A 144,179-nucleotide genomic window follows, 5' to 3' on the forward strand; every position below is an offset into this window, starting at 1 on the left:
TGTCCTCCAGAGTCAATATTGGATCATTCGTCTATACACGTCTGTTTTTTCATCTTGAGGAAAGCACTACCTTAACTAGTCTTGGTTTTCCTGCGGTTAGTCAAATGGAGCGACTGAGGATAGGAAGGATGTCCATTTGGTTTCTCTGTTTCCCGTCAGATTGTTCCTTGGTAATGCTGATTACATAGTTAATACTGCATCAGCCATGGAGAGCAGGTTATGATCACATGATGCTGCAACACAAAAAGAGAGGGTGGGGAGAAATCCTATCTGATCCTCAAGGCACAACATGTCCATCTGACTTTTTAAAAAATGAAGTACAGGATCTAATTTTAAACAATATTTTCTCAAATAACATTTGTTGTTTAATCATGTGACCAAATTGCTGGGCAGTGAACAATTAATATTTGTACAATTACTTCTCTGCACTGCAGAGAAGCACAGTAGTGGTGAAAAGAATCTCCTAGAGTCGTGTCGGGTATGTGGGTTGGTTTCTTTTGAGGTGGGAGTAGAAAGGCTATAATCGGCTTTTACAGTGGTTTTCCTGACTCTCTGTATTTATAGCTCAGTGTTCTACAAGAGCAAAGATTTGCATCTTCTCTGAAGAAATCAATTAAACATAATTATTTTATTTAGATCCTTCAGACTTCTAGATGCACCAAAGTTTATCTAAGCAGATCAAGGTCTGCAGTTAAGACAGCTACTAATTCACAGCCTATCAACAGTAGCGATGTGTGGGACAGATTTAATACAAAGGAGTGTCTCTGCCATCATTGGAGTCACAAGTTACAAACAACCCCTCATATTCAGACTATAAAATTTCTCTTTGAGACAATATATACATCTCTTTGAGACATACTGTCTTTACAGTATGTACATTTGTAACCAAGCACACCCTTACTATGATTGCTTGAGATGCCATGCTAGTAAGATGCTGGAATTGCACACTAAATGAGGCTTCTGTTGCCATGCAGCACAATGCACTTGTGAGGAATTGGATTCTGCATGACTAAACATGCCTTGTGACTTCTTACTTTTTAGATGACATAGGCAATGGAACTGGATAGGTATTAACTTGGTTCAGTCAAGGGCCAGTGATGTATTTTGAATGTAAGTTAAAAATGAAAGACAAAATCCTTCAGAAGTGACTAGTGATTGTGGATGCCACAATTTTCGGGTGTTTAAGTTAAGATCGCTTACAGGGGCCAGATTTTCTGACAGTGTTGAGCACCCTCTGTCTGAAAATCAGGCCCCTTTAGGGTTTCCCAAGTTGGGCACCAACAAATCACTAGCCATTCTTTAAAACCTTTGACGTCTCCTGCAAACAAGTTTGACTAGGTAAACTGAAGTACTGTACAAAACTACCTTCTGAATTTGGCAATTAAAAATAACTGACCGTAACTAGGGCTAATGAAGTCCCAAATGACCCTTTGTTGGGGGGTGAGGGGGGGTGTCCCAAGTAAGTCCTTTTAATGGGCCCATTTTCATACCCTTGGAACCTGTGCTATTGTGTGCTATATTATAAAAATTTGAGATGTTAAACCATGCTATGTTAAAGTGAGTGCTGCAGCAGATGCAAGGAAAGAACTGCTATTTCATTCTTCCAAATCGTATTGTACATCTGTCCCTCTGGAAGTACAGATCCTATACCTTCATTAAAGGACACCCTGAGACACTGTTTTTGTGTACTGTTTTAGTTCACTTTGCTTTGGTTCAAGTTGTGGTGAATTGTGTATTAAATGTGGGGAGGAGGAAGGAGAGGATTAATGTCTTAGAATGTTGGATGTATAAAAAAAGTAATCAAGCTTTATTCAAATGTCCACAATTCTGTATTGGATGAGATGTTTCAGAGAGCCACACTAGCAGTGTTGTGAACAAAACTAAAGACACATATTGTTTGCTTTGTGAAATGATGGTTGGACATTACCAAAGTGATTGTATCCTCTCTCAAGCAGTTTATGCAGTGAAAACAGTATTATTGTTCAAAGTACAGTATTAGGCATTGACACATGAAAATAACTGAACAGCAGGACAGAATATCGTGCACTTTTTGATCTACACTCCAATGTGTAACATTTATGGTGATAGTTTCATTTGTATAAATCAAAAGAAAATTCTGACAAATTGGAGGATTTTCTTATAACTATATAGAAGATTGAAAAGAAATAAATGCATCAAAAGAACTATGTTACCTTGAAATGAAAAATAAATGGTTAGAACAGTAACCTAATACATTTATCTGTCTTTCATGTTACTTTTGTGTTTTGGAGGGGAAGGGGGAGTATGCTAAAATGTATTTGGATGTAGTGCATCATAGTTTTTCAAATACTGTATTGTACAGTACTTCATCTGCAAAACAAAGGCTTTCTGCTCCTACATGTAATGTGGGAAACAAAACTATATAAATGAGGTTTATATTTTGAAAAGTGACTATTGTATATGTAGAGTAACGTGGGGTTCTGTACTAATCTCTTAGAATTATTTACTTGAAGAATCTGAAAATCTGTTTGACTTTCACTTGATCACCAGTTATTAAAAATTACTGCATTTGAAACTCTGTATAAGAATTTGGATACATGAGCTGTAAGACAATCCAGCTCACTCTCCCATGGTGGGTTTTTAGTGCCAATGCACTAACAGGAATAAAGTAATGAAGATGTCTCAAAGTAAGCTGATGGAATGCTGAATACATACAAGGGCCCATCTGCTAAGTAAAGTGGTGTTGCTTTTTTTTGGACCACAAATCACTTATTTTAAAACTCCTTCATTGTGGTGTACTTTCTAATTGCACATACTAAACTTTTGCATTACTCTAGTCAAGCAGTTGTGATTTGCAAAGCAAATTGTGCAAAGTTATAAAAACTTGCACTGATTTTCTGCACTGTCAATTAATGACTTTGCAGGTAATCTTGATTTTTAAGGTCTTTTTTAAGAATTGTTGAGCACCCTGAAGTCTAAAGAAAGCTCCAGATACTCAGCATTTCTAAAAATCAGGCTGTTTAATTCAGGTGCTACCATTCCCTCAAATCTTTTGTTCCATTTACACAGTTCTCCTGTAGTATGTAACCACAAATTCAAACGAGTATGGACTGGTTGTCTCTCTGTATCCAGCAAAATGCATATCATGAGTAAAATACCAGTCTCCTTGACAGTGTTTGTGTGGTGTTCTAATCTTAATAGGTTAGTCTTTTGCCTACCCATTCTGCTTTGAACTAATTACTTATTGAAAATATAGGCAGCCATATTCTGAACAGCAAATTGGATCATTTCACTATAGAGTCCATTAGATATTAGGTAGTCTGGTTCCTGTTGGAGCAGGATTGCTCCTTACTGTACATTTGTTGACATCCTGAACAAAAATGGGATTTTCTCTGGATCCTCTAGTATCTGAACTGATATTGACCACCTTAACTTTAATCTTCCTTTCAGTATAACTGACAAGCTGCCTCAGCCTGACTTTCCTTTGCTCTTCAGTCTTTATGTGCACCCAAGTAGTACTCTTCCATTCCACCTTCCAGCACTTACAACTTTGGCTGATCTTGTTGGGGGCCAGGACAGCACAGGAGCTGCTGTCCTCTTTCTTGAACTGCATGCATTGAGCAGCATTGGGTGCATCACACCAAACCCTGGTGGTGTGCAATCTGGAATAGTTTACAAAACCCCTGTGCTGTCAAATGCTCTATGTATCAGGGAAGAGGGCAGCTGGTGCACAGAGGTGTCTGGGTCAGAAGTTTCTTGTTAATATCGGGAGGATGGTGGGAGTTTCTCGGGGTAGGGGAAGAGAGCCAGGGAGGGAGTCTGGAAGGCTAGGAAGGGTGAAGAGCAATGTCATCTCAATGTTAACAAATGCCTATTTCTAATCTGCTGGAGTTTCCTGCACTCACAGGGAAAAGCCCCCACTTCAGTCTGTTCCATACCCACGGTAACATTTGGGCCTGGAGGATTCTCTAGGAGCCCATTAACACTTCCCCCCCCCCCCCCAGCTACATAATTGCTTCAGAGCTATACATATAAACCGTCCTCAGCAAGATGTGATCGTCTGCTGTCTTGAGGGAGTCAAAGACCAAATTATAGAACCCAAGTCTCCTGTGTGGCTGCTAAATGCACTAGTCATAGAACAACAAAATCTAATCATTAGGTAGACTTCTGATTAGTCAAATAATTGACACTTGTAAGTGTCTGATTAAAAAAGTTGTTGGCTACTGCAAGTTTCTCTCCTGATATAGGGTTTAATTGATTACAAGAGTTCCATTAAAACTTGATCCAGCACTTCAGTACATTTAATCATATTCTGAATTAATCTATTCTTACTTTCTTATGTAGGAAACATAGGAATATGATGAATGCCCACTAAACAAAAATACCTGACCAAATCATGTAGATGTGGGGAAACACCTGAGGAGCTGTGCTGGTTTCGATATTTCCAGGACTGGTGATCATCACTTAAAAAGCTAGTCGTACCATATTTTATTGTAGTCCTGAATTACCATGACATTTACCATTAAAATATTAGCATTCCAAGGGTGGTCCAGTAGTACATTATCTAATAACACCAAATTTCTCCTTGTGTAAACACTCCCAGCAACCTAACAATTTTTGTTGTCTGATCTCCATTTCACGTTAGCTTTCTAACAGTGAAGTGTCCAGAACTGAATTATTCCTGATTAAGTTGCACTAGAACTGTATTAAGGGTTCTGTAGGAGGAGAAGGATGCAGTGATGCACTGTGGGGATAGAGGGCACATAGTTGGTCTCTCTCAAAGAATAGCTTAGGAGTAAATGCTAGGGTTGGGGTAACTTCCTGCATCTGGAGTTCACCTGTGTCTATATCTAATATTCTTGCATCTCAAGAGCACATTTTTTGCCTTAGGAATGCATTGTTGGACATTTTTAAAAATTCCTTGGGGGCTGGTACTATCTGACTGCTTTTAGAAAGGTCTCTAAACCTCTTTTCCCAGTTGAAATTAGAGAAGTTGGACAACACCATACTATCAATATACATGGTGTATTTTTCAGAACTTAAACATGTCCGGCAAGTGTACTTTGTTTACCACATGGTGTCTGTATCTCCTCATTGGAAGACATGGTTAAATGGGGAAAACATGAACAGCTTCCCCATTCTCTCAGTGTACTCTTTTGCAAGTGCATATGGTTTGATAGACAAAGAGGAGAAATTTTTGTTAGCCTTGCAGACAGAGAAAAAGAGAAGACTATTCCCCCTAAAGAGAGGGAAAGATAGATACAATTTAAAGGAGAGGATATATGATGATGTCAAATGCAAACTAAGGGGTCAGATAAGATGTGGATGGCATAGAGGCCATGAGACTTGGCCAGAAAATCTTATTAGAAATCTTTGAGTGGCTTCAGTAGAGTGAAGAGGACAGAGTCCATATGGGAAAGGATCCAAGATGGAACTGAAGGATGAATTAAAAGCCATGACAATAAACATGTTCAGGTTAGAAGTGAAGATGATCAGGCAGTAGTTGGAGAAGTAGGAGGAGATGAGGGATGATTTTGAGGTAAGGAGGCCAGGGTTTGTTCATGTAAAGAGGGAAAGAAGCCAGAGGGCAGAGAGTTTGATGAGGTTAAGGCTAGTGCAGCAGTGAGATGAGTGCAGATGGGATGCATCTTAGAGAAGAGAAGGAATTAAGTTGGTGGGGGTGATTGTTGATAAAGAGCAGGCAGGAGAGTCTGTCTGACATGGGAGGAGAATGGGGCATGAAAGAAAGAAGAGAGTGAAGGAAGATTTACATGCAGACAAGAATGAAGGGGCAGTTGGGAGAGAGTGTTTTATGGAGAACTGCAGGTTGTAAATAGTTGAGGGTAGTGGGCATAGGAGTTTGAGAGGATGAAGTATTGCTGTTTGTCCAAAAAGATGGCAAAACTGAAGGAGAGAAAAGAGAGCAGGAATTTGTGGTTCTGGGACTTCCTCCAGCCCTGCACCAGTGGCTATATCTGGAAAAAGTGGTTGCTGGTGAACCAGAGGATGGAGTTAGTGGAATGAGGCATTTTGGGGACCACTCAGACCAGTGAGAGGTTCTGTCACCACTTGCCCTTTAACTTGTCCTTTGTGCTGTGCAACCATGGTTTAGATTCTTGACACCAGTAGCCAGACCACAAGCATAAGGTCTCACCCATCCAGTTACTCTGAGCAGGGTGACACCATTGGCACTTCCAGTCCTGAGTCTCCCCTGGTTCTTAACTACCAGATATTCAGACTCCATTCCTCTCTGGTTTGTCACCCCCACAGGTGTGAAATCAGCCCCCCAGTTAGCTCAAATTGGCATACACACTCCCCACAGTTTGCATACCAGAGACTTGCTTGGGATAAAAATAAAAAGTTGAATAGAAAAATTTGATTCCAAGATGAAATAGTAAAGCAAATATACAAGTTACACAGAAAATAAATATAAAGATGCAACTTCAGCCATTACACTTCCATAATAGATAAAGTCCCTTTTTTAATAAGATGGCTGTTGCCTAAAACAGTTTTCCAGTGTACCCCCTTACCTGTAGGAGTGATCCAGCATTCATTGCAGCCAGCCTCACGACTATTCCTTAAATTAGGATTAAAAAAGCTCACTTCCAAGCCTACTTTTAAAAGGCCTTTTTGTTCCTTTAGTCCACAGTAACTCATGGTTAATCAGAGTGGGGGGGGGGGGAACTCCCTCCTGACTTGATGTTCAAGAGCCATTTTTTTTTTTCCAATTTGGAGTTGTCTCAGCGTCTTTCCATTAACTCTAATGATCCATCGTTACCTTTCCCTGGGATGGACACTGGATCGTTATTTTAAACCAGTTTTGTGTAAACAATTGGCTTGGGAGGTGCCTTTCCCTGTCTGCTCACCACCCTGCTGAGAGATGGAGCTAAAGTTTCATCACAGACGAGGAGCACAGGTTTCTATAGACACAAATACATAACCACAGACTGTAAGCATCTAATGACTATCAAGCTCAGAACTTTATAAAAGACCTTACTTGATATATTTTTATAGTACAATACAGTGTGTAATCACTTGGTTTAACTGCATATTTGGGGGGGTTATAACAGTCTGTTCTCCCCTTTGAGTGTCTGGACCATGATTGTCACAGTATGTGTGTGGTAGGGGAGAGATGCAGAAGGATGAGAAATGAGCATGTAGAAGGAGCCATTGCTGGTTAAAGAGTAGCAGCCGTGTTAGTCTGTATTTGCAAAAAGAAAAGGAGTACTTGTGGCACCTTAGAGACTAACAAATTTATTAGAGCATAAGCTTTCGTGAGCTACAGCTTACTTCATCGGATGCATTCCGATAAAGCTTATGCTCTAATAAATTTATTAGTCTCTAAGGTGCCACAAGTACTCCTTTTCTTATTGCTGGTTAAGGTACCTTGTGGACTTGATCGCTGTAATTCTGTTATAAAACCACTCTTGGTTCAGAAAAACACCTGTTGCTCACTGGCCCTCTGCTGTTCCCACCAATTTTTGTTCTGCCTCCACAGTTGTCGACAGATTTAACAAGGAAGGTTTCCCTGCTGCAGAGATTTACTGAGGGGAAAATGCTGACTTTCTTTTCAAACTCTTGGTTAATAGCTTAGTTCAATAATCTGGCTAATCCCTAGGTGTATCCAGTACTGGGTTTACAATGGCACCAGTGGCCCCATGGAGCCGGGCCCATGCTCAGAAGGGACCGTGGTCTGCTCTGCTTGCACTGGGCCGAGACCCCACCGGCCTGCCCTCCAGCCGGCCGAGCACTCCTCTCTGCCTGCTGGCCGGCACCCTGTGAACCTCCAGCTGCGGGCAGTCTCTCTGCTTCCCACCACCTGTGGGGCCCTGCCTGTCTTCACAAAGCTGAGCCGCCTGGGGCAGGTGCAGAAGCCTGGCCAGTCTCGGCAGTGGGGGGAGGGAATCAGTATGGGGGGCTTGACTGGGCCTCTCCAGGCAAGTGGTTCCTGAGAGAGTCCGGCCGGGGCAGCCCCTGGACTGGCTGATCACGCCACTCCAGAGGGGCCAAAGTGATTCCTGGCCCCAGGACCAGCCCTGGCTGCACTGCTGGCTCAGCCCAGCAGACACAGTCACCTCCCAGGGGGGCTGGTGAGTGCAGCTTGGAGGAAGGGTGTGGGGGAGTGGGTCTCTGAAGGGTCTAGGGGGGTGCTGGGCTGTGAGGGGATGGGGGTTCTGTGTGGGGTGCTGGGCAGTTGTGGTGGGACTGTGGGCAGGGGGGGTGTTGTGCAAGGTGCTGTGCATTTTGGGGGGTTTGGGAGGATGCTGGGCATAGCGAGTCAAGGGGGGCTCTGGCCATAGAAAGTCGGGGGACGTTGGGCGGGGCAGCTGTGTGGTGTGGCATGGGCCCATCCCCAACAGGAAGGGGCACTCTGGCAGCACACAGCTGGGCAGGACACTGTGTGTCTGGGAACTGCCTATTTGTAAATAGTGCCCTTGCACTGGGCTGGGTGGAGCGGGGCTGCCCCTGGCTGGTCCCTCGCTCTGGGGACCAATCTACCCACCCCGTGCTTCATTACTCCCATGGGGGCCCACAAAAGGTTAATCCAGACCTGGGCGTACCCAAAGCTGCCTCTGCCATTTGAGGACTTTTTCCTGTCAGTGTTGCAACATCTTCTGAGGTGCTGTAATACCTGGTGCCCCTGCAGTCTTTAAGGAGAAGATTAAGCTGAGACGGCCAAAAGGAAAAGTCTCTCCTGCTTTACCCTGCTGTGTGGTCTCCCAGGGGAGCTCCGCTGTGGGAAGAAGGCAGTTCCCTCCTCACAGCCCAATTTTGAGTAGGTTCACCTGTGTACCCCCACCTTTGTTGTGAAAGGAACCCAGATGGGTTGGAAAGGCTGCTTCTGCCTAAGATGCTTGTCTCCCACTCCTGAGCTTAAAAAAGAGGCTGATAAGATGGGAAAAGCCATTTATTGTGGGAAGAATGTGTGAGAGTCCCTAGAGCCTGCACCAACTGCCTTGCTCCTAATTTGCAAGCTTAGCTACTGCCTCCCTTCAGACTGCGGATGGAGGATGTTAGACACAGAATGGATCCTGCCATACCGATAGTGGGGCAAGGATGCTAACCTGGTCCCTCCCATCTTCAGTACTAATATTCCAGGCAGGGTCCTTTAGGACAACAGACCTGTATGGGACTCCATGTGTAAGGGAATAGTAGAACCATGGGACCTCCCATCCTGAATAAATGGCTTTTGAGGCGTCCATCTTGAAGCCCAGCCTACTCCATTAGAAGACAGAAGTGGGGGTCAGAGCAGGTGAGGAGACAATCAGTTTTTGAGGGCAAAGCGAGTCCTAATCATCTGAAATATTTGAGTGCTCTGAGCCCAGTTTCACTCCTCCTTCTGAAGCAGGAGCATAGGCCCAGAAACATAAGGCGAACAAATGAAAATTCATTTTTCAGTGGAGGGAGAGTCAGCCATCTGAATGGGTTAGAGACTCAAAAATACTTAAATAAAAGGATAAACTTTTTCACTCAGAATGTTTTGTAACAAAGCAGGTCTGTTACTGCCCTAAGTAAGCTATAGTAACACTTTCTCTCCTTCCCTGGGAAGATATCATTGACAGGAATGGGAATTTCCAGCCACACACAAGCTGTGAAAAGTACTGGGCTCCTGTCCCCAGATGCTGCTATAGGTCACCATGTCCTGGACTGCTAACCCTCCCACCCCCCCGAAGCAAGCCCATGGATCTTTGAGATGGGGAGCAGCCCAGTTGTGGAAGAATAAGCAGCTCACTATTTCCTACTTTTCAGACCTCACCCCCATATCAGGATGCTAAAAAGTTCCCCAGTGTACACTAGTTCACGTTCAACTTGGTGTCAATACTGAAGGTAAACATGTCTGTCTTGCCTGGTGATGAAGGACTTTGTGTTCTTAACCAAAGTAGATTTTCACATGCATGAGTGGGCTCCTTCCTCAGGAGTAGTTAAGGGATCACCTGATAGGTCGAAACATAGTACAACCAGTGTGATGTGCTCTCAGCAGATTTTCAAGCTCTCTTCTTGGGCTTCCTTTGAACTCGGCAAGGTCAAATTCAAGGTTTCAGTCCTAAATGCCAAAACGTGTCATGAACTGGCCAGAGTTCCCTCACCCAGCTTGAACATGACCCTCTGACAGCTACATCCTCCTGGAGCAACAGAAATCTCAACTTCCAACAGCAAAATGTATGCAAAGAACAGAGCTTTCTTAGCATTGGCTATGAATCTGGAACAAATCATTCCCTGAAGAGATCAGGATGGTCCTGAACCTCAGTATCATCAAACCAAAATATAAAACACATAATTTTGGGTTTGGTTTTGGGGTTTGGGGTTTTTTTGGTTATCTAAAAATAATACACCCCCAGCCTCTGCTGACGGTAGGGATATGAGAAGTTTTTAGGACATGAAAGATACCAATACCAGGAACATAGGTATGACTGATAACTTTAGTAAAAGGGCATCTGCAATTGGGACAAGTGCAGGGCCTGCTCTTCTGGGAAACATGGCTGCTAAGCCTTTAAGAGTTGTTAGAAGTTAAGAGTCCTGAGTATTGGATGGGCTGAGAAACAGGGGAATTCTGCAGTTAGCAGTTCTTGAATCTTCGGACAGGTTGGAGTTGGCTAGTCAGTGCACCTGCGCTGAGATGGTGAAGGAAGAAACGGTGGTGAAGGGAAAAGCCTGCGGATTGAGAGATTTAGAGGAAATTAAGTTCCATAGATGGAAAGAAAGGTAGGATGTAATTAGAAATGGGGAAGTAGCTTGTCCAAAGCAGAGTTAAGGAGGGCATCAGGGATATAGTAAGACAACTTGTCAGAACTTATCATATACATTATTCTTAACTCCCCCTCTCAGATACTTGATTTTTTCCCAGTTTTCTTCATTTTCAATTTTATTCCAGTAAATTCTTACACAGCCAGGTATCTGTCTCATTAATGCTTTCCATGAAACCTAAGTTCGGTGTAAGGACCTGTTCTTTCACTCTGTGCTGAAGTGACTGTGTTCAGATAGCTGGGGTGAGAGGCTGACAAAGGTCAGGACTGAGCTGTACTGATGGTCATGCAGGGAAATAGAATTTTATTAGTAGGGTCTAGGGCTCAGAGGTTTGAGAAGCTTCACAACCACTCACTGTATCTAAACACACACCATTTTATTGGTAGTGATGTGATTTTTGGCCTCTGCAGCAAGCTGTCTCACAGGGACAGAAGAAGCTGTAGTCTTTATCCAGTTTTCAGATCTGTCTGCTCCCACTGATTGACTGCCTTTCCTACCTTTCCCTCTTTAGGGTGAGAACAGCCAATCACAGCTGCTGCAGGAAGCAGAGTGCTGTTCACCATTCCACTCTCTCCCACAGAGGTAGACATGGGTGGGGGGTAGAGGGAGCAGCAGATACCATTTTCTCAAGAGGCAGGGAGGATGGACAGTTCAGGGCAGCCCTGCTTCCAACTTCCCTCTGTCCTCTTGTGAAAAATGGGTTAACTCCACACTCCTTCCCCTCAGCACTGTAACACCAGGCTTGTGGAGAGGGAAAAGAGGACACCTTCCTCCATCCAACAGCTTCCCTCCCAGATCCGGCATGTGGAGGTGGGCTGTGGGTATGTGAAGAAGAGCCTCTTCAGCTGAGGGAGAAGCAGAGGTAAGCTAGGGGCATAAGGGTCAAGTTCATAGATTCAAAGGCCAGAAGGGACCATTGTGATAATCTAGTCTGGCCTCCTGTATAACACACAAAAATAGAACTTCCCCAATGTAATTCCTAGCTCATGTCTTTTAGAAAATCATCCAATCTTGATTAAAAACTTGTCAGTGCTAGACACTTCACCACGATCCTTCAATTTCCAGCCATTGGATCATATTATACCTTTCTCTGCTAGACTGAAGAGCCTATTATTAAATATTTGTTCCCCATGTAGATACTTATAGCCTGTAATGCAGTCAACTTCTAACCTTCGCTTTGTTAAGCTCAACTGAGCTCTTTGAGTCTCTCTCTTTAGGGTATGTTTTCTAATCCTTCAGTCATTCTTGTGGCTCTTCTCTGAGGGGGCAGAGCTGATGTAGTTCTGGGGGATGAGGCAGATGTCAGAGCTGGAGGTACAAAATTATGGGTGTGGGATCACTGATGCGGGGTTGGAGAACAAAATTAATTGGCATTTTGGGGTTTTGGAAAAAACCTGGAAGTTCTGCACCATTAGGTGGCACGTATTATATTTGTAATTTGATCTCAGTTGAGTCTTTTAGAAAGAGCTCCTGTAGGTAGGCCCAAAAGGCACAGACCACTATGAATTTGTGAGAATTGGCAACACTAGTTGTCTCACAGACTGGGGTGGGCAGCGGGAGTTCAAAAATCCAGAGACAGACCAAAAATATAATTATTTTTTTTTGTCCAATCTCTAGACTTTTGGGGTTGGCTCATGATTTTGACTTTTTGGGGTTGGCACTAGTGCTATTCTCTCAGTTGCTCTAGGTCATGAACATGTAAAAATCCCCCTGCCACTCCTCTCCCACATAAAATATTTAGAAAAAAAAATTGTTTGTGTTAAATGAGAGATGGGAAAGGAAACTATTGAAGGAATACACAGATGACATCACTGCTGTGCTAGCTTTTTATTAGCAATTTATTGAACATACATTTAAAAAAGCAAATGTATCTCTAACCCATAAAACTGCAAATGAGAGTATACTTCTTGATAAAGGGCACTGAGCAACAATGGACAAATATTCTGTTAACAGGTCCCTCCTACAAAAATGCCTCAAACTGACTCCAATTGTCCAGGCTGCCAAACTGTCCTGCAACTCCCAGGCAAACTACTCTACTGAAATCTCCACCTGCCTGACAAGTGACTCCTCACACTCTTCCAGCTGTTAAATCTTCCCATAATATCCCTCATAGGTGCTCTGAGACCCAGCTACTGAACCCTCTCACACTCCCCAGAGGAATGCTTTCACCCAACCTCCCCTCTCTGCAGAAAATCCCACCTCCCATCTTGCTGTATAACTTGCCTACAAACCCCTCTAACATCCAGCTGCTGACTCGGCCTCAAGACCCAGTAAGCGCGCTGGACTTTCCTGCAATCCCCTCTCTAAAGAGCACCCCATATTTGCTAGCTCTCCCTATTTTTAGCAGAATATTTATTTTTCAGCGGCTGATCATCCAAAAAGTCCCCCCAGTCTGCTGGTTCAGTGGCATTTTTAAAGGTTGTTTGTATTTTTTTCTGCCTATTTCTCTCTCTTTATAGTATTCGTGTGTTGGCAGGTATGTTCCCTTCATCTCTAACACCCTCAGAAAACCCTCACCACTCACAAATTAGTGTGATGGCCTCCCTCCTAGATATCATACCATTTTCTCACTTCCTGGCAAACCCCTAGGCTAACTTATTCTCTTCTCTCCTAGTTACTCTTTTCAGATGTCATCCACTTAGACATTGGCTAGTATTCTATGGATTAGCAGATCATTTTATGAATTTATAGAAACACTGCAGCTGTTTACAGTAGAAAGCGCATTCTAACCCAATCGTCACTTGAACATAGATGTAAAGAATTAGCAGTTCATCACAGTGTATTTGAAAGAGCAAAACCCCCATGAGTATTATATAGTACATAATCAGTCAGGCCAGCCTTCAGCATTTGGTTAAATAGTGTCTTGAGCAAGCCAGACACTCCTGGATCCTCCCTTACTCCCCTCCCAATTTAGAAATAAATTATTCACATCATTCTAATATTATAGTTATCTGCATTCTAGATAACTGCCCTGGTTGTCTCCCTACAAAGCTGGCCCACGTAATCAGCAGAAATAGATATAAGAGGTCATAGTAATGAACAGTCATTGTTTGAAATGTTGTAAATTGTTATCATGTAATTTCATTTAAAAAAAAATCTGGTTTGATACTGTTTGAAAAGGCCCAGCTAGTGTGTGCAACCATCGTAGTTACATACGCAGCCACCAAATATGATTATCTCCATAACAAGCCTCTTTCCAGGGTGATCTGGGTCTAGGCAAGGCATTTTCAGTTCCTTTTTATGCAGTGTGACTGGCATACAGCAGCCACATTCCACGTCTACAATCATCTTTACGATATTTAGCCTGTTAAAATGAAGGGAAATAAAGTATTTGATTAGGCGAAACAGCTGTTTGCAAGCCCTTAGCACAAGAGATGGGAGAAATTTCCTGGCTTACTTTCTACCTTTATTTGTAAACTTGGAGATTTTTGACAATTTTAGTCTGTGGTGACCTCCTCTGTACAAGAGAACAGAGCAGCTTGACATCCTTAGAAATGACATGTCTTGGATGTAGACGTCCATGTTTTTATTTTAAGGAAGTGGGGAAACGTAGTTCTCTGCCTTGTAAAGCAGTTCAGCAGACTAGTGCTTAACAAAGCATGTTCTTTTTAAAAAAAAGGTGATAAAATAAAGCAGTGTGGTTTAGCTAATCTTTGCTGTGCAATTTCTCACAGATCCTTACTTTGCTGAAGATGGACACATTCCTTCACAGCGGGTCAAGGTCACATTTGTAGAGCATCCTTTGTAAGTCACTTGCTCCTCATATTCAATCTCTCTACAATGTTCTGTCAAATGTAAAAGAAAAGAAAGATAATTATCAGAAATGTAACTCAAGAAGATATTGGATTAGCTCTGGTGGACTGAAAGCATACAGGCTAAATAGGAAACAGGCTATAGGAAAACGTTTCAATTAGAAATTTCCAATAGGCTGAAGAAAACTGATAATTAACAAGCCAATAATATAAAACATGTAATTTTTAACTTAGGCACCTAGGTTGAATCAGAGCCGAAAGAAGAAAACACGTTTGAGAAAAGGGTAAGCAACTGGAATCACTAATGAACAAAATAGAATCCAGTTTTAAAGAACAAAGTGAAAATGACACCCAACAGGGGAAACACTTGAATTGTATTACTGATGAGAATGAAAGGATACAAATAATACAGATTATCAAGCCAGTTCTGGTTAAAAAATCTTTGATTTCTTTGCCTTCTAAATCGCATAGAGGTTAAGGACTTAAAGTATGTCTCTCTGATATAATGTGTCCGAAAACGAACGACAATCTGATATAGCCATCATACAGAATATCCATACTGTAGCATCAATCAATCAAATTTTCTCTCTTCTTCTCTCCCCACCAGACTTGCATTCTAGGTGGAAGACACAATGCTACTTGTTGCTTAGTGACTATGCTCAATGATGTTACCAAATGAAATATATTGACGTCTTATTTGATATCATGAGGTAACTCAAATTAACACTACACACTGAGCAATAAGTTGACTGAAAGGTCTAATGGTCTTAGTCTGGGAGTGCTGTGAACAGAGATTGCTTTCCCCCTGTGGCTCAGCACCTCATACTACTCTTAAGTGAGCTTCTCTAACGAGTACTTAGAGCACTGCTAAGCCTCTCATCCAAAAGAAGGGTTGCTGGGCTGTAGGAACGGACTATAGTATTGACAAAGTAAATGGAATAAATTATTAGGAACTGGAAAGTCTATCCTATTAGACACAAGGATGGGATGCCTCCTTCCAACCATTACTTTATAGTCTGTACCTCAAGAGCAATGATTTGAGCCCTTCATTTTGATTAAAACTCAGCTTTTTGAAAGGCATTGGTAATGTCCTGAAAGGTCAGGAAACGTATGCAAGTTACCCACGTAGGGGGTGAAAAAGTGTTAGAGGAAAGAAAATAGCATTATAAATAACAAAACATCATGGAAGCCAACACAGCACTATTACATTGCCCGCTGACTGAGGAACTAACCTTTTGAAGGTGTTGTAGTTAGAGGAGGCAGTTTGCCTGTGAAAAAGGAATACACAGTAAACCATGTGAATGAAAAGAAACAAAGCAGATATCAAAACTTAAAAGATCAAATAGTGGAGGAAATCTTTTGAGATTTAATTTTTCTCCCATTCCAACAAGGGGCTCACTGCCTGAGTGACATCAAGGGCAGTACAGGGTATTTTAATCAGGTATAAGTAGCAAAATATCATATCCTTTAATCAGGGTGCTCAATCTTCATACTACAGAAATTATCTTGGATTTATATAATCCCTTTCCTACCCATGGTATCAGAAAACACTTGACAAAATGAGTTATACAATCCATTTCAAATGATGGCTGTTGTATGAAACAATATACTTTTCTCTTTCATCAGAAAAATAGACAGAGCTCTTACTCTGAATGCTTTCCCCCCTCAGTTACCAAAGATAGTCAGCATTTCGGTACAAAGAGAGCATTTGGTTGTCAGACATGTAATGTGAGTGACGGCAGAATTGTGACAGGCAGTTACACAATTGGTTAAGCAAGCAAAGATCTACAAAATATAGAGAGCTGCTCTGACTGCAATTATCCTCCAAAATTTTCAAAAGTGTATCCTCCAAGTTATATTTTCAAAAGAGACTTAGATACCTAATTAAGTCAATGAATCTTAGGATCCTAAGTCACTAACATGCTTTTGAAAAACATTACCCTCTAACTTTTCCAAATAGCCTATCAAAGGAAAGATCTTCTGAATGAACAAGTATGTAACCTTGGGGAAACTCGAGTATTTATCAAATTCTTAACAGGTATTCTCATGCTATGTGCACCAACGCACAAACAGTTGGGAATTCATCACTCAAACACAGCACTCCCGTCCCGCTCATGTAAAACTGGTGAACAGGAGAAGTAAGTTGAGAGAAAAGGAAGACTCAAATATAGGGGGACAATTTAAATCTGCCCATCTTACAGTGTGAAGTATCAGTTTTAACAGTGGCCTGTGGTACTTTCAGCCAATTCTAATGTATTTTCTGCTCTAAAAGCTAAAAGTGGAACTGTTCAATTGTGAAAATTATTTTTATAACAATGAGTTGAAGATGATGGTTAAGCCATAAACCAATGCCGATAGAACAGCACAGTTTGTGGCAGACAAGGAAGGAAAAGGTGTCTAAATACTCCACAGAGCCTAAAAAGAAAGAGAAAGGATAAGAAAAATAAATGCAAAATAAAAAAAAATTGTTGGGGAACTTCGTCATTTCCCTACTTTTTTGTCTTGTTGTAAAAGGAACTATTTTCACAGTAGAAAGGTAGATAACATTGCAAAAGCATGTAAAGTTGAGGCATACCAAATTAACAATATAACCAATAAGCTATGACACTTCTTAGCTATTCTTGCATTAATAGTCTACTATTCTGTCCTGGTTAATGGCTATATTGATGAATCTCTAAATGGCAGAGTTCTGTTCAGAATATAATGAAAAATAAAAAGTTTTTGAGTATATCAAAAATTGCATATTATATCACCAAGGAATACTAATGATGATTCTTACATATTTAGTGGTGGGACCTTAAGAAGGCTTGTCATAAAAATAAAGGGAAGGGTAACCACCTGTCTGTATACAGTACTATAAGATCCCTCCTGGCTAGAGGCACAACCTCTTACTTGTAAAGTAACCTTGCTGGCACCTGACCAAAAGGACCAATAAGGGAACAAGATACTTTAAAACGGGGGGGGGGGAGGGGGAAAGAAAGGCTTTGGCTGTTCCATGTGGCTTTTGCTGGAGACAGAACAAGAAAGCAAGCACTCCAACTCCTTAGTAAGTAATTAGCAAGGAAATGCGTTAGATTACCTTTTGTTTTGGTTTGTGATTTTCTCTTTGCTGAGAGGAAGGTGTATTCCTGGTTTTTCTTTTTGTAACTTTAAGGTTTTGCCTCAAGGGAAATTCTCTGTGTTTTAAATCTAATTGCTCTGTGAGATTATCTCCCATTCTAATTTCACAGAGGTGCTTCTTTTACCTTTTTTCTTTCTAATAAAGTTATGGGTTTTTTTAAGAATCTGGTTGGTTTTTTTTAGTGTCCTAAAAACCCGAAGGCTGGTCTGTGCTCATCTTGTTTATTCTCAAGCCTCCCCAGAAAAAGGGAGGTGTAGGGTGTGGGGGGATATTTTGGGGGAATAGGACTCCAAGTGGTCCTTTCCCTGATTCTTTGTTAAATCACTTGGTGGTGGCAGCGTTTACCTAATCCAAGGTACAAGGGAGAACTTGTGCCTTGGGGAAGTTTTAACCGAAGCTGGTAGAAATAAGCTCAGGAGGTCTTTTATGCGGATCCCCACATCTGTACCCTACAGTTCAGAGTGGGGAGGGAACCTTGACAAGGCTGCTTACCTGAATACATTCTAAATACAATATATTACTTCACATAAAACCCATATTTTTCAGCTGTAGCAGTATGTGTATCAAAATAAAAAGGAGAAAGTGGGATGCAGACAGAGAATGCAATTAGAGACATTTGCTAATGCTTGTTTAAATATCATCTTGTTTGAGGCTTATGACTATAAGATGTATAAGCTCTTACATATAAACATTCAGAAAAATGATTTTAAAATTATGTTAAAAGTGATTGTAGCGTATAAATAGACAACAAACTATAACTGATTACATAATATACATTTAAAACTTACCAGTGGTGTGAAAGGTTGAGGTAAATGCGGTAGAAGCTGTAGTTGTTTCATTGAATAGAACTGTGGTTTTTGTTGTGGTTGGTGTTATGTATGTAGTTGATTTGATTGTGGCTGTCTCAGTGGATGAACTAGTTGGGGTAGTTGAAAAAGTTGTGATTTTGATGGTTGTGGTTTTTGGAGTAGTGGATGTTATCATAGTGAGTGTCGAAGCCATAGATGTGGGTGTAGTAATTTTTGATATCGTTTTTTTGGTGATTGGGGTAGTGGCACTAGGCAGAGTGGTGGATTCCAATGTTGAAAATTCTCTTGAGGTAGAGATTGCAGTAGTTGTTGGTGAAGTGCTTGTAGTGGATTTAACAGAAGTACTGGAAGTTGTGTTTTTTCTAGTTGGCTTTATTACTGCAAAGTAAGAGTTTAAAGAAAGGGAAAAATGAACATAAGATGTGGCTAAATGCAGACACCTTCTCAAACTATCAAACAAGATATTTAAATTGGCATATATATAATATTTTGGACCAGTGAGCTTTCTGAGGTGATCAAAAGAAGGTAACAAAGAGCAATGATTCCAAAATTTTTGAATAAAGAAATCTGTGTAGCATAAAAGCAATTAAAAGACAGGTATTATACCAGTAATTTCCCATGCACAGAATTAAAGGAATGACTAAAATGTACCTGTTGATGCTGGTGTTATCCTCATTGTGGATTTAGTTGAAATAGCAGTAGAAGAAATTCCCATCAATGATGTGGCTTTTATGGTGCTTGGGGTGATGGACTCTGATGTTGACCTAGTTGTTGGGACTGTTGACATCAGAGTGACAGATGTGAGTGTAGTTGGGGTGGTGATTGTGCTGGATATTGTAGAGGTAATGGAAGGTGTAGGGGTTGTCAGTGATGTGGTTTTTGTGGTGGTAGAGGTAATGGTTTGTGGGGAGGTGGACTTTGATATGGTGGTCTCTGCTGAACTAGTGGTCAAGGTAGTTGTCGTCAGAGTGACGGTTGTGGGTGTAGTTGGTATGGCGGTTGTGCTGGACACTGTAGATGTAGTAGAAGGAGTCGTCGTTGTCAGAGTTGTGGTTATCAACCTAGTTTTTGGTGAGGAGGTTGGAGTGGGCTCTGTAGAAATAGTGGTTTTGGACGTTGTAGAGACAGATGTTATTGGTGTTGTTTTCGTTGTACTGATGGGGATAGTTCTTTGTGGTGGTGTGCTTTCTACAGTCTTTGTTACTGGGAGGGAGAAATGTGAGTTGATATGGTGAGACTGAAAAGAAAATGATGGATTGCAGAAGAACAGTTTACCATAAAAATATATAAATATGAACAAGGTTTTTTGAGCAAGCTCAACTTTTGTGCTAAATTAAATAAGAAAAAATTGGAAATAACTGACAAGTGACCCTCTCTCATCCTTCAGGAATGAAGAAATGGGGGAGCACTTCAGAGTGGAAATTATGACCTGAGGCAGGAGTAGTAGGTTTAGGTGACTCTTTTCATGCAAAGCAAGAATGTAAAGAAAAGAAAGCAGCTTGAACCCTGTGATTGTGACTAAAGGAAGTCAGACTACTCAAACCATCAACCAAGGCTATTATATTCACCTAACTGGAAAACAGCTGTGGATATGCATGGAGTGCATCAATGAGAGAGACAGCATTCCCATTCTTTGACTCTTATTTACAACCCATTTCAAACTCTCTGGTGTGTTTTCTTTCAATCACATCGAGTGCAAATACTTTTTAGTATTTGCCTTTCACAGAAAGGTATAGAGAATGCATTATACTGGAATGAATTGGGTGTATTGGCCTCTGTGTCCGTACCCAGGAATTAGTTTGAGTTATATATCTACAAGGATCTATGCAATCCTAATGATTAAGATTCTGAAAAGGAGGTGGGATATATTGAAAGAATGAGCTTTGTGTTGTGAGAAAAAGCAAGTTAGATAGAAGAGGAAAAATGCTGTATTTACACCATACACTTCCCACAAGAATGGGCTTCAATCTCCTATGGTGGAGATTTGCGTACCTGTTGGTGTTGGCCTTGTTGTGGACTTAGTTGACATAGTAGTTATAGAAACTGTGGTCAACGTAGTTGTTTTTACGGTGCTTGGGGCGGTGGACTCAGATGCGGTGCTCTCTGGTGAAGTACTGGTCGGGGCCGTCTTCGTCTGAGTGACAGTCTTGGTTCTAGTTGGTGTGCTGGTTGTGCTGAACTTGGTAGAGGTAATGGAAGGGGTAGGAGATGTCAGCGTTGTGGTTTTTGTGGTGGTAGAAGTAGTGGTTTGGGTGGACACAGACTCTGAGATGGTCCTCTCCGTTGAACTAGTGGTCAAGGTAGTTGTTGTCAGAGTGATGGTTGTGGGTGTAGTTGGTGTGGCAATTGTGCTGGACTGAGTAGACATAGAAGATGGAGTAGTCGTTGTCAGAGTTGTGGTTATCAGCCTAGTTTTTGGTATGGAGGTTGAGGTGGACTCTGTTGACTCAGTGGTTTTGGATGTTGTGGAGACTGATGTGGTTGGTGATGTTTTAGTCGTACTTCTGGGGGTAGTTCTTTGTGGTGGTTTTGTTCGTATGGTCTTGGTTACTGTGAGGGAGAAACGTGAGTTGGTATGGTGAGATTGATAACAAAATGATGAATTGCAGAAACAACATTTAAAATGAACATATAATAACCTAAACATGAACAAGCTTTTTAGAGAGAGCACAACTTTGTGCTAGATTAAACGAGAAAAAAATTAGGAAATAACTGAGAAGTGCCCTCTCTCATTTTTAGTAATGAGGAAATGGGCGAACATTAGTATAAATAACATTACTGCCAACCTTGTTAAAAAACCACAAACGTGCAAGAGTATGTATTGTTTTGAGAAAGGAACCCAGATATCCCTGAAGGGGTGAGAATATGGGTGGTTTAATTCCTACTCATATAAGGAGGTGAAGAAAGCATGCCGCACACTATTGAGTTAATATATGTCCAAAGAGGAAATGGATTTCGGTATATACCTTGCTCAGAAATATAGAGAGAGACTGGATAGCACTGGAATGAAGCGGGTGTATTAACCTCTGTGTCCGTACCCAGGAATTAGTTCGAGTTAAAGATCGACAAGGATCTATGCAATCCTAATGATTAAGAATCTGAAAAGGAGGTGGGATATATTGGAAGAGTGAGATTTCTGTAAATTTTATTTAATAAGCTGACTGTCAACTCACCAGGTGAGGATGCAGTAGTAGGTTTAGTTGGCTCTTTTCCTGCAAAGGAAGAGTGTAAAGAAGAGAAAAAAAGTTGAATCGCGGGAAGATGACTTAATGAAGTACGTCTTCCTAATCCATCAATCAATGCAATTATCCTAGCCTAACTGGAAAATGCACCCTGACAGTGAGAACCACAGCAAGGAGATGTGGCTACACCTCCTAGCGAGATGATTGGGCTTCCTTGCTCTCCCAGATGGGAGATACTGCTGGGAACTGTGGAAGGGAACCTTTGCCAATTAGTCTAAAAGGATAAATGTCAGAAGGAGCTGGGAGGGCAGGAGGGGATGGGGAGTAGAGAAGAAGGCCAATGAAGAAAAATATTACCCTGGACTTTCAACATCTCCGAACCAAAGAGTAACATTACGTTATGTTTGGCTGACGAAGCTTAGGTGGCATAAAAATGAGTTATTATACCAGTAATTGCCCAGGTAGAGAATGAAATCAATAACTAATATGTACCTGTTGGTGTTGGCCTTGTAGTGGACTTAGTTGACGAAGTCGTTGGAGAAACTGTTGATAGCGTAGTTGTTTTTATGGTGCTTGGGCTCGTGGATTCAGATGCGGTGCTCTCCGGGGAAGTACTGGTCGGGGCCGTTGTCGTCAGAGTGATGGTTGTGAGTGTAGTTGGTGTGGTGGTTGGGGTGGGTGTGGTAAAGATAGTGGAAATGGTAGGGGTTGACTCTGATGTTGTGCTCTCCGGTGAGCTAGTGGACAAGGTAGTCGTGATGAGAGTGGGGGTTGTGGGAGTAGTTGGTGTGGCAGTTGTACTAGTTTCGGTCGACTGGGTGGAAGGCATAGTCGTTGTCAGAGTTGTGCTTCTTTGACTTGTTTTTGGTGAGGAGGTTGGGCTGGACTCTGTTGACGCAGTGGTTTTGGACGTTGTAGAGACAGATGTGGTTGGTGTTGTTTTCCTGGTACTTCTTGGTGTTGGGGTTTCTACGGACTTAGTAACTGTGAGGGAGAAATGTGAATCGACATGGTGACGTTGACAAGAAAACAGTAGATTGCAGCGAAAGTGTTTACCTATAATAAGTACTTGTGGCACCTTAGAGACTAACAAATTTATTTGAGCATAAGCTCATATTTATGCTCAAATAAATTTGTTAGTCTCTTAGGTGCCACAAGTACTCCTTTTCTTTTTGCGAATACAGACTAACATGGCTGCTACTCTGAAACCTATAATAAATGTTTACCTATATAATTGTCACACAATAAAGAGGGGTTTGAGAGTGAGGGCACCTTTGTGCTAGACAAATAGCAAATTTTTTGCAAACAATTGAGAAGTGGCCCACCTCTCATCCTTAAGTAATGGAAAATGGGCCAGCAGTTGAAAGAAATGACTTAATTGCCAAACCGTGTTAAAATCTACACATTTGAAGGGTTTTTATTGTTTGGGAAAGTAGTGGGGCGGGACAGTTTTGAATCATTTGGAGGGGCTAAAGTCAAAGAAGATGAGGAAGGCTGATCTACATTCTGATTTTACCCACCGATTGTCAAACTCTCCCTAGGAGTAGTATTTCTACGTGAGTCTTTTCATGCAAAGCCAGAGGTAAAGAAAACATAAAGTTTGAATCCTGTCAGTGTGAGTAAATAATGTAGGCCTGATCAAACCATCAAGCATGGCTGTTCAATTGGCCTAGCTGGAAAACGTCATTTCATGGACTGTAGTACTTCATTGAGAGAGAAAGCACACAGCTTGTTTGACTCGTATCTGCAACCCACCTAAAACCCTTTGAGTCTGTTTTCTTTCTGCCCCATTGAGAGGAAATGGTTTTCAGTATGTTTCTTTCTCAGGAAGGTATAGAGACTAGATTGCCCTGGAAGGAAGCGGGTGGATTGGCCTCTGTGTCCGTATCCAGGAATTAGTTAAATATCTACAAGGATCGAAGTATCGGGGATAGCCATGTTGGTCTGTAGCCAAAAAAACAACAAGGCATCTGGTGCACGTTAAAGATTATAGGTTTATTTGGGCATAAGCTTTCGTGGGTAAAACACCACTTCTTCAGATGAATTGTGTGTTTTACCCATCAAAGCTCTGCCTAATATATCTGTTAGTCTTTAAGGTGCCACCAGACTCCTTTTTGTTTTTACAAGGATCTGAGCAAGCCTAATGATTAAGAATCTGAAAAAGGGAGGTGGGGATATATTGGAAGAGTGAGTTGTATTGTGAGAAAAAGCAAGTTTAGATAGAAGAGGAAAAATGCTGTGTTTACACCATACACTTCCCAGAATAATGGGCTTATAGATCCCTAGGGTGGAGGTTTGCATACCTGTTGGTGTTGGCCTCGATGTGGACTTAGTTGACGAAGTCATTGGAGGAAACTGTCGTCAGCGTAGTTGTTTTTACGGTGCTTGGGGTGGTGGACTCAGATGCGGTGCTCTCCGGCGAAGTACTGGTCGGGGCCGTCGTCGTCAGAGTGACGGTTGTGAGTGTAGTTGGTGTGGTGGTTGTGGTGGGTGTGTTAAAGAGAGTGGAAATGGTGGGGGTTGACTTTTGATGTTGTGCTCTCCGGTGAGCTAGTGGACAAGGTAGTCGTGGTGAGATGGGAGGGTTGTGGGAGTATTTGGTGTGGCGTTGTACTGGTTTCGGTAGACTGGTTGGAAGGCACAGTCGTTGTCAGAGTTTGTGCTGTCTTCGACTTGTTTTTGGTGAGGAGGTTTGGGCTGGACTCTGTTGAGGCAGTGGTTTTGGACGTTGTAGAGACAGATGTGTTTGGCGTTGTTTTCCTGGTACTTCTTGGTGGTGGGGTTTCTGCGGTCTTCGTTACTGTGGCGGGAGAAAGTGAATCGATTTGGTGACGTTGACAAAAGAACGGCAGATTGCAGAGGAAGCGTTTACTATGAGTAAATAATTGTATCATTATGAACAGGGATTTTAGAGTGAGTGCACCTTTGTGCTAGATTTAAAAGGGACAAATTGGGTCAACATTGAGAAGTGGCCTTCTCACACGTTTAGTACTGGTGATATTGGGGACACTGACAATAAGGAACTTAACTGCCATTGTTGTGAAAAGAACAAAATTGCATAAAAGCAAGTGCATTTACTGTTTGTAAGAAACCTAGACATTTCTGGAAAGGCGTATGTTGTGATCTGTTGTGGTGTTTTAAATCCTCCTGATGGAAGATGTATGGCGTGAAACAAGCAGGGTCTGATTTTGTATGGTAGTATGTGTCTGTTCTGGAAGGTTTTGTGTTAAGTTTGTTGCTTCTTTGAGGTACGTTGATCTAAAGCTTTCTGGGTGACACCACCTCCAGAGATAGGTACTCTCTTCTCGATGCCACCTAATATTTCTATGAGAGAGTATGCTTGCAAACATTAACCAACCCAGAGAAAATGAATGCTGGGTTATTTTATCTTGCAAGTGTAGGTCCCTATTCCTGGAAGATGCTGAATGCTTTCTGCTCCCTTCGTTGAAGCTAGGCGTGGGAGCTGGGATCTCCTCACCTCACAGGGTAGGGTCCTTCATGCTTTGTTAACTCCCTACCTCAGTTCAGCTCTTCTGATCAGGGCACAGTGAGATCTCTGGAACCCGTGTCTGCTTCTTAGGCCCAGGAAAGATACTGAAGGTGGAGGGAGCTATTTCACCTTCCAGAGGGCACCTTGCCCCTAGTGTCTTTGCAACCTTATCTGGAGGGGCTCAATATGAGGGTCTAAAATCGAGACGAGCAAGGCTAATCTGTAACTCTTATTTTACAAACTGACTGTCAACTCACAGGTGAGGATGGAGTAGTAGGTTAGTTGCTCTTTTCCTGCAAAGGAAGAGTGTAAGAAAAGGAAAATGGTTGAATCCCGGGAAAGTGACTAAATGAAGTAGGCCTTCCTAAACCATCAATCTCTGCAATTATATTGGCCTAACTGGAAAATGCTCCTTGGCAGTGAGTACCACAGCAAGGAGATGTGGCTGTGCCTCCTATCGAGATCATTGGGCTTCCTTGCTCTCCCAGAACGGGAATGAGTGCTGGGGGACTGTGGAACGGGGCCTTTGCTGATTAGTCTAAACAGAGAAATGTCAAAAAGGAGCTGGGCGGGGGAATGGGGAGCAGAGAGAATGCCAATGAAGAAAAGTGTTCCTGGCCTTTCGACACTCACACGAACCAAAGAATAACGCTTCGGTTATGTTTGGCTGAGAAAGCCTATTGTCGCGGAAAAGCGAGTTATTATACCAGGAATTGACCGGTAAGAAGTAAATCATGACTAAAATGTACCTGTCGGTGTTGGCCTAGGTTGTGGACGTAGGTGACATCGTCCTGGGAGAAACTGTTGTCAGCGTAGTTGTTTTTACGGTGCTTGGGCTGGTGGACTCAGATGCGGTGGTCTCCGGGAGAGTACTGTCGGGGGCTGTCGTCGTCAGAGTGACAGTGGAAGTGTAGGTGGTGTGGTGGTTGTGTGGGTGTGGTAAAGGGTAGTGGAAATGGTAGTGGTTACTTTGATGTTGTGCTCTCCGGTGAACTAGTGGACAAGGTAGTCGTGGTGAGAGTGGGGGTTGTGGGTGTAGCTGGGGTGGCGGTTGTACTGGTTTCGGGTCGACTGGGTGGAAGGCGTAGTCGTTGTCAGAGTTGTGCTTCTTTCGACTTGTTTTGGTGAGGAGTTGGCTGTGACTCTGTTGACCGCAGTGGTTTTGGACGTTGTAGAGACAGATGTGGTTGGTGGTTGTTTTCCTGGTACTTCTTGGTGTTGGGGTTTCTACGGACTTAGTTACTGTGAGGGAGAAATGTGAATCGACATGGTGACGTTGACAAGAAAACAGTAGATTGCAGCGGAAGTGTTTACCTATAATAGTGTGTACCTGTATAATTGTCACACAATAAAGAGGGGTTTGAAGTTGGGGCACCTTTGTGCTAGACAAATAGCAATTGTTTTGCAAAACAATTGAGAAGTGGCCCTCTCTCATCCTTTAGTAATGGAAAATGGGCCAGCAGTTGTAAGAAATGACTTAATTGCCAACCGTGTTCAAAAATCCACACATTCTAGGGTGTTTATTGGTTGGGAAAGTAGTGGGGCCGGACAGTTTGAATCATTTGGAGGCGCTAAAGTCAAAGCAGATGAGAAGGCTGATCTACAATTCTGATTTTACCCACCGATTGTCAAACTCTCCCGTTCAGACAGAGTAGTATGTCTAGGTGAATCTTTTCATGCAAAGCAAGAGGATAAGAAAGGAAAAAAAGATTGAATCCTGTCAGTTTGAGTAAATAAAGTAGGCCTGATCAAACCATCAAGCATGGCTTTTCAATTGGCCTAACTGGAAAACATCATTTCATGGCCTGGAGTGCATCAATGAGAGAGAAAGCACCCAGATTTTTTGACTCATATCTGCAACCCACATAAAACTCTCTGGGTCTGTTTTCTTTCAGCCCCATTGAGAGGAAATGGTTTTCAGTATGTGCCTTTCTCTGGAAGGTATAGAGACTGGATTGCAGTGAAAGGAAGCGGTGGATTGGCCTCTGTGTCCGTACCCAGGAATTAGTTTGAGTGAAATAGCTACAGGAATCCATGCAATCCTAATGATTAAGAATCTGAAAAGGAGGTGGGATATATTGGAAGAGTGAGTTTGTGTTGTGAGAAAAAGCAAGTTAGATAGAAGAGGAAAAATGCTGTGTTTACACCATACACTTCCCAGAAGAATGGGCTTTAATCCCCTATGGTGGAGGTTTGCGTACCTGTTGGTGTTGGCCTCGATGTGGACTTAGTTGACGAAGTTGTTCGAGAAACAGTCGTCAGCGTCGTTGTTTTACAGTGCTTGGGTGTGGTGGACTCAGATGCGGTGGTCTCCGGGGAAGTACTTGTCGGGGCCGTCGTCGTCAGAGTGACGGTGGTGAGCGTAGTTGTGTGGTGGTTGTGGTGGGTGTGGTAAAGGTAGTGGAAATAGTAGCGGTTGACTTTGATGTTGTGCTCTCCGGTGAGCTAGTGGAAAAGGTAGTCGTGGTAAGAGTGTGGGTTGTTGGTGTAGCTGGTGTGACGGTTGTACTGGTTTCGGTCGACTGGGTGGAAGGCGTAGTCGTTGTCAGAGTGTGCTTCTTCGACTTGTTTTTGGTGAGGAGGTTGGGCTGGATTCTGTTGACGCAGGTTGTTTGGGACGTAGTAGAGACAGATGTGGTTGGTGTTGTTTTCCTGGTACTACTTGGTGTTGAGGTTTCTACGGTCTTAGTTACTGTATGGAAGAAATGTGAATCGAGATGGTGATGACAAGAAAAGAGTAGATTGCAGTGGAAGAGTTTACCATGACTATATAATTGCCCCATAATAAAGAGGGGTTGGAAAGTGAGAGCTTCTTTGTGCTAGACAAATAGCAATTGGTTTTGCAAACAATTGAGAAGTGGCCCTCTCTCATCCTTAAGTAATGGAAAATGGGCCAGCAGTTGAAAGAAATGACTTAATTGCCAACCGTGTTAAAAATCCACACATTTCTAGGGTGTTTATTGGTTGGGAAAGTAGTGGGACGGGACAGTTTGTAATCATTTGGAGGGGCTAAAGTCAAAGCAGATGAGGAAGGCTGATCTACAATTCTGATTTTACCCACCGATTGTCAAACTCTCCCCTTCTGACAGGAGTAGTATGTCTAGCTGAGTCTTTTCATGCAAAGCCAGAGGGTAAAGAAAACAATAAAGTTTGAATCCTGTCAGTGTGAGTAAATAAAGTAGGCCTGATCAAACCATCAAGCATGGCTCTTCAATCGGCCTAGCTGGAAAACATAATTTCATGGACGGTAGTGCTTCAATGAGAGAGAAAGCACACAGCTTGTTTGACTCGTATCTGCAACCCACCTAAAACCCTCTGGGTCTGTTTTCTTTCTGCCCCATTGAGAGGAAATGGTTTTCAGTATGTGTCTTTCTCAGGAAGGTATAGAGACTAGATTGCCCTGGAAGGAAGCGGGTGGATTGGCCTCTGTGTCCATATCCAGGAATTAGTTAAATATCTACAAGGATCGAAGTATCAGGGGGTAGCCATGTTGGTCTGTAGCCACAAAAACAACAAGGCATCTGGTGGCACGTTAAAGATTAATAGGTTTATTTGGGCATTAGCTTTCGTGGGTAAAACACCACTTCTTCAGATGAATTGTGGTGTTTTACCCATCAAAGCTTCTGCCTAAATATATCTGTTAGTCTATAAGGTGCCACCAGACTCCTTTTTGTTTTTACAAGGATTTGTGCAATCCTAATGATTAAGAATCTGAAAAGGAGGTGGGATATATTGGAAGAGCGAGCTTTGTGTTGTGAGGAAAAGCAAGTTAGATAGAAGAGGAAAAATGCTGTGTTTACACTATACATTTCCCAGAAGAATGGGGTTTAATCTCCTATGGTGGAGATTTGCGTACCTGTTGGTGTTGGCCTCGATGTGGACTTAGTTGACGAAGTCATTGGAGAAACTGTCGTCAGCGTAGTTGTTTTTACGGTGCTTGGGGTGGTGGACTCAGATGCGGTGCTCTCCGGGGAAGTACTGGTCGGGGCCGTCGTCGTCAGAGTGACGGTTGTGAGTGTAGTTGGTGTGGTGGTTGTGGTGGGTGTGGTAAAGAGAGTGGAAATGGTGGGGGTTGACTTTGATGTTGTGCTCTCCGGTGAGCTAGTGGACAAGGTAGTCGTGGTGAGAGGGAGGGCTGTGGGAGTCGTTGGTGTGGCGGTTGTACTGGTTTCAGTAGACTCGGTGGAAGGCGTAGTCGTTGTCATAATTTTTATTCGAGCGGTTTTGGTGAGGAGGTTGGGCTGGACTCCGTTGACACGATGGTTTTAGACGTTGTAGAGACAGATGTGGTTGGTGTTGTTTTCCTGGTACTTCTTGGTGTTGAGGTTTCCACGGTCTTTGTTACTGTACAGGAGAAATGTGAATCGAGATGGTGATGTTGGCAAGAAAAGAGTAGATTGCAGCAGAAGAGTTTACCCTGACTATATAATTGTCAGACAATAAAGAGGGGTTTGAGAGGGAGAGCACCTTTGTGCTAGACAAATAGCAATTTTTTTGCAAACAATTGAGAAGTGGCCCTCTCTCACCCTTTAGTAATGGAAAAGGGGCCAGCAGTTGAAAGAAATGACTTAATTGCCAACCGTGTTAAAAATCCACACATTTCTAGGGTGTTTATTGGTTGGGAAAGTAGTGGGGCCGGACAGTTTGAGTCATTTGGAGGGGCTAAAGTCAAAGCAGATGAGGAAGGCTGATCTACAATTCTGATTTTACCCACCGATTGTCAAACTCTCCCGTTCAGACAGGAGTAGTATGTCTAGGTGAGTCTTTTCATGCAAAGCCAGAGGGTAAAGAAAAGAAATAAGTTTGAATCCTGTCAGTTCGAGTAAATAAAGTAGGCCTGATCAAACCATCAAGCATGGCTTTTCAATTGGCCTAACTGGAAAACATCATTTCATGGCCTGGAGTGCATCAATGAGAGAGAAAGCACCCAGATTGTTAGACTCATATCTGCAACCCACGTAAAACTCTCTGGGTCTGTTTTCTTTCAGCCCCATTGAGAGGAAATGGTTTTCAGTACGTGCCTTTCTCAGGAAGGTATAGAGATCGGATTGCACTGGAACGAAGCGGGTGGATTGGCGTCTGTGTCCATACCCAGGAATTAGTTTGAGTGAAATAGCTACAAGGATCTATGCCATCCTAATGATTAAGAATCTGAAAAGGAGGTGGGATATTTTGGAAGTGTAAGATTTGTGTTGTAAGGAAAAGCAAGTTAGATAGAAGAGGAAAAATGCTGTGTTTACACCATACACTTCCCAGAAGAATGGGCTTTAATCTCCTATGGTGGAGATTTGCGTACCTGTTGGTGTTGGCCTCGATGTGGACTTAGTTGACGAAGTCGTTGGAGAAACTGTCGTCAGCGTAGTTGTTTTTACGGTGCTTGGGCTGGTGGACTCAGATGCGGTGCTCTCCGGGGAAGTACTGGTCGGGGCCGTCGTCGTCAGAGTAACGGTGGTGAGCGTAGTTGGTGTGGTGGTTGTGGTGGGTGTGGTAAAGGAAGTGGAAATGGTCGGGGTTGACTTTGATGTTGTGCTCTCTGGTGAGCTAGTGGACAAGGTAGTCGTGGTGAGAGGGAGGGGTGTGGGAGTAGTTGGTGTACTGGTTTCGGTAGACTGGGTGGAAGGCACAGTCGTTGTCAGAGTTGTGCTTCTTCGACTTGTTTTGGTGAGGAGGTTGGGCTGGACTCTGTTGAGGCAGTGGTTTTGGACGTTGTAGAGACAGATGTGGTTGGCGTTGTTTTCCTGGTACTTCTTGGTGGTGGGGTTTCTGCGGTCTTCGTTACTGTGCGGGAGAAATGTGAATCGATTTGGTGACGTTGACAAAAGAACGGCAGATTGCAGAGGAAGCGTTTACTATGAGTAAATAATTGTATCATTATGAACAGGGATTTTAGAGTGAGTGCACCTTTGTGCTAGATTTAAAGGGACAAAATTGGGTCAACATTTGAGAAGTGGCCTTCTCACACGTTTAGTACTGGTGATATTTGGGGACACTGACAATAAGGAACTTAACTGCCAATGTTGTGAAAGAACAAAATTGCATAAAAGCAAGTGCATTTACTGTTTTGTAAAGAAACCTAGACATTTCTGGAAAGGCGTACGTTGTGATCTGTTGTGGTGTTTTAAATCCTCCTGATGGAAGATGTATCGGGCGTGAAACAAGCAGGTCTGATTTTTGTACGGTAGTATGTGTCTTTCTGGAAGGTTTTGTGTTAAGTTTGTTGCTTCTTTGAGGTACGTTGATCTAAAGCTTTCTGGGTGACACCATACCTCCAGAGATAGGTACTCTCTTCTCGATGCCACCTAATATTTCTATGGGAGAGTATGCTTGCAAACATTAACCAACCCAGAGAAAATGAATGCTGGGTTATTTTATCTTGCAAGTGTAGGTCCCTATTCCTGGAAGATGCTGAATGCTTTCTGCTCCCTTTGTTGAAGCTAGGCGTGGGAGCTGGGATCTCCTCACCTCACAGGGTAGGGTCCTTCATGCTTTGTTAACTCCCTACCTCAGTTCAGCTCTTCTGATCAGGGCACAGTGAGATCTCTGGAACCCGTGTCTGCTTCTTAGGCCCAGGAAAGATACTGAAGGTGGAGGGAGCTATTTCACCTTCCAGAGGGCACCTTGCCCCTAGTGTCTTTGCAACCTTATCTGGAGGGGCTCAATATGAGGGTCTAAAATCGAGACGAGCAAGGCTAATCTGTAACTCTTATTTTACAAACTGACTGTCAACTCACCAGGTGAGGATGGAGTAGTAGGTTTAGTTGGCTCTTTTCCTGCAAAGGAAGAGTGTAAAGAAAAGGAAAATGGTTGAATCCCGGGAAGGTGACTAAATGAAGTAGGCCTTCCTAAACCATCAATCTCTGCAATTATATTGGCCTAACTGGAAAATGCTCCTTGGCAGTGAGTACCACAGCAAGGAGATGTGGCTGTGCCTCCTATCGAGATCATTGGGCTTCCTTGCTCTCCCAGACGGGAATGATTGCTGGGGACTGTGGAACGGGGCCTTTGCTGATTAGTCTAAACAGAGAAATGTCAAAAGGAGCTGGGCGGGGGGAATGGGGAGCAGAGAGGAATGCCAATGAAGAAAAGTGTTCCCTGGCCTTTCGACATCTCCGAACCAAAGAATAACGCTTCGGTTATGTTTGGCTGAGAAAGCCTATGTCGCGGAAAAGCGAGTTATTATACCAGGAATTGACCGGTAAAGAAGGAAATGACTAAAATGTACCTGTCGGTGTTGGCCTCGTTGTGGACGTAGGTGACATCGTCCTTGGAGAAACTGTTGTCAGCGTAGTTGTTTTTACGGTGCTTGGGCTGGTGGACTCAGATGCGGTGGTCTCCGGGAGAGTACTGGTCGGGGCTGTCGTCGTCAGAGTGACAGTGGAGAGTGTAGTTGGTGTGGTGGTTGTGGTGGGTGTGGTAAAGGTAGTGGAAATGGTAGGGGTTGACTTTGATGTTGTGCTCTCCGGTGAACTAGTGGACAAGGTAGTCGTGGTGAGAGTGGGGGTTGTGGGTGTAGCTGGTGTGGCGGTTGTACTGGTTTCGGTCGACTGGGTGGAAGGCGTAGTCGTTGTCAGAGTTGTGCTTCTTCGACTTGTTTTTGGTGAGGAGGTTGGGCTGGACTCTGTTGACGCAGTGGTTTTGGACGTTGTAGAGACAGATGTGGTTGGTGTTGTTTTCCTGGTACTTCTTGGTGTTGGGGTTTCTACGGACTTAGTTACTGTGAGGGAGAAATGTGAATTGACATGGTGACGTTGACAAGAAAACAGTAGATTGCAGCGGAAGTGTTTACCTATAATAAGTGTGTACCTGTATAATTGTCACACAATAAAGAGGGGTTTGAAAGTTGGGGCACCTTTGTGCTAGACAAATAGCAATTTGTTTTGCAAACAATTGAGAAGTGGCCCTCTCTCATCCTTTAGTAATGGAAAATGGGCCAGCAGTTGTAAGAAATGACTTAATTGCCAACCGTGTCAAAAATCCACACATTTCTAGGGTGTTTATTGGTTGGGAAAGTAGTGGGGCCGGACAGTTTGAATCATTTGGAGGGGCTAAAGTCAAAGCAGATGAGGAAGGCTGATCTACAATTCTGATTTTACCCACCGATTGTCAAACTCTCCCGTTCAGACAGGAGTAGTATGTCTAGGTGAATCTTTTCATGCAAAGCAAGAGGATAAAGAAAGGAAAAAAGATTGAATCCTGTCAGTTTGAGTAAATAAAGTAGGCCTGATCAAACCATCAAGCATGGCTTTTCAATTGGCCTAACTGGAAAACATCATTTCATGGCCTGGAGTGCATCAATGAGAGAGAAAGCACCCAGATTGTTAGACTCACATCTGCAACCCACATAAAACTCTCTGGGTCTGTTTTCTTTCAGCCCCATTGAGAGGAAATGGTTTTCAGTATGTGCCTTTCTCTGGAAGGTATAGAGACTGGATTGCAGTGAAAGGAAGCGGGTGGATTGGCCTCTGTGTCCGTACCCAGGAATTAGTTTGAGTGAAATAGCTACAGGAATCCATGCAATCCTAATGATTAAGAATCTGAAAAGGAGGTGGGATATATTGGAAGAGTGAGTTTGTGTTGTGAGAAAAAGCAAGTTAGATAGAAGAGGAAAAATGCTGTGTTTACACCATACACTTCCCAGAAGAATGGGCTTTAATCCCCTATGGTGGAGGTTTGCGTACCTGTTGGTGTTGGCCTCGATGTGGACTTAGTTGACGAAGTTGTTCGAGAAACAGTCGTCAGCGTCGTTGTTTTTACAGTGCTTGGGGTGGTGGACTCAGATGCGGTGGTCTCCGGGGAGTACTTGTCGGGGCCGTCGTCGTCAGAGTGACGGTGGTGAGCGTAGTTGGTGTGGTGGTTGTGGTGGGTGTGGTAAAGGTAGTGGAAATAGTAGCGGTTGACTTTGATGTTGTGCTCTCCGGTGAGCTAGTGGAAAAGGTAGTCGTGGTAAGAGTGTGGGTTGTTGGTGTAGCTGGTGTGACGGTTGTACTGGTTTCGGTCGACTGGGTGGAAGGCGTAGTCGTTGTCAGAGTTGTGCTTCTTCGACTTGTTTTTGGTGAGGAGGTTGGGCTGGATTCTGTTGACGCAGTTGTTTGGGACGTAGTAGAGACAGATGTGGTTGGTGTTGTTTTCCTGGTACTACTTGGTGTTGAGGTTTCTACGGTCTTAGTTACTGTATGGAAGAAATGTGAATCGAGATGGTGATGACAAGAAAAGAGTAGATTGCAGTGGTAGAGTTTACCATGACTATATAATTGCCCCATAATAAAGAGGGGTTGGAAAGTGAGAGCTTCTTTGTGCTAGACAAATAGGAATTGGTTTTGCAAACAATTGAGAAGTGGCCCTCTATCATCCTTAAGTAATGGAAAATGGGCCAGCAGTTGAAAGAAATGACTTAATTGCCAACCGTGTTAAAAATCCACACATTTCTAGGGTGTTTATTGGTTGGGAAAGTAGTGGGACGGGACAGTTTGTAATCATTTGGAGGGGCTAAAGTCAAAGCAGATGAGGAAGGCTGATCTAGAATTCTGATTTTACCCACCGATTGTCAAACTCTCCCCTTCTGACAGGAGTAGTATGTCTAGCTGAGTCTTTTCATGCAAAGCCAGAGGGTAAAGAAAACAATAAAGTTTGAATCCTGTCAGTGTGAGTAAATAAAGTAGGCCTGATCAAACCATCAAGCATGGCTCTTCAATCGGCCTAGCTGGAAAACATAATTTCATGGACGGTAGTGCTTCAATGAGAGAGAAAGCACACAGCTTGTTTGACTCGTATCTGCAACCCACCTAAAACCCTCTGGGTCTGTTTTCTTTCTGCCCCATTGAGAGGAAATGGTTTTCAGTATGTGTCCTTTCTCAGGAAGGTATAGAGACTAGATTGCCCTGGAAGGAAGCGGGTGGATTGGCCTCTGTGTCCATATCCAGGAATTAGTTAAATATCTACAAGGATCGAAGTATCAGGGGGTAGCCATGTTGGTCTGTAGCCACAAAAACAACAAGGCATCTGGTGGCACGTTAAAGATTAATAGGTTTATTTGGGCATTAGCTTTCGTGGGTAAAACACCACTTCTTCAGATGAATTGTGGTGTTTTACCCATCAAAGCTTCTGCCTAAATATATCTGTTAGTCTTTAAGGTGCCACCAGACTCCTTTTTGTTTTTACAAGGATCTGTGCAATCCTAATGATTAAGAATCTGAAAAGGAGGTGGGATATATTGGAAGAGCGAGCTTTGTGTTGTGAGGAAAAGCAAGTTAGATAGAAGAGGAAAATGCTGTGTTTACACCATACACTTCCCAGAAGAATGGGGTTTAATCTCCTATGGTGGAGATTTGCGTACCTGTTGGTGTTGGCCTCGATGTGGACTTAGTTGACGAAGTCATTGGAGAAACTGTCGTCAGCGTAGTTGTTTTTACGGTGCTTGGGGTGGTGGACTCAGATGCGGTGCTCTCCGGGGAAGTACTGGTCGGGGCTGTCGTCGTCAGAGTGACGGTTGTGAGTGTAGTTGGTGTGGTGGTTGTGGTGGGTGTGGTAAAGAGAGTGGAAATGGTGGGGGTTGACTTGATGTTGTGCTCTCCGGTGAGCTAGTGGACAAGGTAGTCGTGGTGAGAGGGAGGGCTGTGGGAGTCGTTGGTGTGGCGGTTGTACTGGTTTCAGTAGACTCGGTGGAAGGCGTAGTCGTTGTCATAATTTTTATTCGAGCGGTTTTTGGTGAGGAGGTTGGGCTGGACTCCGTTGACACGATGGTTTTAGACGTTGTAGAGACAGATGTGGTTGGTGTTGTTTTCCTGGTACTTCTTGGTGTTGAGGTTTCCACGGTCTTTGTTACTGTACAGGAGAAATGTGAATCGAGATGGTGATGTTGGCAAGAAAAGAGTAGATTGCAGCAGAAGAGTTTACCCTGACTATATAATTGTCAGACAATAAAGAGGGGTTTGAGAGGGAGAGCACCTTTGTGCTAGACAAATAGCAATTTTTTTTGCAAACAATTGAGAAGTGGCCCTCTCTCACCCTTTAGTAATGGAAAAGGGGCCAGCAGTTGAAAGAAATGACTTAATTGCCAACCGTGTTAAAAATCCACACATTTCTAGGGTGTTTATTGGTTGGGAAAGTAGTGGGGGCCGGACAGTTTGAGTCATTTGGAGGGGCTAAAGTCAAAGCAGATGAGGAAGGCTGATCTACAATTCTGATTTTACCCACCGATTGTCAAACTCTCCCGTTCAGACAGGAGTAGTATGTCTAGGTGAATCTTTTCATGCAAAGCAAGAGGATAAAGAAAGGAAAAAAGATTGAATCCTGTCAGTTTGAGTAAATAAAGTAGGCCTGATCAAACCATCAAGCATGGCTTTTCAATTGGCCTAACTGGAAAACATCATTTCATGGCATGGAGTGCATCAATGAGAGAGAAAGCACCCAGATTGTTAGACTCATATCTGCAACCCACGTAAAACTCTCTGGGTCTGTTTTCTTTCAGCCCCATTGAGAGGAAATGGTTTTCAGTATGTGCCTTTCTCAGTAAGGTATAGAGACTGGATTGCAGTGAAAGGAAGCGGGTGGATTGGCCTCTGTGTCCGTACCCAGGAATTAGTTTGAGTGAAATAGCTACAGGAATCCATGCAATCCTAATGATTAAGAATCTGAAAAGGAGGTGGGATATATTGGAAGAGTGAGTTTGTGTTGTGAGAAAAAGCAAGTTAGATAGAAGAGGAAAAATGCTGTGTTTACACCATACACTTCCCAGAAGAATGGGCTTTAATCCCCTATGGTGGAGGTTTGCGTACCTGTTGCTGTTGGCCTCGATGTGGACTTAGTTGACGAAGTTGTTCGAGAAACAGTCGTCAGCGTCGTTGTTTTTACAGTGCTTGGGGTGGTGGACTCAGATGCGGTGGTCTCCGGGGAAGTACTTGTCGGGGCCGTCGTCGTCAGAGTGACGGTGGTGAGCGTAGTTGGTGTGGTGGTTGTGGTGGGTGTGGTAAAGGTAGTGGAAATAGTAGCGGTTGACTTTGATGTTGTGCTCTCCGGTGAGCTAGTGGAAAAGGTAGTCGTGGTAAGAGTGTGGGTTGTTGGTGTAGCTGGTGTGACGGTTGTACTGGTTTCGGTCGACTGGGTGGAAGGCGTAGTCGTTGTCAGAGTTGTGCTTCTTCGACTTGTTTTTGGTGAGGAGGTTGGGCTGGATTCTGTTGACGCAGTTGTTTGGGACGTAGTAGAGACAGATGTGGTTGGTGTTGTTTTCCTGGTACTACTTGGTGTTGAGGTTTCTACGGTCTTAGTTACTGTATGGAAGAAATGTGAATCGAGATGGTGATGACAAGAAAAGAGTAGATTGCAGTGGAAGAGTTTACCATGACTATATAATTGCCCCATAATAAAGAGGGGTTGGAAAGTGAGAGCTTCTTTGTGCTAGACAAATAGCAATTGGTTTTGCAAACAATTGAGAAGTGGCCCTCTCTCATCCTTAAGTAATGGAAAATGGGCCAGCAGTTGAAAGAAATGACTTAATTGCCAACCGTGTTAAATATCCACACGTTTCTAGGGTGTTTATTGGTTGGGAAAGTAGTGGGACGGGACAGTTTGTAATCATTTGGAGGGGCTAAAGTCAAAGCAGATGAGGAAGGCTGATCTACAATTCTGATTTTACCCACCGATTGTCAAACTCTCCCTTCTGACAGGAGTAGTATGTCTAGCTGAGTCTTTTCATGCAAAGCCAGAGGGTAAAGAAAACAATAAGTTTGAATCCTGTCAGTGTGAGTAAATAAAGTAGGCCTGATCAAACCATCAAGCATGGCTCTTCAATCGGCCTAGCTGGAAAACATAATTTCATGGACGGTAGTGCTTCAATGAGAGAGAAAGCACACAGCTTGTTGACTCGTATCTGCAACCCACCTAAAACCCTCTGGGTCTGTTTTCTTCTGCCCCATTGAGAGGAAATGGTTTTCAGTATGTGTCTTTCTCAGGAAGGTATAGAGGACTAGATTGCCCTGGAAGGAAGCGGGTGGATTGGCCTCTGTGTCCATATCCAGGAATTAGTTAAATATCTACAAGGATCGAAGTATCAGGGGGTAGCCATGTTGGTCTGTAGCCACAAAAACAACAAGGCATCTGGTGGCACGTTAAAGATTAATAGGTTTATTGGGCATTAGCTTTCGTGGGTAAACACCACTTCTTCAGATGAATTGTGGTGTTTTACCCATCAAGCTTCTGCCTAAATATATCTGTTAGTCTTTAAGGTGCCACCAGACTCCTTTTGTTTTTACAAGGATCTGTGCAATCCTAATGATTAAGAATCTGAAAAGGAGGTGGGATATATTGGAAGAGCGAGCTTTGTGTTGTGAGGAAAAGCAAGTTAGATAGAAGAGGAAAAATGCTGTGTTTACACCATACACTTCCCAGAAGAATGGGGTTTAATCTCCTATGGTGGAGATTTGCGTACCTGTTGGTGTTGGCCTCGATGTGGACTTAGTTGACGAAGTCATTGGAGAAACTGTCGTCAGCGTAGTTGTTTTTACGGTGCTTGGGCTGGTGGACTCAGATGCGGTGCTCTCCGGGGAAGTACTGGTCGGGGCCGTCGTCGTCAGAGTGACGGTTGTGAGTGTAGTTGGTGTGGTGGTTGTGGTGGGTGTGGTAAAGAGAGTGGAAATGGTGGGGGTTGACTTTGATGTTGTGCTCTCCGGTGAGCTAGTGGACAAGGTAGTCGTGGTGAGAGGGAGGGCTGTGGGAGTCGTTGGTGTGGCGGTTGTACTGGTTTCAGTAGACTCGGTGGAAGGCGTAGTCGTTGTCATAATTTTTATTCGAGCGGTTTTTGGTGAGGAGGTTGGGCTGGACTCCGTTGACACGATGGTTTTAGACGTTGTAGAGACAGATGTGGTTGGTGTTGTTTTCCTGGTACTTCTTGGTGTTGAGGTTTCCACGGTCTTTGTTACTGTACAGGAGAAATGTGAATCGAGATGGTGATGTTGGCATGAAAAGAGTAGATTGCAGCGCAAGAGTTTACCTTGACTATATAATTGTCAGACAATAAAGAGGGGTTTGAGAGGGAGAGCACCTTTGTGCTAGACAAATAGCAATTTTTTTTGCAAACAATTGAGAAGTGGCCCTCTCTCACCCTTTAGTAATGGAAAAGGGGCCAGCAGTTGAAAGAAATGACTTAATTGCCAACCGTGTTAAAAATCCACACATTTCTAGGGTGTTTATTGGTTGGGAAAGTAGTGGGGCCGGACAGTTTGAGTCATTTGGAGGGGCTAAAGTCAAAGCAGATGAGGAAGGGCTGATCTACAATTCTGATTTTACCCACCGATTGTCAAACTCTCCCGTTCAGACAGGAGTAGTAGGTCTAGGTGAGTCTTTTCATGCAAAGCCAGAGGGTAAAGAAAAGAAATAAGTTTGAATCCTGTCAGTTCGAGTAAATAAAGTAGGCCTGATCAAACCATCAAGCATGGCTTTTCAATTGGCCTAACTGGAAAACATCATTTCATGGCCTGGAGTGCATCAATGAGAGAGAAAGCACGCAGATTGTTAGACTCATATCTGCAACCCACGTAAAACTCTCTGGGTCTGTTTTCTTTCAGCCCCATTGAGAGGAAATGGTTTTCAGTACGTGCCTTTCTCAGGAAGGTATAGAGATCGGATTGCACTGGAACGAAGCGGGTGGATTGGCGTCTGTGTCCATACCCAGGAATTAGTTTGAGTGAAATAGCTACAAGGATCTATGCAATCCTAATGATTAAGAATCTGAAAAGGAGGTGGGATATTTTGGAAGTGTAAGATTTGTGTTGTAAGGAAAAGCAAGTTAGATAGAAGAGGAAAAATGCTGTGTTTACACCATACACTTCCCAGAAGAATGGGCTTTAATCTCCTATGGTGGAGATTTGCGTACCTGTTGGTGTTGGCCTCGATGTGGACTTAGTTGACGAAGTCGTTGGAGAAACTGTCGTCAGCGTAGTTGTTTTTACGGTGCTTGGGCTGGTGGACTCAGATGCGGTGCTCTCCGGGGAAGTACTGGTCGGGGCCGTCGTCGTCAGAGTAACGGTGGTGAGCGTAGTTGGTGTGGTGGTTGTGGTGGGTGTGGTAAAGGAAGTGGAAATGGTCGGGGTTGACTTTGATGTTGTGCTCTCCGGTGAACTAGTGGACAAGGTAGTCGTGGTGAGAGGGAGGGTTGTGGGAGTAATTGGTGTGGCGGTTGTACTGGTTTCGGTAGACTGGGTGGAAGGCACAGTCGTTGTCAGAGTTGTGCTTCTTCGACTTGTTTTTGGTGAGGAGGTTGGGCTGGACTCTGTTGAGGCAGTGGTTTTGGACGTTGTAGAGACAGATGTGGTTGGCGTTGTTTTCCTGGTACTTCTTGGTGGTGGGGTTTCTGCGGTCTTCGTTACTGTGCGGGAGAAATGTGAATCGATTTGGTGACGTTGACAAAAGAACGGCAGATTGCAGAGGAAGCGTTTACTATGAGTAAATAATTGTATCATTATGAACAGGGATTTTAGAGTGAGTGCACCTTTGTGCTAGATTTAAAGGGACAAAATTGGGTCAACATTTGAGAAGTGGCCTTCTCACACGTTTAGTACTGGTGATATTTGGGGACACTGACAATAAGGAACTTAACTGCCAATGTTGTGAAAAGAACAAAATTGCATAAAAGCAAGTGCATTTACTGTTTTGTAAAGAAACCTAGACATTTCTGGAAAGGCGTACGTTGTGATCTGTTGTGTGTTTTAAATCCTCCTGATGGAAGATGTATCGGGCGTGAAACAAGCAGGTCTGATTTTTGTACGGTAGTATGTGTCTTTCTGGAAGGTTTTGTGTTAAGTTTGTTGCTTCTTTGAGGTACGTTGATCTAAAGCTTTCTGGGTGACACCATACCTCCAGAGATAGGTACTCTCTTCTCGATGCCACCTAATATTTCTATGAGAGAGTATGCTTGCAAACATTAACCAACCCAGAGAAAATGAATGCTGGGTTATTTTATCTTGCAAGTGTAGGTCCCTATTCCTGGAAGATGCTGAATGCTTTCTGCTCCCTTCGTTGAAGCTAGGCGTGGGAGCTGGGATCTCCTCACCTCACAGGGTAGGGTCCTTCATGCTTTGTTAACTCCCTACCTCAGTTCAGCTCTTCTGATCAGGGCACAGTGAGATCTCTGGAACCCGTGTCTGCTTCTTAGGCCCAGGAAAGATACTGAAGGTGGAGGGAGCTATTTCACCTTCCAGAGGGCACCTTGCCCCTAGTGTCTTTGCAACCTTATCTGGAGGGGCTCAATATGAGGGTCTAAAATCGAGACGAGCAAGGCTAATCTGTAACTCTTATTTTACAAACTGACTGTCAACTCACCAGGTGAGGATGGAGTAGTAGGTTTAGTTGGCTCTTTTCCTGCAAAGGAAGAGTGTAAAGAAAAGGAAAATGGTTGAATCCCGGGAAGGTGACTAAATGAAGTAGGCCTTCCTAAACCATCAATCTCTGCAATTATATTGGCCTAACTGGAAAATGCTCCTTGGCAGTGAGTACCACAGCAAGGAGATGTGGCTGTGCCTCCTATCGAGATCATTGGGCTTCCTTGCTCTCCCAGACGGGAATGATTGCTGGGGACTGTGGAACGGGGCCTTTGCCGATTAGTCTAAACAGAGAAATGTCAAAGGAGCTGGGCGGGGGGAATGGGGAGCAGAGAGGAATGCCAATGAAGAAAAGTATTCCCTGGCCTGTCGACATCTCCAAACCAAAGAATAACGCTTCGGTTATGTTTGGCTGAGAAAGCCTATGTCGCGGAAAAGCGAGTTATTATACCAGGAATTGACCGGTAAAGAAGGAAATCAATGACTAAAATGTACCTGTCGGTGTTGGCCTCGTTGTGGACGTAGGTGACATCGTCCTTGGAGAAACTGTCGTCAGCGTAGTTGTTTTTACGGTGCTTGGGCTGGTGGACTCAGATGCGGTGGTCTCCGGGAGAGTACTGGTCGGGGCTGTCGTCGTCAGAGTGACAGTGGAGAGTGTAGTTGGTGTGGTGGTTGTGGTGGGTGTGGTAAAGGTAGTGGAAATGGTAGGGGTTGACTTTGATGTTGTGCTCTCCGGTGAACTAGTGGACAAGGTAGTCGTGGTGAGAGTGGGGGTTGTGGGTGTAGCTGGTGTGGCGGTTGTACTGGTTTCAGTCGACTGGGTGGAAGGCGTAGTCGTTGTCAGAGTTGTGCTTCTTCGACTTGTTTTTGGTGAGGAGGTTGGGCTGGACTCTGTTGACGCAGTGGTTTTGGACGTTGTAGAGACAGATGTGGTTGGTGTTGTTTTCCTGGTACTTCTTGGCGTTGGGGTTTCTACGGACTTAGTTACTGTGAGGGAGAAATGTGAATTGACATGGTGACGTTGACAAGAAAACAGTAGATTGCAGCGGAAGTGTTTACCTATAATAAGTGTGTACCTGTATAATTGTCACACAATAAAGAGGGGTTTGAAAGTTGGGGCACCTTTGTGCTAGACAAATAGCAATTTGTTTTGCAAACAATTGAGAAGTGGCCCTCTCTAATCCTTTAGTAATGGAAAATGGGCCAGCAGTTGTAAGAAATGACTTAATTGCCAACCGTGTCAAAAATCCACACATTTCTAGGGTGTTTATTGGTTGGGAAAGTAGTGGGGCCGGACAGTTTGAATCATTTGGAGGGGCTAAAGTCAAAGCAGATGAGGAAGGCTGATCTACAATTCTGATTTTACCCACCGATTGACAAACTCTCCCGTTCAGACAGGAGTAGTATGTCTAGGTGAATCTTTTCATGCAAAGCAAGAGGATAAAGAAAGGAAAAAAGATTGAATCCTGTCAGTTTGAGTAAATAAAGTAGGCCTGATCAAACCATCAAGCATGGCTTTTCAATTGGCCTAACTGGAAAACATCATTTCATGGCCTGGAGTGCATCAATGAGAGAGAAAGCACCCAGATTTTTTGACTCATATCTGCAACCCACATAAAACTCTCTGGGTCTGTTTTCTTTCAGCCCCATTGAGAGGAAATGGTTTTCAGTATGTGCCTTTCTCTGGAAGGTATAGAGACTGGATTGCAGTGAAAGGAAGCGGGTGGATTGGCCTCTGTGTCCGTACCCAGGAATTAGTTTGAGTGAAATAGCTACAGGAATCCATGCAATCCTAATGATTAAGAATCTGAAAAGGAGGTGGGATATATTGGAAGAGTGAGTTTGTGTTGTGAGAAAAAGCAAGTTAGATAGAAGAGGAAAAATGCTGTGTTTACACCATACACTTCCCAGAAGAATGGGCTTTAATCCCCTATGGTGGAGGTTTGCGTACCTGTTGGTGTTGGCCTCGATGTGGACTTAGTTGACGAAGTTGTTCGAGAAACAGTCGTCAGCGTCGTTGTTTTTACAGTGCTTGGGGTGGTGGACTCAGATGCGGTGGTCTCCGGGGAAGTACTTGTCGGGGCCGTCGTCGTCAGAGTGACGGTGGTGAGCGTAGTTGGTGTGGTGGTTGTGGTGGGTGTGGTAAAGGTAGTGGAAATAGTAGCGGTTGACTTTGATGTTGTGCTCTCCGGTGAGCTAGTGGAAAAGGTAGTCGTGGTAAGAGTGTGGGTTGTTGGTGTAGCTGGTGTGACGGTTGTACTGGTTTCGGTCGACTGGGTGGAAGGCGTAGTCGTTGTCAGAGTTGTGCTTCTTCGACTTGTTTTTGGTGAGGAGGTTGGGCTGGATTCTGTTGACGCAGTTGTTTGGGACGTAGTAGAGACAGATGTGGTTGGTGTTGTTTTCCTGGTACTACTTGGTGTTGAGGTTTCTACGGTCTTAGTTACTGTATGGAAGAAATGTGAATCGAGATGGTGATGACAAGAAAAGAGTAGATTGCAGTGGAAGAGTTTACCATGACTATATAATTGCCCCATAATAAAGAGGGGTTGGAAAGTGAGAGCTTCTTTGTGCTAGACAAATAGCAATTGGTTTTGCAAACAATTGAGAAGTGGCCCTCTCTCATCCTTAAGTAATGGAAAATGGGCCAGCAGTTGAAAGAAATGACTTAATTGCCAACCGTGTTAAAAATCCACACATTTCTAGGGTGTTTATTGGTTGGGAAAGTAGTGGGACGGGACAGTTTGTAATCATTTGGAGGGGCTAAAGTCAAAGCAGATGAGGAAGGCTGATCTACAATTCTGATTTTACCCACCGATTGTCAAACTCTCCCCTTCTGACAGGAGTAGTATGTCTAGCTGAGTCTTTTCATGCAAAGCCAGAGGGTAAAGAAAACAATAAAGTTTGAATCCTGTCAGTGTGAGTAAATAAAGTAGGCCTGATCAAACCATCAAGCATGGCTCTTCAATCGGCCTAGCTGGAAAACATAATTTCATGGACGGTAGTGCTTCAATGAGAGAGAAAGCACACAGCTTGTTTGACTCGTATCTGCAACCCACCTAAAACCCTCTGGGTCTGTTTTCTTTCTGCCCCATTGAGAGGAAATGGTTTTCAGTATGTGTCTTTCTCAGGAAGGTATAGAGACTAGATTGCCCTGGAAGGAAGCGGGTGGATTGGCGTCTGTGTCCATACCCAGGAATTAGTTTGAGTGAAATAGCTACAAGGATCTATGCAATCCTAATGATTAAGAATCTGAAAAGGAGGTGGGATATTTTGGAAGTGTAAGATTTGTGTTGTAAGGAAAAGCAAGTTAGATAGAAGAGGAAAAATGCTGTGTTTACACCATACACTTCCCAGAAGAATGGGCTTTAATCTCCTATGGTGGAGATTTGCGTACCTGTTGGTGTTGGCCTCGATGTGGACTTAGTTGACGAAGTCGTTGGAGAAACTGTCGTCAGCGTAGTTGTTTTTACGGTGCTTGGGCTGGTGGACTCAGATGCGGTGCTCTCCGGGGAAGTACTGGTCGGGGCCGTCGTCGTCAGAGTAACGGTGGTGAGCGTAGTTGGTGTGGTGGTTGTGGTGGGTGTGGTAAAGGAAGTGGAAATGGTAGGGGTTGACTTTGATGTTGTGCTCTCCGGTGAACTAGTGGACAAGGTAGTCGTGGTGAGAGGGAGGATTGTGGGAGTAATTGGTGTGGCGGTTGTACTGGTTTCGGTAGACTGGGTGGAAGGCACAGTCGTTGTCAGAGTTGTGCTTCTTCGACTTGTTTTTGGTGAGGAGGTTGGGCTGGACTCTGTTGAGGCAGTGGTTTTGGACGTTGTAGAGACAGATGTGGTTGGCGTTGTTTTCCTGGTACTTCTTGGTGGTGGGGTTTCTGCGGTCTTCGTTACTGTGCGGGAGAAATGTGAATCGATTTGGTGACGTTGACAAAAGAACGGCAGATTGCAGAGGAAGCGTTTACTATGAGTAAATAATTGTATCATTATGAACAGGGATTTTAGAGTGAGTGCACCTTTGTGCTAGATTTAAAGGGACAAAATTGGGTCAACATTTGAGAAGTGGCCTTCTCACACGTTTAGTACTGGTGATATTTGGGGACACTGACAATAAGGAACTTAACTGCCAATGTTGTGAAAAGAACAAAATTGCATAAAAGCAAGTGCATTTACTGTTTTGTAAAGAAACCTAGACATTTCTGGAAAGGCGTACGTTGTGATCTGTTGTGTGTTTTAAATCCTCCTGATGGAAGACGTATCGGGCTTGAAACAACCAGGTCTGATTTTTGTACGGTAGTATGTGTCTTTCTGGAAGGTTTTGTGTTAAGTTTGTTGCTTCTTTGAGGTACGTTGATCTAAAGCTTTCTGGGTGACACCATACCTCCAGAGATAGGTACTCTCTTCTCGATGCCACCTAATATTTCTATGAGAGAGTATGCTTGCAAACATTAACCAACCCAGAGAAAATGAATGCTGGGTTATTTTATCTTGCAAGTGTAGGTCCCTATTCCTGGAAGATGCTGAATGCTTTCTGCTCCCTTTGTTGAAGCTAGGCGTGGGAGCTGGGATCTCCTCACCTCACAGGGTAGGGTCCTTCATGCTTTGTTAACTCCCTACCTCAGTTCAGCTCTTCTGATCAGGGCACAGTGAGATCTCTGGAACCCGTGTCTGCTTCTTAGGCCCAGGAAAGATACTGACGGTGGAGGGAGCTATTTCACCTTCCAGAGGGCACCTTGCCCCTAGTGTCTTTGCAATCTTATCTGGAGGGGCTCAATATGAGGGTCTAAAATCGAGACGAGCAAGGCTAATCTGTAACTCTTATTTTACAAACTGACTGTCAACTCACCAGGTGAGGATGGAGTAGTAGGTTTAGTTGGCTCTTTTCCTGCAAAGGAAGAGTGTAAAGAAAAGGAAAATGGTTGAATCCCGGGAAAGTGACTAAATGAAGTAGGCCTTCCTAAACCATCAATCTCTGCAATTATATTGGCCTAACTGGAAAATGCTCCTTGGCAGTGAGTACCACAGCAAGGAGATGTGGCTGTGCCTCCTATCGAGATCATTGGGCTTCCTTGCTCTCCCAGACGGGAATGATTGCTGGGGACTGTGGAACGGGGCCTTTGCCGATTAGTCTAAACAGAGAAATGTCAAAAGGAGCTGGGCGGGGGGAATGGGGAGCAGAGAGGAATGCCAATGAAGAAAAGTGTTCCCTGGCCTGTCGACATCTCCAAACCAAAGAATAACGCTTCGGTTATGTTTGGCTGAGAAAGCCTATGTCGCGGAAAAGCGAGTTATTATACCAGGAATTGACCGGTAAAGAAGGAAATCAATGACTAAAATGTACCTGTCGGTGTTGGCCTCGTTGTGGACGTAGGTGACATCGTCCTTGGAGAAACTGTCGTCAGCGTAGTTGTTTTTACGGTGCTTGGGCTGGTGGACTCAGATGCGGTGGTCTCCGGGAGAGTACTGGTCGGGGCTGTCGTCGTCAGAGTGACAGTGGAGAGTGTAGTTGGTGTGGTGGTTGTGGTGGGTGTGGTAAAGGTAGTGGAAATGGTAGGGGTTGACTTTGATGTTGTGCTCTCCGGTGAACTAGTGGACAAGGTAGTCGTGGTGAGAGTGGGGGTTGTGGGTGTAGCTGGTGTGGCGGTTGTACTGGTTTCAGTCGACTGGGTGGAAGGCGTAGTCGTTGTCAGAGTTGTGCTTCTTCGACTTGTTTTTGGTGAGGAGGTTGGGCTGGACTCTGTTGACGCAGTGGTTTTGGACGTTGTAGAGACAGATGTGGTTGGTGTTGTTTTCCTGGTACTTCTTGGTGTTGGGGTTTCTACGGACTTAGTTACTGTGAGGGAGAAATGTGAATTGACATGGTGACGTTGACAAGAAAACAGTAGATTGCAGCGGAAGTGTTTACCTATAATAAGTGTGTACCTGTATAATTGTCACACAATAAAGAGGGGTTTGAAAGTTGGGGCACCTTTGTGCTAGACAAATAGCAATTTGTTTTGCAAACAATTGAGAAGTGGCCCTCTCTAATCCTTTAGTAATGGAAAATGGGCCAGCAGTTGTAAGAAATGACTTAATTGCCAACCGTGTCAAAAATCCACACATTTCTAGGGTGTTTATTGGTTGGGAAAGTAGTGGGGCCGGACAGTTTGAATCATTTGGAGGGGCTAAAGTCAAAGCAGATGAGGAAGGCTGATCTACAATTCTGATTTACCCACCGATTGACAAACTCTCCCGTTCAGACAGGAGTAGTATGTCTAGGTGAATCTTTTCATGCAAAGCAAGAGGATAAAGAAAGGAAAAAAGATTGAATCCTGTCAGTTTGAGTAAATAAAGTAGGCCTGATCAAACCATCAAGCATGGCTTTTCAATTGGCCTAACTGGAAAACATCATTTCATGGCCTGGAGTGCATCAATGAGAGAGAAAGCACCCAGATTTTTTGACTCATATCTGCAACCCACATAAAACTCTCTGGGTCTGTTTTCTTTCAGCCCCATTGAGAGGAAATGGTTTTCAGTATGTGCCTTTCTCTGGAAGGTATAGAGACTGGATTGCAGTGAAAGGAAGCGGGTGGATTGGCCTCTGTGTCCGTACCCAGGAATTAGTTTGAGTGAAATAGCTACAGGAATCCATGCAATCCTAATGATTAAGAATCTGAAAAGGAGGTGGGATATATTGGAAGAGTGAGTTTGTGTTGTGAGAAAAAGCAAGTTAGATAGAAGAGGAAAAATGCTGTGTTTACACCATACACTTCCCAGAAGAATGGGCTTTAATCCCCTATGGTGGAGGTTTGCGTACCTGTTGGTGTTGGCCTCGATGTGGACTTAGTTGACGAAGTTGTTCGAGAAACAGTCGTCAGCGTCGTTGTTTTTACAGTGCTTGGGGTGGTGGACTCAGATGCGGTGGTCTCCGGGGAAGTACTTGTCGGGGCCGTCGTCGTCAGAGTGACGGTGGTGAGCGTAGTTGGTGTGGTGGTTGTGGTGGGTGTGGTAAAGGTAGTGGAAATAGTAGCGGTTGACTTTGATGTTGTGCTCTCCGGTGAGCTAGTGGAAAAGGTAGTCGTGGTAAGAGTGTGGGTTGTTGGTGTAGCTGGTGTGACGGTTGTACTGGTTTCGGTCGACTGGGTGGAAGGCGTAGTCGTTGTCAGAGTTGTGCTTCTTCGACTTGTTTTTGGTGAGGAGGTTGGGCTGGATTCTGTTGACGCAGTTGTTTGGGACGTAGTAGAGACAGATGTGGTTGGTGTTGTTTTCCTGGTACTACTTGGTGTTGAGGTTTCTACGGTCTTAGTTACTGTATGGAAGAAATGTGAATCGAGATGGTGATGACAAGAAAAGAGTAGATTGCAGTGGAAGAGTTTACCATGACTATATAATTGCCCCATAATAAAGAGGGGTTGGAAAGTGAGAGCTTCTTTGTGCTAGACAAATAGCAATTTGTTTTGCAAACAATTGAGAAGTGGCCCTCTCTCATCCTTAAGTAATGGAAATGGGCCAGCAGTTGAAAGAAATGACTTAATTGCCAACCGTGTTAAAAATCCACACATTTCTAGGGTGTTTATTGGTTGGGAAAGTAGTGGGACGGGACAGTTTGTAATCATTTGGAGGGGCTAAAGTCAAAGCAGATGAGGAAGGCTGATCTACAATTCTGATTTTACCCACCGATTGTCAAACTCTCCCCTTCTGACAGGAGTAGTATGTCTAGCTGAGTCTTTTCATGCAAAGCCAGAGGGTAAAGAAAACAATAAAGTTTGAATCCTGTCAGTGTGAGTAAATAAGTAGGCCTGATCAAACCATCAAGCATGGCTCTTCAATCGGCCTAGCTGGAAAACATAATTTCATGGACGGTAGTGCTTCAATGAGAGAGAAAGCACACAGCTTGTTTGACTCGTATCTGCAACCCACCTAAAACCCTCTGGGTCTGTTTTCTTTCTGCCCCATTGAGAGGAAATGGTTTTCAGTATGTGTCTTTCTCAGGAAGGTATAGAGACTAGATTGCCCTGGAAGGAAGCGGGTGGATTGGCCTCTGTGTCCATATCCAGGAATTAGTTAAATATCTACAAGGATCGAAGTATCAGGGGGTAGCCATGTTGGTCTGTAGCCACAAAAACAACAAGGCATCTGGTGGCACGTTAAAGATTAATAGGTTTATTTGGGCATTAGCTTTCGTGGGTAAAACACCACTTCTTCAGATGAATTGTGGTGTTTTACCCATCAAAGCTTCTGCCTAAATATATCTGTTAGTCTTTAAGGTGCCACCAGACTCCTTTTTGTTTTTACAAGGATCTGTGCAATCCTAATGATTAAGAATCTGAAAAGGAGGTGGGATATATTGGAAGAGCGAGCTTTGTGTTGTGAGGAAAAGCAAGTTAGATAGAAGAGGAAAAATGCTGTGTTTACACCATACACTTCCCAGAAGAATGGGGTTTAATCTCCTATGGTGGAGATTTGCGTACCTGTTGGTGTTGGCCTCGATGTGGACTTAGTTGACGAAGTCATTGGAGAAACTGTCGTCAGCGTAGTTGTTTTTACGGTGCTTGGGCTGGTGGACTCAGATGCGGTGCTCTCCGGGGAAGTACTGGTCGGGGCCGTCGTCGTCAGAGTGACGGTTGTGAGTGTAGTTGGTGTGGTGGTTGTGGTGGGTGTGGTAAAGAGAGTGGAAATGGTGGGGGTTGACTTTGATGTTGTGCTCTCCGGTGAGCTAGTGGACAAGGTAGTCGTGGTGAGAGGGAGGGCTGTGGGAGTCGTTGGTGTGGCGGTTGTACTGGTTTCAGTAGACTCGGTGGAAGGCGTAGTCGTTGTCATAATTTTTATTCGAGCGGTTTTTGGTGAGGAGGTTGGGCTGGACTCCGTTGACACGATGGTTTTAGACGTTGTAGAGACAGATGTGGTTGGTGTTGTTTTCCTGGTACTTCTTGGTGTTGAGGTTTCCACGGTCTTTGTTACTGTACAGGAGAAATGTGAATCGAGAAGGTGATGTTGGCAAGAAAAGAGTAGATTGCAGCGGAAGAGTTTACCCTGACTATATAATTGTCAGACAATAAAGAGGGGTTTGAGAGGGAGAGCACCTTTGTGCTAGACAAATAGCAATTTTTTTTGCAAACAATTGAGAAGTGGCCCTCTCTCACCCTTTAGTAATGGAAAAGGGGCCAGCAGTTGAAAGAAATGACTTAATTGCCAACCGTGTTAAAAATCCACACATTTCTAGGGTGTTTATTGGTTGGGAAAGTAGTGGGGCCGGACAGTTTGAGTCATTTGGAGGGGCTAAAGTCAAAGCAGATGAGGAAGGGCTGATCTACAATTCTGATTTTACCCACCGATTGTCAAACTCTCCCGTTCAGACAGGAGTAGTAGGTCTAGGTGAGTCTTTTCATGCAAAGCCAGAGGGTAAAGAAAAGAAATAAGTTTGAATCCTGTCAGTTCGAGTAAATAAAGTAGGCCTGATCAAACCATCAAGCATGGCTTTTCAATTGGCCTAACTGGAGAACATCATTTCATGGCCTGGAGTGCATCAATGAGAGAGAAAGCACCCAGATTGTTAGACTCATATCTGCAACCCACGTAAAACTCTCTGGGTCTGTTTTCTTTCAGCCCCATTGAGAGGAAATGGTTTTCAGTACGTGCCTTTCTCAGGAAGGTATAGAGATCGGATTGCACTGGAACGAAGCGGGTGGATTGGCGTCTGTGTCCATACCCAGGAATTAGTTTGAGTGAAATAGCTACAAGGATCTATGCAATCCTAATGATTAAGAATCTGAAAAGGAGGTGGGATATTTTGGAAGTTTAAGATTTGTGTTGTAAGGAAAAGCAAGTTAGATAGAAGAGGAAAAATGCTGTGTTTACACCATACACTTCCCAGAAGAATGGGCTTTAATCTCCTATGGTGGAGATTTGCGTACCTGTTGGTGTTGGCCTCGATGTGGACTTAGTTGACGAAGTCGTTGGAGAAACTGTCGTCAGCGTAGTTGTTTTTACGGTGCTTGGGCTGGTGGACTCAGATGCGGTGCTCTCCGGGGAAGTACTGGTCGGGGCCGTCGTCGTCAGAGTAACGGTGGTGAGCGTAGTTGGTGTGGTGGTTGTGGTGGGTGTGGTAAAGGAAGTGGAAATGGTAGGGGTTGACTTTGATGTTGTGCTCTCCGGTGAGCTAGTGGACAAGGTAGTCGTGGTGAGAGGGAGGGTTGTGGGAGTAATTGGTGTGGCGGTTGTACTGGTTTCGGTAGACTGGGTGGAAGGCACAGTCGTTGTCAGAGTTGTGCTTCTTCCACTTGTTTTTGGTGAGGAGGTTGGGCTGGACTCTGTTGAGGCAGTGGTTTTGGACGTTGTAGAGACAGATGTGGTTGGTGTTGTTTTCCTGGTACTTTTTGGTAGTGGGGTTTCTGCGGTCTTCGTTACTGTGCGGGAGAAATGTGAATCGATTTGGTGACGTTGACAAAAGAACGGCAGATTGCAGAGGAAGCGTTTACTATGAGTAAATAATTGTATCATTATGAACAGGGATTTTAGAGTGAGTGCACCTTTGTGCTAGATTTAAAGGGACAAAATTGGGTCAACATTTGAGAAGTGGCCCTCACACATTTGGTACTGGTGATATTTGGGGACACTGACAATAAGGAACTTAACTGCCAATGTTGTGAAAAGAACAAAATTGCATAAAAGCAAGTGCATTTACTGTTTTGTAAAGAAACCTAGAGATTTCTGGAAAGGCGTACGTTGTGATCTGTTGTGGTGTTTTAAATCCTGCTGATGGAAGATGTATCGGGCGTGAAACAACCAGGTCTGATTTTTGTACGGTAGTATGTGTCTTTCTGGAAGGTTTTGTGTTAAGTTTGTTGCTTCTTTGAGGTACGTTGATCTAAAGCTTTCTGGGTGACACCATACCTCCAGAGATAGGTACTCTCTTCTCGATGCCACCTAATATTTCTATGAGAGAGTATGCTTGCAAACATTAACCAACCCAGAGAAAATGAATGCTGGGTTATTTTATCTTGCAAGTGTAGGTCCCTATTCCTGGAAGATGCTGAATGCTTTCTGCTCCCTTTGTTGAAGCTAGGCGTGGGAGCTGGGATCTCCTCACCTCACAGGGTAGGGTCCTTCATGCTTTGTTAACTCCCTACCTCAGTTCAGCTCTTCTGATCACGGCACAGTGAGATCTCTGGAACCCGTGTCTGCTTCTTAGGCCCAGGAAAGATACTGAAGGTGGAGGGAGCTATTTCACCTTCCAGAGGACACCTTGCCCCTAGTGTCTTTGCAACCTTATCTGGAGGGGCTCAATATGAGGGTCTAAAATCGAGACGAGCAAGGCTAATCTGTAACTCTTATTTTACAAACTGACTGTCAACTCACCAGGTGAGGATGGAGTAGTAGGTTTAGTTGGCTCTTTTCCTGCAAAGGAAGAGTGTAAAGAAAAGGAAAATGGTTGAATCCCGGGAAGGTGACTAAATGAAGTAGGCCTTCCTAAACCATCAATCTCTGCAATTATATTGGCCTAACTGGAAAATGCTCCTTGGCAGCGAGTACCACAGCAAGGAGATGTGGCTGTGCCTCCTATCGAGATCATTGGGCTTCCTTGCTCTCCCAGACGGGAATGATTGCTGGGGACTGTGGAACGGGGCCATTGCCGATTAGTCTAAACAGAGAAATGTCAAAAGGAGCTGGGCGGGGGAATGGGGAGCAGAGAGGAATGCCAATGAAGAAAAATGTTCCCTGGCCTTTCGACATCTCCGAACCAAAGAATAACGCTTCGGTTATGTTTGGCTGAGGAAGCCTATGTCGCGGAAAAGCGAGTTATTATACCAGGTATTGACCAGGTAAAGAAGGAAATCAATGACTAAAATGTACCTGTCGGTGTTGGCCTCGTTGTGGACGTAGGTGACATCGTCCTTGGAGAAACTGTCGTCAGCGTAGTTGTTTTTACGGTGCTTGGGCTGGTGGACTCAGATGCGGTGCTCTCCGGGGAAGTACTAGTTGGGGCTGTTGTCGTCAGAGTGACGGTGGAGAGTGTAGTTGGTGTGGTGGTTGTGGTGGGTGTGGTAAAGGTAGTGGAAATGGTAGGGGTTGACTTTGATGTTGTGCTCTCCGGTGAACTAGTGGACAAGGTAGTCGTGGTGAGAGTGGGGGTTGTGGGTGTAGCTGGTGTGGCGGTTGTACTGGTTTCGGTCGACTGGGTGGAAGGCGTAGTCGTTGTCAGAGTTGTGCTTCTTCGACTTGTTTTTGGTGAGGAGCTTGGGCTGGACTCTGTTGATGCAGTGGTTTTGGACGTTGTAGAGACAGATGTGGTTGGTGTTGTTTTCCTGGTACTTCTTGGTGTTGGGGTTTCTACGGACTTTGTTACTGTGAGGGAGAAATGTGAATCGACATGGTGACGTTGACAAGAATACAGTAGATTGCAGCGGAAGTGTTTACCTATAGTAAGTGTGTACCTGTATAATTGTCACACAATAAAAAGGGTTTGAAAGTGAGGGCACCTTTGTGCTAGACAAATAGCAATTTTTTTTGCAAACAATTGACAAGTGGCCCTCTCTCATTCTTTAATAATGGTAAATGGGCCAGCAGTTGAAAGAAATGCCTTAATTGCCAACCGCGTTAAAAATCCGCACATTTGAAGAAAGTGGGGGGTTGGGACAGTTTGAATCATTTTGAGGGGCTATAATCAAAGCAGGTGAGGAAGGCTGAGGTAGAACTCTGATTTTACCTAGCGATTGCTCAACTCTCCTCTTTAGTCAGGAGTAATATGTTTAGGTGAGATTTTTCATGCAAAGCAAGAGTGTAACATGCATCTAAATGATGCAGGTATTTCCAATCATGTACAAAGTTTATTGTGTTGGTTGAAATGTAAATCATGGATCCCAGTCCATGAGGGAGAAAAGTAGCACTCACATTTTATCTCCAATCCATTTTGAAGTCTCTGGGGCTGTTTTCTTTCAGCCACTTTTAGAGCTAATGGTTTTCAGTTTATGCTTTTCTCAGAAAGGTATAGAGACTGGATTTTTTGGAATGAAACCTGTGAATCGACTTTTGTGTCCATACCCAGGGATTAATTTGAGAATAATATCCACAAATGTCTATTTAAGTCTTAATGAGTAGGAATCTGAAAAGGAGGTTGGATATATTGGAAGAGCATGCTTTGTGTTGTGAGAAAAATAGAAGTAAGATAGACTAGGAAAAATGCCATGTTTACACCATACCCTTCCCATAAGAATATCCCTTGAATATTCAATGGTGGAGCTTTGTGACAGGGACTACTCTTTTCTCCAATTCTCTCTTCCTTGTAAGGTTCCAGTTTTCCCTATTTCCCTATTCTGTAACCTGTTTCGTCGCCTTCCTTGGCAGTGAGCAACACAGCAAGGAGAATTGGCTTTGCTTCCTATTTGGAAGATTTGGCCCCCTCGCTCTGCCAGATAAGAGTAGCTGTAGGGCAGTGTGGAAGGGGATCTTTGACAGTTCGCCTAAACAGAGAAATGACAGAAGTAGCTGCACGATGAGAGAGAAAAGCCAGTGAACACAGATGTCAATATGGCCTTTTGATGAGTAGGTGCCAAAGCATAATGATTCAGAAATTTTTGGATAAAGAAGCCTACTTAACATATAAGCTATTGAAAGACAGGTATTGTATTCATAATTGTCCACATACAGAATGCTAGCAATGACTAAAATGTACCAGTTTGTGTTGGTGTTGCCCTCGTCGTGGACTTAGTTGACATAGCAATTGAAGAAACTGTCATCAGTGTTGTGGTTTTTATTGTGCTTGGGGTGGTGGACTCTGATGCGGTGCTCTCCGTTGAGCTTGTGTGTAGAGATGTCGTCAATAGAGTGACGGTCGTGTGTATAGTTGGCGTGGCAGTTTTTCTGGACTTCGTTGACCTAGTGGAAGGAGTAGTCGTTGGTGAAGTAGTTGGTGATGTCTTTGTAATAATTGGTGTTGTGATGGTAGTTGTCATACGTGGAGTTGTAAGTTTTGCTGCTTTTTAAAGAAAATAAATTATATTAATATAGTAGCAATAATATGATACATAGAAGAATATATTGAAAATTTTGCAAACTATGAACTGATGATAGGTGCAGCTGTTAATGCCACTTATTTTTAAGGTTGCCCGATGCTTCCTATTGTAAAGCCCTCTTTCCAGCTGGTTATAACTTTGCCAACTTTAATTACTGGACTGAAATTTTCTATTCCCTGTGCCTTCATCAACCTCAATTTTTCTTGAAAATCTGCTCAAACTTGTTCATGTTATTAGGTTTTGAAAAATTGCAGTTCACATCATGCTCAGTGAAGACTTCTTTGATTCTTCGTCAAGTAGATGGAGCCATATATTACATATAGGTAAGCATGCCCAGGGCACTGAAGCCAGAGAACTCTGTCTACTAGTACCCATAGGGGCAATGCTGATGCCCTGTGGCCCTAGCCCCTCCCTTAGTTATATAATGACCGCACCGCTCCAACCCCCACTCAGTTCATTCTCACTGCCCTCAGCTAGACTTCACATTTTCAGTCGCAGCTTTCTGTGAGATTTTTCTTTTTTCCTCTAGATCAGGCGGCATGTGAGCTGATTTGCTGTAGCACTCACATTGCCCGGGTCCCGGCCACCAGTCCGGGGGGCTCTGCATTTTAATTTAATTTTAAATGAAGCTTCTTAAACATTTTAAAAAATCTTATTTACTTTACATACAACAATAGTTTAGTTGTATATTATAGACTTATAGAAAGAGACCTTCTAAAAACGTTAAAATGTATTACTGGCACGCGAAACCTTAAATTAGAGTGAATAAATGAAGACTTGGCACACCCCTTCCGAAAGGTTGCCGACCCCGCTCTAGATAATAGTTAGTAGTATCTCAGGTGTAGTTTAGTGTTAGTGTAGTGGTAGTTAGAGTAGTTGGCTGCTGTGTGTGACACCCTCACCAAGCATCGTCCATCATGTGTCGGGGGCATCCCCAACAGTGATCCCCACATGAGAGGCTTGTTATGTCTCAGCAAAGGACACATAAGGAATGGTGTTCCATCTGTAAGTCGCTTAAAAGAGGACTCAGGTGGCAAGAGACTTATAACTGAAGCAGCACCTTCTGGACCAGCTTATGAGGCCTGGTTTGGCATCGATGCCCTGGTGTAATTGGTGGCTGCCTTCGGAACTGGCAGGTATTGCTGCTCCACATTCAAACCCTGCTGTTTCCTCTAAAGGGAAGATGATTCATTCCCCCTCCTCTGGTGCAGGGAGAAGAGGTTCAATAAAACTAAGTGGGAACATTCCAGGGCTCAGGGAGACTCTTTCTCATTTTACAAGAGGAGTGCTGACCAGCACTGCACTCCTTCTGGCACATGGGATAGAAAAGGTCCATTTAACTGCTCCCCAGTACAGCTCTGAGATCAGTGAAAGCCTGTACCATTGACTCCTGTTCTGGCCAGGGGGTGTCCATTGAGTCCAGTACTGATGATGTCAGCACCAGCACTGACTGTCTCCACACTGGTGGCATATCAGGTGGCTTCAGACCTGCTTTGCCTCTCACTCTCTGACTCTCTACTAGTTCAGCAGTTTTCCAGTGCTGTAGTTTCTACCACTTTGCTCTCCATTGTGCCCTTGGCACCTTCAAGCTATATCACAGAGCTGCTGGGTTCATTGGCACTGCAGCTCATACTACTCACAATGGAATTGAGGCTGACACCAAACTCGGCATCAAAGTTTCCCCTCAACGCTAGTGCATCCTTTGACACAGTCACTGCCCTGGCAGCAGATCCTGTCATTGAGCTTGGTACCATTGTTGACCTCAGTGCCAGCACCTCCTCCAGTACTGAGTAGAAGTTTGTCTTGTTCAGTACCACTGGTGCCAAGTCCCTGTTCCTCTTCGGCACTGATGCTGCCCCCATTTTGGACATTGGATGAGTCCAATTGTTTGTTTGCTTCATCAGGAATGGCTCTCCTGTTGTAACAGGGACTCTCCAGGACTCCTTGAAATCCAGGGTTTGTCCTCCCCTTCTTCCTCACCCCATAGGCACCAGAGACCATCTTTGGATCACCATCAGTACCGAGATTGGCATTGTTCCCGCAGTCAAGACAGGTCTCTTGTCCCAGTGCCCATTGATCACCCATGCCATATTTGTTTGCCCAGTGGCCTCCTTGGGATTCTCATTGGTCTTTGAGGTCCCATTTGTTGACCTGCTCCACAGCAAGATCACCAGTCCCATTGGTGTCTCCTGTTTCTGAACCATTGCAGAAGTAACCACTGAACCTGTCCCCTCTGGGCCTTCAGGGTTATCCGACTGGTTCCTGTTGTTCAAGAACAGGATCCATTGTTGGCACAGCAAACCACTTCTTCGTCCTCTCCAGATGACTCTACTGTGCCAGACTTCTCCTCTTCCTTTATGCCTGAGGTCTTAAAGGCATATCAGAACTTCCTGAGGCATATGACCACTATCTTAGGCATCCAGGCTGAATTTCTGCAGGCCCTTTGGAATACTCCCACGTCATTGCCTCCCACAGAAAAACATGCAGGGAAGTGGTGCCCCATCCTCATGCAGGGTTTTGAGGGTTTCTACTCCCACCTGGCCCTAACTCTTGTGGCAATTGCAGAAAATGACAGGACACAATGGGGAAGATATAAACCTATGCCTAAGGGCAAGAAGTCCAAAATGATGGACTTGATGGGTCTACTATTTCCTGCAGATGTATATCATTGGCCAGCAGGCATTGCTCTCTAAATACAACTTTGTTAATTGGGCAGCCATGTCTAAGTTTGAGGACAAGTTGCCGGAATCCTCCAGGGTCGAGTTTAAGGCATTCATTTCAGTGGGCTTTACTGTAGCCAAGACTTTGCTACAGTCATCCATGGACGTGGCAGATGCCTCGGGCAAAATTATGGCATCAGATGTGACCATGAGGAGGGCCTCATAGCTGCAGAATTCAGACATTGCACCTGATGTACAGCAGACCACTGAGGAATTACCTTTTGATGATTGGGTTTTGTTTTTGGAAAAGACCAATGAAACCCTGCAGTCTTTTAAGAATTCCCAAGCTACTTTGAGTTCCTTGGGAGTTTATACTCCACCTGTACAGAGATACCACTATAGCAGTCAGCAGCGACAGCAGAAATACTGCTCACAATATTTCTTCAGGTGGTCCTCCTTTCCTGTAAGACAGTGGGACTATCCCAGGAAGGGGCACAGATTTCAGAAATGAAGAACATCTGGTTCAGGATTTGGTTAGCTGGCTCTTCCTTCCTCAGCATCCAGGAAGTGGCCATTTTGACTTGTGTGTCCAAGACAGCAATCCAATGGTGGTCTCTCTCCATCTCCATTCCCCCTGTTCAGGAACAGGCTGGCTTGTTTTTACAATGTTTGCAAATCAATTACCACAGACAGCTGGGTTTGGGATGCTTATTTCCACATAGCAATTCTCCTAAGCCACAGGAGGTTTTTCATGGCAGACCAGCACTATCAGTCCAGCATGATCCCTTTTAGTCTGTCTTTGGCTCCCTGGGTTTTTACCAAATGCATGATTGTAGTGACACTGTACCTCAGGAAGAGGAGAATCATATCTTCCAGTATCTGGATGATTGGCTACTGAAGGGCAAGTTCAGAGAGGCTGTTCTCTCTCATGTTCAGTTCATGCTACACTTACTTGACTGTTTAGGTCTCATCCTAAACAGCAGAAAATAAACACTGGTCCCAACTTAAAGATTCAGGTATGTTGGGACTCTGATAGTTGAAAGTGTTTCTGCTGACTGAATGATTCCACATGATTCACCACCTATGTTTGGAACTGCACTCTCAACTCTCAACAGCTCAAGTATGCGTGAACATGCTAGGCCATATGGTAGTCCAATTTGCTAGATTGCACCTTTGTCTTCTTCAAACATGGCTGAATTTGATCTATCCTGTGACTTGTCATCCCTTGGACAGACTGGTATGACTTCCTCTGCTGATCCTGGACTCCTTACAGTGGTGGACCATTCAGGGCAATGTTTGCCAGGGCATTCCCTTTGGTTAGTGCCCACTGACCACAACTATTGTGACTGATGCCTCCTTAGTATGTTGGGGAGTGCATCTGAGGTAGCCAAAATTTCAAGCCCTGTGGTTGAAACAGGAAGCTTCTTTGCATATCGGCAACCTGTAGCTCCATGCCGTCTACAGTGTCTGCATGTCACAGCCCCTTCGAGATCATATCAGTGACTTGATGGTGCACATCCTTACTAACAATACCACTGTGATGTATTATGTGAACAGATAGGTGAGAACACATTCCAGTGTGCTGTGTCAGGAGGCAATCAGACTCTGGAAGTTTTGCATCAGGAAAAACATTACCCCCCATAGTCAATCATTTACCTAGGATCCAGAATCAGCTGGCAGATCACCTCAGCAGAAATTTCTCCCTAAGTCACGAGTGGTCTCTGAAGTGTCCTGCAGTCTGTCTTTGGGGTTTCGGACAGTGTGACAATAGGCCTGTTTACCATGAGAGGCAACAAGAAATGCTGACTGTTTTTCTCTCAGGGAGTAAGGGGTCTCAGTCCAGGGTCCCTGACCAATGCTTCTCATTTGAGCTGGAAATTGACACTCCTGTATGCTTTTCCTCCAATTCTGATCATCCCACAGGTCATTCTCAAGCTGAAATTGGATTGTGCCAGGCTCATTCTCATGGTTCCAGCATGGCAGAGACAGTATTGGTTCTCCAACTTCCTTGCATTATTGTTAGGCCTCACATATTTCTTCTTCTTCACCCTGACCTCCTCACTCAGCATCATGCTTAGATTTTGCATCCCGTGCTCCGCTCCGTGCATCTCATGGTGTGGATGCTGTGTGGTTAGATTAAGAGAAGGAACAGTGTTCAGAGTTGGTCTGGCAAATCTTGCTTAATAGTAGAAAGCCTCAACCAGAATGCCCTATTTGGCCAAATGGAAGCAGTTCTCAATGTGGTCATTATCCCAGGGAATTCACCCAAAGATGCCTTGTATTCAGGACATCTTGGAGTAACTGTTACATCTCCAGTCTTCTGGTCTTGCATTTAGTTCATTGAGAGTGCACCTGGTGGTTATTTCAGTGTTTCATCCACCCATCCATGGGAAGTTGGTATTTTCAAACTCAATGGTAGTTAGGTTCTTGAAAGGAGTCACTCATCTCCAACCTCTAGTGAAAGCACCGGTTCCTTTGTGAGACCTTAACGTTGTCTTAGTTGCTCTTATGAGACCTCTGTTCGAGCCTCTAGCAACTTTTCCGTTCTCCCTTCTGAATCAAAAAACTGCTTTCCTTGTGACGATAACATCTTCAAGGAAAGTATGTGAATTGCTGACTTTGATAGGAGAGTCTCCTTACATGCAGTTTTCCAAAGACAAAGAAAACCTGTGGCCACAACCTAAGTTTTTATCTAAAGTGGTTTCTCAGTTTCACTTGGACCAAGTTATATATCAACCTATATTCTTCCCTAAGCCACATTCAACCCCGGATGAGCAGTGTCTTTACATGTTGGAGGTCAGGTGATGCTTGGCTTTTTACTTGGATAGAACTAAACCTTTCCAGTTTTCATTTTGTCTGTTTGTTATGGACCAAATGAAGGGGTAAGCAGTCTCTTCATAGATGAACTCCAGGTGGATAATTTCCTGCATCAAGAGAGCATATGGAGTAGCTCAGACTGTGCCTCCTCAAAGGGAGTGAGCTTATTCCAGGAGGGCCTTGACAATGTCAGCGGCATTTCTAAGTGACATTCCTATATTTGACATTTTCAGGGCTGCCACTTGGTCCTTTGTACGTATGTTTACAAACCACTATGCTGTTGCTACTGCTTCCAGCTCAGATGAAAACTTTGGGAAGGCAATCCTGCAGTGCTTGTTTAAATAGAATCCAAGCCCCACCTCCTGTGAGTACTACTTGTGAGTCACCTACATGGAATACATGGCTGCATCCACTCAAAGAAGAAAAAAAAGTTATTTAACTGTATTATAACAGTTCTTCGAGATGCGATGCAGATGTGTATACCACAACCCTCTCTGTGTTCCCCACTGCGCTGGGGTCTGTACTCCTGATATTCGGTGCAAAGGAAGTTAGGAGGGTGAGGAAGGTGCTGCCCTTATATAGCCAGGGGACCGACTAGGGCCACAAGTTGCAAATGCTGCCAATATAGGTACTGCTAGGCAAATATCTCTGGCTTCTGTGTTCTGGGTGCATGCACACCCACATGGAATACACATCTGCATCACCTCTCGAAGAACAATAGTTACAATGCAGGCAAATAACCATTTTTTTAGAAGCTAAATTACCTTAAGATGCTATCTGCATTGCTCATGTCCAAGTCTGGTATGGATCACAACTTTCTCTGCAGTTGCAGCTCTTGCAAGTTGAGGATGCTCCTACTTTTAGTATTTATTTTAGGGCATGACAAACTGATATTAGAGTTCTCTGCTGTTCAAAATAAAGTTTCACTCTCATGGCATTTGTATAACAAACAAAACATTAATTGTTAATATCTTCAGTGCTATTTGAATAGGTAAGATTTTCAGTTCTCTAGGCATAAATGATTTATATTGCAAAAATCTAAAGCTAGGGAATAACTTTTATTTTTAAAAAAGCACAGTATTGAGTGTACAATTTGTACAATAGGATGGGAATTAAGTCTAGGTAAAATTGGTGGCGCTTCCTCTGTCTTTCATAAACTCAGTTTTTCTTGAATATGGATTGAATTTCATAGTGACACAAAACCCCATATTCTTCACACTTTTAAATAATTCCATTATGCAGCCTACACAAGTTTTTCTTAACAGTGTACTTTTTTTAAACATGCTGACAATTGGAAAAATGTAATTTATTAGAAAGAATGGCAGTAATGAGAAAAAAACCAAAACAACATACCAGTTGTTGAGATGACTGTAGGGGTGATTGGTGTTTCTGAGGTTGGTGATATGGTTGTTTTGGTGGTGGTTATTGGTGTAGTAATCTCAGTTAATGTTATGATTGGGGTAGTTGACAGTGTTGTCTTTTTCGTAACAGTGGTTACTGGTATGGAGTGAGTAGTGGATTTGATTGTGATAGGTGTTGTTTTTATGGTTATTTTTGTAGTAGATAGGGTGGTTGGTGTAGTGCTTAAAATAGTGTGCATGGTGGACTCTGTGGATGTAGTGGCTGTTGGTGATATGGTAGTAGTTGGTGTTTCAACTGTAGTAGTGCTTCTTGGTGTTTTAGTTTGTACTGTTGTCATTACTACAAAAGAAAATAATACAAATATGGATACTGAGTACAAGAAATAATTTTTAGTAATGAATTTCTATAAATACATGTCATATGAATAGAAAAATGATTTTAGGAAGAAGTAATATTACAAATATCTTTTATTATACATACACAATTTGACATAACTTAAATACCCTCCCCTTCTCTGTCACTTAATAATGTACTGACAAATGGCTCAGAGTAGGAAGATGTCACAAAAACTTTATTCAGTTTTTCTTTCTTCAATATACTTTTAAGTTATTTCAGCAGTCTTAAATAATACTGACTAAGAGCTATGGAAATTAGTCTATTATCCTCTGAATTTTACAGTGTGGACAGTTGGCACTGTAATCTTTTCCACACTGCCCTTCCATTGGCCTTGATTTTACATAGATTTTACATGCTTTGAGTTCCAGTGACATCATAGGAATTCCACGCAAGTGTAAGGGTCAGCAACTTTAGATCTCTTTAACATATGGGACAAGTATGTCTTGACTGTTATGTGGAATGAGCACTTCTAAGATTGAGAGACTGTTTGATCTCCAGGCCTGATCAGTCATTAGTCTCTGAAGACTACCAATTAGTCACAATTGTGATGCATACACCTCTCCACTAAGAACTGGGCTGAGACTACTGATTAATTTCATATAGAAGTAGGCCAAGTCAGGTGATAATTGTCTTTTGTCAATCTCAGCTTGTCCTGAATTTTAACCAGTAGAGATATTTCATTTCTAATATCTTGAAGAATTCAGTAATCACAATCCCGCTATAACTTCCTTCTGAATTTAAGACAAAACATTCAAGAGAGTTTTGTGTAATGCCAGGATATATATCATTATTGCATCTTAAGCATTTCAGAAAAAAGTGAAATAATCTTACAAGGACAAAAAAGTGCTTACTATTGAAAACGAGAAGTCAATAAATATATATCTCTGGAAGATAATATCTGACTATTATATCACATATTATTTCCACTGACTACAGAACTAACCTGTTGAAGGTGTAGAGGTTTCAGGGGTCGTCCTAATGGGCTCATGTCCTGCTGTGTAAAGATAGAAGAAAAGTTTTAACATGTGAATGAGAACAAATTAAGAAGCTATTTCAAAAGGGAGAGTTTACAGAATGAGTGAAAAATGAAAGAATAGCAACAGTCAGCAAGACATCCCTGAAAATGCTCAATTCTTATACATTTCATTGCAAATCTTTATTTCAGTAGAAACAAACAATATTGAGGAAATTAGTACTTTGTTTGAATGACCATGCTTTTGCTATCTTTGTCACTATGTTCATGTTTAAGGATAGCTTTATTTCTCAGGAAAATGTACATATGGATTTTCTGCAGATTGTATAGCCCCAATTACTAGGAGCCTGGAATGAAGGTTGTTATTGTATAACATGGAAATTACCCTGGATCCAACATCTGGATGCAGATCCAAATTTTGCAGCTTTGAGTCTATCTGTAATATTATCTACCTATCTATGTTTTTATAAGATTCCCCAAAACTGTGATATAGGGGCATCACTTAGTAGTAAAGATTTCAAAAGTGATAAAAAGCAGGCATGTTCGAAAAGGAACTTGTTAGATAAAGTCTAGGAACTGGATTCTGTCCAGTGCCAGAACTCCACTCACTGTGGGAAAGGTGTCAGGAAGCCAGTTATTTTCAGGAGCACTGAGACGTTTATAAAATGCTCAAGCTTAGAATGAAGGTAACCTTTCATCACAACTATTAAAAGCAATGTGAGCATTCCAACTACTATTGAATTTACAATGCCTCAGAGTCTGACTTTTTTAGTTGCCTGTTTTCATTTAACCATCTGATGATGAGTTCGCAGTAGAGCAACACAATTATTACCGAGGAGATTTGTGCTTGGATGAGCAGTCATCATTAATCGATAGGTATTAAGAACAAACTCCTCCTTCAAAGGATTCAGCTTATTCAATTTGTAATGCTTCTAGCTTTTGCAAAGGAAGAGGGTGACTGTATAAATCTCTACTTACTGCAAGGCTTGCACTGTCCCTCCTCGTGATCAAAATATTCATTGTGTGAGCAGTTGTAACAGCCTGGAGATTGGGGAGAGCAGTACATTATTCAGTCCTCAGATAATAGCAGTTTTCTATAACCTTTCTTCCTAAACATGTAGGTACTAATATAATAATATGAAGTTAACAGAAAATGAACATGTATTGACCACAAGCTGTGCCTGTCATTTAACCAGTGGCATCTCCAAATTCCTTAAGGCAATTTCTCTTGATATGGTAAGAATTAGAAGCTTCACATTCAAGACAGGCTGAGCTAATTAAAGCACTCAGTGTACTATGGATTCTATGTCAATTACTTATCATTGTGATATTAGTAAGAGAAGGTAAAGATGAACATACTACAGTAAGACTATGTAACCACTGCTCCAAGAATTATGCTAATGAAACATCATTGTCTTAACCACTGGTTAATACAGTAAAAAATAACTATTGTGTTATTATTTTCAGCTTTATAAAGTTATTGTGACAGATATTACAACCACATGCAATATCTTTGGGGACCATATTGTATTAAATTAATGAATGGTTTATATAACACTATAGGCCACGCATTGTATGCAACTCCAGGTGGGGAGGTTACCACAGCTCCTCCAGGAACCAAAGCCAGTGAGATGTGATTAAGGTGAATCACTCAGGTTGTAAACACCTCTGGAGAGGTGTCACACCAAAGTCAGCTTGCATATACTGGTTCAAACTGGGTTTTCAAGAGACCACCAGACAAAGAATGGACTTCTGGGTTTAAACTGGGTTTAAACTAACATAGGGCCGCCTTCTGATTCAGCAAATGGACAGGACCCTTGTGGAAGAATTGGAAGAACTTTGGCTTACTAGGACCCTATAAGGCTGATGGGTGACCTCTGAGAAGTTTTTAGCATGCATATAGGAACTTTTATTGTTTGTATGTGTTTTCTCTGTAATGCTTTTACCCTAAGAATACATGTATTTAGTTTTTGTGAGGCTTAGTGGTAACTGGTATATACTGCTGTAGCCCCTGGAGAAAGGTTAACCACAGGTACTGGACCCGGGTCCAACCTGCTGGGGAAATCTCAGTTAAGTGGAGAGGGACTGCAAGCCTAAACCCACAGTCTGGAGGGAGAGAGGCATGGATCTCTGCCTGAGAAGCATGATGGCTAGGAGCTTGAAACCATAAGTGGGTGTCCTCGAGGAAGACTTAGGGTGGGAGGATGGTCAAAAGTGCAGCTAACCCAGAAATTGTGAAATCATTACCTTCAATGTTGACATATTTGTAGTTTTGTTGTGGGCAATTACAAGGTCGGTAATGCCAGGTGCAATTTTGTTCATCCCAGTAATTATAGCTGTAGGTGCCCTCACTGCCTGACTTTTGGTGTGTGTTGAAGTAGTCACAATAGACAGCTGAAAAAAGCAAAAACAGAATAAAAGGTTGAATTTTTCAATTTATGGAATGTAATTCCTTAAAGGATTCAGAATAGGAAGAAGAAAGCGACTCAACAGTACTTGGTGATTCGATGTAAGCCCTCCATCCTTCTCTGTGGGTGAACTGATTTGAATCTGTGTTCTAGTGAGGTGTGAGTTAATTTCCTCCTTTCATAAGAAAAGGGGCAGATACAGGCATTTAGATATTTGCAATGTATAATATATTGATGTGTTAAATGGAAGCTATGAAGAACTACAGCTTTAAAGGTTTGTTTATAATACTCTGTGAAGCCTGTGCATAACATTTCTGCTATATAGCAACCATTGATAATTTTTCTTGCTTTATGGATCCCCAGCCAACACAGCTTTCTCTGTTATTTCCTTGCAATCGCACAAAGATGATTTCATCACAACTATGAAAACAGGTTTTGTTTGTTTGTTTGTTTTTTTACAATACTGTGTTCCCTCTACTGGCCAGTTGGCTGTCAGTTCTGCAGTAGCAACAGGGAAAATATATTGCAAGATTATTATTTGTGACTGTAGATTTTTCTCCCTCATTTCTTCACGACACGGTAATGTGTTTCTGGTGAGATTAATGCTGACGAAATGTGCAAAGTTATGAGCACTAGAGGATGAAGTCATCCATTTATTGAGAGCACAGATACAACATGGGAAATGGCTGCACAAGCAATCCCCCATGCTGCCCCATCAATGTACTTTAATCCTATAATAATATGTTCCTTTACAGTTGGTCAAAGTGTAAAATGAATTGAAAACAAAAGCTCGTAATAAAAATCATGTGTCGTTTTTTAAAGGTGTTCAAGAAACTTACGACAGAACTCTGGGGCTCTCCAGTCAATGCAGACACCTACATCTAAGCATGCCTTGGCATACACTGCAATGGCATTACACATGCATTCGCAGTCTCCTCCATTGTCACACCCACAGGAGTCTCGGACACAGGCATCATAATAAGGCATGCGGTATACCTTGGGTTGAGAGAGAAGGAATAAATTAGTTAATCAGGATTCTCTTGTACCTGTGCATTGGTCAATAAAGTTTCTTTCCTGTTTCTAGCTGGGCTAAACTATAGATGTTAGCTCAGGGTAAAGGGAGAACATTCAGAACACAATCTGCTCTGCTAAATGAGAGTATGAATTATTCCTCTAGTTGTTGTGTAGTAAAATAAGCACACCAATAACACAATTCCAATTCAAACTTAGGCACTGCAAAATATTAATAGAAAATTATGACATTTTGAAGGAAATCTCTAGATCCATATGTATACTTCAACAGCTATATAGTTTCCATGTGATTAGGCAGCAAAACAAATCAGCTCAAATAGAGGCACCTAAGTTCAGCAGTTTCATACCCTGCACGGACACACATGAACACTGTTCACATTTCTCATTTGAGCTCGCTTCTTGAAGACCATTTACAAACAGGAAGTACAAAATATTAAAGTGAAGCAGGTGCAAAAATACATTTCATGCATGTGGCATTAATGCATCTTGGGGAGGAGGAAGGTAAATATTGAAGTGTGAGGGGATCATCCTTTGGAATACTGTAGACTATGTGTAAAGAAGGTCAAAAACTTGCTTACCTTACTGTGACATGGAGCAAAGACCTGGCTGTTGATGATGGAACACTTCCTCTCTGCCCAAGCTTTACGATAAGGGTTCTTGCTACAGGGATCAACTATAAAGAACACATCCCCACACATAGGATTTTCCTTCCAAGAATTTACAAACTCCAGTTCATTTGCTGCCACGTATTTGCTTCGGGTTTCAAAGTCATCTCTCATGTTCCCATTGTAATTCCCACACAAACCGCAGAGGTGATCCTAAATGAAGAAATGAAAGCATTAATATTAGGTTGCCCCCTATTTGCTAATTACAACCAATTGTCTGAATTCTCTTTCTGTTATCTGCACTACTTCCTGTTTCTGATCCATGATTGCAATCTGTAAATACTGTGCCACATACTGTTAGTTTTTTGTTTGTACAGCCTTTCTCATTAAATGAACAATGTAAGGAAACAGTGGAGTTCTTCCTCAATAGTGTTCATACATAGAGATATAATTTGCACCTTTATGAGGTCAAAATAAATTCAAATGCCCTGTACAAATTTCCCTGCCCTTCTGGAGGATGAAAGGATGTGTTGTCATTTGGACAATATATGAGCTATCAGTCAAAGATTCATGTTGTTGTGAAGTTGGGTAAGCAGCTAATAAGCAGCATCCAGTGAAGATCTCTGCTGCTCTAGGAGGGATGGGATTTATGAGAGGCCTTCCTAGGAGACCCCTGCTGCTGTAGAAAGTTGTTACAATTGCCATCTCATGTGCAGTTTGATTTGAATGTGGGGGTAAATGTATTTAACTAAGAAAGTTAAGGAAAGTTTATTAGGAAGTTACTTTGAATTACCTGTGCTTCTCTGAAGATCTTGATGAAAATATTCATGTGCTTGTTCCAGATAAGAGTCATGTTGTATTTTCCTGGGATAATGATATCGAACATCAGGTGAAGGGCATTCTTTTTCACGTGGAATTGTGTCAGAGGATTGTCCCCATATACAAAGTAGGTTCCCTCTGCCAGTGTAAGTGTCATATTCTGAAAGCAAATTGGCCTGTAAGTTATATCTCTCAGTATGTCCCTTTCTGTCTTCGTAACATTACCAGGAATCACTAAAGGGCGTGCTACAGATTGTCATTTCTCTGTTTTTCTGAACTGATTGATTGTGGTTAGATCTTGGAGAATTATTTTTGTCAGCTGAGTCACAGTCCTTAGATGATGAGCATCTCTGCCTGAAGTCTGGTCTACACTACAGATCTATATCAGTATAAACCCTGAGCGATGTAGTTGTACTGACCTAACCCCCCATGTAGACAGCGCTAAGTCAGTCAGAGAGCTTATCCCCTAGACAGAGCTACAGCCTCTCACGGAGGTGGATTATCTGCACTGATGGGAAAGCTCTCTCCTGGGTATAGAGCATCTTCATTAAAGCACCATAGCAGTGCAGCTGCATTAGTGCAGCTGTGCCAATGCAGTGTTTTAAGTGTAGACGTGCCCAGAGTGTCTATCTCTCAACATAATTTCTTGAGGTGTAGATGTAGCCTATGTTATGCTTATCTAAGAAAGCAAAGCAGTGCATGATGCCAAAACATTATTCTCTTCTTCCATCTGCACCAATCCCACACCAAAGTAAAACCTAGCCTGCCCCGAGCTGCCTGGATTTGTTCTATGAATATGCAAGTTTTGATGAACATGAAACAAACCCACCATGTTTCATGGTCAGTGTAGGGTGCAACAGCACTTTGTAATGGACTGTTTTGTTGTATATACCACTGCCATCACACTTATTTTATCTGTGTGCAGCAGGCTGAAGGAGTTTTATTTCCATGATTTAAAATGAGTAGATGCAAAGTTACATGGAGAGATGGTAACTAATATTCAGTTGACCAGTTTTACCTTTCATGCACGCTTGTACTTTTACATCTTTCCTGGTGCACAATAACAGTTGCTTTTGGACCAATAATAGTGTTCCTCTGGAGCAAGTATTTATGAGTTATGTGCAAAAGAAGCTACTAGCTTCTTCAGTTAAAGCATTGGCTTTTTGCCTTTGCTATTGCTAATTAAACAGGTGGCAAGTGTGTACTGTATTAATGATAGTTCCCTGGTCAAAATCTCAACAGTCTGTGGTCCACGTTTGGTTTGCTATTGAAGCTTGACTCTGAGATAATCTGATATTGATGTACTTTTGGCTCCCTCAGGACTAAGAACCAAAAACTTACATGGGAGGATGGAAGTTCTTAGGTAACAGAGAAAATAAGAATAATCACTTTTTCTAGTTTATATCTGCACCAACAGTGAGCTAGTAGAGGAAGTAGAGGCAATTGGAGCCAAAGCCCACTAGCTGGATTAGAGGGATTTTTTAGGATTCATATCCTGACCATGATGAGTCTTCTTTAATTTCACACAACTGCCTTCTTGGCTTCAGTGTGTGGCTCTGGCAATATGGTTGATACTCTTCCATTGCAGGATTCTCCAGTATGAGGGTAAAATCCAAGGCTTTACTCTCATGGTTTTTAGACAGGCCACAACTTTGGGGAGTGAAAGACTGAGATAGGGATTTCAAACTGAGACGATGTGTTAAACTCTGCTCCAAAGCTCTAGATTGCCAAGTAGACTGCCCTATAAGACTTGACTGTAGACTCCTACACTGATATGAGGGCCGACCTGGATGGATAACAGCAACATGAGCTTACCCCAAGGTGGATCTTGATGGACCTGGAGCAGGTGACCCCTGATTTCCCACAGATGACATTCTCGGTCACAATTTTAAAGGTGGAGTGAGAGCTGTTCATACGGCAACCATCCTAAAGGAGAGAAACAGAATTGTGTAACCATTTGAGAGTTCAAAGTAGCAGGGTGAACAAGAAGAATCAATGAGCTTGAACTATCATTTCATGGAATTTGCCTCTCAGCAAAACAGGCCAGCCTCACACAATGTCCCCATTCACTTTGTAGCATGCTATAATTCCATCTCTGACTAGCTTCAAATCCAGTTATCAGATATCAGTGAAATAATTTCAGTGGAATTTGTATACTTGCATCCCTCAGCTTCTGGGGTATTCAATGGCTTGTGGCAGCTTGGGCATTTTATCCATCTCAGAAACCCCATTTTTGCAGGGGGACAGGAGGGAGTCAGTAGGGTACTGCACCCTTCCATGGTGTTATTCTTAGAAGTTCCAATGATCAGACTGCTGATTTGGTTGTAAGAATTACATCACTTCACTAGAAAACACTGTCTAGCTGGTGTAATATGGCTATGTGGGTAGATCATCCACAGGCACTCAAGTATGTTAGGAAATCTTCTTAGTGTCTTTTGTAATTTCATATAAAATGTTGGGATTATGTTTGGTTGGTGGTGGTTTTTTTTGGGGGGGAGGTTGTGTGTGTGTGTGTGTGTGTGTGTGTGTGTGAGTGTAAAGGGTTTTGAGTTGAGGTCTTGAAATGAGCCCTAAATATGTCAGAGTTCATAAATCAAGCCATTTCTTGGCAATTAGAACACTGCCTTAAGAAGCACTAGCACAGATGTTACCGTAGCTAGTATGTATTCGCAGTTGCCATCAAACACAAAGCGCTGTCCATCAAAAGTGGTGACATGTCCTTCTCCATAGAGGGTACATGTTGAGGAGCATCTAGATTTCTGAACACATTTCCATTTGCCTCTTGTACAAGTGCTAGTGGTGAGAAGAAAATTCTTGTTACGAAGATTTCAAGGGCATGCAGCTTTAACTCATCTCCTCTGCATACACCCATTTTGTATATTCTGTATTAACTTCATTGGCAAATTATGATTAATATGGGAACTATAACTTCAAATTTCCTGACTTTTGTGAAAATTAATGCATGCTAAAGATGAAATTTTAAGTATATTTTTCCATTTAATTAACTTTAAAAAAGAAAACATGAGGCATTACAGGTTACATTGCTTTGAGTAAACAGCTCTTCTTGTCACTAAAGCAGATGTTGATGTCCCTTTGGTTATTTTAATGAGAAGGTGTGGACGGGGTACTGGAACAATTTTTATAATGGGGGTGCTGAGAGCCAGTGAACCAAATTGTAAACGCTATATATAATGGAAACCACTTCAAGTCAGGGGGTGGTGCAGCGCCTCCCTGCACCCCTAGTTCCAGCACCTATGGGTGTGGAACTGGAAATGGTAGCAACTGCTGATTGAGAATGTAGCTAGAAAAGATGGAAGTAATATTGATTCGTCAGTTGATCTATCTAGAAAAAGGGAGGAGAATTGTGCTTGCACCTTCAATTGTGGTGTAATTGATATACATTTCTAGTATGGCTTATAGTTCGAGGGCGCTATTGGACCCCCACTGCTTCTGGATGTGCAGACAGCAGCAATTGTCATTTTAGCCTTATCCTTTTTGTGGCTGACCAGCAGAGCATGACCTTTTCTCTTAGATACAGACATTATCACAGTTATCCATGGTTTTATCACTTCTACGCTTTATCATTATGGCAGAATTCCTTTAGCGCTGACCCTCAACTGCTACCTATTCTTCTTCTCCTTGCAACCATACTGTTGCACTGTATGCTTGTACAGCCCAGACAAATAAATAACTAGCAAAGAGAAAACTTGTAGATTCTTACCAGGTTTTGCATTCGGTGTGGATTTCTTCCCCTTTTTTATAAGAGATGCCACCATATTCACAGGGACACTCATCAGGTGGTACACACATTCCGTCAAGATTCTCATATAGCCCATCAGTGCAGACACAGCCTGATTCACACCTAGTGGGTACCTGGGAAAGATCAAGAAATTGCAACATCAGTCATAAAAAATGATGCATGAAGGAAAGGAATGTAAGGAGAATGGATTGAAACATTTTGTTTTTATTGACCTATAGCCTCCCTTCAGTTTTGCTTTGCATTATTTATTTGGTGCCAAGAGTCAGCCTATGATATTACTTAAATCACTTTTACTTGTGCAAGTTAATGCCCTGTTATACTAATTTTACTGCAGTTGTAAAATATAGCCAGTGTCTGATGCATAAGCTTTTTGGGGACTTCTTGAAAAAAGTTGTATTTCATGGGTACCAGCTGCTCCGATAAATGAAGAATAATGTATGTTTCTTTCCAGCCCAGAAGTCTCTTACATTATAATTCTTCTAATTGCTCTGTTTCTTTATTTACTAAGAAACCGTTATTACACTATGAAATATATATATCGTTATGTATGAATATCGATATATACTGTGATTTGTAACTCTTTTCCTGTAATTAGTCAACATTTGGTGCACTTGACATTTTAAAAAAATGATCTATATCTTGATATATAATGTTTTATTGTTTGGCTTGGAAATATACAGGGCAGTTTATTAAGTAAGTATTGCAATTTTCATGAAAATTCACTCTCACTATTATTTATTAATTCTTATATGGCCTCAATTACAGCGGTATCAGAATACATATCTGAAATGTTTTTATCCTCACAACACTTCTGTGACTTAGGCAACTACTATTGTCCCATTTTACAGATGAGGAACTGAGAAAAAGAGATTAAGGGCAAGATTTTTTAAGGTATTTAGGTGCCTTGTGTGATTTTTCAAAACTAATTGATCTTAATGGGTGTTAGGCTTCTAGATGCTTTTGAAAATTCCACTAGGCATCTAAATATCTTTAAAAATCTGGCACAAGGAGACTTGCCCAAGGCTTTTGACAGAGCAAGGAATTGAATGTGGGTCTTCCCAAGTTCCAGGCAACCACTGCTCCACCCTTCCTCTCACAGTGTGTTTCCATCACCGAGATATGATCATAAAGATGTGGAACTCACACATTCAATTCCAGTGGCCAGCATCTGACAGGTAGGGGAACAGGAGGCTCCATATTTGTTCTCTGAATTCTGTGAACATGACACATATTTTTTAGGAGGCTTGCAGTTTTCTAGTGGGGGAAAAAAAGAGAGGAACCGAAAGTTATGAAAGGATAATTCCGCAACATGGGGAAAATAATGCTTTTGAAGGTGAAGGTAAACTGTAGCCAAATGCATACCTGCAGGGTCCTGAGGTTTGCCAGTGCAACTCAGCTTTCCATTAATACAATAGCTAGAAAAGAAAAGAGTATTTCAGTGTACATCCCTTACTAAATGGGACAATTAAAGCTGTTTTATGGTTTTAATTTTTCCTCTTTGAATGCGATACCCTCCTAAGAAAACAATGTTTTCATTGAAGTCAAATGACTTCATCCTTTTCCAAGAGGCAAACATTCCAACTATGCCTCTTGCACCTCTCAGTTCCTTCAAAATGGAATACAAGTCAACTTGCCTCTGCTTACTCTTTGGACTGCAACAATATAACCAGCATTGTCAGTGGTGTATGCAATTTGAGGCACGGATCATGTTTATGTGTTGGCACAGCACCTAGCAGCATAATTGTTATACCTCTTAGTGCTTCTCCAACATTTCCAGGGAAGACTAGATTTAATATGTTTCAGAGTAGCAGCCGTGTTAGTCTGTATTCGCAAAAAGAAAAGGAGTACTTGTGGCACCTTAGAGACTAACAAATTTATTAGAGCATAAGCTTTCGTGAGCTACAGCTCACTTCATCGGATGCATTTGGTGGAAAAAACAGAGGAGAGATTTATATACACACACAGAGAACATGAAACAATGGGTTTATCATACACACTGTAAGGAGAGTGATCACTTAAGATAAGCCATCACCAGCAGCAGGCGGGGGAAAGGAGGAAAACCTTTCATGGTGACAAGCAAGGTAGGCTAATTCCAGTAGTTAACAAGAATATCAGAGGAACAGAGGAATATCTACTCCTTTTCTAGATTTAATATGTGCCTAATATTTCCAACGTAAAAGAACCAAATAATTAAAAAAAAACTTTTGGACCCCCCTTTCTTTTATAAAGAAGCAAAAAAAGGGGGGGGGGCAACAGGACTATTGTAAAAAAAATCTCTGCAGTTTGACAAAACCAAACATATGAACAAATGCCCTCCCTTTGCAGTATGTTCATTTCTTTTAACTCACAAACTTACCAGGTAATGCCACCAATTATAGTTGACTGGTCAGGCAGGATGAACCTCTTATCTTCCAGGTAGCAGTGACACATGGATTTACGCACACATTCACTTCTGTGGTTCAAGTAGGTACCTTTAGGACAGTTGCAGCCATCAATAGGGATGTCAGTAGGATAACATTCCAGGGTTTGGTCGGAAAGTGACAGACACGTTCTATCACAGGCTTCAGTGTGGTAGCTAAATGTCTGATTGCCAGTACAGGAAATGGCTGTAAAATGAAGACAAGAGTGGGAGTTACACTTCATTTCCCTGATCTCCCCTTAAAGGGGTGCTGGAGCCAGGGGAAGGTGCTGAATTATATAATGCCAACAGTTTCAGTGTTAACTGCTTTCTCTTGCTTCCCTCTCTCAGAATGTACAGCCAATCAAAGCATGGCTTGTTATTGAGCTTTGCTGCGAGGAGCAGGAGGGTATCTGGGAGTAGAGTAGGCTCTGCACGTCATCCTTGTAAAAAACCTCAGGATCTGCAGGATTTCCCCCAGATGGAAAATCAACTGACCCTCTGGACGATACCAAAGGATGATGACTATGGGGGTGTGTGTGTCAAAGCACTCATAGTTTCATGAGTAGCTTTAGCGATCTTTGTGCTTCTTCCATGGGAGTTGGTGATAAAGTTCAGAGAACATCCTACTTTTTTGGGTATTTTGCATTTATATTCCTTAGGAAATCAAACCACTCCTAAAATGCGAATTCTGTAGAATTACCCACAAAAATGATTTTTTTGTGCCCCAAACTACTCCATGATACTTAATGATATTTCAGCAGCTTAGAGAGAATTTTAGAAGTGGAACTGGTCTTAACCCAGGAGAGGACAGCAAAGCCCAATTTTGTTCCATATCAAACACTGAAATTTTCCAAATGGAAGTATGTTTTTCTGAGTTTTCTAGGTAGCAGCAATGATATACATATATGCATCTGATTACAAACTTTTAAGAGCTAGTTTGGGTCACTTACTGCAGTTGTCTACAGTGTCCCTCCAGTTTACAAGGATCAGCCCCATTGAAGCACAGATTCTTGCATAAGATCCCATGGCAGAACAAATATAAGGAAAGGTCTCCTCATAGTTACAGGCTTGGTAGATGCATCTCTGAAAACAAACACAGAGTATTCTGTTAGATCAGATGTTTAGAAGTCATCAGCATGCTCAGAAATAAATCATGGAAAATAATGCATTTTATAGATTACACGTAACAATTGAAAATGAACATATCTGTCTGAGTGGCTGATGTAAGTAAAATATACTTAGTACTTATACAGTGCTTTTCATCCTTAGATTTCAAAATGCTCCACAAAGCTGAATGTAGGTACCATTATCTCTATTTTATAGATAGGAAAACTATGCTCAAAAAGGCTCAGTAACCTTGATGATGATCATTTGGGGAAGTTTCTTGGAAAATACTCAATCAATTAGCTGTGTGAGGAAAAAACGTATCCTCTCCTTCCTAGTGACTCGGGAGATAGCAGTCTGTGATCATACCAGACCTCGTCTGGCTAGGGGAGAGATGTTTTTGAATGATTCTTGGTCCTAAGTCCCTCTTGTGGTTCGACACAATGTAGTGCTTCTCACTGCCTCACCTCAAGACCTTAGCAGAAGCTCCTACCTTGTAAAAAGGAGCAGGATTCACCACAGAATGGCATTTCTCAAACACCGTGCCCTTCTTCGTAAGAATGGAGCAATGGGTCTCGGCAGACATTTCTAAATGAGAGAAACAGTCATGGACATTAAGCAATAGAGATGTCAAGAATAAGAGATAAGGAGGTGTCTGTGTCTGTCTTATTTAATTCATTGAGAAGGTAATACTGGTTTTCAGTTACAGAATTGGAAAGTCAGAGACTAAGATCTCAAACGACTTCAGGATATCAGTTGGAGTATCAATAGGAACTTCTCCAACTTATCAAGGCTACTTCAAACCCATAGTCAGATCTTTAGAGAGCGATCTCATCATAGATTGGCTTATACAAGTATATTCTAGAGATCTACATCTTCCTATAGATGAAGGAATCAGTGATGTACAGTCCTCTTCTTCTCTCTTAGACCCTTTGTTCCCTTGTGGATGAGCTTATGGTAATCATTCAGAAAGAGGAAGCCAATTAGGGTGATCTGATAGGTCAGGGCATTCGACTTACTGTTCAATTGACTCATAGAGCAAGGATCTGTGTCCCTCTCTGCAGCAGGATGACAGTTCCCTGATCTCCAGGAGTCCACAAACAGGGCTGCTGTTCCTTCAATAATATCCATGCTGGTCATGAAGTCGTCTGTAGTGTCTCCATTGTAATTGCCACACAACCCTGATCACATGGGGAACACAAGGGATGTTCTTCATAATGAAAAACAGGGAACATTTATAAACTAATGATGATATGTCTTTGCTATATAGTAATAATAAAATGTATCGGTAATTATAACTGAAGTGGTAATGAGTACTATAGATTAAATGGGTTAAGCATTTCTGTTATAAAACTGTTTTTCAATCACTCATAACTTTGTCTGTTTCACTTAGTAAGTTAAAATTCACCAAGTCTGTTCATTTTCTTCAGGTGAATTTGTATGGAAAGTTTTTTGGAGAAAAATAATTCAGTTCTTTTTAAAAATAAAAAGAAAGGGAGAAAATACTCTCCCAATTCCAACTGAAAAAAGTTATTGTGACTTTTTTTGAATGGCTCTAACATTAAAGAAATTAGGTATAGAAAGTTAGAACGTGGCATGGAAAATAGCCCTCACTGAGAACTGGAATTGAGTGTTCCTGTAAAAGTTGACTTTGATTTGGCTGAGTTTTGAGAGCTTGAAGAAATTGCTCTTTCTGCACATGCAATTATTTGGCACTGCTTACAGCATTCTAAACAAAAATTTGTGCAGAATATGTATTCTTGGCTATATCTGCTGCACAGTAAATACATGTATCCCCTCTGGTGCCCATTGATCAAGAGAGCCATTGGGTTCTTAAATAATCCACGCAATCTTCTAAAATGCACAGTGAATTAGGTTGGGCTATATAGGTGCCCTGACTCATTTGATGTGTAGTAAAGTACATGTTGAACAAGGCAGAATTTCACAGGCACTCTTGCTTTTTACAAAGCACACCTTGTAGAAGATAGGTTGGGAAATCAATGTTATTCCAAAAAAGTGTGGATATCACGCCTAGTCTGTGCCACTTCAAATTCTATCAATTGCTTTTGTTCAGGTTGCTGGAAAAGAGCTCTTATCAACACACAATAGCTTTGCATTGTAGCTTTTTAGAATCATAGGAAGAGTTTATCCATTATACAATGGCTATTAAAAGACATAATTTCACCACCTCCCTCCTTCATAATGAAATATGGAGTAGACTGGATTTCTTACCTAGGGTTCTGCCTTTGAAGAGAAGTCCAACTTTTATATAGACCTGAAACACTGGCTGAGTTTGAACTATTAGCTCCAGTCCAAAGGTGGTATACATTTGAATGTGGGTGGAGGACTGTTTGAAAATGGTGATGTCACCTAAAATAAATTAGATCATTTAAAATAATTACTTAGATTTATCTATTTATTTTAAAACTCTGCTTATGCATATATGTTGCCTTCATATGTGCCACTGCACATTTGGGTAACTGCATTATGGATTTTTCACCTTCTCTTGAAACAGCTGCTATTAGCAATTTTGGGAGAAAGGATGTTGGATCAGATGAATGAAATCCAGAGGTGGGCAAACTACGGCCCACAGGCCAGATGTGGCCCGCGGAACTGTCTTGCCCAGCCCCTGAGCTCCTGGTCGGGGAGGCTAGCTCCTGGCCCCTCCCCTGCTGTCCCCTCTCCCCCGCAGCCTCAGATCGCTGCGCCACCAGTGCTCTGCCCCACCACTCCTGCTGGTTAGCGCGGCAGCGTGACTGTGAGCTCCTGCCACTCTGAGTTGCGTGGTAAGGGAGCAGGGGGGTTGCATAAGGGGCAGAGGATCCTGGGGGGCAGTCAGGGGACAGGGAGCAGGAGGCAGAGGTTCTGGGGGGGCAGTCAGGGGACTGGGAATGGGGGGGGTTGGATAGGCATGGGAGTCCAGGGGGGCTTGTCAGGGGGTGGGATGTGGATAGCGGTTGGGGCAGTAAGGGGAAAGGGAGCAGGGGGGTTGGACAGAGGGTGGGGTCCCGGGGGGCGGTTAGGGATGGGGGTGTGGATAGGGGTCGGGGCAGTCAGGGGACAGGGAGTGGCAGTAGTTGGATAGGGGTGGGGTCCCGGGGGGGTGGTGGTTAGGGGACAAGGAGCAGGGGGATTGGATGGGTTGGGGGTTCTGAGGGGGGCAGTCAGGGGGCAGGAAGTGGAAGGGGGCGGATAGGGGGCAGGGGCCAGGCTGTTTGTGGAGGCACAGCCTTCCCTACCCGGCACTCCATTCAGTTTTGCAACCCCGATGTGGCCCTCAGGCCAAAAAGTTTGCCCACCCCGGTCTAATCCAATCTAGCACATTCCATGTTCTCCCTTGTTCTTTACCTGATCTATAAGGTAGCCACTTGAGTTCATCATCATCAGTGAGAAGTTCATTTTGAGAAATCACAATTTTGTCCTGTGAAGAAGAGGGCACAGAGTCATAGAATCATAGAAATGTAGGGATGGAAGGGACGTTGAGAGGTCATTTAGTCCATCCCTTCACATGGAGGTAGGATTAAGGATACCTAGGTATCCCTGACAGGTTTTGGTCCAACCCATTCTTAAAAATCTCCAGTAACAGGGATTTCACAACCTCCCTTGGTAAACTATTCCAGTACTTAACTATCCTTGTAGTTAAAGTTTCTCCTAATATCTAACCTTAATCTCGCTTACTGCAGATTAAGATGATTAGTGCTTGTCCTATCCTGTATGGACATGGAGAACAATAGATCAGAATCCTCTTTGTAACAGCCCTTAACTTATTTTATGACTGTTATCAGGCTTCTTTTCTCAATTAATCTTCATGATTAAAAAATGTCTCAATCTGGACATTAATTGAGTCATTACTGCATAGCTGGGCTGAAGGCCAAGTGCTTCTTACTACCTGAGACCTGCAGGCAATCCAGTGTACCTACAGAGTGGGAGAGAGTTGGTATTTCTATTATCTTTATTTTAATCAACTATTACTGTCATCATTATATTTAGTGAGAAAAGATTCATTAATTCTTTTCCTAGCAGACATCCTGCCACCCTGTTCTGATTTTTCACTTTGTAAAACTGGTCACTCTATGTTCAGCACCCCTAACTTGCTGAACTGATGTGACATCACACATCTCTCTGAAGTTGTTACCTTTCCATTATGGAATACACTTCCATTTGAAGCAACTATTTTCCCCCTTTCCCCAGATTTTCATATGATGACACCTGCAATGCCTCTGAATATTAACTTTGATAGACTGGCTACTGGAATGTTGCACAGAACTTGTGTACTGCACTCTTACCTTTGCAGAAAGATAAATTATAGCAGTCAATGATGTTTCAGAATGAGAGTAACCAGATTTATCATACACAGCCATCAGGGTTCCATTGTATGGAAGGCTGGGACTCTGAAGGAAAACAAAAAAGCATGGTTATGTTCGGGAAAAAATAAGCTATACCCCAAATCCATTTATCACCACAGAATCTTGTATTGTTCTTACTGTTTTACCCTGACATTGCACTTTTTGGTGGCATCCATATAAGGTTTCTTGTAACCCTTCTCATTCTCCCAAAGTGTAAGTGAACTTGAAGCAATGGATGAAGAAGGTATTCTGTCGTGCATTTCCAATGTATCTTTAACATTTTATTTCTACCGAGTAACCGTTCTTGTATCACAGCACATTTCTCAAAGTAAACTAACACTGGGGACAGCCTGGTCTCTCCAACCTCTCTCTAAAAGAGAATATGGCGGGCTCTGTTTTCAAGTGTAAGTTCCTTTAATGCAGGATTTCAACATGTTACTTAAATGCTAAAAAACTGACACTTAGGCATGAATATTTAAAATAACTGCATTAAAAAGTCAACACTTTTCAACTGTTACCAGCAAGTAATATCTTAGATACTGCAGTTTTATCCCTTTCTATGTATAGGGAAATATTGTGGTGTCTCAGATACTAGGATGTCCCTGTTAGTGAATGATGGCCATAGTAATGTATGGGGTGAAATGCAAAAAAATGGGTTTCCTGTGTACCTGTTCATGCCCCAATACCTTCTTATCAGCATTTGCATCAAGGAAACCTATTTTGGTGATCCTTGGATTTTGGGTTTTTGAATTTTGCCGTTTGTGCCCTTTATTAGTTACTAAGAGAATTTACTGGTGATACAAATGCCAGAGACAATTTAAGCTGTTTGAATCCTTGGTGGCCAATTGCTGCGTATTTCTGCTCCTTTAACAAAATCTCCCCTTCTCAGCAAGACTTCAACTAAACTATGAATAGTATTTTTTCCTCTAACAAGTGGCAGCCCTTTCTAGGGCAGATACTCAATGTCTGTTCCAGGGGAAATTTCATTTCAGGTTTCTGTTTGTTCCAAGGTGATGAATAAGCTGATGGCATCCTCTACCTGTCTGAGGCTAGGGCAGTCCTGTAAGTAAATACTGTGGCATTTGCTATTAAACCTTATGATGGATTCTGAATGACAAAGTTTCCATTTTGTAATTATGTTTACTTGCAGGTTGGAGCCAGTGTGTATAAACCGTTGAGACATGTTATCAAATAACTACAATAAAGATTTCATTTTACATCTTTATAATCTGACCCTTTGGACCTGGAAGTGATGTTGGAAGTAAATTTAACAAAGAACCTCTGTGTGATCTATCTGAGACAACAATCCCTGAGAGCTTCAACCATCATGGTTGTCTCAGATAGAACACACAGAGGTTCTTTGTTAAATTTACTTCCAACATCACTTCCAGGTCCAAAGGGTCAGATTATAAAGATGTAAAATGAAATCTTTATTGTAGTTATTTGATAACATGTCTCAGCGGTTTATACTCAATGGCTCCAACCTGCAAGTAAACATAATTACAAAATGGAAACTTTGTCATTCAGAATCCATCATAAGGTTTACCAGCAATTGTCACAGGTACAAGGTATTTACTTACAGGACTGCCCTAGCGTCAGACAGGTAGAAGATGCCATCAGCTTATTTATCACCTTGGAACAAACAGAAACCAAAAATACCATCCTTATAATGATTATAGTGTGTTATAAAGTTAACTAATTATCCCAAAGCCAATTGTGCATAGTATCATTTCCTAATGCTAGGAGTTTTGGGGTTTTCTGACATTACATTATGCACCAATGCAAAACACTTGCCAGCTTTTTCAACACCAAATTGCTACTTGGCATCACGTATGATATGTGGGATAAATGGAGGTCATTGGAAGATTTTAGTTTATATGGGGGGTGGGGACGGGAATAAAGGTAGATAGTAATTATGACACTTCCCTTCTGTTGATCTTGTGTAGTTCATGATCTCTGCAGCTTACCTTCATGAGGATATATGTGCAGACTCCATGGAACCGGTATGACCTGGAATCAAATGTGGTGACAAAGGAGCCTCCCTCCAGGGAACATCTTCCTGGGCAGGGTAGTTCATTGCAGTTCCACTGACCCATTGTACATTTACTGGAGAAAACAATAATGCGCCTTAAATGACTATTACCAGTCTAGCAGGATTTGGTCCCACGATCTGTGGTTTTTGTTGTTTTTTGATTGCCTTACAACAGCATGTCTGTGGTCATATCTTTGTGTAGCAATACCTTGAAGTTGACAGCCTCAGGCTCTTCCACTGTGGAAATCTGAAGATGACTGAACTGATCAACTTGGATAGTGGTTGATGTATGCCACAATGAGTAGCCAACATGATATAGTACCTTACATGTTCTAAACTTTCATTTCCATTAGCTCCTGAATTCTTTCTTTTTTTTTTCGGCTCTAAATGTTCAATAACTTATTAAGGAAATATATATATATTAATATGTATATATTTCTTTCCCTCTGTGAATTTTTTGTGTTTTGCATTATCACTTGCTAAATATATTAGTAGACACTATTTATCTCAATCTGTACCTGATGAGACCCTTGTGTGATGGGGAGTCTACCTCACACAAGACTGGAAGGGGTTAAGGTGGCTGAGTAGGCCAGTTAGCTCCACAGGTTGCACCTAGAGGGGGAGCCAGGGAGCAGGTAGTTGAGTGAAAGGAACAGGCAGGGCCTATAAAGTCAGGTAATGGGCTACAGATAGGGCTGCTGAGAAAGGCTGGGAAAAGCAGTCAGCAGTCACTCCCTGGGAAGAGGGAGGAGGGTTGGTGGAGCTGGTATACCCAGGGAGAGGGGGAGCCAGAGGGTAAGAAGAAGGCTAGGAAAGGAGCAGTGAGGGCAGAGGGAGGAAGCCGAGAACGGCTGAGCTGAGGGTTCCTGAACTGGAACCCGGAGAAGAGGGCAGGCCCAAGTTCTGCTACCAGCCACCAAGGGTGTGGCATACAACTGGGTAGCTGTAGGGGAAGACTGCCTAGGACTGCTGATGGACTGTTCCCCAGAAGGGGGAGGACCTTAGTGACCTAGCTGGAGAGCTAAGACACGAAGAGGAAGCTGCAGTTCCTGAGGTTTAGAGTGGGGCTCCAGAATGAGACAATGGGAGAAGACACCAGCAGAGGGAAAGCGTGAGCTGGCAGAGTTAATCTCCAGTATGGCCAGCAGGAGGCCTCACTGTGGTCAGTGAATCCCTTGATACCTTGTACGGCTTGGGTCTCCATCAGCCATGTAAATCATAAATAAATCAATGATGAAAAGTGTTGCACTGGAGACCAAATTCCTTTCTTTATCCACAGAACAGATGCAGCATGGAAAACAGTAGAGCAATATTCTCCACATTGCAACACGAAATTATTAAAACACTAACCTAGGGGAACCATTTCTAGTGGTGAAAGGGGAGGTTAGTCTCCATGGCCCATTCAGTGCTTCAAAGCCTCTCTGCTCATATTGCCAGCAAAGTTGACAATTAGTGATAACTCTGGTGATAGTTATTGTAAATTTGCACAGAATAAGGCCACGTTTGCTTTTGTACACATAGATCAAGAATTTAGGCATACATTACTCTATCAGCAATTGCAGATGTAGGGTCCTGAGTGTTCAAAACAGATTTGTGTACAGATGATGTAAACACATTTGTGTCTGTCCTCTGAAAATCTGGGCCACAATTATGTCAAATTTTCCAGCCACTTGGCCAGGATGCTTTCCACATTTTTCAAAGAAACCTGCCACCACGCACCAGCTCCTGCATGTTGCTTTCATGGTAACGCCAGGATCATATTTCTCCCCATTCAGTGTACATGGGCACTGGTCAATGGGAATACATGTTCGATTTTTTGAGATGTCATCAAGAACAGTGCCTATCGAGAGAAGCAAACAAATTAGGTAGATAGACATTTTCAGAGACTTAGCTACCACTTAGCTTCTCAGAACTGTTGTATTATGTGCCCTGTGTCTCGCAGAGGCAACATTTCAGAGAGTTGCATTTCAGCACAGCCTTTTGTCCAGACTCAGAGGAGTTGTGTACCGTGTGTTTTTCCATATCTGCTAAATTTTAGCTCCCTTATTTAGAATGAGATTAAGTCTATATAAAGAATAACAGATTTTGAGCACTTAATGGGAATGAATTAGCTTTACATTTTATTACTGAAATTTCAGGAAATGCCCCAAAATGGTAATAAACTAAATTTTTGTACAACAGTTCAACCTGAAGTATGCCTCAGGATTTTACAAACTCTGCATAACAAAGTTCAGTCTCTCTATTCACCAATGAAATGCAGCCACTTCTGGATGGCAACTGTCTAACAGCGCATGGCAATACTACATAAGAGATTAGCACAACAAGTTAATTCTATCCAATCCAATTTAAACTATAGGGGGGAACATAAAGTAGGCAGGGTATAATTATCCCATATTGGCCAGAATGGGGGTGTTACTTCTCTATTCTTGCAAAAAGTGCCAAGAGATCTTTAATGACCCCAAGGGGTCAAGACCTCAGTTTTATATCTCATCTGAGAAATGGCACTTCCAGCAGCACAGTGTCCGATACCATGATGTGGTGTATTAATTAAATGGACAATTTTTGTCTGCTGGATATGTGCCAAAACTAATTGCAGGAATGATTTATGATGAAATCAATACTAGTTTTATAGTAATTCTTTACCTTCTGGGCAGAAGCAACCATATGTACAGTAACTTGAACAGCTGTACTCTGGGTTGGAACAGGTTTTAACACATGGAGAACCACATTCCTTATAGATTTGGTCTGCTGAACATTTTCCTACAGCTGAAATACAACAACAATGAAAAGTATTAAGGCATCTTTCTAAATATGAACAAAGGAAAACTTTTCACTGGCCCTAGAGACTGGAGATGAGGCTCTCCCCACTCTCCTGGTATCTGGTGCTTTCTGTAGCACACAAACCTTCACTCCCCATCTCCAGTCTATCATCTCACCATGGCCCAGATACCCAATCTATTCATTTTTCATTCTTTAACCCAGACTTACTGGAGACCACATATTCCAGACAAAGGCTAGAGATCAGATCACCTTTTCTACATGCACCCTACACTTATAGGCATCAGACCCCTGAAACCATGCACACTTCTGAAAAATGATTTAATTGGGGATTGGTCCTGCTTTGAGCAGGGGGTTGGACTAGATGACCTCCTGAGGTCCCTTCCAACCCTGATATTCTATGATTCTATGAAAATGAGCCTGAAGTCCCTCTGCATCTGTGGCAGGCTGGGAGAGTGATAGCAGATTATATCAGTTACAATAAAAACCATAGGTGTGGTTTTTAAAAGTGCCTATGTGACTTCAGGAACAATCTTGTTGACTTTCAGTGGGATTTGTGCTCTTAAGTCACTTAGGCACTTTTGAAAATCCCATCCTATAGCATTATTAATATACAGAACAGGGGACACGTAAGTTTTTCATGTGACAACTAGTAGGATTCTCCCATCAGGAAGGGAAAGATAAGTGGGAGAAGGGAGAGTTAAGATTAACATTGGAATTTCAAGCACCAGATCCTCCATTGCCCTGCACCTTATGTAGTCATTTTTACTGCCAAAGTCACTGCAAGGCTCATTAAGTAATGTTTGGCATCCATTTTGGACAAGTGTCAATGACTATGAATGGTGCCGAGCAGGGGATAATCAGACTCTTGATGTTTTCAGAGTTTCAGACACTTGTTTTTTGGAGTATAATATTTTTATTTCCTAACTTGCAAATATTTGTTTTTTAACCTTCACTCTGAATAGCCTCACTTTTGATTTTTTTGTGACTACAAGTTCTAGTAACATTTTTTAAGTAAATGCCCTGCTTGCAACATTAACATTGTTGTAACAAAGGCTAGACAGGGGATATTATTTTTAGTATGATTAATGAGCATTATTATATAGCATTGTGAACATGTACAGTGCCTTACAAATATTGATTGGGACAGGCTTGCTGCCCTGAGGACTTTACAACCTGAGAGGCAAGACAAATCAAATGCTAAACAAAACTGGGACACCCATTTAGGGAAAAGAGATTGGGGAGAGAATATTGGAGGGATGAAAAAGAGAACAATTCCAGGAAGAAGTGGGATTTGGAGGAGTGGGAGGGGGAGGTGGCACTTGGCATGCGGGAAGCAGGAGATTTCCCTGAGCACAGGGAGACGCATGACAGAAGGCAGAAAGCCGAAAGTGTAACAAAGAGCTGGAGAGCAGTCATACGTGAAGACTGGGAGGAGTATAGGGACTAAGCAAAGAGACGGATATGAGATCAGAGATGTAGTTAGGGCAAGAGGATAAAAGGCCTTGAAGGTGAGGATAAGGACTTTGTGATAAAACATTGGAAATCAATTACTGGATTCAGGAATATAATCTTGTCTGGATTATATTCATTACCCTTCTCATGCTAAACTCCAAATAAATAGGTTTCAGAGTAGCAGCCATGTTAGTCTGTATTCGCAAACAGAAAAGGAGTACTTGTGGCACCTTAGAGACTAACAAATTTATTAGAGCATAAGCTTTCGTGAGCTACAGCTCACTTCATCGGATGCATTTGGTGGAAAAAACAGAGGGGAGATTGATTTACACACACAGAGAACATGAAACAATGGGTTTATCATACACACTGTAAGGAGAGTGATCACTTAAGATGAGCCCTCACCAGCAGCGGGGGGGGGGGGGTAGGAGGAAAACCTTTCATGGTGACAAGCAAGGTAGGCTATTTCCAGCAGTTAACAAGAACATCTGAGGAACAGTGGGGGGTGGGGTGGATGTTCCTCATGCTTGTCACCATGAAAGGTTTTCCTCCTACCCCCCCCCCCCCCCGCTGCTGGTGATGGCTCATCTTAAGTGATCACTCTCCTTACAGTGTGTATGATAAACCCATTGTTTCATGTTCTCTGTGTGTGTATATCAATCTCCCCTCTGTTTTTTCCACCAAATGCATCCGATGAAGTGAGCTGTAGCTCACGAAAGCTTATGCTCTAATAAATTTGTTAGTCTCTAAGGTGCCACAAGTTCTCCTTTTCTTTTTCCAAATAAATAGTAGCAGATGCTGAAGTCACAGGTAACAGAATAAGGAGGAAAGAGAAGGATGTTCCTGTTAAAGCAATTTATTTTAAAAATTAACCACTGGTAGAAGAAAATGATCATATAAATACATAAAAGGTAAACAGAATTATGGTTAAATTATGTTTAAAAGGACAGCCTGACATTATGAAAGGTCATTTTGAAAGAACCTCTTTCTTGGCATACATTATCTCTCTGGTAATTTAACGAGTGTTGGTTGAGAAATAATAATCACTTTGTTACCTGTGACTTTCATTGGTCAGCATGACTGCTTATAAAACAATGAAACTCCATTAAAATGCACTAACAAAACATCAGAGTTTCAGCCAGATTCTGAAGGGTTTAATAAAACAAACCAACTTCCTCGAATGAATACCCAGGGAATGTTCTCAAAACAGAGATTTGATCCCTCTAACTCTGTTGCTGACTGGTAGGGATTTTATATGCCTGAATTTAGAGGGAGGCAACTAGGGACAATCCTTTGGTAACCTCCAACATGTGAGAGACGATTTGTTTGGGTGGCACTTCAGAGCAAAAGCTTAGTAACTGGTGGAGCAGATGATAAGAGGACTTAGGGCTCTTTAAAAGTTGGCTCTTTTCCCTGGTTGATTTGAGGAAGGACTAGCACATAGTGAATAAGGTGTAGTGGGCAGAGAAAGCAGCCTGATAGAGTAGGCCTGAAAAGTCTGCCAGTTTTCTGAGGCTTCACTTGTGGGCATTTTCCCCTTTAAGTTTTATGGTCTGGGATCCAAATCCAGGAGCATTCTTCCACCTTTTGTCTTGCTGCATGGGCGGGGGGGGGGGGGGCTTGTTTTCGGATTGGCTGTATAGTATCACTGTAACAGCTGTGGATGATCTGCACGTAAATCTGGCTCCTCCTGAATAACTTAATGATACAAAATCAAATGCATCTGTGCCAGATGATCCACAGCTGATCCATCCACTGATCATGCTACTTGCTTTACTTCAGGTGGATTGGGAGGGTTTGCTTATGAGAGGGAAGGTAAGCCAACTACACAATTAAGTAGTTGTCTTAATGTGTCTTTTCTTTCAAACATCTCCTTTTGTCTTTCTGCTTTCTCTTCATTCTATGGCATTTGGGCTGAATACTGACAAAACTACACCAAATGCAGCCTCAGAAGTTATGTTTGGGTACTAAACACCAGTTATAGAGCACGAGGCAGCTCATCTTTCCCATTAACTAGGTGCTTGGAGTTTCAGAGGGATATGCTTCACTGCCTTAGACTTTGAATGTCACTGCATGTCACTTGGCATCTAGATCTCTTCCCAAAATGCTGCCTAGAATTCTGTCTTCTGTCTTGTCAATTAAGCTTTCAACTGGGCTGCACTGTGTTGTAATTAAAATTAATGAATATGCTTTTTGAAAGTCCTTTGCCAAAGGTTTGCCACATCATGCCTTCCACTTTGTTAAACTTCAAAACAGGCATGATGAAACCAAACTATTTTGATCCATAAAGGGTTGTACTTTAAGTCTCTTGAGATCCTTTTAAAGTTACAAGGAAATATACACATCAAAACAAAATTCACTTTATGCTGCCTAGCCTCACCTGATTTTACTTTGTAACTAGTAATTTCATATGATTTCAATGCAAACTAAAATATAATGCAAACATAAACTAGCCATTTGTGACTTTTGCTGAGCCTGATCTGATTGGTATTTGTAATGAAACCTCTAAGCTGGAGAATTGAATTGTTTTGAGTTTAACTGCAAACACTTAGCACCGTTGTAGCTGAAAGTAGCATAGCACCTTTATTAAGATTACCAGTAATTTAAAAACAATAGGATAAGCACTGACATTAATCTGAATGGTTAGTCCCTACATATTTCTTAATAGATGAAATATTACTTTGCCTGTAATGGCTTGTCAACACTGCAGTTTAGCTGACAGAAGAATCAAAAGGAAGCATTTCAGAGTATAGTTTGTTTCTTAAAAAGAAAAGAAAAGATTATTTTAAGGTGTTGGATAAAGAAACAGCTTTAGGAATGGGTGACCTGGTCAGCTGACAGCTACGGGGACACAATTTGCGTTATAAATTCAACTTTATTTTTTTTGCAGGAAATCAAACTCTGACTCTTGCAGGTTACCATTTGCTTAAAGATCATCCCAGGGTCTATAACCCAACCCAACCCCTCTTTGATTTGTATGGGTGGAAGCTTTCCTAGTGGCTTTTAAAAATTTCATTAATCATTCTTTATCTATAGGACATATAAGTCAAGTTGTGGAGTAAAACATTATAACTTACAGCAGAAGTCTGCACTCCTCCAATCAGAGACTGCTTGATGGGACATGGTACATTGCCTAGAGTACTCTGACAGTGTAGCACAAGTACAGTTTCTTTGCCCTGGATTGCTACAGTCCTGCATATCAAGCTGACAACGGATGACAAACGCTTTCTTGGACACGTTGCAAGCTGGAGACACAAGGTTGAGTAGCTGGGAGCAGATCCTGGCCTAAATAAATAATAAGAAATAAACGGAAAGTGGGTGCTAGTAATGTCCTTGCTATGTTGAAACTTCTATGAAACAAGCAGATCTTGAGCTTTTAATTACTGGAGGAATTGTTTGCAGCTCTCAGTTATACTACTGTATTTATTTGGATTAAAGTGCATAGGCAATTCTGGGAACGTAAGAGAATACAAATGATACATTTTAAAGGGGAAAGGCTCTGTAAATATTTAATCAATTTTCCCTCTCATCATATTAAAAGCTAATCATTCTTTTACTGCCATCACACTTCCATGACTATGGATTACAGTGTTACATGCAGGGATAATGTTCTCTCATGAAGAATTAGCAGAAGGAAGGATGTATTTTGGAACAGCGATGCTATGGACACCTCCTAAAAAACCCTCAAAGTGCAGATGTGCCTGGCAGCCCAAGAGCACATTGGACATTTAGTGAACCTGTGCCTGATTACAAGAGGTAACACAATGTTTTCTATAGTGTTTCTCGGTGACATTACTTCTTATTGTACAGACAATGATGCTTTTAGGAATGTAGTGATAGCTGGCAATGCTGAATTTTAAAAAAAGATTGTTTTCATTTGCTGGTATTGCACATAATGTTATCTGCTGAAGTATAACATCTCAAAGGAAAACAATGTTAAAGTAGCAGACCCATGAGCGAATGAGCCAAAAGAAGTACTCCACCAGTTCAAAGCAAGATTCTTTTAACAAGCTGGGCTAGAACCCTGCACTGGTGTAGCTCCTTACATCCAGATGATTATTTTCCACTCAATGATATACAGTGGCTCTTGTTCAGACCAATAATCAGTTCCCTTCCTTATATCCTGCCATTTGTTGACTCACCCTAGAACGGTATTCTAATTGCCTGCTTGTTCTTTGGAGCGCTAGAACCAGCCTTCCAGGAGAAGGGCTGTTTTTTATAGGCAAATCTAATGGAATTCTTGGATTGTCAAATGAATGGTAGAAAAATATCCTTAAAGTAGTAGGGATGGGGGAAAAATGTAATGCTGCCCATTTCAAGAGAAAAATCGATGTCCTTTCAGCACACTCTATATACATAGTGCCTACATACAGTAAAATAGTAACCACTTTATAACAGCTGCAATATAAGTGCATATTCTGACACACAGTTACAATTAGTCCAATATGAACAACCATCTCTGTAATGACAGGTTTCAGAGTAGCAGCCATGTTAGTCTATATTCGCAAAAAGAAAAAGAGTACTTGTGGCACCTTAGAGACTAACAAATTTATTTGAGCATAAGCTTTCGTGAGCTACAGCTCACTTCATCGGATGCATTAGGTGGAAAATACAGTGGGGAGATTTATTTACATACACAGAGAACATGAAACAATGGGTTTTATCATACACACTGTAAGGAGAGTGATCACTTAAGATGAGCCATCACCAGCAGCGGGGAGGGGGGGGAGAAAACCTTTCATGGTGACAAGCAAGGTAGGCCATTTCCAGCAGTTAACAAGAACATCTGAGGAACAGCGGGGGGTGGGGTGGGTGTTCCTCAGATGTTCTTGTTAACTGCTGGAAATGGCCTACCTTGCTTGTCACCATGAAAGGTTTTCCTCCTTTCCCCCCCCTGCTGCTGGTGATGGCTCATCTTAAGTGATCACTCTCCTTACAGTGTGTATGATAAAACCCATTGTTTCATGTTTTCTGTGTGTGTATATAAATCTCCCCACTGTATTTTCCACCAAATGCATCCGATGAAGTGAGCTACATCTCTGTAATCTGCACCACCATTTAGAAGATAGAGATAAGTATTTGCTTTTTAGGTACGTGGTATTAACTAGACTCCAGAAAACCTTCTAGACAGGAAAGTCTGTGTAAGAGACAGGAAACTTCTTGAGTTCCCCTGATGAAATGAGATAGTGGAAACTCCATTTGTGAGAAGAATGGGTTTATTCCATATGAAACTGCTGGGGGTTCTGCAGATCCCTTGACATCCACGCCAGTCTTATACCTCTCAACTGTCTCCTGCCTCCCCCACCTCTGCCCTCATCATCCACAGTACAATGGACTCTGTGCTTCCATGCTTGCAGGTGCTCATCATCACCCCCTGGTGTAATTTCACTTGATGGTGGCAGACTCCATGTGAGATGCTGCTGCCTGGTAAAATGATCCTTGTGCACTGAATGTCTTTGAGTTTACACAGTACTTAGTGGGGAGTCAAACTGGCCTAATACAAAGATCAGTGAAACCACACTGACCTCACCGGGGTTTGTATAAGGACCTGTATGCTAAGAAAGCTGTGTGCTAAGCTTTTGTGTTTCCATTTGTGAGCCATATAAATCCACACCTGGTTGTATTTCTGGACTGTTTAAAACTTGAGTAACACTGACAGACCCCGGTTGTCAGGATCAAACCTGGGACCTCTGGAGCTAAATGCGTAAGCCTCAAGCCAGATGGCCATTAAGTAAGGCTGTAGAGCAAACTCATTAATCTCTCTCTCTAAATGGTCTCGGTGCCACTAGATGGGACAGAACACCACACCCAGGAAGTGTGTAGGTTACATACTTCCCCTAGCTGAGGAAGCACATCCTGAGCTTCAGAGACTTCCTAGTTGAAATCCCAGATGAGTCTTCAATGAGACTCCCTCATTGGAGAGACCCTGGTCATTGGCAGGCAGGATCAAACCTGGGACCTTTGGAGCTTAGTGTATGAGTCTCTACAGCATGAGCTAAAAGCCACCTGGCCATTAACTAAGGCTGTAGAGCAAACTCATTAATCTCTCTCTCACTAAGTGGTCTCGGTGCCACTAGATGGGACAGAACACCACACTCAGGAGGTGGGTGGGTCACACATGCATTCTAGTGCAAAGAGCCTCTTTTCTTCATCTCCATACACTAAATCTTTTGGTGATGTTAACCACTATCATATCAATTACCATCTCTGAGTTAATGATTCCTAATTCATTTACTTCTCTGTTCAAGTTTATGCTGTAGGCAAGGCCAGAAAAGTGATACTTACATATTTTTTGCGAGGAATATTGGGAATTGCCATCTCCTCAGATGGGCAGATCTCTGACGGGTCATCAATTTTTTGTAAAGTGGCAAACTGGTATGCATCCAGCAATTTACCTGTAAGTTAGGTACAGAGTAGATCTGAAAAAGGTTTATCTAGACTTGTTTGATGAGCTGAAGGTAGTGTCCTGCACTGCCACGCAGAAAAAAATCATGTTCTATTCTCTCACCCTACAATGTGCTAGTGAGTAACTGCATAGTTAAATATGTTGGTAAAAAGAATGGAACATAATTTATAATAAGACCATACCAACATATTGAAAGGAAATGTGTGGACACTTAATGGAAGACATGATTGCTGGTATGTACTGGGTTTGGGAAAAAAATTGATTTCCATGATTTGTTGTGTGTGAGGCTGTTGCCTGCACTCCCTAAAAGCAGACATTAGCCTGAAGCATCCAGATGAGAATAGCAATGTATGTGTCAGCTCCTGCACTTATGACATAGGATGATATAAACTGTCACTTATCAAATGGCTTTAGTCAAGTTCCTATTCTACCTGCTAATAAGTAGCTATATGACTCACAAATCTACTTCTCTACCTGTCTTCCTTTGTTCAAATCCAAATCTCAGTGCATCTTTTGGATGACTCCTTATGGATGTCCAGCTACCAAGTTTAAATTCAGCTGGGCCAAAACTGAACACTCAATGTCCCTCTAAGTGCTTCTCTCTCCTCCCTTTCTCTGTCAACATGGACAATAATACCATTCTCCCATCACTCCTGCCTGAAATCTGGGTATCATCTTTGACTAAGTCCACTCTCTAGACCCAAGATGTGCCTAAATCTTGAAGATTCTTCCTATTTTATATATCTAAGATCTGGCCTTTTCTCTTACTCCACATCACCAAAACTCTCATCTGGACTACTTGCAACCTACTTCTCCCCTGGCATTGCTGACTACAACTATGCCTCTCTTCCCCCCTGGAAGTCCATTCAAAATGCTGCTGTTAGAATCCTCTATGTAGCTCATTGCTCTGAGAATGTCATCCCTCTCTCTTTGACTCCCTCCATGGGCTCCAATTTTTCCACCATGTTAAACACAATTTTTTTTAAAAACCTTTTAAGGTCCTTCCCATGTTAGCCCTATCTTACCTTTCAGATCTATTATCTTACTAAATGATGACTGCTGCCTTTGCTCTGCCAACAATGCCTCTTTTTACTGCCTGTTAGGGTGAAAGTGTTTGTGGGAAAAGTAAACTTTCTCCTATGCTGTCCTCTACAGGTGGGGTAACATTAATCAAACACTTTAAAGCTATTGTATTGCCCTTCTTAAAAGTTCCCTCCTTAAAACTCACCTCTGTGATGTGTACAGTAAACTGCATCTAACAAAGGCTAGCCAAGTATTAAACTAAGACTACAGAATGTTGTGCAAAAAACATGTTTGCTTTACTGTTACCTCATTCTCCCCACTTTGGCTGTTTCATCCACATGTCATGTCTTATCATAAACCTAGATTGTGTAAATTCCCTGAGGCAGGGTGATTGCTTTTTACCACATTTGTACAGTGCCTAGCACAATGTGGTTTGATAACTGATTTGAGGGTCCCTTAGATGTTACTGTAATACAAATAGAAATTGGCCCCGTTCTGGAGAACCAGAGTGTGATGGTTGATAGGCCTGTGGATGAATTATATGGGGGTCTTATTGACTTCAGAAACAGTATGGATAATCTGAGCACAGGAAACTAGCAGTTAAATATGCTCATTGATTTGGTGTGGTTAGCCCCTTGTGTTTGGTCTGGCCTTTGCTCTTACCTTCACTCAGAAACTCATTTAGTTCCTGTCCATCAAAATTCCCACACATTCCGCAAGTTTTTCTCATATATTTTCTCTCAACCGTAACCTAAAATAAAAAAAGAAAATAAAGGAAATATCATAATTAAGAAATGTCTGTGGGCCAAGATATCTTCTCAACTAACCTTAGTTGGGATTCCCAAGTCACCCCTTTCAGTTAAAAGAACAAGGAATACTTGTAGCACCTTAGAGACTAACAAATTTATTTGAGGATAAGCTTTTGTGTGCTAAAACCCACTTCATCGGATGCATGCAGTGGAAAATACAGTAGGAAGATATATATACACAGAGAACATGAAAAAATGGGTGTTGCCATACACACTATAACAAGAGTGATCAATTAAGGTAAGCTATTATCAGCAGGACCAAAAAAACATTTGTAGTGATAATCAGGATGGCCCATTTCCAACAGTTGACAAGAAGGTGTGAGTAACAGTGGGCGGTGGGGTGGGGTGGGAATAAGCATGGGGAAATAGTTTTACGTTGTGTAATGACCCATCCACTCCCAGTCTTTATTCAAGCCTAATTTAATGGTGTCCAGTTTGCAAATTAATTCCAATTCTGCAGTTTTCTCATTGGAGTCTGTTTTTGAAGTTTTTCTGTTGGAGAATTGTGACTTTTAGGTCTGTAATTGAGTGACCAGGGAGGTTGAAGTGTTCTCCGACTGGTTTTTGAATGTTATAATTCTTGACATCTGATTTGTGTCCATTTATTCTTTTACGTAGAGACTGTCCAGTTTGGCCAATGTACATGGCAGAGGGGCATTGCTGGCACATGATGGCATATATCACATTGGTAGATGTGACTTGAGGGAAGAGAACTGAAACTGATATGCTCCTTTTCCCAGTCAGGTATTCTTTTCCTCTTCTCAGTAAGTGGAGATAAGAAATGTGGATCTGGCATTCTCATCTATGCCAGAGCAAACCCAGGTATTGAATATATTTTTTAAAGAACATGTTGACCAGATTTCTTGGGTTTATCAATACATTTTCTATATCTGTTTGGTATCTTTTAATGAGGTGGTAGATTTTGTATGTTTCAAGTGAGGGCCTATTACGGTAGCTGTAAGAAGGCAAGATGTATGAAGGCCATGTGCTAGTTTCCACTCTACAGTACTACCAACGCATCTTAATCCTGACCTGCAAGAACTTATTGCTGTTTCACTGTTGAGTTTCTCCTGAACAAGCATTGCAAACTGTGTGGAGGTGGACATGGGCTAGGTGGATAATACTTCTGCTGCAACAATGCCTTAGGGCTTCAGAGCATCAGTTGGAGCATTTCTTCCATAGCCGGTGGAGAGAGAGTAAGAGAAAATGGGCACCAGCTCAACAGATCTGCTCATACAGGGCTCTGAAGACGTTGTAAGTTTTTGTCCTTGTCCATTACATTTGTTTTACACTTTTTCCTGCTTTCTCTAAACTCCACCTCCATGATATTCACAGCCCTGGACACTGGAGAAACAGGAGTTGTTCTTAAAAATGGAGCATTTAATTCTTCTTTTATTTGTTTCAGTTTTACTCCTCTGTCACTCTGTTTACTCTCCTGACTTCAATGAAGTTGCTGCCGATTTACAACAGTGTACATGAGAAGAGAATTGGGCTTGAATTTCCTGCAAAGAAGTATATGAGATGGTGCTCTAGGCTAGACCCATGTTCATCATATACTGTACTACATTTCTGTAAAGACAAATATCTGGATCATAGTCTCAGAAGTAATGTGGTCTTCAACATAGTCCCAAGTAATTTATTTCTATATCTAGATACCCAACATGACTCTCTCTACCTCTCTGGAATATCAATGAAGTACATAAAGTAATGACAACATCTGTTACTAATCTGCATTGTAGCCAGTGAGAAGAAAACTGGGTTCCATGTATTTTTATGTGCACTAACTGTCCCCCTATTTATACATCCATTAATGAGGTGAATAAATGCCTATACTGGGAGGCCTATGAGCCATTATGCCATACATTTAAGGACTTTAAAGGGCACATTCACAATCTCAGTACAAATAAAAACAATGAATGCATGTAAAAACACCCACTTAGGGATAGCGAATTTTCAGTATTTTAGCAAAAGTTTCTCCTTTGCTTTGTGACAAGATTTTACTTACCATGAGATAGTCATCATTGTTCCAGACGACTTCCATCTCCATCTCCATCAGTTTGGTCACCAGGCGGATGGTGCGTCCAAAAGGTGCAATTTGGATTCCATTGCTGGTATATGGCAACTTGATGATACTGTTATGAGGAAGAGAAAAAAAATTGATCCTATTATGTAAAAGTGTGCGCGCTGGTATCTGGTACAATTGGGCAGTCATTGTTTGTAATGGAGATGCTGCATAGCTATCTGTGAATCACGTGGTATCTGGTGGCAAATTAAGAAAGAAATGTGTTCCCTCATAGCTGGGGCCTTTCAGGATATTTGAAAACGGTTACTGAATGCAAGACAATCAGCTGTTTAAGAAAAGGATCAGCGATATACAGCTAAAGCCTGATTATAATATTAAAAATCAGTATGGGATATGAACATTGGGATGGGGGGGGAATAATGCTATATTTTAACAGTAGAGCTCAGCTAGGTTTGGTGTTTATAAGGCAATTGCTAATCTCTTCATAGGTACCTCCACACACATATTGTCTGAGTACTAGTAGCTGTCAGTCGTTACCCTGAAGAGGTCATGAGAGTCACAGTCTATGTTAATATACAAATTCTACCAGTGCTGAGGCTTGGCACTGTGAGGAGGAAACGTATAATGGGAGCTGTGTAGCAGGAACAGGACATGGGCCTAGTGGCTGAATTCTAATGCTAGAGACCAGTGAAAATAAAGAACCACTGTAAATATGTATTGAATATATTTCATCATCGCTAGTCTGGGGACACCAAGTTTAAAATGCAGGCCCTGGGGTTAGTTACATTCATTTACACAGTTGTCCTTGCAAATCAATCCATAAGCCAAGTATTTTTCAGTGCAGTTTGCCAAATTGAGATACAATTACAAGAGCAGCTGGGTTCTCTGGCAGTTCCAAAGAATTGGGGGAAAAAATGGTTTGAGTCTAACTGAATTTGAAAATTTCAAAAAGAATTTGGCAAAGCAAAGAAGTCCATTTCAGGTCTCATGCAACATTTTGTCTGACCTGAAACCCTATTCCTGGGTGTTTTTAAAGGGGCTAGATTCATATAACATCTGAAGGTCCTGGTACTACTTCTCTTTAAGCTTTAGCCCAGTGGTTAGAGGCACTCATGTGGGAGATAAATGTTCAGTTCTCCCTTTTACCTGATGGTGAGAAGGGATCTGAACTTTGGTCTCCCCTGTTGCATGAGAGTGCTCTAGCCATTGGATTATAGGATATTCTTATGTGGGTCTTTCTGGTTGAAGCTGATCCAATGTAGATAAATAATTTGTCATTGGGCCAGAGAGACTTGATAGCGAGGTGGTTAGGACGCCTTCCTGAGAGGTGGGAGACTCAAGTCCCTGAACCAATGGCTATTGATTTATACGAAGTGAATTTTTACTGTTCGTTGAAAAAAATGTCTACAGCTGTAGGTACAAGTCTTATTTTTCTGCTGATGATAGTTGTAAAAATATGGGTGAATATAATAACATACAAACTTTCTATAGGCATCCATATCCTTTCTTTTCATTTATCTATAGGCAAAAACTCAAAGTTGCCCAACTCATGAACATTGCTGAAACTTCATTTTGGGAATTTCAGCTTCTAAAGGCAATCAGCACATTTCCCAATCTCCCCAGCAAACCGTTTCCCTGAATTTGCTGCCTTCTAGAGAGGGTAGTTCTAGGAATAATGAGAACAGAAAGCAGCCATGGCAAGTAGGGAGTTCCCAGAAAGTCTCCAGATGTTCCCTTATTTTCTGTTCCCCTACGGAAGTGCAAAAGTTTGGGTTCACAGTCATTGAAATTCAAGTTCAAATGAGCTCAAAGCAAAACATACCTAAACCTCTAAATTTCACCTAGTTTCATCAGCTGGCCCAGGTGAATTTGAAATTAGAACTAGGCTCACTTAAGAGGATTGCTAAGCTTTAGGTCAATGTAGTTTTAATTTGGGAATTATTGTGAGATGAGAAGGTTCACCAGCTTTTTGGTTTCACACTGAGTATTTTGTACAGGTGTAGTCTATGCTTGATTTAGATTTAATTGGTAGTTATCTGCTTTGGTAGAAGGAGATAAAGTCAGTCTCTAGGTAGGCCATTTATGTCTAATTTCTATAATTTATTAATCCATTTTGGGCACAAAATGGATGTGAAAATGACAGACTGAGCTTTCCCTACAGTATGATCACAGACCTATCTAGTGTATCTCACATAGCTCCTTGCCTTTCTTTACCCACTGCTATTCGATATATCCCTGAAGCTTACCCAACATCCTTGAGCGCAATGATGTTCTTTTCAACCGTGACGACCACAGCTCCCAGCTCAATGATGATTCTTGTAATTTTCTTGTTCACCCCACGGCGGAACTGGATGTTGAAGTCTGGGCTAACATCATCGCATACGGTAGTGAAGATGTAGTTGCAGGTCCCAGAGAAGTCATACAAATAATTATCAAAGGTGGAGAAATGCCCTGCACCCCAGGTAGAACATGAGCCCTTGTCTAAGAAATGAAAGAGAAAATGTATTTAGGTTATCTTGTGCCATGTTTGATGAGACTGATAGTCATTCCAAACACTACCAGTCATGTTCTAATAGCAGGAAAAGCTGATGAGCTTAGAATTTAAATAAACTCCCAGAGAAACTGAATTTATATTCAGTTTAGGATCTATTCTTTTTCCAAAGTATCTATATGCCTTTAATTCTTCTCCTTTACTTTCTGTTCATGAATGACATTTGCTTTAGATTGTCTGATTTTTTTTTTCCTCTCCTTAAATTTTAAGTCAATACAGTGCAGGTGAAAGATGCTCTGAAACACATTTGGGCTGTCTGTTTATACATAGGGCAAATACAGCGTGGACAACACCACTGCAATCTTTCTTCTCACTGCCCAGAAAATGTGCCTTAATCCCGGGGGTTAAAGGAAGGAAGGTTGGGAGGGAGTGCAGTTCTCTCTCTCTTTCCTCTGATATAAGTAGAGGGGAGCTTTCCATCTCTCCATAGCTTGAGAAAGCATTGCTTCCCCACAATCCCCTCTCCTCCTTGGCTGGCATCCGCTATTTTAATTACTGCTCAACTCTAATTTTGAGGGACTATATCGAAGAACTGGAGAGGGTAGCTCAGGGTTCATGTCCACATGCCCATTCAGTCTCCAGAATTTGCTGAGATGGCTATCAGGGGACCCGATTAGTGACAGCGAGGGGTAGAGCTAGGTGATATTTTTTTGTACAAAACTTTTTTTTGGTGAAAAGTGCAGATTTGGCAACACAGGACTGTTTCACAAATTCATGTTGTTTTGGAAAAATTATTTTGACTGGAAAACCATCAAACCATTTCATTACATTTTCAAAACAAAACATTTCAATCTTTTAAATTGATTTTTGTTTCAAAAGTTCCTTTAATTTTATTTTAAAAACTGAACATTGAAAAATGGTCAAAACCTAAATGTTTTATGAAACATGTTAAATGAAACATTAAGATCTTGTTTGGTGTCAAATGACTTTTCTCAACTTTTTGATTTGCTGAAAATTTTTAATTTTTTAAAAAACAACTTTTTTGTTGATATTTTTGGAATTGCCAATGAACTGAAAAATCTGTTGTTTGCACAGCTTTAGTTGTGTGTAATGTAATCACTTGTCCTTGATGGAACCAGCCCGAATCTTAAAGGCATGAGAGATTTTTCAGTAAAAATTGGAGGTGTAGATGCAATTGGTATATCACAGAATAATGAGCTGGCAGAGACGCCGTTAGGCTTCAATCAGACATGCCGAGTGGATGGGGAAATAATATAGTGAACTGCACTGTGCTGTGGTATTCCTGAAACCCCTATGTTTTAATCAAAATAGTTATTGATTCATTACATACAATATTCCAATAACCACTTAGATAATGGTCTTGAGTAACCATTTCAGTTAAAAAAAATGGAGTAAAATTGCACAGAATAATGGGTCCATTTTGAAACAGGGTGTATAAAAATTATGATTTAAAAAAATATACAGAAAAGTTTTATTTAAATGGGTTTTTAAAGGATTTACATGTTGCTAGTGTTTTACTTTTGTGCCATTTTAGTGTTTTAAATTGCTAAAAAGGATGTTTAGTACTTGGTTCTTTTGTATCCTAATTGTTAAAATTTCATATTTTACCAAGAAAGTTCACATTTTAAATCTTCCTTTATGCTGTAAGAACTATATCAGGGCCTCATAAATATCCTGACTGAGAGCAAGCTATCAGGGTGTGTGGTTTGAAGTAAATGGGACTTGTGCTCCTAAATCACTTAGATGCCTTCCTAAATCCCACTCTTAGTTCCCTAAATACAGGTTTATGAGCCCAACTTGAGTCCTCTATTTTTGAAAATGTTGGCTTGTGTGAATAAAAAAGTTTATCATAACTTTATCAAAGTATTGAAAGTCTAAATAATTTTTCCTGGTTACTGTGATAAAATTTCATTTTGAAGTGGCAAAGATTTTATGCCACTAAGAGACTTTTTAAATACAAAATATACTTTTCGCTGAAAACATTTAGGGGTACATACTTAAGCACATGAGTAGTCCTGCTGAAGTCAATGATTCATGTGAGTTAACTTGCTAAAGTGTTAACAGGATCAGGACTTTAATTTTCAATAGTTTTGGGTTTTTTTGCTTATAGCTGTTTTGTAAAATTCAAGTAAGAGACCTTACCAGTAGCAGTATTTTTTTTTAAAAAAAGCATTTACTATAAATTTTAATCTAAAGTTGCACTAACACAAATTTTTAAAAAAAGAAAAGGAGTACTTGTGGCACCTTAGAGACTAACAAATTTATTAGAGCATAAGCTTTCGTGAGCTACAGCTCACTTCATCGGATGCATTTGGTGGAAAAATGCATTTTCCACCAAATGCATCCGATGAAGTGAGCTGTAGCTCACGAAAGCTTATGCTCTAATAAATTTGTTAGTCTCTAAGGTGCCACAAGTACTCCTTTTCTTTTTGCGAATACAGACTAACACGGCTGCTACTCTGAAACAAATTTTAAAATTAGTTTTACAAAGCCTAAATCTCATTTAAAATGGATTATTTTTGAAAATATTATTATTTTAATCACCTTGTGTTGAATCACCCCACCCTATTTCAAACTTTCAAAATGGAAACAACTTCAAAACATTGGCATTTTCCATGACATATTTCACTTTATTTTTCAATCTGTTCTAAGGGAATACAATGGTCACCCTAACTCCTTCTCAAGGAAGGTACTTACAAAATACTTCACCACTTTTATCCAAGTGTAGCAAGTGTAAAAGAAACTGTTACCTGAACGCAGCATAGCATCATCTTCTGCACTTCTGGACTCTTCACTGTCATCATCTGGAAAATAGGAGTTGGTTAAATATTACCACTGATCCTTCCAGCCAAACCTTTCATATTTTAACATTAATACGATACTCCTTTTTGCAATTGCTAGCGAGGCTAGCTTGTTTGGATCTTGCCTATTTTCCATTCACCAAATAGGTATTCATGGGACATATGGAGATAGTGCCATAAATGGTATTTTCTACAAACACAGGAATGCTATGATAACTAGGAATAAAGTAAGGAGTACTTGTGGCACCTTAGAGACTAACAAATTTATTTGGGCATAAGCTTTTGTGGGCTAAAACCCACTTCATCGGAGGCATGAAGTAGAAAATAAAGTAGGAAGATATATATACACAGAGAACATGAAAAAATGGATGTTGCCATACACACTATAACGAGACCAATCAATTAAGGTGGGCTATTATCAGCAGGAGAAAAAAAAACCTTTTGTAGTGATAATCAGGCTGGCCCATTTCAAACAGTTGACAAGAAGGTGTGAGTAACAGCAGGGGAAAAAATTAGCATGGGGAAATGGTTTTTACTTTGTGTAATGACCCATCCACTCCCAGTCTTTATTCAAGCCTAATTTAATGGTGTCCAGTTTGCAAATTAATTCCAATTCTGCAGTTTTCTCATTGGAGTCTGTTTTTGAAGTTTTTCTGTTGGAGAATTGTGACTTTTAGGTCTGTAATTGAGTGACCAGGGAAGTTGAAGTGTTCTCCGACTGGTTTTTGACTGTTATAATTCTTGATGTCTGATTTGTGTCCATTTATTCTTTTGCATAGAGATTGTTCGGTTTAGCCAATGTACATGGCAGAGGGGCATTGTTGGCACATGATGGCATATATCAGTTGAAATTGCAATGTAGATAAATAATACACAGGAATGCCAAAGCATATCATCAGTGTACTGAGCGCAATTTTCGCTGAATGACTTTAGCTGACTTTGTTTCATTTTGTGTATAGGGAAGAGCAAGGCTTTGATAATTATTGTAAGCAAATCATGAGCAGAGATGGGGATGCAGAGGAGAATTTTTCTCCTTGAACTCTGCTTCACAGGGAATTTTGCTCCCTTCAGGGTTCTCTTCCTATAGCTTTTACCCATTTATGATTGATGAAATACTCACCTAACTCGAGCCAATCATTGCCCCTGCTGCCTGAAGGAAAATAAACAGTTACAGTTAAGAATCATCTTAGTATAACGAAGCTAACATTTATATCGTGCCTCTCATCCTAAAACTCTTTACAAACTAGATTCAGGAATCTCATCATCCATCAGTGAAATGCAGGCAATTATGGGGTGAATGCAGCAGCTTGTTAGCTGCACATAGTTTAAGATAGAAAATGAAGAAAATAAAATACTGCATTTTTTCCAGAAAGAATTTTAAATAGGCAGAATATGTAAGATAATTTATTCAGAATACTAGAACTGAAATGCTAAGTCATATTCATTTAATTTTTGTAAAGGTATCAAAGGCTTTTTTTTAGCTACAAGCGCTTAGGAGTACAGATGGATGAAATTTTTACACACAACTATTTTTTCAGAAAAATGCAGTCAACAACATCAAAATGTTTTGTGAATTCATGTCAGTTTCAGTTAACTGTTTCAGTCAAAAAAAATCTAAAAAAATTTCAAAAAAGTCTAAACATCTTGTTTTGACATTTTTGAAAAAAATCTTTTTGATTTTTCAGTTCAAAATGACTTTGTACAAAATTTCCTATAATTTTATTTAAAAAAAATCAAAACATTTAAAAATCAAAACAAAACGTTTCAACCCCAAATTACTTTTTAAAACTTTTTGATTCACCAAATACTTTTTAGACTTCATGTTTAATTTGACCTAAAACAATTTTTTTTGTCAGCAAACTGAAAAATCCATTATTTGTGCAGCTCTGCTCAGGAGTCTGGACCCTTCTATATTCTGTCTCAGGAGACTGACAGCACTTCCAGCAGTATAGTGCCTCCTAGTGCTAAGTTGTCATTGCTTCAATGTACAGAGTGACTTTGATGTACAAAATCAAAGTGATCAGGGAAGGCTGTTAAAAATTAAATATTCACTGTCCTGGATACCTTCAGAAACATGGTTTCTTCAGTTGGAATAGAAGGTACCACAATCACTGCCGGGAGCAAATGCTGAATTTGTAATGATATCCACTGTATTCATATTACTACAAATGTATCAGTTAGCTAATATTAGTAAAGCACTTAGAACATATAAACTGCTAAGGCCTAGATCCCAAAGGGATTTAGGCAACTCATCAGCCTAATCAAGTGATGAACAGCCAAGCCAAAGAATTCAGAAAATCTATACTTTTTGTATATATACAGAGTTTTAAGGCGAGTTAAACATTTACATATTAAATAAGAACCATAAGTCCACAAGAAGTGCTTGTGATTTGATTTAAATCCATCACATTATTCACTCTTTCCGACTCTCTAGTAAAACACAATGCCAGAAAACATAGTGTTATGGGTGAGACCCAAATTGTGGTATTCCTAATAATGCCTCAGGCAGCTGCCTTATTGCAATGGCAATTTACCAAGCCCAGCAGTCACTTAATGCGTGTGTTGCTGTGGTAACCATGGCTTAGTGAAGTGGCAGCAGGACTGCAACAGTTAAGGCTGGTTCTGGCAACAGGGCTGCAGGAGTATCCCTCCCCACATTGACACAGCACATCAGGAGGGAGCTTCATGCATGGCCGAAGGGCCCAAGTCACCATGGCAGAAGATGTGGAGGAGGCTGGAGTTGACAAAGCGGAGACCCCATCCTGGACTGTAAAGAGGAGAATGACCACTTGGCTGTGGGGAAGGCCACCATTGTACTGAACGGTTCCTTTCTGGGGATGGTTCCCACACTCCTCCAGGATTGTCCTGGAGTCTCCAGGAATTAAAGATTCATCTTTAATTAAAGATTGTCATGATGAAACTTCCAGGAATACTCCAACCAAAATTGGCAACCGTGCTGGCTGGTGAGTGAGGGAGTGGGGCCATGACACTGGATCCCTGCAGGCACAAGTTGGTCCTGATGAGGCAGACCTGAAACCTCTGGCCAGGACTGCAAGGAGGAGGACAAATATTGGTATTTGGGAGACTTTGTGGTATGTGCTTCATCTGCCACAAAAGTCACTGGCTGCCACTGCAACCAAGCCCAGTTTGAGGCATCACTGCTAACCACAAGAACCCCATTCAGCTGCCACCTAATACTGCAGGAACCTAAACTCACTCTGTGTCTACATTTTTACTGTAAAAGCTCCCCAAGCACTTAGCATGTGCACTGCTGCCTCACTCTATGGGTATGTATACATAAGGACAAAAAACCCACGGCTGGCCCAAGTCATTTGGGGCCGAAAAATTGCTCTGCAGACATTTGGGCTCGGGTTTCTTTGTAGGCAAACCCTTCAGTAAGAATTCATAAAGGTAGTGTTTTACATGAGCCCCTTGATGCAGGGACTTTCTTACTATGTGTTTTGTTCAGTGCCTTGTACAATAGGGCTAATTGGGCACAACCTCATCTTAAATGTGTAATAACAGGCAAAGTATTTACCTCTTTTCAGAAGCTCCTTCTGCCTGTAAAGAAATTGATGGGATACATAACTCCCTTCAAGCCCTGTGAAAACAAAAGGTAAAGATAAGTCATCATTACAAGACAAAAGAGAAATGTAGCATCAGTTTTTAAAAGCTCCTTCCTGTCCCTTGATTTATGGTGCACATCACTGTTGTACGGATAACAGTTACTGTGTTTGTGACAACGCATGCACAGTTTGTAATGAACTGCTTCTCTTCAACTGATAGGAAGGTACTTTAAGGGGCAAGAGCAAAGCGCATCCTGCAGAAGCCATATACCACTCTGTTGCGTCTTTTGCATGTTACGTAACATACATAACACGAAGAAACAACCCAAAAGTTTGCTAATCATATATAACATACAAGGCCTAGCTATATGTATACATTGCTGTTCTGCAGAGTTCTGGTGGCTTCTGAAACACAAAAGACACTGATGGCCACTAGAGGGCTCATTAACTGTTTAAACAGATATATTACCCAATTCCTATACACTCAGTGGTTGGCTGAGTGTGATGAAACAGTTGGCACTGTGAGTAGTGAGTAGAGAGGACGGCTGAGGTGCTCTCTCCTGTTTGTATGAGGGCTGATGTTGAGACCTATCTGTGTTTAAAATAGCTTTGACTCTCAGGCTTCAGCCTTTGTCTCCCTTAAGCAGAATTGGACTTAAATAGATAGCCAGCTAATGAAAAGAGGTATTCCCACTAGTGCTTATTGGAGAGAAGGTCTTGAATACTCATGTGTTTCTTGGTAGAGCAAAGATGATAGTAGGGACAGATGACTGTTAAAAATTCTCTGCTATGGCACCTTTTATGAGCAGGAACAAGTTAAATATTAAATGACTCAACTTTCTGCAAGGTCTCAAGGTCACATATGATATAGTGTTTTCTGGCATTTTTACAGACGCTAGATGTGTGGAAGAGATCCCGATACTTCAGTCAAATTAAGTCCAGTTGAATCTTATTTCTGAAGAGCCTTGTTGCACATAGAGGAGTTATTGTGGCATCTGCAGCAGCCAGGTTTGGTAGTTCCCCAGGTGTTGGTGTGTGATGTTGAGACAGCAGAGGAAAGAAAGAGAGCTAACAAGATGATTCTCTTCTTACATTTTGTAAAGTCATAGTAAATCTGGAAAGAATCATGGCAGCCAAACTGGATTACAAGTAAAGGTATTTTAAATACACAAACTCCTCATTTGAAGAGATTTGAGGCAAGATAATCTTCTAGTTAAGGCAATGAGCTGCAACTAAGGAGATGATAATTCAATTCCTGTGGTTGTGACAAATTACCTAATCTCCCTGTCTCAGTTTCCCACTGGGATAGTACTTATCACACATGCTGTTGTGAGGATAAATTCAGTTATGTCTGTGAGAGCTAAGATACTGCCGTGATGAGAGCTATCTATGGGAAGTGCCCTAAATAGATGGGAAAGTTGTTGAAATCCACGTACCAAAAATGCTTTCTTCACAGCCTATGACAACATCAGAGGTGTGCTGTCTCACAAAGGAAACAAGTAACTACAGAGTTTAAAGTAAATGAAATTTCATAACCTTAGGGCTTGTGTGTATGAACACATAGTTTGCAGCAACCTGCAGTGTAAATATATACTACAGTAGCTTGCTGTGCACTAAGTGTCTGTGAGAACCTTGCTGCCATGCACCAAAAGTTCCTTAGTGCACTTTAATCTATTCCTTGTTCAAAGTGGGGTAGATCAAAGTACACCAAGGAACTTTTAGTACACGGCAGCAAGGTTCACATGGATGCTTAGTGCGGACAGGTTAGTGTGGGGTAGATTTACACTAGCTTGCTGCTAACTAACTATTCATATAGCTAAACCCTTAGAGCCAGTAATGGTAATAATGTAACCGTTTTTTGTTTTCTTCAAGTGAGGAGAGAAAAACTTCATGGAACTACTTCCCTAGTCACTCGACCACCAGCTGCTAGTCACCTCACCAGGCAATCAGCACTTTTAGTTCCACAATAGTCTGAGATAGCTAATATCAGAACATGACAGACTATAGGACTATGACTTATGAGGAGAGGCTGAGGGAGCTGGGATTGTTTAGTCTGCAGAAGAGAAGAATGAGGGGGGATTTGATAGCTGCTTTCAACTACCTGAAAGGGGGTTTCAAAGAGGATGGCTCTAGACTGTTCTCAATGGTAGCAGATGACAGAACGAGGAGTAATGGTCTCAAGTTGCAATGGGGGAGGTTTAGATTGGATATTAGGAAAAACTTTTTCACTAAGAGGGTGGTGAAACACTGGAATGCGTTACCTAGGGAGGTGGTAGAATCTCCTTCCTTAGAGGTTTTTAAGGTCAGGCTTGACAAAGCCCTGGCTGGGATGATTTAACTGGGACTTGGTCCTGCTTTGAGCAGGGGGTTGGACTAGATGACCTTCTGGGGTCCCTTCCAACCCTGATATTCTATGATTCTATGATTCTATGATAGGAAAACTTATGCTCAAATAAATTTGTTAGTCTCTAAGGTGCCACAAGTCCTCCTTTTCTTTATACCTGTATAGCCTCAGATCCTGGGCTTGGCCAAGGCTGCTCTCAACTTCTGGCATAATTTAGAACAGAGTCACTGGTTACTCTTAAGTTTCCCAGTTTTAAATAATCCCTATGAGTTGCAATGCATGTCAGGCCCTTACAGAGGACAATGTGCTCTGGTTATGCCCTCTTCTGCCCCTGGTATGTTCCCAGGGCATTTGTTACAATGAGGAGCAAAAAGAGAGGCACATATAATTAGGTCAGATGGCTGTATGGCAAATGAGGTTTCATTGTTCAGGTGGCTGAATATTCCAAGTCTTTTGTATGGAGTCATCAGTTTGTTCATGAATCCACTGAAGGTGGGTGAAAAGTTCCACAGTTGCTACACCTAAATCCCAGGCTGTGAAACCTGAGTCGCTCCTATCCCTATTCACAGAAGTCATGCCTTTTGTAGATATTTGCTAAGCAGGATTTGAGAGAGAGCCTTAAAGCATCACTTGAAAGGCAGACTCATTTAGTTAGCCCGGTGCAAAACATGAGGTCTACGCTTCTGATCCCCAGAAGTGCTAATCTCTTAGCTCAGAATAGATAGTGTGCTGATTTCTAATGCTGTCACAGTTCAAGCATGCCAAACAGTTTCCAAATGCTAAGTCTATGCTACTCTTACTTTGTTTCAGGGAGCGGAATAACTAAACGGGATAAATAGTATTGAGTAAAGGAACATGCAAATGTAACAGAGATAATTAAGTGCATTAAATTTGCAGTAGCTTTTTTGCTCCAAAAATTTCTGCTCTACAAAATATGGATTCATATATTGACAGCCTGTAGCCCAGCCTTGATCCTGTCAGACTTGAACTACACAAATGATTATAATACAGTAATTTTGCTCACCGGTCATATTCACCCTTCTTTGTCTAGCTCTAAAAAGATTTAGTGAGAGCATCCTGGTAATTTTATGAATCAAACTGCATATCGTGTGCAGTCCTATGTAAGAGCTGGGTGGGAATTTTCCATCAAAATGGTTTTCTGACAGAAAATGCACTTTCTGAAAAATGGAAATTTTCCATGGGAAAAATTTGATGTTGCCATAAATTTGCTATTTTCTGCTGAGAAAACTAAAATGAAAAATTTGGGGTTTTGAGCTGACTCAGAACTTTCTGTGTTGAACTTATTCAAAATGATATTAAACTGCATTTCCCTATCAATGCATTGTTTTATGGGAGTTGTACTTTGGCCCTGGTTTTCTCCTGTGGGCTGGGCTTCCTGGAAGACTAAATCTTCCCATAATGCAATGTGGATTTTCCTCTGACTAAGCTGCTTGGTGCACCATGGGAGTCACATGACTCTGGGTGCACTGTGGGAGATGTAGTCCAGCCAGGGAGCCTGGCTCATTGGGGATCATTGGGGTTTGGATTCCCAAACAGTTCCCATGAGGCTATGCACCACTATGTGAAAATGTAGTTTAATATTGAACTAACTTGAAACAAAAGTGCATTTTGGGGCAGTTCAATAAATTGAAAAACAACATTTCTATTTTGGGAATGTCAGAATGTTTCATCTGAATAAAAATGTTGAAATGAAATTGTTTGACATTTCCAAATCAAAATTTTTTAGAATTTCTGGTCTGTAAAAATTTTTGCAATTGCAACTTTTTGTCACAATTTGGGGTGAAAACCAATGTTAAAATGTTGGCATTTCCCTTAAGATGGAAATTTCAATTTTTGCTCAGCATTAGTTGTGTCATTTTTAAACCACCTACATTCCTATAAAATATCATTGCTTCAAAGGAATGTTGCCATGTTCTACTGCAGCATGGAACTTCAGCAAAACCTAGCAGAGAAGGGGATAATACACCAGATAATATATTATCTACACACCTCCTGTAACATTTGCATTAATAGGAGCTTATCCTCACATTAAGAGTAAAAATACTCCTAAATTTATAATCAAGCTTAGAACTTATTTTTTAAAATTTGTTTTTACTGGCACTCTTTTAAGATGGTAGATATACACATAGATGTTATAAACAATACAGTATTTATTTGGGTACAGTATTGTTAAAACTGAATGAAGCATGTTTTGAAGAAGTCTATATAAAATAACATACACATCTCCAAGTGTGTACGTATGTTGTGAAATTACTTATGGGTAGGTAGACAAGCAGAAGCTGTAGGAATTTGTATGCTGTAGCTAGCTGTGTGATTGGTTGGGGTACGCTCTGTACTGATACTTTGTAACCCTGGAGAAGCAGATAAGAGGGTTAAAATAAATAACCAAAAATATAAGATGAATTTGAATGATGATAATTAAAGATAATGCCAACACTCATCTTGTAGCTGCAATAGTAATAATCTAATCTAACTACAATATGTTCACCGTTATTTCTAATCAGTCTGAAGTTATTAAATTACTTTTATCTCTTTCTCAGCTAGGTGCCAGCATAGCATGATTACCTCTATGTGAGTACCTAGCAATGTACATCGTTATAGTAAGTACTGTATAAGTATACAATATCTCTTTAGGATCCAAGGCTGGCTAAGTCTACTGTGACAGTCAAACTAGGTTCTCCCCTCTGTTTTTTCCACCAAATGCATCCGATGAAGTGAGCTGTAGCTCACGAAAGCTTATGCTCAAATAAATTTGTTAGTCTCTAAGGTGCCACAAGTACTCCTTTTCTTTTTGCGAATACAGACTAACGCGGCTGCTACTCTGAAACCAGTCAAACTAAGTAAGCCACAATTAAATATCAGTAAAGTAGGAGCCTTTATATCAGGTTATAATTAAAACTAAGCATCTTAATCCAGGTTTCAGAGTAGCAGCCGTGTTAGTCTGTATTCGCAAAAAGAAAAGGAGTACTTGTGGCAGCTTAGAGACTAACAAATTTATTAGAGCATAAGCTTTCGTGAGCTACAGCTCACTTCATCCGATGAAGTGAGCTGTAGCTCACGAAAGCTTATGCTCTAATAAATTTGTTAGTCTCTAAGGTGCAACAAGTACTCCTTTTCATCTTAATCCAGTTTGCATTATCAGTCATTTTTGCTGTATTAAACTAATGTACACTTATTTGAGTTGGCTACAGAACAAGTAAGCAAGTGTCAAGATTTCGGAGAGCTTTTTTACCATATACACACTGCAACAATGAATATTTAAATTTAAAATTAGAGATGGGCCTAATCTGTAAAATTTGGATACAGATCTGAAACTCCCAGAGTTCGGGGAGGGAGATGGGATCTAAGAGGTTTGGTTTAGTCCACTGTACAGATAAGGGGTAGTCATGCAGTTTGGATCCAGATTACAAAACTCTGAAAACTCCCAAACCAAAGATCGGGGCATTCAGATCACAGGTTTAGGTGCAGATTCCTGTCCACTTAAAATTATGATGTTTTAAAGGCTTGTTTGAAATAACTAATTCAGCATTTACTTTTATAATCCCAACTGAACAATGTGAATATTATGTCTAAAATGTGCAATTGTAATGTTAAACCCTTCATCCAAAACATGGCTGCTTGTCAGGGAATGAGTTTCAGAGTAGCAGCCGTGTTAGTCTGTATTCGCAAAAAGAAAAGGAGTACTTGTGGCACCTTAGAGACTAACAAATTTATTAGAGCATAAGCTTTCGTGAGCTACAGCTCACTTCATCGGATGCATTTGGTGGAAAAAACAGAGGAGAGATTTATATACACACACACAGAGAACATGAAACAATGGGTTTATCATACACACTGTAAGGAGAGTGATCACTTAAGATAAGCCATCACCAACAGCAGGGGGGGAAGGAGGAAAACCTTTCATGGTGACAAGCAGGTAGGCTAATTCCAGCAGTTAACAAGAATATCTGAGGAACAGTGGGGGGTGGGGTGGGAGGGAGAAATACCATGGGGAAATAGTTTTACTTTGTGTAATGACTCATCCATTCCCAGTCTCTATTCAAGCCTAAGTTAATTGTATCCAGTTTGCAAATTAATTCCAATTCAGCAGTCTCTCGTTGGAGTCTGTTTTTGAAGCTTTTTTGTTGAAGTATAGCCACTCTTAGGTCTGTGATCGAGTGACCAGAGAGATTGAAGTGTTCTCCAACTGGTTTTTGAATGTTATAATTCTTGACGTCTGATTTGTGTCCATTCACTCTTTTACGTAGAGACTGTCCAGTTTGGCCAATGTACATGGCAGAGGGGCATTGCTGGCAAATGATGGCATATATCACATTGGTAGATGCACAGGTGAACGAGCCTCTGATGGTGTGGCTGATGTGATTAGGCCCTATGATGGTATCCCCTGAATAGATATGTGGACAGAGTTGGCAACGGGCTTTGTTGCAAGGATAGGTTCCTGGGTTAGTGGTTCTGTTGTGTGGTGTGTGAGACTGGGAATGGATGAGTCATTACACAAAGTAAAACTATTTCCCCATGGTATTTCTCCCTCCCACCCCACCCCCCACTGTTCCTCTGATATTCTTGTTAACTGCTGGAATTAGCCTACCTGCTTGTCACCATGAAAGGTTTTCCTCCTTCCCCCCCTGCTGTTGGTGATGGCTTATCTTAAGTGATCACTCTCCTTACAGTGTGTATGATAAACCCATTGTTTCATGTTCTCTGTGTGTGTGTATATAAATCTCTCCTCTGTTTTTTCCACCAAATGCATCCGATGAAGTGAGCAGTAGCTCACGAAAGCTTATGCTCTAATAAATTTGTTAGTCTCTAAGGTGCCACAAGTACTCCTTTTCTTTTTGCGAATACAGACTAACACGGCTGCTACTCTGAAAGTAGTAGCTGAATGTCTCACAAACTTTAATGTATTTATCCTCACAACACACCTCTGAGGTAGGACAGTGCTACTATCCCCATTTTACAGATGGAGAGTTGAGGATATGTCTACACAAATATTTAGTTTGTGGCATGCTGGGGTGTGAATCTACCCCACACTAGCCTGTCACAGACCAACTGTCCCTGGGCGCAGCAGGCTAGTGTGGGGTATGTTCACTCATACCCAGCTTGCTGCGAACCAAATGTTTGTGTAGACAAGCCCTGAGGCTCAAAGATATGTCTATACTACAATCGGGGTGCGTAATTGCAGCACCCAAACTAGCTCACTCAAAATGGCAGTGAAGCTAAGGCGCAGCATGGACAATGGCATGGGCAAGCTGCCTAAGTACATACCTATGCTCTGGGGTGGGCTTGTACCTGGGTGGCTAGCCCATGCCATTGTCTGTGCTGCCATGGCATTGCTGCTATTTTTAGCAAGCTAGCTTGATCAGAGCTAGCTCTGGTATGCCAATACATGCTACAATGACACCTCCCAATTGCCGGGTAGACATACCCAGGGTAGACTAAGTGACTTGCCCAAGGTTACACAGGAAGTCTGTGCAGGAGCAGGATTCAACAGTAAATTCTCAATTTACTGTGAACGTTTGGGTTAACATTTAAATATAACCTGTGATTACAGGCAAAATATGCAAAAATGACACAACATCTTACTCAACATTTCTATTCCCTGTGTGTCTGAGTCTAGCTGTGTGCTTCACAGGCAAAAATAAGTTTTACTCCTCTTAGCACTGCAGAGCCATTGGAGCTATGGAAGAAAAACCTGGGCTCTATTTTGCTTCATGCTTCCTTAGTTGATTTACCACTTAATGTCTCTTTTAAAAAATGTGCATTTAGTATTTATGAAAGGTTCTACATTGGGTAGGCCTGGAGCCATAGACATAGAATCATAGAGTTTCAGGCCAGAACAGGCCACCAGATCATCTAGTCAGAACTCCTGTATATCATAGACCACCAAAGAGCATCCAGCCTCCCCAACGCCAAGCCCAACAACCAGAATTAGACCAAAGTATTACAACCCACTGGAAACTAAACAATTGTGTGCCATGGACAGAGAACAGGAGGGACTGAGGCATCAAAGCCTGAGGCCTCTACAGTGGCAGGGAATTGATTAAATGAGATATACCCAGATGATCCTAGCAAGTGAATTAAGTCCTATAGTTTTTTATATTAGACATACAACTGCACTGTCCCATCAGTGTGCCTCAAACTTTGACCAGGAGGGTTTGTCTTTAGAGGTAAGAAAGTTCAGCCTCCATATTTATTAATTCCTTGGTCCCTCTGCAGTGACTATTACCAAGGATATCAACTGTAGGACTTGACCACTAGGAACTACATTGAAACTACCACCTAAGCTAACCAAATAGCAATGGTAGTAGCTTTTGACTACTATCTATCTGTACTGGTCTTGAAACAATGACAGTGATAACGGCTCTGTACCATCCCTAAGCTATCACTGTGGTTCTGATTACAGAATCTTTATTATGGTGGTTAGATGAGGGGGGGAAAAACCACCACAGTTTGATTTTTCACATTCTAGGTTGATTATGCAAGGATGTCAATTAGATAAATAATCTTTTGACTTCAAAATTGGATGCAGTTGATCTGGACATCAGTGACACTGAGCAAAAATGGAACCCCACTATGTAATTTTATAGATACCTTTACTTTTATTAAAACTGCACTTTAAGCGTCTTTGATGATGACTTATTACAGAACTCAAATCTAATACTTGATACCATATTGGTAAATAACTTGGAATATGGCACCTGAATTAGATTTAGGATTCAGGGGCCATGTTCTGATCTTGGTTACAATGGTGTTAATGAAGTCGGTAGAGCTATTGTGGGATTTATACCTGTATAACTGAGATCAAAAATTGGCCTGTGGAGTTTACATAAGGCTTTAATTGTTCATATTTTTCTTTCTCCAGTTACAGTACAAATCTCTGATTTAAGAATAATATGTACTGTTACTGGATTAGTATTATATGGGCCATTAAGTGTGGTAAACACAATACAGAAGAAATAAATTTAGCTTTGTTCAAACTAAGCTTAATAAATTATGTGTTTTAACAGCTTAGACTATGTGCTTGAAGCATTTTTGGCAGCCTTCAGAGCAATTGTAATAGCTGATAATTATGGAGCAGACATAGAACAAATAGAAGAAAAGGAAACCACAGTCTAAAACAACATACAAATTAATCTCAAAGTAAAGAAGGCCCTCAAATAATCCAGTGCAAGCACTTGCAGGAAAAAGAGTCACATTACAGATTCAACATGTTTGCTTTTCAGCCTAAAAATAAATAAATAATCTATGACATCCAAAAAGGTTGGGCCAGAAAGGGGTGGGAGGGCAGATCCCTTAATGAAACATAAATCGATTAGTTTTATATAGAGAGCTAGAAAAACACATTAGAGATTTCATTTGAACATTTTATAGATTTGAACAATTTCCCACATTTCAAGCATGGAAGTCCTCTTTTAAAGTATGGTTTAATAAAGAAAAATTATGCCCTTTCTCTGACACATATTTAAGACCTTGTGCACTGATCTTAACAGGCACTATTCTACAGAGGGTACACATGCAGGTCTCCCAGTCCATCAATGTGAGCGCTGCATGTGGAGCTACTGCAGGGTGGAGACCCTTTGTGTTTGCAAACACAATATACAATTTACCATTGGCCGGTGAAGGTTCTATGTTTTTGAGGGATGTGACATAATTCACTTACTATGTACCATGCAGTCAGTGATCCACCAAGAGTTTCAGTAACCAGAGATTCCAAATAGAGAGAGTCGGGGGGGTGGGGGGAATAATTTAAAATTGTTCTACTGGGTTGAATTTTCAGTCACATGTTTGTGAAAAATGCAGTTGCATATTTTAAACTTCTGATGGGAAAAATATCAATGGAAATGATTGTAATTCCACTGAGGATGGGGGAAAAGGTCTGCATCACATATACTGTTGGTATAATAATGGAATCTTCTAACATCACACACTGCAATCTCTCCTCGTTTCACTATATACCTATTTCCCTTTCCACAAACATCCATCAAAAGACATCTCATGTCTAGCTAGAGATCTTAGACTTACCTGTGCAGTGTAGAAAACTGCAGGAAATTAGTAGTAGTAGTGCCAAAAGCATGGTGTTAGCCTTGAGTGAAGTTTCTTTTTTCAGGGCTCTCTGCCCCTACCTGCTCAAAAGGGGCAGTGCTGCTGCTGCCACCTTCAAAGCTTGCCTTTTCAAGCTTGGATGCTTTATATATAGAATGGCAAAGCCCTCCCTCATTCCCCTGGACTTCAGAAATGGCAACAGCTGGCAAAGTGGAGTAACCGCCAAACAGGATCTTCCACCTTATCAGGCTCAACACACCTAAATGCCACTTATAAAAGAAGAAGAAAAAAAAGAAAACACAAAACTCCTCCAGTTCATTATCATTTTTCCAAGGGCAGTTTAATGGATGCTTTGCAACAGTTCAAACAAATTTAACTCTATTTACTGTACAAATTTGGTACCATGTCCAAAAGAAATGCAGATTGGTAATGCGTAAATTGTGATAGGATCTGATAAGGAGAAGAGTAACTTTGGGACCAATACCCCAAGTGGGAATAAGAAGAGGTGGGGTGAACTGGAATGGCAAGGGGGGAGTAGGGAGAGAGATGCTAAAGTATGAGTGAACATTACAGATCTCAAACCTTCTGATTAACTCTTCTTTTTCTCTCATAACTGTCTTATTCATCCTTTCCTTGATTGACTTTTCAAGCAAAATGGTGAGAAACCTTTCTTCCACAGAAGTGATAGTATTTGTTTCCTCTTGTTGAGGGATGGGTGAAATTACATCTCAGCTCCAGATATCCTACTTTCATTTGCGCTGACATGTTAGTTTCCATACTAGGCTATCCCATTATAACACTGTTTAGTACCCCTCTAGAAGAGAGCCCTTCAGCCAGAGTTAAGGCATGTTAAGTGGATCAAGGTGGTAGCTTGTAGCATTGCTGCTACCTTTGTACGAATTCTGTGCAGAGAGGACGTCATTCCTCATGGTAATTGATGTGGCATCTTTATCTGAGACAAAAAGGAGTGGAATGAAGCTTCAGATGTTCTTCCATTATTATAACAAAGTGATATATAAAAAAGATGCCTTTCCCTGTGAAAATACCGTGTTTATGGGTCACTTCTCCATATACATTCTCCTTGACTTCTATTTTTTACATATGGACCACCCTCTTTGCATCTTTGTACAGCCCATCACATGCCTGGGTTTCTGTCACTCTGCCCTTCCTAGTTTTTCCTCCTAACTAAATGAGTACACCTTCAGTGGCTCCTCATATTGTTCCTAACTCCGTCTCTGTTGCCGAGCTGACTGGTGGGCACAAGCAGTGCAGGCATTATTTTTAGTGGAATATTGTTGCTCAAATTGTCTCCACATCTCCCCTCCATTCCTTACATTTGTGCATCACTCACATTCAGTGATATTTTGTCAACATTTAAAAAAGAGAGCGGTATCCTGGCCTTGAAATCTGTTTAAGCTGTCTTTCATATTGCTGTTCATTCACAAATGCACACACCTGCTGATATCTTCAATGAAGGCTCTTGTCTTTTGGCTGAGCACAGGATTAGACTCTCTGATAAAGTGTGGAGTATGTGTAGGTCCACTTGAGGACCTACATGCTTACTATGGGTAGTTTAGAAGCACAGATAACCTGCATTTTGTGCTTTAAGGATAATATCAGAAGTTCTCTTTTACTTTCCTCTGAAGCATGGGACATAGGTGCCAGGATAATCAGGGTATGTCTCTCTAAATTAAATATCTGCCATTACAGAGTCCTTGGGCATCGGTGCACCTCAGTCCCTCCTGTTCTCTGCCTGTGGCATACAATAGTTTAGTCTCCTGAGGGTCATACTACCTTGATCTAATTCTGGTTCTTGGGCTTGGTGTTGAGGTGGCTGGATATATAGGAGGTCAGACTAGCTGATCTGATAGGGCCTTCTGTCCTTAAACTCTGTGACAAAGTCGTGCATTCCTAAACGTTGGAGACACTGTTCCCTATGCTTCACTAGCAGGTACCTATGGTTACTCATTTTCAGTGTATGCCCAAGCAAATCTGGGCATATTTATAGTATGGATGCAAAACCAAAGTGTTTTCTGGTGATTTTTTTTGTTTGTTTTTTCATAAATAAGAAAGATATAAAGTAAAATAAAAGTCAATAGGAAGACAAATTTAAAAATATCTCAGTAAGAAAATAAATACTTAAGTGAGGAAGTGAAAGTCCTGAAGCTTGATCTTTCAGAGATACTGACTAGAACTGGTTGGAAATTGTTTTACCAAAACATTTTACCTTTTCATTGAAAAACTGACTTGTTTTTTCAGCAACTGAAAACCAAAACATTTCTGGCCAAAAATCTAAAATCTTCAGCTGAAAATTTTTGGGGGTGGGTTTCCAACAACAACAACAACAAAAAATCAAAAACTTTCTGTGGAAATTTTCTTTAAGTCAAAAATCTAATTTTCCATAGAAAGATTTTTTGATCGAAAATTGTTGATCAGCCGCTAATACTGATGACTAGCAACTCACATGGCTTCAATTAGAGTTGTGAGTACTCAGCACATTTAAAAATCTGACCCATGATTCTTTAATGACAGGTTTTGAATGATGTTTTTCCTTTGTATGTCTCTTTAAATTCTGGCTACCATTGATTGTTCTTAATGTTAGACATTGTATGCCAACATAATAAATATTAAACTGCATACAAGATCTCTCTTTTCTGAGATATTTAGCTGTTTCATAAATCTTCCTTTAAATATTCCAGATTTTTTTGAACTTTTATCCCTCTATGTTTATCTTTTAATCCTTCCTGTAGTCTAAAAGCTTGTAATTTAATCAGCGTTCCCTCCCCCTCGCTTTTTTTTTTTAAGATATAAATGAGAGAATATAAATTTAGGCCATGATTTTCAACAAGTAATTCATAATGTTGAGTGTTTCTATTTTTGGGTCCTAGACTTGAGATACATTAAAGGGACCTGATTTCAAAAAGTGAGTGCTCAGTACTTTCTGAAAAAGTTGGGTCTTTTTAAGGGGTGTCAAGTTGAACACCCAGAATCACAACTCACTCTTGAAAATATTGACCATAATGGTAAAATATTAAGTCATCAGGACAACTTGAACCACAAAAAAAAAAGGTTAATTAGGCCAATGCTACTGTAAATCAATTATCATATCTGTCACAATGCTTCGTGCTAGCATATAATACACTAAATTTTATAAAGAATTAGCTCCTAAGTTCTTATTAATGCAACAAAATCAAGAAACTTCATTTTCTCTTCTTTTAGAATATAACCACTCAATTGTAATCAGGAATTATAGCATTCTCTATTAACTTATCTACTGAATCATTGATATTTTCCAAATATGAGTCTTCCTTCTGCTTGACTGAGTTAATCACAACAACCTAGCATCATTGTTGTCAAATAGGTATTTCTTCTTTGAGTGATTGTACATGTCCATTCCACTTCAGGTGTGTTTGCACCCAGTGCATACTTGTCAGAGACTTTTCCTCAGTGTTACTTATTGGGATGGTGCATGTGCCCTCTATTGCCTCCTGCTGCTGCACCATAGTATGAAAGATGGAGTCACCCAGGAAGGTAAGTTCCTTCTTACCACCCATGACTGTTGTTGGAGCATGTGTTCTTGCTAGTGCAAAATTTTTCTTCTATTTGTATATAGTTTGCACCAATTTTAGTAGTTTTTAGTCTTGGTTCATTATACATTTTCTTTTTAAGAGTTTTCTGACACTTTAGTTCCCATTCCTGGGTACTGACAGTGGTGTTGGGGAATGCCTTAGTCACCAGAGTTTAAACTGTACCACTCATGCAAGAAACCAATGCCAGTGAATGACCCACACTGCCTGAAGTGTCTTGGGGAGACTCATGTCAGGGATCAACGTCAAATTTGCAGAAACTTTAAGTCTAGAACCAAGAAAGACAGGCAAGGAGGGGTCTGGTTGACTCTGCTATGCTAGAAGGTGATAAGGCTCTGGGATTTCTGCATTGTTATTTCTATCCACGTCCAAGTCTCTCACTTTGCCAGAGTATTGTAAACTCCAGGAGACTGGTGAAGCAGATCATTCATGAGTCACTATGAGTGAGGCTTAAGTTTCTGCAGATGATGGCAGCACTGTACCCAACTTTGGAGCCTTTCTGCTTGGAGTAGGCACTGAGTGAATCTGTGTCCATTACAAGTGCTCCTCCTGCTTTGACTGAGTCTTCAGGCCAATCTACCTTGCTGATACTGAGGAAGAGGCACCAGAAAGTATCTAAGGGCTCAGCATCTGAGAGATTGAGATCCTCAGCACTGAAGCCCAGTAAGGACAAGGGCAGTGGAGTGCACTTGAAGCAGACGACCTCTTTGAGACAGTCATCAGTTCAAAGGGGTCCATTGACTCCAGCACCAGCCACGGTCCCATTGAGACTGGTCCCTGAAGTGGCATCTACTTCAACAGTACAGCCCTTGATGTCTCTACAGCAAGGATTATTCTGGTACTGTCTACAAAGGCTTACACAGTGGCATGGAAACTGCTAAATCTCTTGGTGCCAGTTTCCTTGGTGGTCCAGGAGTCTTCACACTCTGTACCAGACCTATTTTGCTTGTGTCAACCCATCAACTGGTTCTTGGGGCACCTCCAGCCTCTCAAGTACCTCTCCAAGTAGTGCCATCTAGAGGAAAGTAGGCCGTGATCTCGCTGGTACCACCCTCTCCAGGCACCAGCATCTATCCCCAGCAATGATGGGAATAGTCCCCCACCCCAGTGAGATGAAGTGGATTCCTTGTTGGACTCAGAGGTTTGCTCTTATATTTCATGGCCACATCACATTCCCTTGCTCGGCACCTATCGACCCAGCCACGTGGCCAGTTTGGACACTGCAGGCTCGGCAGCTTGGGTCAAGGCATTGGTCATTATGATGTGTAGATGTTCCTGGCTTCAGTCATCCGGTCTCCCGCAAGAAGTCCAACAGACCATACAGGACCTGCACTTTGAGGGTCCATCGCTTTTTTCTGTGCACACCAATGAGAAACAGCATAATCTTAAGCACTTGAGGCTGATGCTCAAATTTGGGGCATCTTTTTCTGAAGAGGAACCAGTTTTGTCCTCAGCAGCCTCACCAGTATCCTACTTTCATGCCTTACATTCAGGATCTAAACAGAAAAAAGGCAGAAGTTATAGGAGAAGACCACCCTTTCCTTCCTTCTGCTGCAGATACCAGTTTACCCAGGCAGCCTGGGAATTCCAAGCAAGCATTTTGATGTGTTGGTTGAGGACAACCTACCAGTTTCCAGAGTACCAGCCACTCCTACCCTCTTATTATCAACTGACTATCTCTTTATCCGAGTGCTTGGTTGTACATCACTACCCAGGAATGTTCTCCTGGACGAGGTAAATCTGTCCTCCAAGTGGGAGCCATAGAGGAAGTTCCTGTTTCTCAGAGGGAAGGGATTTTACTCTCACTACTTCCTAATCTTGAAAGCAACACGGGGTCTCAGGCCTATTTGAGACCTAAGAAAGGTCAACAAATTCCTGAAGGAAATAAACTTCCAGATGGTCACTCTGGCTTCTATTATCCCCTCCTTGGGGATTGGTATGCGCCCCTCAATTTAGAAGATGTGCATTTCCATGTAGCAATACATCAGAGCCACAGGAAATTCTTCAGGTTTGTGGTTGACAAATTCCACTACTGTTTATATTATTACCATTTGGGCTGTCTGCAGCCCCTTGTATATTCCAGATCTGGTTATGTCTGGGTAAAGAGATCACTCACAGCATCTCATGAGTGACCTGCCTCACCAGTCTGCCAGAGTACTTCGAACTCCGGAAAGATGAGAGGCTTTGAGGTGGATAGAAATAGCGATGCAGAAATCCCACAGCCACATCACCTCCTGGCATAGCAGACTCAACCAGGCCCCTCCTTGCCTGTTCACATAGGACATGGCTGCTGTATTTTCTGTTAGTACTAGCAGATCTTACCCCTTGATAAGGTGAAGGAAGGCCAGACAAGATAGAAGGATGTCCCTCACTTTTCTGGCATTCAAGTCATGGGTAGACCACAAAAATTGAGTCTGCAGGGACCCAAGGTAAGCCCCACAACGAGGGTAGACACATCTATAACTAAGGGGAAAGCTGGTTGAGGAGGAGTAAACGGAACTCCCACACAAGCATTTGAAGAGTCTTTCTACCAGACTAGAGAGATCAAGACTTGTGGGTACATCCAAACTAACATGTTTAGGGGATTATGGATTAGTGGGTAACCCAATGCTAACCACCATTGTAGTTTCCTGAGATGGAGCCTGGAATGCTGAACTATGTAAGTGCATGAGGCTATATGTCCAAGAAGCAGTGTCCATTTTGAACTGTCATGGTAGGATGGGCCTTCAGGTCCAAAGCAGTGTTAGCATTGTCTGGAATCTTAGCTGTAGAAGCAGAGACATAGTGTCCACAGAGTCCAAGACAACCTAAACTTTATCCTTTGTACAGGTGACAGGATTGACTTCTCTCTGTTGATGAGCAACTCTAGTGCATCCAAGATGGATTGGATGATCATCACACTGGACAGTACCTGAGCCTTGAACTGGCACCTCATCAACCAGTCATCAGGTAAGGAAACATATGAACTCCTATCTTTCCCATGAAGACTGTCACCACTGCCATGGCAGCGCCACATAGATATGTTTGCAACAAAAGTAAACAGAAAATGTCTTTGGTTTAGTTCTTGAGCAGGTCACAGATCATGGTTTTTCATGGACAATTTCCTGTTGCCCTGGACAGACAAACTCCTGTACACATTTCCTCCAGTTCCACTTTTACCCGAATGTTGTTCAAAATCAAACAGTACTAGGCTCAAGTTATACTTGTAGCTCCACAGTGTGACCTCGACAACATTAGTTTTTGACTTTGCTGATCCTTTTGGACAAAGATCCTCTGATACTTCCACCAGATTCAGACCTGATCTCTCTGGACAATGGGCATCTCCTTCACCCCACCATACAGACCCTACACATGACACCCTGGATGCTCTGTGGCTGGCTCATCTGGAGGAAATTTGCTCAAAGGAGGTTCAAGATGTGCTTTTAAATGGTAGAAAGCCTTCTATTAGGTATACTTACCTGGCAAAATGGAAGAAATTCTCCATCTGGTCCCAGCAGAAAGGTGTTTCCCCACTCCCAGCTTCCATCCATCAGGTACTGGACTAGCTCGTATACCTGAAACAACAGGTCTTGCTATTAGTTCCATCAAAATCCATCTGGCAGCTATCTTGGCTTTCCACCCACCAACTGATAACTGCTCCCTTTTTTCCAAGCCTATGGCAATCAGATTTCAAAAGAGTTTGGACAGGTTATTTCCCCAAGTAGAGATCCTATTCCCCCTTGGGACTTAATCCTAGGGTTAGCAAAGTTAATAGGTTCCACCTTTGAACCAATGCCTACCTGTTCCTTACTTCATCTTTCCAAGAAGGTAGCCTTTTTGACTGCAATCACCTCATCCAGGAGAGTTGGGTGAGTTATGAGCTCTGATTTCAGAAACTTCTTATGTTATCTTTTATAACATCAAGATTTACCTCTGCCCTCATCCAAAGTTCCTCACTAATATGTTGTCCAACTTCCACTTTAATTGGGCAATTTATTTACCAATTTTCTACCCGAAGCTTCATAATCGTAAAGATGAAGGAAAAGGTCACACCTTGGACATTAGAAGAGCTTTAGAATTTTTCCTGGACCACACTAAGTTGTTTAAGCATTGTCACAGCTATTTGTGTCAATTGGAAACAGACTGAAGGGCCTTCCAGTCTCCTCTCAAAGGGTTTCCTTGTAGATCTCCTCTCATATTCATTTGTGCTACAAGCTGGCTAATGTGACAACCCCAAGAAAAGTGTTGGTGCATTCAACGAGATCATATGCAGCACCGGCAGCCTCTCAGGCCCAATTGCATATTCTGGACATTTGCAAAGTGGCAAGTTGGTCATCAGTGCATAATTTTGCCTTGCATTGTGCCATTTCTCAACAATCTAGACATGGTGCCAGGTTTGGACATGTGGTCCTTCAATATCTATTTAGGTAGACGGCGATCCCACCTCCAGACTGAACTGCTTGTAAGTCACCGTTAGTGGAATGGACATGTGCAATCACTCAAAGAAGAAGAATAGTTATTAACCTGTTCAGTAACTGTTGCTCTTCAAGATGTGTTACACATGTCCATTCCACAACCCACTCTCTTTCCCCCTGTCTATTGGAGTCTATCTGATAAGAAGGAACTGAGGGAGAGAGGTCTGGGTGGCTCTGCCCTTTACACCATCTGCAGTAGCCCAAAGCAGCAGAGGGTGCATGTGCCACCTTGACAAGTACCGCTGAGGGAAAAATCTTTGACAGTTGCACACTGGGGTGCACACACCTGAAGTGAAATAAACACGTGCAACACATCTCAGAACAACAGTTAAGGAACAGATTAATAACCCTTTCTTCTTACCGTTTATCATAAAACCTTCGTTTTCAAGAAAGGATGATGAAGCCGGATTGATTTCAATGAGAGCTCCACAAGTGGAGCATTTGCAGGACTGGACATTCAACAGTAAATGTAGTGCTGATGTAAAAGTATCAGACTGACAACGTTAGGAAATGAAGTCCTTCATTTATCCACAGGAGAGGTATAAAATGATGATCTACATTGTTACTGGCCATATACTGGTCAACCAATGTGTCTTAACTCTGACTTGCCAGCGCCACCTTAAGCAAGATTATTTCAGTCCCTGAAGATGTAAGTGAAGACATCAAACCTGTTCACTTGAAACTGGAATAAGACTACTATTTCATTTCATACAGGGCACAAAATAGCCATCAGACATTAACAGCTCAGTCTCTGTGGACCTGGCTGGATTCAAACCAGTGATCTAGAGGTAAAAAGTTTCATATCCCATTACCATTCCCCTGAACCTGCAGCCTTCCTTTGTTGTTAAGTTTTTACAATTTTTTAATATTGCATTCATACATGCACTGTAAGAAAATGATTTTAAAGTACATATGCTGGTAAATGCTAATTAAAACATTTCCATCAAAGGATTGCTATTTTCAGCTTCTCAGATTTATTGCAATGTTCTTAGCTGCCATTCATTCTATTAGAGAAAATGCAGTAAGTTCAGCTAAGAAAAGATTGCCATTAAATCAGTCTTAGTACTTATGACTCAAAAATCTGCTTCATAAAATATGAAGACATCTAAATATCATAATGCTCTAGATAAAATTAACTAAATGGAGTACACAGGAGCATATTTTATTTATGGGGACAGATCAAGATTGAGCATCAACAATGAAACATTTATTGGTAGTCAGAGGAAATTAACAGGGTTTCACTGAATGAATAGCTGGTTTTGGTTACAGAGCTCTGTGAAAAGTTAACATATCTGGTTGTATATGTGGAAATTGCCATTGTCATTGTAATAATCTGTCCAGTTTTTGTCCGAATCTGTTATTCCATTGATTAATATTTGGTGGTATTCTGTTTTGCATGGCATCATTATGATTTTTTGGCTGTCACCATAGCTTTTAGGAATCATAACGGGTCATATGAGCCAAGATAATTCAATGCTAATACATTTTCCAGTCAAAAGCTCTCAATATGTAGTTGTATTTCGGTTTCCAGAAACCCATTTCCAGAAAACATATTGCTTGAGTGTTTTGCAATGACAGAGAAACGTAGGGAAATCTCTGAAGCTGTCTATATGGAGACAGTTAAAACAGTTTAATTTAGTGACAGTCTATTATTGTTATCTTAATTTTCATTAAGGTATGTCTAGTTCTAGGGAACACTTGCTTTCAAAGCATTCTCTAAGAAGCTGTTCCAATTCCAGTGTTACATATATTTCTCCTATCATGTTCTGGCTAGTGGGCCTGGGGAAGTTTGGATACAGATATAAATTTTGTGGCTGAGGGCCTGCCTCCATAGTGGGCCAAACCAAAACCCAGCATCTGTTCATTCCTTCCACTCCTTGATCTTTGGAAAAATTCACATTAAGATCCATGTTTTATAGCTTTGTACCAATTCTAGTTTTGAAGACTCTCCAGGCCAGTGATACTCAGACTGCAGTGGCTCAGGAGCCAAATTAGAGATCAACATTATCCAAAAGAGCCACAATAGTGTGAATTCATTGTTTCATTTTCTATCTATCTATCTATCTGATTCTCGCAGCAAATAAATTAATAACTTAGCGCAAGTTGATAATTTAATTGGTTAATAACACAGTAAAACATCCTGATTGGTTAATAACTAAATAACACTGTTCTACTATCATATGCTGCAAAGAGCTTCAGGAGATACATTAAAGAGCCACTTGCAGCTCGTGAGCCTCAGTCTGAGTATCACTGCTCTAGGTCATTGTTAGGGTTACTTTGCTCATTCCTGAATGTATTGATATCAGCTGCAACATGACAAGAACCAGCAGTTGGGCTGATATTTTGAAGAGGCAAAACACTTTTGTGTATAATTCAATTTAAGGCATAGGTTTTGCTGTACTTCCAAATTTGATTGGCAAGAAGAAACTCGTGTTTTCTAGATCAGCAGTTCTCAAAACCAGGGGTCCGAGGCCCCCTGGGGGGGGCTGTGAGCAGGTTTCAGGGGGTCTGCCAAGCGGGGCGCATTAGACTCACTGGAGCCCAGAGCAGAAAGCCAAAGTCCTGCTGCCCCAAGCCCCACCACCTGGGGCTGAAGCCGAAACCTGGGTAACTTAGCTTTGCAGGGCCCCCTGTGGTGTGGGGTCCCAGGCAATTGACCTGCTTGCTACCCCCAATGCCGGCCCTGGCTTTTATACAGGGGCACTGGAAAAGTGTGTTTAGTGGAGGTGCTGAGGGCCATTGAACCAATTTGTAAGCCCTGTATGTGATGGAAACGACTTAGACAGGGGATGCAGCTGCACCCCTAGTTCCGGCATCTATGCCTTTATATGCAGAAAAGCACATGTTGTGGCATAGGTGGGCCACGGAGTTTTTATAGCATGTTGGTGGGGGAGCGGGCTCAGAAAGAAAAATGTTGAGAACCCCTGTTCTAGATGATCTTAAGTGGCTGGCCTTCAGACAAATCTTTCAACAAACTGATGCCCATGCTTAATCATTTATGCTAGATAATTAAAACCTTCATATCTCAAGCATATTAAGTCTGAATGAGGCTTTTGAGAACCAGTATGGATGGTGATGTAAGGATTTTAATGCCAGAGTCTATACTAGTTGTGGTTGCTATTCAGTTGGAATGATCTTTATTTTTCATGCTTTCATCATGAGATGCTTATTACATTTGCCATAGTCATTCCAGGTTCTACCTGCTGTCAAGTGGACTACGAATCTTCATTGTGATGTTTGCCATTTCAGGCAGGGGTTTAATATCTACAGCATTTTGTAGCTAGTATGACAAACTATTCTTCTTTGTGACAGGTAGATTAGAAGAATGTGGGTTGTTATGATAACATCTTGATTTCTTTAGTACAGACTGTTTCAAATAAATATTTTTTATTTTCTCCTGATGTACTTGAACTAAATACGTACTTGAGAGAGAGAGAAGTTTCGATACAATTTTTTAAAGAAAATTAAAATCTTTGGAGTTCCTATGTTCTTGTTACATGGTCCATATTGGAGTGGACCCAAGGTCCATCTCATCCACTGTCTCCAGCAGTGGCCAAAACCAGATTCCTCAGAGGAAGGTGGAGGAATCCCACAGTAGACAGATGTGATATAATCTGTCCCCCATGAAAGTCTCAATCTCATCCCAAAAAGTTGCAGATTACTTTAAATGCTGGGTATTTTTATCCTTTCAGAAGCTCCTTGTTTTTATTAACTGCTATAACTTTGGATAGTCTTGTTATTTATGTTAACACCTGATGCCTCTTTGAATTTTACTAAATTCTTATTGTGATAACTAAAAGGATGCTGAATGATTCTCCAAAGCAAAATTCTCTAGTTGTTCATAAGAACAGAATTTGATCCCCGTGTGGATAAGACTTTCACATCGTATATGATAATTTTGGCCTTATCACAGACAAACTTCAAATTCAGGAACAACTTTTTTGCAAACATTTTGCATAGGGATATTTAGTATTATGCCAAGGTCCAGAGAAAGTTCAAGAGACATTCTTAGTCTGCATACACATTGTACATTTCATATCCAGTTTATGGAATCAGGCTCTGTCCCTGACTTCTGTTCTCACACTAACACCTTAAGTGAGGAATAAAAAGAAAGAAAGTATTCAGTCAGAGTCCAGTGATTTGGATGAATGCTTTGGAGAAGAGCCAACAACCTCAGCAACACCAATGCTTGGTGGGGATTGAAAAAAGGAGTGAAATCTAGACAAAAGACTAGATTAAGATAGATCACATAGTTACAAGTTTAACTCTATCTACCTTATATAAAAACAACCTAAGTAGAACACTATTTCAAAATAAACTAAAACATCAATAAGTCTAGCATTACTCAACAAATATAGAAAGAGCAACTCTAACTTTGCCTTCTTGCTTCTCACCAGCATTGTCTATGTAACTTAGCTAGGTGGTTGCATGCTTCATTGCTTAAGGCCGAGTTCATTGCACACTCCAGGGGCTCCTGTTGGTTGGCTGGCAAGAACCCAGGGAGGTAGGTATGCTGGCCAGTTGGTCAACTTGCCTAGTATCAACAAAAATATTTCCACGGAATGTGTCAATTTTGATGAATCAGCATTTTCCAAAGGAAAAAAGTTCTAGCCAGGGAGCCTGGCGCACAGAGGAGTATGGGGACATGAGGCACTTGAACTATAGTACCCATGAAGGCACTACGAAGGCATTTCTAAATCAAAATTTTGGGTTTTAAACAAACGTTGCAGGCTGGAAACTTTCAGGTTCCCCCCGCCTTAGCAGTCAACGTTTTCTGCAGGGAAACAAAAACTTTTCTGATCAGCTCAATTTCAGTCGTCTTATGGTCGTGTTGTAAAATTTATCCTGACAAGTCAAACATATGTGTCCTCATTTCAGAAGCCTTACACTTCTCCATCATTCCTTCAATTATGCTGTGCTTGGTTGCTCTCATACCTATGCACCTCAAAAAATGTACACTGACTGACTTGAGTTTATATAAGAAAATCTGTTATATAAGAGTGGAAGATTCTTGAATCTCTTGATTCTAGGAGTTAGGAGCTGGGGGTCTAAGCAATACACCAAAAATCATGAGACTCGCAATAAAATCATGAGAATTGGCAATACCTGGATGGTTGGTGGGTGGCTGGTTTGGTCAAGTGGATAAAAGCCTGGCTACTGGACTAAGGACATTCACCTGACTCTTTCTAGCAGGATGCACCAGGCCCAACACTGCAGCAATCCAGGAGCCCTGCTTGGAAAGGGGCTGGATCTGATCAGGAGCAAGAGTCTTCGTGGAGTTGAAACTGGTTGGTGCCCAGATAAACCCCGCTACTTCCAGCTAAACCTTTGGCTTGTGTTCAACCATAATCCAGATATGATTTAGCAGGAACTTCAAACTTATAAAACATGTGAAAACATCTGCCCATTGATGCAGTTCAGCCATACTCACCAAAATAGATGAAAACAGACATTATTTATGATTCAAGAATTGTTTCCTGTCATTTGAATAATGTGAAAGATATAAGTAATAATCATGGTGGCTTCACTGTGTTTCTTTTAGATAACTATCTAAAATTCTGCAGTGTTTTGAACATTTTGGGCTTCCTTAGACATTTATTTTACTGTAGAGTTGGGAAATACTTCAACTAAGCCTGTCAAGACTTAAAATAAATGTGTGCAAAAAGGAGAAATTTACATATGGTACTTGAAATATCAATTTTTAAGAAAGTGGCTCATGAACTAATATTCAGGAAACTTTGTTTTAGAGTGTTTCTTATCTTTCAAGTAAGTAAAGGAAAATGTAGTAGAGGATTAGTGTTATCAAGTTTAACTTCTATGCTATTTTGTTTGTATGCTCTGAATGAGTTTTGCAAAGGCTTGGTAAATATACATTGCAGATCCTGTTGTTCCACAGGAAAAACTGTGCTTGTTTCTGAAAGGTCATGTCTTAAATCTGCTTTGAAGATCTGTGTACCCTGAAGGCACAGGAAAAGAGTAATGTTAGTGTGCTCCCAAGTGCAAGAACTGCTGTCGTGCCTGTACTTTATGTGAGCTTGGATATGACTCTGCACATATCCTGTAAACATCCTTTACACCTACATAAGGGCCATGCATAACCTGACTTAAAGTGAGTAAATCAAAGCTTCAGGCTATAAGAGTCTAAGATTTCATTTACATCTTGTGATTCTGTTTAGAATTAAAACATGATTCTATGAAATATCTCTAGACAGTTACCACAAACAGTACCAGTTTATGTAATCCCCAGAGCACTACCTATCTTATTTCCAGTATCTTCCCTCTCCCCTCCCTCCCCATTTAGTCCTCATTTGGTCAATTTATGTGTCTCAGTATTTAGTATTGTTAAGCTTTCCTCAAATTGCAGTCTCTCCAACATTTTGATGATGATGTTTATCCTTTCTCTATACCCTCTGATTCATTGACAGCATTTATAGTACTGGAGGAGTGGGCAGAATAGACTCTTTTTTTTTCTAAATGCTATTTCACTAGTCATATAAAGAGAGACTATTAGGTAATAGTTTCCTTTAAGTGTTCCTACAAATAACCTATCAAGTGTTAATAATATATTTAAAACATGGTATCCAGTAATGTATCCATGCCTTCCTTACTGTTTATCTGGAAGTAATAATGTATGACTTTGTTAGTATACAATAGTATAGATATGCCTTATTGTTTACAATTGATTGAAAAATACGTTTTAGAAACATTAAAAATGAAATTTAAAAATGGTAAAATCAAGGCAATTTGCAGTTATGCCTGACATTCCAACTTTAATTTAGCCAGCTGAACTAGAATTTCGTTAAGCTTAACTTAGTCATCTGAGTTTTTCAAAGGCATATTAACAGTCATATATGCACACTGGTCTGTGCAGGACTTTTAAACTCTATCCTTTGTTTCCACAGAAGAAATAGTAGTTGTCACAGTAACTGGTTGGTAAATAGCATACAGGCTGATTCAGTTCCACCAAACTCAAAGAGCAGAGTTACAGTGCTAGTCTAAATTTTTATTTTAGGTTAAGGAAAAACAACAAGAGAGAACCAAAGTAAACAGAAAAGTTCTCAGAGATTTAAATTTCAGTACATGGAAAGAATCGTAACAGTTGCATAGCTAGATACACAAGGACAAACAATTGTAAGTAAAAGGATGCAAGTTATATCTATCCTGCAATTCCCGAGGTAGGGGATACTTAGTAGCAATGCAAGACATTCAGGCAGGGATGGCCTTATGGGCAGGCGACATGAGCGACTGGCCAAGGTGCCGTGGTCAGGGGCAGGGCACCATGGTCAAGAGGCTGCAGAAGGCCCGTGCCCACCTGGGGGGTGGGAGGAGTGGATAAAGGGGGATGTGGGGCAGGAACCAGGCAGCATGACACCTGCAACTCCACTGCTGCTCCACCCGCTGCCACTTTACCTACTGGGCGGCCGCCCACTGCTGGGTGAGCAGTACTTAAAGAGTACAAAAGAAAGTTCACCCAGGGCACCATTTTCCCTAAGGCCAGCCTTGGCTACCGGGGCTGAATTTGCTACCACTATAATTCTCCTAGGTGCTGTTAGCTGAGGCAGTTAAGGGGACAATCCTATCACTCAGCCACTATGCCAGCCAGAAGCCTCTATTCTTTAAGCTGCATTTGTGAATGTGCCATCACTAATCTGCCCCCAAACACACACCTTCTTCAGCTCTGTCACACTTTATTATATACATATGATCGTTTTTATAATCCTAACTTTCCTGGAGGAAGAGGAGGTCAGTAGGAGGAGGTGGAAGAGGGATTCCAACCTTCTGAACGACAGGGGATGAATCTCATTTCAAGTCTCTTTTCTACCCTCCCCACAAGTCAAGCAGCTTTGAAAGGGAACCGCGTCTTACCCTTACCGAAGTCAACTGATAAATATGGGGATGAAGGAAAAATGAAATGTAGCAATTAAAGGGTGAACAAAAGTGCGCACTTGAAAGCGGTTTCAATGATTCTTAGCAGGTATTATTCTAGCATTGGGAGGAGACACACTATCTATGGTAAAATACACACATAAAAGGGCAATGTAAACATTTGATTACCAGTGACTTCTTGTTGCCAGCTCTTAATATTTGAGTAAATAACCTTTTTGGTTTCCTTCATTAGCAGTATAGGTCTTAGCTTGTACTTAATGGATTCCAAATTCACATTACCTGTTTGCTTTTCATTGCACATCCGGTAATAATCAAACCCTGTATGATTATGAAGTTAACAGACCGGTTGTGTCTATGACCCGGTAAATGATGATAAATTGTTAGGTTTACCTGATTCCAACATGGACATTAATTATAAACCAGAGCTTTGCACAGTGGGCTGGAAAGTATTATGCTGGTTGGCCGTGTGTATGAGCAGAAACTTCAGATGGTGGTTCTTCTGTGTGCCAAGGAGGTGGTTTTGATTAAACTTCCCTTTCACATATGCTCATGAAAACAACTTAGGGAAAAGAAACTCTAGACCCCAATTTTTCCCACTTGCTGTATGCAGTAGAAATGTGTGCCCAACAGTTTCCTTATACACAGTTCAGGGTGATGGCTGGGTTTCCCCATCCCTATCCCCATCAGGAAGGAAATGGAGAGCGTAGTTAAAGTCTAATTATTGAACAAACTTGCTTCGGTGCAAGCTTGGACCTGTAGTTTATCTGTTCCATGCTAACACAACAGAGAGAAACCCAAAGTGAGGTGTTGGGGATCCTTTGGTGCTAGTTTTTCACTTTAGTTCCTACCTCAAGCAAAAAGGGGCACATCCTACTTGGGACTGGTTCAGGATTAAGTCTAGTGTAACTCAGCACTTTGTTTTGAGGTCATAATTGATGCCAAGGGTATAGCAGACAAAAAAGTTCCCTTTTTCTCCCTATTTAAAGCAGATCAAAAGCAAATGATAGAATGAGGAGTATTGCTGTACTGGCCAAGGCAGCCACTAGAAAATAAATTGGGCATCCAGAGCGGTTGTGCTATTAGTGCTGATTGCTGTGTTTGTGTGGTGGTGAGAGAAAGAGACAAAGAGGCAGAGGATGGAGGAAGGTTATCAGTAAATGGGAATTCTTGTATAGATGTGCAGTTTTTCCCTCTCTTCTTCCTCTGTTTACTCTCTTCACCACTTCTGTTTCCTGCATGGTGCTTCTTCGCTATTTCTACCCTGTGTATGGGGTTGCAGCAGCAGCAGAATTAAATTGACCTGAGTCCCTTTCACTGAAGCACCTTTTCAGTGCAACCCAGATCACTTCAGAGATCAGTATTCAAGCCAATCGGAACTTGCTGCAAGTATATATAGAACACAGTGGTCATTATCATAGCTTGTTGCGCCAAAGCTTCAGCCAAGACCGGGTGTTGTCACTTGTCTCGAATAATTCCTAAAGAGTACAAGATGCTGACAGATGGCACTGCATCAGGCAATGTTCAAGTGCTTGCCTATGCTCTCCACATTCATGTTTGGGGCCGTTTCTCAACTTCCACTTGGAAACATTGTCACCAGTCTTTAACATCTCAGCTCTCACTTGATTTAGAGTACACCAGTATTTTCATTCAAAGTCCTTGCCTGGAGGGAGTTGTTCTGAAAGAACTAGGTAGCAGAGCAAGCCAATGTAGGAGATAAGAGAAAGGAGTTTAGACCTTTTCCATACTCTCAGTCAAGCAGAGGATAACAAGAGCTTTGCATGTCTCTTGACAGCTGTCTACCCAACAGCTGCCATTTTTTTTACTTCACATTGCTTGTTCCAAAAATCTTTTTGGTTGGGTACCTGTTTTCAGGCCAGCAGACATGCTCCAGAGCACTATGGGAGTGACAAGTTCTCTCAGTTTCTCTAAGGCTGGCATTAGCAGAATGCAAAGAGTGACTGACACAACAGAAGTCTCCACACCTGTGCTATCTGAGATTTTGGTCATGGTGAGTGTCACAGGCACAAAGCCAACACAGGGAGGTCTGAGGCCATTGTCCTCAGGTAATTATGATTAAAACCCAGGCACAAAATGGTGATGTCTTTGCCACTTCAGAGAAGCATATTTTTTTAAATTAATTTCTCACTTTTAACAGGTATGAGAAACAGAATTGGCTCTAGAGCCACTGCAACATAAAAGGACAATAACTGTAACAATGAAAGAAAGTTCTGTAGAGTTCAGAGTTTATGTACACGCTGAAATAAAATAAATAAAATCCTGTACAACACTTAGTCCAGTTATTTTTACGTTGTGCAACAAATACAATTAAAAATAAATTAAATAAATTAAACCATCATTAACTTCATTAACTATTAAAATCACAAATTGGAAGCATTGCTGTAGCCTGAAGAAAGATGACCGTTATACCAAAAACCAAACTGTTTAGGGTTGTACAGGAGTAACAAGAAAGGAGGAGATGGCCAGGAAAGGACATGAAGAAAGATGAAAAATGGCAAAGGAGAGAAGTAGAATAATAGGAAGCAAAGATATTCAGAAAAGGGAGAAAGATATTTAAGAAGGAATGAAGTATGCAATATGGAGTCTAGTTTTCTAACATGATGGTGATATTGAGACCTTGTAAAGGACACCCACATCTTCCATCTGGATGGTTAAATCAGAACTTAAACTGTTTGGGTTTGTTAATTACCCGTTGGAAGCACTGATTTGAACATGCAAATGTCCGTTAGAGTTAGAGATGGTCAGAAAGCCATTTTTTTTACTCTGAGAAGTTTCAAACAAAAAAAACCTTTGTTCACAATTTTTCAGTTGAAATTTTTCCATTTTCAAGAAGTTTGAAACCTAGTATATATTTAGATGACTAGCCCACTGTGCTGCCTTTGAAGCCAAAACTATGCTGCTATTTTAAGCATGCTACCTTGACCAGAGCTAGTGTGGATATGTCTACCTGAGCTGGAAATTACACTTTGTGTTCCAGTGTTCTTAGGTTGTATGTCTCTGAAGATCATAGAAACCTATATTATTGCAGCTGCAACTTTGGTTTAGCTAGCTGATTAACAAACCTGCTCAAGGAGGTTATTGCAGTTATTGCATTTACATTTTGAATTGGCATTTAGAAATGAAACTTAAAATGTCATTTTTACTTTTTTTAAAAAAAGAACCAAAATGACATATTAAGGCAAAATGGACCAAAAATGCTTGCTTTATGCCAAAATGTTGATTTTCCTGTAAGAAAAATGATTTTTTGTTGGAATTGACATTTTCCCATAAAAATTGTTTCAATAAAATTTCCTGCCAAAATGTCAACAAACTTCCGGTGTGAAATATACCTGTTATGTACCCTATAGTTCACAGAGGCTCTCAGCTTTCATTTAAAAAAAAAGATGTTTCTAGCCATTACGGTTGCAGAGAAAAGCTTGAAAATGTGAGTGCCCCTTAAAAGTGCACCTTAAAAGTTCAGAAAGTAGAAGGCAAATTTAAAAATCCCTGAATTTTTAAAAAAAACTCAAGATTTTTGAAGCCTGATTCATGATTTTTGAATGTTTGAGGTCAGCAATACTATCACCTCCCACTTCCCAATGTCCCTGCAGAGATAAGAAGGATTTTCCTGTGTTACCTTGCCTCCCAACTCTGTAGGAACCATGTTGCAGCCTCTGGATGGTAGGGATTGCTGAGGCAGCTTCTGTTCTGCAGCAGTTTCCCCTATGGTGGTCCTTTGATTTCAGGGCTCTCTGTGGCTGCAGGTTTTTCAGCCACTCTGATCCAGAGCTGCATCTGTGTCTTTTTGGATGATAAGAGTTCTGATAGCATGATATACATTACAAGTTCAATAGGTAGTTTTAACTGTGCAGCACGGCACATTCTGAAGGTAAGACTAGAAGAAAGTCAGCCAGTTGTGCACAAGATGAGAGTACAGGGCCCAGCTTAACAGACACAGCATATAAAACACTACTAAATAAAACTGCTATGCTAGCATGGTGCAGCAGTGTTCTTTCGCATTATAGCTGAAAGTGGCCAGGAGCGTGCCTTTTGCTTCCTGGGCATTTTCCGGTGTGCAGCAGTGTATACTACAACTGTTCATTTAAAACTGAAAGGTGTTTAACTTTTTAAAAGAGTTCTTGGCATACCACTTCCAGCAAGTTCCCATACTACAATTTGGGAACCCCGGCTCTGAAATATAAAGCACATCCTACTCTATAAGACCATCCGTTTCAAAGTGAGGCAAACTCATTACAGGAGAAGGGACATTTTCAGCTATGAAACTCCTTTGGATCCAATGAGAACCAATGGATGCAAATAATCCTTTCATATTCCATTATTCCCATGGCAGACACTGTAACTCCCAAACAGAACGTTTAGCATATTGAATGACTACAGTTATATTGTAGCAACCTTGTAAAAAACATTTGATCAAAACCTCATTAAACTTACATAAGCATTCTTTTTGTTTCCTTTCCCTTTATCCCCTAAACCTACCAGTTCAGAGTATTTTGTGCAGGCAGGTGTTAGGGAAGTATAGGAGATACTAATGGAGAGTTACTCAAACACAGGATATGCTTCTATCTGCCACTTTTTTGTAATTCACTTTTTATGCGTAACCTAAGCTGCCAATTATCTTTGACCATAGAGGCAATAGAGTAACATTGTGACTCTTTCGAGTAGAGCAAGGGATAGGCACTCAGGGTTCGTGGGTCCTACTACTGATTCCATTGCTGATTTGCTGTATGACCATTTGTGTTAATGAAAGACCAAATATGTTCCTGTTCATAAAGAAGGGTGGGCACATGTCAGCAGACCTGCATACAGTATGCCACTCTTCCCAATGACACAGTTCTGCAAATATCTAATGTATTATATCATGGGTGCTGTATGCAGACTGCAGAGGCCATAACGATTTATTGACATGTAATGTGGGCTATATCATGGTTGAAATTCTATGGCCTGTGTTATACAGGAGGTCAGACTAGATGATTGGATGGTGCTTTCTGGCCTTGAGATCCATGAATAACTGGATAACCTATATCCCCTTCCTCTCAACAAATCTATATTTAGAACACAAAGGAAGCATTTTCACTGGGTTCTTTTTTTTCTGATGGAAGAATTAAGTCTTAGTTATTTGCTATTGGATTATTTGCTTGAAATCCAACCAAAAATCCATGGAAGTCTGAATGGAATGATTTCCACTTACTTCAACAGGCATTGGATCAGTGTCTCAATGAGTAGTGATTTTCCACCATCTGTCATTACCAAACTTCATTTTTTCCTAGGTACATATTTCCCTGCCTGAATTAATTTTTCAGGTTTATAGGTTATTATTGTTGTTTTCAGAGTGAGAACAAGTAAAGAGGGAGGGATAACATAATTATGCCTTTATGCTTCTTGTCTACAATCTAGTACAAACAAAATGCTTGCCAAATGAATTATTAACTGTCTAAGCTATAATGAAACACTGACATATTTCTAAGAACTCAGATCACACATTTCTAAATGAATCTAATATCTTAGTTACTTGAAAAGATATTTATTTTCAAATTAGCAAGTCTATTTAAATAAACACAGCAGCCTAGAATATTAAACCTTTTTATAATTTTACATTTTGTTAATATAATTGGATCTCGTCTGTTCTTTTTGCAATTCAGAGAACCACACTGGAGTAACCCCAATGTGCTGATATGTCTGCACATTATATTTTTCAGACTTTTCTGTTAATAATATTTTTCTTATAGAACATGATACTCCCTTTTTGTTCATATTTCATTAAAGATATGTGTATAGTGGAGCTGGAGGTGTAATTTTCAGGTTGAGTAGACATACTTGTGCTTGCTGCAATCTAGTTACTGCTCTACAAATATCAGCATAGCTGTGATTGCACAGAGAGTGGGATGGGCTAGCCTCCCCATGTACAATCCTGTCCTAAAACCTAGTATATATTTAGATGACTAGCCTACTGTGCTGCCTGTGAAGCCAAAACTATGCTGCTATTGTAAGCATGCTACCTTGACCAGAGCTAGTGTGGATATGTCTACCTGAGCTGGAAATTATACCTTGTGTTCCAGTGTTCTTAGGCTGTATGTCTCTGAAGATCATAGAAACCTATATTATTGCAGCTGCAACTTTGGTTTAGCTAGCTGATTAACAAACCTGCTCAAGGAGGTTATTGCAGTTCAAGTCCATTTTAAAAAAAATCATGGGCCAGATTCTGTTCTCACTTATACCTGTGCAAATCTGGAGTAAAGCCAATAACATCACAGGAGTTACTCCACAGTTACTCTAGTGTAACTGACAGCAGAATTTGGTCTAGTAGCCTACCCTAGTTTCTCTTATGGCTTCATGAGATGTGTTGCTTCTGGGGATGCTGATCTATGTGGTAGCCTGAAATTTTCATAGGTGTTTGGGTAGTGTGAGCTGCTCCTGAAACTACAGTTGTTTCATTGCGACCAAATTAATAGGCCTAATCATGTTCCTTTTGAAGTCCATGGTAAAATTCCCATTGACTTCAATGGGAGCCGGATTGGAGCCAAAGTCTGTAAAGCACTTGGAGATATATGAATGAAAGACATGGTAAGTGCAAACACAAATTTTAAAAATGTAACTGAAAGGTCTACAACATTAAAGACAGGTTTCAGAGTAGCAGCCGTGTTAGTCTGTATTCGCAAAAAGAAAAGGAGGATTGTGGCACCTTAGAGACTAACAAATTTATTTGAGCATAAGCTTTCATGAGCTACAGCTCACTTCTGCATGCATCCGATGAAGTGAGCTGTAGCTCACGAAAGCTTATGCTCAAATAAATTTTAGTCTCTAAGGTGCCACAAGTACTCCTTTTCTTTTTACTAACATTAAAGTGAACTTCGGCCTTATGTTTCTTGATAGCACCATCATCCATCCTCTGTCCACTTCCTGACAAAGCAAGCCTACCTTGCCCTGCAGTTAACACACCTTTAGGTCTAGACTGATCAACAAGAGATGTTGAAGTCTGCCCAGGATTCTCTATGAGCTGGTGTATGAGTGTAGTGGCAAAGAAATGCCCCCACTTCTTCCTGCTCCCTCTGCGGAAATTTATGCCCCCAAGTTACTAGGAGGGTAGCAGGCCCTGCACTCTCCCCAAATACAGGAACTATTACATCTGGTCCTTGCAGGACAGAAAGAGAGTGAGGGAAGGTTCCCTGTGCTCTCTTTCCCCTCCCGTCCTCAACTGTGGGGCAGCAACACTAAGGTCAGATGATCTGGCCTTTATGGTATTTCCATTGACTTCAATGGGCTTTGGCTCAGGATGTACTTCTAAGTAGCATATACTGACGATATGGTCTCTAAGGCCTAAACCAGAGGTCTGGAGGGCCAACTGATTTAAAATACTGGAAACATGGTTTTCACTTGTTGCAAACTATTTCTCCACAGTATGAGACGAGAAGCAATTATTTCTGCTCTTGGGTACTTATAGTTTATGTAGTAGTCCTGTCTTAGGCACTAATCCTATGAAAGATGGATGTCCATTTACTTCAGTGGGGCTCAAGTTGGTCACAGAGGTTCACATGCACAGTTTTGTGCAGGATCAGGGCTAATCCAGTCCCAAATAACACACAAAAACATCAGTTATTTGAAGTGCACTGGAAACATTTAAAATGTTTCTGCTGATGTTGGCAGTTCTTCTGGTATTTTCAGTCTTACTTATAGGGCATAGCACTCATACATAGGCTTGGAAAGATTAGATTTTTATCACTAAATGTCGATAAATGTTGATTTCACCACACACACACACACACACACACACACACAAAGACAAAAATATCTCCATCAATAATAATCAACATTTACAGATAGGCAAAGTAGGAAAAGTGTTGCTTGAGAACTTTAGAGCCAAAATACAGTGATTTACACCTTTGAATTAGGCTTGTTACAAATAGTATAGTGAATGAATGGTTAAAACAGTTGGACTAAAATTGTTGATTTAAAGAAATTTACTTGATATATTTTGACATATATCAAAGTCAAAGTCAAAGGGCTTTAAACTAGGTTCACCGGGGGAAGCAGACCAAAGCCCTGAGGTAAGTGGGGAAGAGGGATACCGGGAGGAAACACGAGCAGGAGCGCGCGAGAAGGCAGGGCTCCTGCCTCATACTGAGAAAGAAGGACGATCAGCGAGTTATCTCAAGTGCCTATACACAAATGCAAGAAGCCTGGGAAACAAGCAGGGAGAACTGGAAGTCCTGGCACAGTCAAGGAATTATGATGTGATTGGAATAACATGATTTGTTGCCCTCGCAGGACTCTTTCCAATTTTTCCACATCCTTCTTGTAGTGTGGGGCCCAAAACTGGACACAGTACTCCAGATGAGGCCTCACCAATGTTGAATAGAAGGGAATGATCATGTCCCTCGATCTGCTGGCAATGCCTGTACTTATACATCCCAAAATGCCATTGGCCTTCTTGGCAACAAGGGCATACTGTTGACTCATATCCAGCTTCTCGTCCACTGTAACCCCTAGGTCCTTTTCTGCAGAACTGCTGCTGAGCCATTCGGTCCCTACTCTGTAGCAGTGCATGGGATTCTTCCGTCCTAAGTGCAGGACTCAGCACTTGTCCTTGTTGAACCTCACCAGATTTCTTTTGGCTCAATCCTCTAATTTGTCTAGGGCCCTCTGTATCCTATCCCTGCCCTCCAGCATATCTACCTCTCCTTCCAGTTTAGTGTCATCTGCAAACTTGCTGAGGGTGCAATCCACACCATCCTCCAGATCATTATTGAAGATATTGAACAAAACCGGCCTGAGGACCGACCCTTGGGGCACTCCACTTGATACCGGCTGCCAACTAGACATGGAGCCATTTATCACTACCCATTGAGCCCAACAATCTAGCCAACTTTCTATCCACCTTACAGTCCATTTATCCAGCCCATACTTCTTAAACTTGCTGGCAAGAATACTATGGGAGACCGTGTCAAAAGCTTTGCTAAAGTCAAGGAACAACACATCCACTGCTTTCCCCTCATCCACAGAGCCAGTTATCTCGTCATAGAAAGCAATTAGGTTAGTCAGGCATGACTTGCCCTTGGTGAATCCATGCTGACTGTTCCTGATCACTTTCCTCTCCTCTAAGTGCTTCAGAATTGATTCCTTGAGGACCATGATTTTTTTTTAAGGTCAGGCTTGACAAAGCCCTGGCTGGGATGATGTAGTTGGGGATTGGTCCTGCTTTGAGCAGGGGGTTGGTCTAGATGACCTCCTGAGGTCCCTTCCAACGCTGATATTCTATGATTCTATGATATGATGTTGACAATTTGTGTTTTAATGATTACAAAGCTTTAACGTTTTGAATCTCAATATCTACTCTAAATAATTGTCTGAACCTCCCATAATGTCCCACATCTGTGAAAATTTAAATTGATAAAAGTAAAGTACTTAAATATGGATATTTTCTGTTGAATTTATTAAAAAACAACAACAGAAACAAAGCCTATTTGTACTTCCAAGCCTATTATACTGGTAAAATCCTGGTGACTGTAAATCTCTATATTTCATTAAAAAACCTATGCTAAAAGGTTAATTAGGTTGCAAAGCCAAGCACTACAAAGTTAGATTTACAGTAGCCCATGAAATCTTAATTCTGACTACTTGTGCATTCAATGTGTGCACTGAATGATGCAGGAGTACTGTGGAAAAAATAGTATGTGATCATGTAATTAAAGACTGTATAAAATGCATATGTGCAAGGAGGCTGAATTAAAGTTTCATTTGCAAGGTTAAACTTGCATTTCCTAACTTTCAGGTGCTTGACTTTGCAATTTATATAATGTTCTTATAACATAGAAATTTTGTATGTAATTTCCTAGCTGTTTTTTTTAAAAAAAAGAGGTAAAAGCAAAATGTTATTATGTATATCTTCCATCATGCGGCATGATCAAAGTTTGAACTCTGAACCTTCACCATTGACTTCTACCACTTGAGCTTCTGGACTAACTTCATTAGCAAGCAGCAATGGTGAATGGGAAGCTGGGGTCATGTGCTTGGCCCAGTGTGCACTCTGTCTCCTCTCTGAGCGTTGGGGGATTTCTGGATTTATGAGGTGCCCCCTGGATTGGGGGATGGATAGGATACTGCGGCTATGTATTAGGATGGGATGGGTTGAGGAAGGAAGCCCAATCTGGCTGTACTTGCTACAACTGTTCTGACAACTCCCAAGTATTCCTAGTGCAGTATTTGCTTCTACCGCTGTTGTTTTGGAGGTGGAGGTGTGGACCTTGCTCTTTAGAAAGTTATTGTTCAGTTATGGTGCCAAAAGAATGAGGAACTCAAGAAAGAGAAGGGAAATAGTAATTTTAACAGTTTATAACTCAACTAAACCTGAACAGAACTTCATGGGATGAAGAAAAGGCACCTCTTTGACCAAAGGGTGTTCTCCTCAATGAATTTCCAAGATAAGTTGTGAACAATGGGGAGGTGCTGGAGCATGTAAAAAAAGAGTCACAAGGATCTTTGATAATGGAAAGCATTAGGCAGCTCCCCTTATTTTAAAAAAAATGCAATAATTAAAGACTTTCTCATTTTGAAAATGTGTGAATTCCACTTCTAAATAAGCCTCAAAAAATGAGTCACTAACTGTAAGTTTTTTAGTTGATTTTTCATTTCAAACTGTCCTGTAATAGTCAAAATTAGGAAAAAAGAAAGATTCCATAAACACAACAGGGTTCATTCATATAATGCTGTGATGGTACAATATTAATAAAACTTGGTTGGGGTATAAAAAGGCAGCATCTGCTTTGATATTTTTGATATTTTGAAGGGTTTCTTCAGGTATGTTGGCAACAAGAAGAAAGCCAAGGAAAGTGTGGGCCCCTTACTGAATGAGGGAGGCAAGCTAGTGACAGAGGATGTGGAAAAAAGCTAATGTACTCAATGCTTTTTTTGCCTCTGTTTTCACTAACAAGGTCAGCTCCCAGACTGCTGTGCTGGGCATCACAAAATGGGGAAGAGATGGCCAGCCCTCTGTAGAGATAGAGGTGGTTAGGGACTATTTAGAAAAGCTGGACGTGCACAAGTCCATGGGGCCGGACGAATTGCATCCGAGAGTGCTGAGGGAATTGGCGGCTGTGATTGCAGAGCCCTTGGCCATTATCTTTGAAAACTCGTGGCGAACGGGGGAAGTCCCGGATGACTGGAAAAAGGCTAATGTAGTGCCCATCTTTAAAAAAGGGAAGAAGGAGGATCCTGGGAACTACAGGCCGGTCAGCCTCACCTCAGTCCCTGGAAAAATCATGGAGCAGGTCCTCAAAGAATCAATCCTGAAACACTTAGAGGAGAGGAAAGTGATCAGGAACAGTCAGCATGGATTCACCAAGGGAAGGTCATGCCTGACTAATCTAATCGCCTTTTATGATGAGATTACTGGTTCTGTGGATGAAGGGAAAGCAGTGGATGTATTGTTTCTTGACTTTAGCAAAGCTTTTGACACGGTCTCCCACAGCATTCTTGTCAGCAAGTTAAGGAAGTATGGGCTGGATGAATGCACTATAAGGTGGGTAGAAAGCTGGCTAGATTGTCGGGCTCAACGGGTAGTGATCAATGGCTCCATGTCTAGTTGGCAGCCGGTGTCAAGTGGAGTGCCCCAGGGGTCGGTCCTGGGGCCCGTTTTGTTCAATATCTTCATAAATGATCTGGAGGATGGTGTGGATTGCACTCTCAGCAAATTTGCGGATGATACTAAACTGGGAGGAGTGGTAGATACGCTGGAGGGGAGGGATAGGATACAGAAGGACCTAGACAAATTGGAAGATTGGGCCAAAAGAAATCTAATGAGGTTCAATAAGGATAAGTGCAGGGTCCTGCACTTAGGATGGAAGAATCCAATGCACCGCTACAGACTAGGGACCGAATGGCTCGGCAGCAGTTCTGCAGAAAAGGACCTAGGGGTGACAGTGGACGAGAAGCTGGATATGAGTCAGCAGTGTGCCCTTGTTGCCAAGAAGGCCAATGGCATTTTGGGATGTATAAGTAGGGGCATAGCGAGCAGATCGAGGGACGTGATCGTTCCCCTCTATTCGACACTGGTGAGGCCTCATCTGGAGTACTGTGTCCAGTTTTGGGCCCCACACTACAAGAAGGATGTGGATAAATTGGAAAGAGTACAGCGAAGGGCAACAAAAATGATTAGGGGTCTAGAGCACATGACTTATGAGGAGAGGCTGAGGGAGCTGGGATTGTTTAGTCTGCAGAAGAGAAGAATGAGGGGGGATTTGATAGCTGCTTTCAACTACCTGAAAGGGGGTTTCAAAGAGGATGGCTCTAGACTGTTCTCAATGGTAGCAGATGACAGAACGAGGAGTAATGGTCTCAAGTTGCAATGGGGGAGGTTTAGATTGGATATTAG

At 41.6% G+C, this 144,179-nt stretch overlaps 2 protein-coding genes across 6 annotated transcripts in view; one reads left to right on the top strand and one right to left on the bottom strand.

Annotated features, from left to right (window-relative positions):
- Positions 1-2,225, top strand: part of AP2A2 (adaptor related protein complex 2 subunit alpha 2) — a 104,177-nt gene extending 101,952 nt beyond the window's left edge. For all 5 annotated transcript variants that reach the window (XM_038405096.2, XM_038405094.2, XM_038405092.2 and 2 more), the window contains one exon: positions 1-2,225. This exon is cut by the window's left edge and continues 1,035 nt beyond it. The gene's annotated coding sequence lies outside the window, so the exon portion shown is untranslated.
- Positions 2,226-57,642: 55,417 nt separating this feature from the next.
- MUC6 (mucin 6, oligomeric mucus/gel-forming) lies at positions 57,643-110,419 on the bottom strand. Its single transcript, XM_043516365.1, has 32 exons — positions 110,392-110,419; positions 105,434-105,496; positions 103,016-103,045; positions 101,845-101,898; positions 98,829-99,063; positions 96,565-96,691; positions 94,414-94,501; positions 92,607-92,716; positions 89,399-89,606; positions 84,732-84,854; positions 83,808-83,928; positions 82,024-82,162; positions 79,997-80,101; positions 79,059-79,131; positions 77,943-78,080; positions 76,730-76,891; positions 76,204-76,298; positions 75,557-75,689; positions 74,562-74,811; positions 73,568-73,620; positions 73,350-73,459; positions 72,167-72,318; positions 71,097-71,238; positions 70,261-70,371; positions 68,420-68,605; positions 67,600-67,839; positions 66,829-66,985; positions 65,829-65,975; positions 64,560-64,622; positions 63,552-63,602; positions 62,204-62,551; positions 57,643-57,734 (listed from the first exon to the last, which is right to left on the bottom strand). Exons 1-32 carry the CDS (start codon positions 110,417-110,419, stop codon positions 57,643-57,645), a joined length of 4,134 nt encoding a protein of 1,377 aa, XP_043372300.1.
- Between the last annotated feature and the right edge of the window lie 33,760 nt (positions 110,420-144,179).

The sequence above is a fragment of the Dermochelys coriacea genome, chromosome 6 (genome assembly GCF_009764565.3).
Source record: "Dermochelys coriacea isolate rDerCor1 chromosome 6, rDerCor1.pri.v4, whole genome shotgun sequence".
In the NCBI taxonomy this organism is placed as follows: Eukaryota; Metazoa; Chordata; order Testudines; family Dermochelyidae; genus Dermochelys; species Dermochelys coriacea.

Bases quoted from the DNA above. Each gene is read 5' to 3' on its own strand.
- MUC6 (XM_043516365.1), bottom strand. From the start codon at position 110,419: ATGTACATTGCTAGGTACTCACATAGAG. The intron at 89,607-92,606 runs GTAAGTATCACT...TTATTTATTTAG, and splicing joins ATATTCCTCGCAAAAAATAT to GCCAGGATCTGCTCCCAGCT. The intron at 74,812-75,556 runs GTAAGTGACCCA...TTCATTTTACAG, and splicing joins GGACACTGTAGACAACTGCA to CCATTTCCTGTACTGGCAAT.